Source organism: Mytilus galloprovincialis, chromosome 5 (genome assembly GCF_965363235.1).
Source record: "Mytilus galloprovincialis chromosome 5, xbMytGall1.hap1.1, whole genome shotgun sequence".
NCBI classification, from domain to species: Eukaryota; Metazoa; Mollusca; class Bivalvia; order Mytilida; family Mytilidae; genus Mytilus; species Mytilus galloprovincialis.
Genome location: NC_134842.1, coordinates 93841604 through 93978913, shown reverse-complemented (window position 1 = coordinate 93978913; position 137310 = coordinate 93841604). Strand labels below are relative to the sequence as shown.

At 32.6% G+C, this 137310-nt stretch overlaps 3 protein-coding genes across 4 annotated transcripts; 1 reads left to right on the top strand and 2 right to left on the bottom strand.

The window, feature by feature from the left end:
• Window positions 1–18517: 18517 nt before the first annotated feature.
• LOC143076756 (uncharacterized) lies at window positions 18518–25360 on the bottom strand. 2 transcript variants are annotated; one of them, XM_076252622.1, is made up of 3 exons: window positions 23337–23409; window positions 22204–22438; window positions 18518–19981 (listed from the first exon to the last, which is right to left on the bottom strand). In XM_076252622.1, the coding sequence occupies exons 2-3, from the start codon at window positions 22396–22398 to the stop codon at window positions 19736–19738; spliced, it is 441 nt and encodes a 146-aa protein (XP_076108737.1). In that variant the 5' UTR covers window positions 22399–22438; window positions 23337–23409; the 3' UTR covers window positions 18518–19735. The 2 variants fall into 2 exon arrangements, with proteins under 2 accessions (XP_076108737.1, XP_076108736.1); XM_076252621.1 differs by lacking the exon at window positions 23337–23409 and adding an exon at window positions 25215–25360 and having other exon boundaries at window positions 18519–19981.
• A 355-nt stretch (window positions 25361–25715) lies between these two features.
• On the top strand, window positions 25716–93054 carry LOC143076755 (mitochondrial fission process protein 1-like). Its single transcript, XM_076252620.1, has 3 exons — window positions 25716–25843; window positions 58476–58603; window positions 92563–93054. Exons 1-3 carry the CDS (start codon window positions 25777–25779, stop codon window positions 92890–92892), a joined length of 525 nt encoding a protein of 174 aa, XP_076108735.1. The 5' UTR covers window positions 25716–25776; the 3' UTR covers window positions 92893–93054.
• A 7235-nt stretch (window positions 93055–100289) lies between these two features.
• On the bottom strand, window positions 100290–136173 carry LOC143076754 (uncharacterized). The gene is made up of 23 exons (XM_076252618.1): window positions 136018–136173; window positions 133540–133616; window positions 132608–132723; window positions 130801–130890; window positions 129240–129380; window positions 127828–127937; window positions 126896–126996; window positions 126010–126104; window positions 125427–125539; window positions 123958–124082; window positions 123163–123252; window positions 122444–122616; window positions 119153–119248; window positions 117679–117807; window positions 115037–115183; window positions 114243–114330; window positions 111959–112065; window positions 110171–110321; window positions 107570–107719; window positions 105731–105937; window positions 105087–105302; window positions 101130–101243; window positions 100290–100431 (listed from the first exon to the last, which is right to left on the bottom strand). Exons 1-23 carry the CDS (start codon window positions 136137–136139, stop codon window positions 100307–100309), a joined length of 2883 nt encoding a protein of 960 aa, XP_076108733.1. The 5' UTR covers window positions 136140–136173; the 3' UTR covers window positions 100290–100306.
• Between the last annotated feature and the right edge of the window lie 1137 nt (window positions 136174–137310).

Sequence of the window (137310 nt, the reverse complement as noted above, 5' to 3'; positions counted from 1 at the left end):
ACCTGGGTGTTTAAAAAAATCCTTTACGTCAGTATAGTTGTGGTTTTACTTTATTGCCGATTTCAAGTTTTTTTTAAACTAAAAGCCTACCACTGACCTTTTTATTTTCTCCCATTGGTAAACAGAAAAGCGCCGGTTAATTTGCAAGGCAAACCGGTAAAGCGTTCACTGTTGTAAATCTATAAATGAAAACCAATTCTCAAGTTCCATGACTATGATTGCTTTATTGACCTAGCAGTTATCTGTTTTGTTTGCAAATTAAAATTACGGAAAAATGAGGCGATCATAATTTGTACAAGGTTCCAAGTTCAAAGTTGTTGACAAAAATTTATATGACGCCAGAGACCTTCTGACGTAAGGCGGAGGGATATAGACGGATAGCCTTGACTTACACAAGTTACTTACCAGCACACTTAATTAGAATAATAGAAATTGATTACAAAACAACCTGTTTTGTTTATACTTGGTATTGGTAATTATTAAAAAGTCAAAGAAAAAAGGACTATTTATCTGCGGAGTCACGCACTCCATCTAGATGACGTCATTTATAAATGTAAACAATTTGAATGATCAATGAAGGAGTTCCCCTCACGGAGAAGAAAATGGACAAAAATACGCTCTATTACCTTGATTTGAATAAACCAGAAGCAAAACAAAATGTCGGATATATTTATGGTAAGTAAACCTAGCTGTTTTTGTACATTTTTCACGACTTCATTGAGTCATTTTCAACGCATAGACATTATAAAAGTATTCATTGAATAATAATACATTGCTACTATTTTGTTGAGTGTATTTTTTCTGTGTTATATTATTTTATTTTATTATTTTTATAACACTTGTTACATATCTTTACTGTGTGTGTATTGCATATGTTATTGTTTATAATAATATTGTCTGTATCATATGCCCTCCTGGGGCCCTAATTTGGTAAATAAAAATATTCTATTCTATTCTATTCTATTTTAACACCCTCTTCTTGAACATGTACACATGTAGCAAGAGGTAGAATCTATATAAGGGGGTGCTATGCCAGTGCTTTGTGGGAAAACTTTAGTTGATTTATTGAGGGAAACAGTACTGAAGCGTCCATCTCTAAAGAAGTCATGCAGTGCCCTCCCTATCTCATCCCCCTTTAGTCCAAATAATTATGACGTCTTGAAAGGCTATTATAATTTTTTTCTTTGACGCCTTACATCGACCGTCGTCAAAGAAAAAAATTATAATAGCCTTTCAAGACGTCATAATTATTTGGACTAATCCCCCTTATGAAACTTCTGGATATTCATGTCTTATTCTTACAACTTTTAGGGAAACAACTTTCCCAGGTAAAAAAAAGGGGGAAGCTGAGCGCTCACATGTTAAAATCGGCCATACCATATAGTCTTTATATGCCTTTCCCAAGTCAGGAGCCTGACTGTTGAAGTTGTCATTGGTTCATATTTTTCCGGTTTTTCTTTTTCGTAAATTGTTTTGCTATACATTATTATTTCTTATTTTTCATGTTGGGTCCCATAGGCGGATACAAAAGGTACCTGTCCCCCTTTTGTGGGAAAAATTTGGTTGATTATATAGGAATGACTGAACCTTGGCTGGAACCCCCTCCCCCTTTATGAAAATATCTTAATCCGCCACTAGACTGTTTAAATAAATACTGTAACAGGGTAATTTATGAAGATCTTTTTTTAAGATACTTCAGATACTTTTATTTCACTAATACATAGGCGTAGCAGGCCCATAAATAATGGTACGTTTTTTGGCAAATTAGACATATGGGACACGGAAGTGTTCCGCCAGCTTCTTACTGCAGAGGGTATGGGAGCCGCTCAAGGCCCCCAGAAGCTCTGGGGTTCATAGCGTTAAAATCCTGCATTCTAGTCGTTTCCTGCCACTAAAAATCGTTTCTGAAAAGCAGCATTTTTTACTCGACAATTTGAAAAAAATCAAGTATATTAATGTCTGTGTCTTGCAGGTTTTGTAGTTTGTTTCCATTTTTGTGTCATTTACAAAGCATGCAATTATTGCGCAAAATTCATTATAAGAAAAATAAAAGGCCAGAGGTTCCTTGCTACAAGTTAGGACAGGCGCAAAATTGCTGTAATGTAAACTTTTAAGATAACCACTTCGTCAGTAGGGGGTCGTCTTGGCCTTGTAAGTTATTTTTTTTTTGAAAATCATGCAGCGACTGTCAAGATGAAGTACTTAAATAAATCACTATGTTCTTGCAATAATTTGCATCTTGTCTATTTGTCAAGAGTGTTCAAATTGGAAAAATGAATGTTACTAGTACTAAGGAAATGACATATTTCATTGATCTTCAATCAATCACATGCATGGCGACAATTTGTTTTTCAAGGGAACGAGTTCAATTCCAGTGGCGTAGCTAGGTCATTTTAAAGTGTACGCCCGAACCTCGGTCAGGGCCTAAATTAAGACCCTATTGGATCCAGGCCAATGAACCAGTTGGTAGTAGATGAGCGGGTGCTAAGCCTCCGAAAATTTTAAAGTTATCGAGAATGACATACCATTCCTGTCATTGAAAACTCATATCAATAACAAAATTCTTAAGATTCAAAATGGTTATTTTTTATGTTTAATCTATTCAAATGATTGTTTATTTAGAATCGTAAATGAACATGAAATGATTAATTTTCTGAGTTGATCAGGTGCAATATTAAAATGTGTAAATAGAACCCTGGTTTTCGCCTGAAATTTCTCCCGTAAAAGTTTATTCATTTATCAGTCCATTACAGGTTTTAACAAATCAAATATTTTCATTTAATTTCTGCACAAGTTTCATAACAAAATATGGAGGTTTATAAATTTATCATGTAAATTAACTCGACATCATAGATACCAGGATGGAAATTTATTATTGCGCTATACGCGTTTTCCTCCAAGAAAGTTTCATTAACTTTGACCACGGTTTTACAAATAATTTATATGTAACAAATTTTAACCTCAGAAAGTAACTTCTTCAAGAAATTCCTTTTAAAAATCCATAAATTACGGGAAAATTCATCATATATAATTTCGTCATTATGCGCTGGATACTCTTTTGACCATAAACAGTTTTTGTCCAGCTATCGTAAAATCATACGACGGTTTGACAAAGTTATTAATGTATCAAAACTTTAACCACATACTGAACCTACATCTATGAACAGTTATAATTAAAAAAAAAAACACATTTCGAATCTAAGTACATAAGGAATTGCTTTAAAAAAGGAAAGCGAGTATAGAAATCACGGTAGATTTAGACTTTGACAGAAAATGAACAAATATATAAATATGACACCAATTTTGTCATTTTTATTCGAAATTACAAGCAATTGAAGAAAGACTTAGAACTTCAATGTTGATGTACTGTTAACCAATTCTTTTCAATAAAAAAGTTTAATCAAGCTTGGTGCATTTACCAAGAGGCTTTACAGGATAATTTGGTGGATTAGCAACTATGAAAAAATTAGCAGACATCAAAATGATTTTTTTTTTTTATATTGGTTTTTTGTTTTTTGTTTTTTGTTGCTTTTGTTTTTTTTTTTCTTTTTCTTAATCATCTTTTAATTCTTTTATTTATTAATTCTCTATATTTTTTTTTGTATGTCCTTTTTAATAAGATACAATTATAAAATCCAAATGTTATTTTCAAGTTCTATACATTTTCTAATAGGTTGTATTATATTACATTTATATATATGAACTTATTGTTTGATAACTGTACTGTTGTATATTATATATGTTGGATAAAAAAAAAAAAAAAAAAAAAAAAAAAAAAAAAAAATCTTTTCAATAATATCTAGATGAAAATATTTTGTTTTACCAAATTCAAGTGTACGCCCGGGCGTTTTGACGTAAACGTAGCTACGCGCATGAATTCAACCACTATAAAGAACCCTTAGTTCATATAAACTTTAAAATCAGTAATTGTGATATAAATGTAACACTAAACGGGTCTTTGTTCTGTGTTTTTTAGACAGTCATTATTTTGGATATATGTATCTGGGATCTAATCCTTCTTGCCCGTTTACATAAGGAAATAGCTATTAAATATTTCACCATATATATATAGACTCACTACCGTCTATATACTAGTAACGAAGTCTGTTTAATTATCACATGTTTAATCATATAAAAGTACATGTATATATGATATGTTTAAAAGGTTCACAGCCCAGGTTCACAGTTATAAATTCCAATACAAAACGTTACTTAGTTCCAACTCTATAAAACAACATGTTACTTCATTATAATCTATATCGCAACTTAATTGTTACTTCAAGCTACTACACCAATATAAGTGATCAATGCAAAGTTTCTTACAAAATCGTGCTATGAACCGCTGTCCTTAAATTACATTAAACCTTGCTTTGATAAACGTCCAAATGTTATTACAATTCTACTGTGCAACTAATGTACCGTACATGCAAACTGTCACATTTAATAATCAAGATGAAAGATCATTCAACAAATTAAGTATAATTGACCATCAAATCTTTGATGTAGTTGACCACGCCACATCAATGTTAAATTTGTGAAGTGTAAAATATTTACTCGCATATGTATATGTATATAATATGTAGTTTCCATTTCTCGTTTCAGCATTTTATTTTTCAAACATTGGCTATACCTTTCATGTAACTATTTATGTGTTGCTTATGAATTTAATTGTAACACTTCTTAGTGACTGGTTAGGTTAAACCAATGCCTTCCTAGAAAACTATGACACCAATGAGCAACACCAGTCTTTTTGCTGTTCCTGCTAATAATGTATGCATGGCTTCACTAGAAAAGGCATCAATTCTTTGGCTTTCCTGGTTGAAGGATTTGTTTTTACAACTCCAGTGTATACACAATTGTTACCATATAGTATATAGTTGGTTGACCGTTATGGAATAACCGTTTCACAGATGATATGGGATATGTTTCTCACGTCATAACTACAATCCTCTTCCCTTTTCATGAATTTGACTTACTGTATAAAGCTAGTTAAATCGGGTTTGTAAAAACATGAGCAACCCGACGGTGCCACTGTTGGACATTTGGAGCAGTATCTGCTTACCCTTCTGGAGCACCTGAGATCATCCCCAGTTTTTGGTTAGGGTTCGTGTTAATTGCTCAGACTGTGTTTGTTTTCTATGCGGTTTCTTGTGTACTTTAATTTGTATATTTCATGTCATGGTGTTATCAGTTTATTTTCGATTTATGAGTTTGCCTGTTCCTCTGGTATCTTTCGCCCCTCTTGAAGTCTATAACTTAGAGAATGATGAAAAATGATAGTTTTGCAATTCAAAATATGAATACAATATAAGGCTGGTTAGAATGCAAACCATTCAGCTTGCTTAATATCTAATAAGTGCCACCAAATATGCAGACATTTAAGACTGGGGCAAACCATACACAATAACACAAGCTTACTAAACACCAGCTTGGTTTGACAATACTAGAATGTATGTAAAACTGCAATTCAATAAAACATAGATTGGTATACAAGCAATTAAAGCTTGTATGTATCCATGCAAGAAAAATAAGCTTTCACCGTACACCAGTGTTGCATGCAAGAATACCGTGAACTGAAAATGTCAAACAAATATGCAAACTTTTATGTTCCAAAGGGTATAGGATTATACGTTGGTATACCGACAATCAAACCCATGAATTCCATTGTTTTACAAGGGTTTATTGAAAAGCGGGTTAGTATACGGGAATTAACCCCTGAATGTTGCAGTTAAGAATTAAGAGCTTTCTTTCAAATTCAAATGAAGTTGAAGGCTATACATAAGTAATTCCTTACATCCATGTAATTCCACCTTTTTATTTCACAATCATACACATCTCCTTATTTTCTAAGGGAGGTATGCAAACATAATTAAATAAGAAATGTTACTACTCAGTAAATACTTAGCATTCAGGCATACAGACTTGCCAATACAAACATGAATCCAGAATAAAATTTTAGAATCCATGCAGGCATACAAGTACTTAGCAGAAAAAAAGCCAAAATAAATTAAAAAAAAAATCGGTTTACATATCCCAGGTTCGTATACAGGCATACAGACCTTAACTATGCCAAAATAAATATATTAAAGGTTCTAAATACACCAGATTTGTATGCAGGAATACAGACCTGACAAATACTTATATACGCAGAAAGTGAGAGTTTAACATACACCAGGTCGGTATGCTAGCATACAGACCTGACAAATACTTGTATGTACATAGAGTGAGTTTTTAACATACACCAGGTCAGTATGCTAGCATACAGACCTGACAAATACTAGTATATATGCATAGAGTGAGAGTTTAACATACACCAGGTCGGTATGATAGCATACAGACCTGACAAATACTAGGATGTGCATAGAGTGAAAGTTTTGCATTAACCAGGTCGGTATGCTAGCATACAGACCTGAAAAAAATGCTAGTATATATGCATAGAGTGAGAGTTTAGCATTAACCAGGTCGGTATGCTGACATACAGACCTGACAAATTCTAGTATACACATACAGTGAGGTTTTAGCATACACCAGGGTGGTATGCAGGCATACAGACCTGACAAATACAAGTAAGAGAAAAAAGACTTAATTTAGCATTCTTTTCATTGAAACATCTGAAATAAAGATGGGTAAATGCTATGTTATGTATATATTTCAAAAATGACATAAAAGTATAACAAAAATGCAGAATGAGTATCTTTTTAAGGTTTATTTACTTGAACTATTTCCTTGGTGTTAAAATAGTTCATTCTAGCATCCTATGAAAAAGGTTTATGATAAAATGATGAAATTTTGGTTCGCATTTACAAAGAAAGATCACAAATCTTGCCAAAAGATGACAAACAAATATTGTTAATGCTATACAGTGAGTTTTTAACGCGAAATATATCATTTGTTTCTTAGTATGGATAGTAAAATTGGGTATTTTCTCTGGGTCGTTTAAATCACTCGAAACTAGGTCAGACATACACAGAAGTGATAGATATGTATTATAAATATAGAAAATTGAATATTTTAATAAAAAAAAAAAAAAAAAAAAAAATCTGTATCATAGACCCAAGCGCCTGTGATTATAAACACGTGTTTATTGAGGATAAATTATATGGCCTTCCAAATACCGTTTCGATCCCTAACATCACTGAAGAGACATTTATTCATTGTCGAAATCTAGATCTGGTGTACAAAAAAAATATTGACACCTTGTGTTTGTGGCATAACATCTTGGCCACAAGTATATCGTTTTCTGTTTAGTATTAAATTTTTATTAAGATCCATTTTGTTACATCTCGTGATCAATTTTATTTGGCAATCGCCAATGGCAGCCGGTAAGTAGGGTTTAAGAACATCAGTTGTTCGACCTGTTAGTCAAATGCGTTTTGTTTAAATATGCTTTTTCACTTTTTTAGTCTTTTGGAAAATGTTGTTTGTGCTGTATTTAGACCCTTCTACAACGAAATTTGTTTTAAATGCACACGTATAAAAATTGCGGTTTTTATCCAACGCAACCATAGGTTTGAACGTAGTTTTCAATTTAGACTCGTATATACCCATGCTACTGAGATATCGTGACACCAAATGCCTGCACTGTAGCCGTCCCGCTAGACCACATGACCACCTGGGCTTCACAATTATAAAGCTTTCCGTGGCCGTGTGTTACCTTTCCTCTGAGGCTTTTTACAATCAAAAGATAGAGGAAAATTTTCAATAATTTTGTTGCGCCTGCGACTAACAACAAAAGTAGGCGAGACACTGTGTTCCACGGAACCCTTACAAAATATTATATTGAAAAGCACTGTGGATTATTTCTTTTAGACGATTTTTCAATTTCACTTTGGGAATGGTGGTTTACAGGGTAGAAAAATCAAAAGTTTTGATATAATAAATTTCAGAGAGAGCTCGAGATTAAATATCATCAGGAAGTTCTGAAGAGTTTTTTTAGAATCCACATATGGTTAATACCACTACGCGAGTAAACAAGTTCACAGTATTTCTGAAGACCCTCTTTCACTGTGGCCAGAATGTTTGTCAATCTTATGGACAATTCCTTTGTAGAACATACAGATGAGTCGGTAATGTACCGTTATTTGTGCGGAATTTTGTGAAGCTTAGGTTTTCATTGAAGCCATGTAGGACTTATTATTTGCCAAAATATCCTTGTGATATGTTTTTGTATGTGGGATTACCTAATTGCTGATCTTTATATCTTAATTCATTTACAAAATATTCATAGTAGTACGATAAACATACAAAAACAATATTATTTGAAGCTTTAAATTGTCTGCAGGAACAACGCCACATTTATCGCGACGAGATGATAGACCCTTCACAGCTTCTTTGTCTCTGAAAACGGACTTTGGTCGATCATTCACACAGTTTTTATACGACCGCAAAATTTGAAAAAAATTTCGTCGTATATTGCTATCACGTTGGCGTCGGCGTCGTCGTCGTCGTCGTCGTCCGAATACTTTTAGTTTTCGCACTCTAACTTTAGTAAAAGTGGATGGAAATCTATGAAAATTTAACACAAGGTTTATGACCACAAAAAGAAGGTTGGTATTGATTTTGGGAGTTTTGGTCCCAACATTTTAGGAATTAGGGGCCAAAAAGGGCCAAAATAAGCATTTTCTTGGTTTTCGCACTATAACTTTAGTTTAAGTTAATAGAAATCTATGAAATTTTGACACAAGGTTTATGACCACAAAAGAACGGTTGGGATTGATTTTGGGAGTTTTGGTTTCAACAGTTTAGGAATTAGGGGCCAAAAAAGGGCCCAAATAAGCATTATTCTTGGTTTTCGCACAATAACTTTAGTTTAAGTAAATAGAAATAAATGAAATTTAAACACAATGTTAATGACTACAAAAGGAAGGTTGGTATTGATTTTGGGAGTTTAGGTCCCAACAGTTTAGGAATTAGGGGCCAAAAAGGGACCCAAATAAGCATTTTTCTTGGTTTTCGCACCATAATGTTAGTATAAGTAAATAGAAATCTATGAAATTTAAACACAAGGTTTATGACCATAAAAGGAAGGTTGGTATTGATTTTGGGAGTTTTGGTCTCAACAGAATAAGGGGCCCAAAGGGTCCAAAATTAAACTTTGTTTGATTTCATCAAGATTGAATAATTGGGGTTCTTTGATATGCCGAATCTAACTGTCATGACTGTGTATGTAGATTCTTAACTTTTGGTCCCGTTTTCAAATTGGTCTACATTAAGGTCCAAAGGGTCCAAAATTAAACTTAGTTTGATTTTGACAAAAAATGAATCAGTTAGGTTCTTTGATATGCTGAATCTAAAAATGTACTTAGATTCTTGATTATTGGCCCAGTTTTCAAGTTGGTCCAAATCGGGGTCCAAAATTAAACTTTGTTTGATTTCATCAAAAATTGAATAAATGGGGTTCTTTGATATACAAAATCTAACTGTGTATGTAGATTCTTCATTTTTGGTCCTGTTTTCAAATTGGTCTACACTAAAGTCCAAAGGGTCCAAAATTAAACTTAGTCTGATTTTAACAAAAATTGAAATCTTGGAGTTCTTTGATATGCTGAATCCAAAAATGTACTTAGATTTTTTATTATGGGCCCAGTTTTCAAGTTGGTCCAAATCAGGATCTAAAATTATTATATTAAGTATTGTGCAATAGCAAGTCTTTTCAGTTGCACAGTATTGCGCAATGGCAAGAAATATCTAATTGCACAATATTGTGAAATAGCAATTTTTTTTAATTAGAGTTATCTCTCTTTGTCCAGAATAGTAAGCAAGAAATATCTAATTGCAAAATATTGTGCAATAGCAAGATTTTTTTTGAATTGGAGTTATCTTTCTTTGTCCAGAATCAACTTAAATCTTTGTTATATACAATATACAATGTATATTCACTTTTTACTACCAACTGATAAATTAAAATAATCTTTATCATTCAGTGATAACAAGCAGTTTTTTTACATCTTAATATTTTATGATGTATTTAAATGAGTAGTTATTGTTGCAAACTCCATTAGAAATTTTAATTGAGATTAGTTTTGGAATAAGGGAAAGGGGGATGTGATTAAAAAAAATTGGGTTAAATTTTTCTCATTTGAAATTTCATAAATAAAAAAGAAAATTTCTTCAAACATTTTTTTGAGAGGATTAATATTCAACAGCATAGTGAATTGCTCTAAGAGAAAACAAAAATTTTAAGTTCATTAGAACACATTCATTCTGTGTCAGAAACCTATGCTGTGTCAACTATTTAATCACAATCCGAATTTAGAGCTGAATCCAGCTTGAATGTTGTGTCCATACTTGCCCCAACCGTTCAGGGTTCAACCTCTGCGGTCGTATAAAGCTACGCCCTGCGGAGCATCTGGTTCAACTTATGAATTCGACGTTTTTATCAGAGACCTGATTGTGTTGACCCATTCTGGCAGTGTGTCCAGTTCAATTTTTTCTCGTTTAGCCCATGCTTTGGCGTTGTCCTCAGTGGAATCCATAATTATTTTGAAGCTATTGATGTGTTGAGGTTCTTTAAACTTAGGACCATGAGATATGTTTAGATCGCCAGTAAAAACATTACCAAAAGGACTGTAAATTTAAGGCAAGTGGGAAGAGTCACATGTCGTTGTTTTTAGGTATTTTCAAGGTCCTGCATTGCTTACTTATAGATAAATAATTAAGGCAGTGGCTATTTGACCGGCAAGATTTATAATAATTTAAAATAATTTTATCACAATATCAAGCATTAAAAATACAGGTACAATAAAAAATAAAAAATTGAAGATGTTCTTAACAAATAATTCATAACTTTATAATATTAATTCAAAGCATGAAAACACAATTGTGAATACATTATTAAAAATATTTTTTTCTAAAATATTTATAAAAAAGTTGATTTTCAAATCTGTGTAAAATCTATGGTTTAAATATCCTGCCAGTGATAACACTATTGTTATGCAAAACTACATCATAAAACAGACATGACAGACAATATTAATAGTTAACTTGTTTGCTATGAATTTTAATTGGACACATGAATTAATATTGGCAATTGTTATAAAACCAATTCTTTGCCTTTGGAAGTTGTTTTAGTCTAGCCATGCGCGTAGCTACGTTTACGTCAAAACGCCCGGGCGTACACTTGAATTTTGAAAATGAAAAAAAAAAAAATAGAATAAGAAAATCTGGTTTAAAGCACATCAGCCGTGTGATTCTTCCTGCACTGGATTGTAATTGTGAATAAAAAGGGGCTGAATTTACTTTAATCAACTAGATCCTATTATAGATTTCTTCCAATTTTCTGTAGAAGTCTGAATCTACTTTGAATTCTGCGTACTTTTCTTTTATTTAATGCAATTCATTATCTGCTGAGATTCGATATGCCATTTGCATTTTTTGTCGAGCCTTTGATTTATGTCTAAAAAGCGAGTCAAAGTGTCGTTTGCGGCGTCAATATTAAGATTTCGAATGGATAAAGTGTTTTGAATGGCTCTCCGTGAAATTTTACGAAAGTTGGAAGAAAAATGTTTGTGATCAAAAGAGTATCCAGAGCAATATAGTAATGCTTTAATTTCCCCGCATTTAACGGATAAAAGGTATTCTTTCTGCAATTAATAAGTGGTCACAGTTTCGGCTTAAAGTTTGTTAATTCTTAATTACATTTTACTACTTTGTCAAACCTTTATCGAATTTTATAAAAGTTTGGAAGAGGTTTTTTTTATGATTAATGTCTGAAGCAAAGTTTTGAAAGCATTTGTTTTTGTTCATTTTCTGGTCTTTACTCATAGCCGGACTTTCTTTACGCAATTAATTGTTTTTTCATGATCAATTTATAAAACTTCATAAATTGTCATGAAATATTGGCACACTTTAATATTCTAGATCAAGAAAAAATATAAAAAGAGAATTTTAGTTGTTTTTTTAAACAATTTAAGGGACTGATAAATTGATTCACTTTTTCTGGGAAGAAATAATAGGTGTTCCAGGGAATTTTTATATTGCACCTGTTAGAAATAAATGTTCATGTCCATTAAAAGGTGCTTTTGTCGAGTGTATGCTCACTCAAACATATTTGAAAGTAATATTGGTTTGGACATTTTCTCTAAAACCAATGACCACTAGCTTCCAGTTTAACACGATGAATAAGTTAAACATATTTCAAAATTAAACATAAAAAATAAACCAATTAGATTCAAAAGTATGTTGCGATTAATGAATTTTTACTGACAGGAATGGTAGATCTCATTCTCGATAATTCGATAGCTTTCGGGGACTTCGTCCCCTCGAAACACTACCAGCAGGTGCTTTGACATTGAGCGGTTGGTGCCCTCTCAGACCCCTCGTCAAGGCTCGGGCGTACACATAAAAATGACCCAGCTACGCCACTGCTAGCTCCAGAAAATTTTTGCCACTCCAAACAGGAACTACACATTATACTGGCTTCCTCTGAATCTACATCATGTGGCCAAAATGATGTGTACTCAAAGCCGGGGGTAAGTCATATGGCAAGGGGTCTTGGGGCCGCTCAAGGTCACCAGAAGCTATGGTGTTAATAGGGGGAAATCCTGCATTCTCGCAATTTCCTGGGACTTAACATGACCTCACAATAATCATATTTTCAGCAGTTAAAAATCCACTTTTGAAACTAAATATTTGATAAATAAATTTGAGGAAAAAAATAATTTCTCTATGTTTTAGTCTTTTTTCAACTTTTAATTCTCAAATATAATTATAAAATCAAGGACCATTTCCTTTTCTTTCTTATACTGAAATAAAATGTGTCAGATGATTTTTTTCTTCTTCACGGTTTATGTTCAAAAGACTAGCCAGATAATTGCTTGATTATAATTGTATTTCTCAAGTCTTCTCATGGTACTGAAAGACCATTCTGTCATTGCATCGGCAACACAATCACAATGCTGGTTCCGTAAATAAAAAGAGTATACTAGTTCTGGAATGTAGTATAGCTACAAAGTGACTATTATATTTGTATTTCACTTTTTAATATATCTTATTACTTCTATTCTATTCTTTCTTCATTTTTGTCAATTTTTTTGTATGTGTACGCAACATAGTTTCTTATTTTTTTTAAGATAAGAAGTTTAAGTGTTTATATGAGCAACAGGAACACAAGTTTTTAAAATAAAATTTGATATTTAATTATTATTCTTAAATTTTAATTCCAGTGAAATAGAATTTAATCAGAGCCGGCTAAGTAGCAAATTTTGATTTTTTTCTGTTGAAAAATTGATTTTGAAAATAAATTGGAATTTTAGTTGTTACCACTTAGGGGTGAAGAACGTTGCTGATGTTGATAGCATCAATTCCTTTATAAGTGAACTAAATAGGAATTCCCTCTTAGTCTTTTCATTATGCAAAGGTTCCGATCTTACTCATTTTCATCTATTTGTGCATGAAGTTGATACGGACTTTTTATCAACAAGGCTTTGGTATCTTCCAATGAACTTTATTTGAAACATTTTTTTTTGACATAACCTTGGCTCATTAACTTTCTGCTCAGACAGTGGTGACGTTTTATAAAATCTGAGTAGCAACTGCAAGCTCTTTAATACCGATTGAGTTGCAAAATGTATATCCCATTTGCAGGTGATGTTGGTATATTGCTGCTAAGTTGGCGAAAATGTATAATTTTTAAATTAAAATCGCCTCGCTTGTCATATATTCTGGTATTGAGATGACCACTTTTGTCAAATTCGAGGTATACATCTAAAAATGTTAAAAATGAGGCGAAGGAAGTTGTGTATGTTGTTTCTTTAATTTCTAGTTTTTCAGGATATATTAGTGGAACCCGATCAGAAAAGTTTGGATTGTTAATGAATGGAAAGAACATCATTAATATATCTGAATGTGAAATTAAATGATCGGGCTTCCTTGATTTTCCTGTATTTGACAATAACTCCGACTCATATGAAAATAAGGAGAGGTCAACAAGGACAGGCGCACAGTTTGTTCCCATAAGAATGCCGATAACTTGCCGAAAAAGTCTACCTCTAAATTCAACAAATATGTTGTCAATGAGAAACTCCAGCATATTTATACTGATCACTTGTTCCTCTTTGTAGCATGTCTTACCTTATTGTTAACTGTTAACAAAATATGCCGTATGGTATCTCAAAGCAATAAATTTATAGCGCATGCTGCCATATTTATATTAAAAAGCATTGTGGATTATTTCTTCTAGACTATTTTTCAATTTCACATTGGGAATGGTGGTATATACAGGGTTGAAAAATCAAAAGTTTTGATATAATTAATTTCAGAGAGAGATCGAGACTAAAATTTATCAGGAAATTCGTTAGAGTTTTTTTTAGAATCCACTTATGGTTTTAAAATACCACTACGCGAGTGAACAGTTTCACAGTATTTCTGAAGACCCTCCTTCACTGAGACCAGAATGTTTGTCTATTTAAGTGGTCATTTTTATAAATTTCCCGTTTACAAAAGTTTGAATTTTTCGAAAAACAAAGGATTTTCTTATCCCAGGCATAGATTACCTTAGCCGTATTTGGCACAACTTTTTGGAATTTTAGATCCTCAATGCTCTTCAACTTTGTACTTGTTTGGCTTTATAAATATTTTGATATGAGCGTCACTGATGAGTCTTATGTAGACGAAACGCGCGTCTGGCGTACTAAATATTAATCCTGGTACCTTTGGTAACTATAATGGACAATTCCTATGTAGAACATGCAGAAGAGCCGGCAATGTACCGCTGTTAGAGAGGAATTTTGTGAAGCTTACAAGTCGAAAACGACAAGGAAATCAACACTAAAAACTTATACTTTCGACAACATCGTTTCCATTTCCCGTTCACGCCTGCATTCTATGCATCCCTTGTCAAGTGCATAATATCTACAACATTTGAGAAAATAAACAGGCAGTGAAAAAAAGAAAAGTTCTAATGTAATGTAACCCTAGCGAACGATGAAGATGTGAAAGAAGGTCATCAAAATTTTCAGAGGGCGATCTAGATTTGCAATTCTCTCAATGAATTTTAGCAAATTCTATCGCTTAATGTTTCAAAAAGGAAACAAAAAAGTTTCCTCTATAAAACCAATATAAAATAACTGTGATTACATTCATGTAATGTATTTTACCAGGAAAATAAATACATTGACCCACAAGTCTTATACAGAAGTTTAAGAAAAATCTATCGTCGAACATTTAAAAGCCCCAGCTACCTAAAGTGATAAAGACTTATAAACACGAACCCCACCATCAACTTCACTGCATTGAACTCTAGGTTTAAAAGTTCCATTGTAGGCAGCAACCCTCTATAAGGGATATCATGATCATGATCGGAAATGCAACCTCTGGAATATCGTATCAACGGAAGAATGTATATATACACAATATATACATACTACAATGCAGGAGCTGAATCGTCTATTATAATTATGCAAAGTTTGTTTTCAACTGGCCATCATTGTCAATTTCTAGATTTAAGTCAAGATATGAGACAGTCTTAACAATATCTGTTGTATCCTTAATGTTATGTTTTATTGCCAATTGAGAGATGCATCCATAAGTCACCAAACTTTGAATTACTTAGTATTCAGTGATAAGACATCATCTATATCATGTAATGTTAAGTTAAAAATCATGCTGGCTTCTTTTCATTCTTCTTCAGAAGCTCTTGTATGAAGTCTGTCTCATTTGAATAAAACCAGTCGGGAATGCTGATTATAAGTTGCAAAAAAAAGTCCTCGAGAAATCCAGCATCATGACAATGTCAGTTTCAGAAAATTATTTTTTTCAATCAAAATCATTATGGTTGTTTACCAATTACGATTTTCCCCTCTCTAAAACCAGATATTTGTATCTATGGTGCACATTCTTTTTTATGAAACATAGCAAAACCACTTCTGATAATATCTTGAGTAAACCTTTCTTAAACCCATCCCATAGCCTTGCTTTCTTTAAATTTTATACAGCATGTATACCATGTTGAAAAAAAAACATTTATCAAATTTAGATAGTACATTGATCTAAATGTAATGACTGATTTTTATTGATGGGATCAGAACATTATATCTGAAATGCTGTTCGTAGTGACTGTGAAACCAAATTAACTACAATGTATGTATATTTTTTTTGTAAACAATATATTTGCAAAGCAATATTCAAAAAGATGAAATGTACCATTATCATTTATTGACTTCAAACAATTTTACAAGCAGCAACAGAAATATAAATAACATATAAATAGTTTTCACAAATATGAATTATCCTGTAAAAAATGTTATCACAGAAAATGAAATACAACCGATATAAAAAAATAAAAGAACTAAAATATGTACAGCAAAATTATATTGAAGAATTCTAAAGCCTTACCAGCTTATGGAATGTTTGTTTATGTAAAAGGTGACATGAATTACAGCATAAAATATACTAGACATTCTGAGTTATTCAACACGACACTAATTTCGGTATCATATAATTATCTATTTTTTGTAATGCCCTAAAATTGTAAATTAACTAAAATTTAAATAAAAAATGTATGCTAAAGATCTGACCTCGACAATAATACTCACTGAAATCAATATCATATAGATTTTTTTATTTGCCTTGAAATACAGATAAATTCATAGATACCAATTCAACTAAAATTATATGTGCTATTTGCAATAAAGAAGTAATGTGGTTTTAAAGAAAGAAAGGGGATCAAGATTTACAATTTCATATAGATAATATTGATTAAAATAACTTAAAGACAAATAGAACAAACATTAATTATCATGCTTATTATCTAAAACTTCTTATCTTTTTTAAGGGGAAAGGTGTTGGAAAATTATAAATGTAAAAGGTTTGATAAGGCCTTAATATAGACTCATTTCCATGTAGATTTACTTCAAAATAGGATTGACTAAATTAAATATGGCAATGAATCATAGCTAAAACAAATGAATAGATAGGAAATAGGTCTTTTTGTTGAAAACTTGCATATTAGCGTTCTTTTCATGATGTCACAAGAAGTAGACATTTTGATTGATCATTGAATTTTTTTACTAGAATATAGATGTCATATGTCAACAAAAAAGTTGTTTTAACATGTTGGTTTTATTATTCTAAATATCTTACTTCCATTTTTATTTTTGTGAAGCATGTGCTCTTTGTTTCCTAGGCCTAAATTTGGTTAAAATCAAGCAAGTTTTTTTTTCAAATTTCACTAAAAAAATCTTTGTTGGCGAATTTGGGTGGTAACTATTTGAATTTATAAAAAAATAGTTTTATTTAACTTTCTAACATATTTATGCATCATCTTGAAACAATTTTTATTTTGTAACAATGGACTTCATATTCAGGGTCAAATGGAGCACCTACCAAACATACTCTTTTGTTTAAATTGCAGCAGTATCCAGTTAAAAATTTCCCCCTAAATTCAAGTCATTTTTTTTTAAATCTCCCCTAAAAAATCACAGATTCTTTCATTCCTAAAAAAGTCAAATATTTTTTTACATTCCTTGTACATTTGTATATGTATAAGAGTTATATCAATGTTATAAGCTACTGTAATTCTAGTCAGGGAAAATGACAGTTGTTTCCATTCGTTTGGTGTGTTTGAGCTTTTGATTTGCCAATTTTGGCCATTTGTTAAGGGACTTTCTGATTTGAATTTTTCTTTGAAGTTCAGTATGTTTGTCTTTTTTCTAAAAAAAAATGATTTAACATTCATGATCCCCAATTTATTTTAGTTTTAGTATTATGAAATCTAACATCATGACTTATAAAACAGGTAATACATCCAAAATGGCAACCCCATCAATGTTCAGGTGCATGTACAGTTCATCATTACAAAAATAAATAATGTTAAAATGTCAAGAATCTAAATGCTCTGATGAAGTGAGGAAAACATGAAAAAAACACATTGCTGTATAAAGTTATTTCATTTTATTTTTATGATTGCACTAACTGTCCTGAACACATTCTCTGTGAACAGTAGCCTGTCCAATTTAAACATCAAGGGTTTCATGCAAGAACCTTTTAAATTTCATTAACAATCAATTATCAGTTATTTTTTTTTGTTTTAATCTTATTAACATCAAGTAAAGAAAATATATTTGTCTGGCAAAAATTTAAAAACAAGAGGAGCGACCATACTTAAGAAAATAAATTTGACATTGGTTCAAGGTTGTGTAGCTGCAAACTACATGATGACATAAAAATAAAAGAATGTATGTAATGTTAGTAAACAAGCTTAGCTTCATTGTCATGAGATCAAATTTAATTAAGTAGTCTCATTTACTGACAAATTATAATTTATAATCATCTCATATCTGTAAAATTTTATTCAACAGTCGACTCATCACATAATGGTATAAATAAATATTTTTCCTCTAAAGAGGGTTAACTCAATAGTTACAACTATTCTTACTCAAACAATAAATACAAATTAACAATTCAACAAAGTACATAAAATATCTTTATAACTATAGCTACATGCACACATATACAAATTTAAAAAGTACATAAATTATCTGTGTGAGTGACATATATATATATATACAAATTAAAGAAGTACATAAAATATCATAACTACATACCAAAATATACACATTACTATATACATACATATATATCTATGTATAAATCAAAGATATAACATAATGTTTTTTTCATGACAAATAAAAAATATTTTTCTTTCATCATTTCCAGTTTTTTAACTGAAACATAGACATATAAACTGTCTTAGTAGCACACAGTTTTTGTTTTGATAAAATAATCTTTGATTTATATTTTATGGGATTTCATTATATTTAATTTTAGGTTAACAAGTTTTCAAAAGTAAGAAAAAAACTTTTGGAAGGTTCACATTTAATTCATACTCTCTATAGATATAGGAAGATGTGGTGTGAGTGCCAATGAGACAACTCTCCATCCAAATAACAGTTTATAAAAGTAAACCATTATAGGCCAATGAATGGCCTTCAACAAGGAGTCTTGTAACAACAAGCTATAAAGGGCCCCAAATTACTAGTATAAAACCATTCAAATGGGATAACCAATGGTCTAGTCTATATATAGTCAGTACATTTACTGTAAGTAAATAGAATTTTTAGACTGTATGTAGCCATCAGTATACAATTCCATCATCAGCAATATAGTTTTCAATGAGACAAGTTTTCAACAATAACTGAGACCAGATTGTCCCCCAGACAACAAGCAACAAGAAACTGAGAACACTTACATTATCACTTCCCTGTATTTGAAAAATTCATAACATAAGATAAGGATTTTTAATTTCTCAATATACAAATTAAAAAAAAAAATCTATAGTCTTGGAAAACAACAGCAGTTATAAACAGGGGAGACAATTATTGGCTTAAAATACAACCATTACTGAAAATCAAACACAAATGTAACTGGAAGACAAAAATGTCCCTCACCAAGACTATAAGTAACTAAGGCCTAATTGTTAATGATAAACAAATGTAACAGGAAGACAAAAAATGACCACTAAACTACACGGAAGACAACAGACTGACTTATTTTAAGGAATATTGTAACTTTCATACTTATTTAACTCCTCTTTAGGTAACAAGACCTGCAAAATCAAACTTTATTCAAGACATGATCAGTTACGAACAAAATTCCTAAATTCAAAATTTTAACTCAAACTTTTAGTCTGATTATGACATGTATGAGTAGAACCATTTTGTCACAAAATAAATATTTTAGTGCAGCATTAATATTATTATTCTATCAAATATTGTTTAAAATATAAATGTAAATAGTGTCAAGAATTGTTTAAGTTTTTAGCAAATAATGAATCTGTTTTGATACCTGTTGAAATTTTTGAGAAGTCTTTAGATAGAGATTTAACAGACATGATGGCCTCTTTTGTAGAAAGCGGTTTACTATTGTCAGATTTCCCTACACCAAAATAATTTGTGTTTACTCCAAGTCTATTCACTTTTTCATCAATTTTCCTACATTCTTCTGTTGTTTCCTTTATTCTTTCAATCTTTGCCTTTTCATAAGCCTGTAATATGAGAAAGAAATTTGTAAAGGCAAACATTTTTAAATATCTATATTTTAATTCAAAATTACAAAAAAGTATGATGGATATTTGCTATGCACAATTCACTTGGCAAGAACCTGGATTATGTCCCTTGAACTTCATTTTGACTGCATGTCACCAAAAACATTCCTTATCAAGAAAATGTCTGATCCATTTAAAGAATCTTTGTCTAAAGAATAAAAAAGATTTAAAAAAGAATTATCATTTAAATAACTTTTATAAGTTTTAGACACAGAGTCTGTTTGATTTTCTAGCTGGATTTAAAAAACAAATCTGCATGCTGGTCTATTTAGATCATAAGATGTCAGAAAAAATATTTAGCTGGCTTCATATTCAGAAAGTATTACATATACATCTTGTTTGACTCTGAAAGAAAGAAAAATGCTCTGGATTGACTGAAAAAAAAAATTTTGCTTCAAGGTTTGCAAATGTAAAAATAAATGTGGTTTGATATAAAATTCCTGGCCGTAGACATAATATAGTTTAAAGAAAATACATTTGATCAATGAATTAGAAGCAATTTCCTCAATATTATATTCTTCATTGAAATATATATATATAAAAATATGCATACATAATGTAGTACTGATCATGCTCAAAATACATTTGTTTCTATAATATTTCAACACTAAGGGAGATAATTTGCTGTTTTTTATAAAAAAATTTATGAAACATGCAATGCTTGTCATGATTGTGGCATTTTAAGTAAGTCATATTTTCATTTGTTAACTTAAAAGATAAATTCACAAAAGTTTTGGGTCTACATACATGTACATGTATGTCAATGTCAGAAATTCTATCCTAAAAAGTCTGATTGGTCAGTGAATTTATCTGTTATATTACTCAGTGTACAACAATTATAATATGCAATTAAAAACCAATTGTTCAGAGAACAATTGAAGGTCTTTCCACCAATAAGGATCTATTTTGATATGAAAATATTAAAATTCAGTTGAAAATGTCAGTTCCTATGGCTTAATGATGTATAAATATGAATTTTGAGCAAAGGTCAAAATCTAAAACGTCAAATTTACTGATGACCTTGACCTATATTTCAAGGTCATAAACCAGGGACCCCAAATAAAAAGACCCTAGGTCTGTAATATGTATAGTTAATGAGTTATATCACTTTACGTTTAATTCTTAATATAGGAGGGGCAAAAACTCCCATTTTATGTCTACACACCCTTTTAACCAAAATATATAAGTTACGACATGTCGCAACTAACAATTTAGTAAAAATAATTTGTCGGTATCTTATAAGGTTAATGAAAATTAGTGAAAATAGGCCAAAATCAAAATTTAGAATATGACCTTGACCTTTGACCTTTACCTTATTTTCATTTTTTTGGACCAATGATCTCAAAACAAAAGACCCTAGGTCTCTATCACTTATGGTTTTCCAGTTTAAAATACATTTCAAAATTTCAAATACAAAAGGGGAACTAACTCTAATATGGAGTCTCTATACGGCTTCGGTCAAAATAAAACAGAACATCCTGAGGATGTAACGAGCAATTTGGTAAAATAAATTTGTCGTAATCTTTTATGGTTGCGAAGGAGTAGTGGCCACAAAAAAAAACAGTGTTTGGGGAGATAACTCTTACAACGTAAAGTATTTGGTTACGCAGTGGTCAGTTTTAAAAGTGCATACGCTTTACGATATCATATTCCAAATATCTAAGCGACATCTTTTGAAACATCAATACTACGCAAGAAAAGAATTAGGCGGAAGAATAAAAAAAAAATAATAATAATAATCAGAAGAAATCCAATAGGTCTTTCCACGGAAAGGTGGAAAGACCTAATAATAAGTTAAAACAAATGTCAACAAATACATTTTTGTAAAACATTAGTTTATTATTACGACTATCTCAATATTATTTCATGTGAATGCAGAATTGCTGACTACTATATATAGCTGTTGGATAAGAAATTCAAATTCAAATATCTTTATTCCTAATCAAAGGGCTCATAAAGAGCATATATAAATCAACACAAAACACAATATTCATATAATATCCACACACACAACACATGCAATCTAGCATACATACTGATCGTTAATAATTAAATCTGATTTAGAACAAATATTGAAACATGATTATATTTAACATAAAAAAAAAACATTAAAAAACTCCATCAGCAATTATTGAATTCATAAAACTGAACTTGTAACAAACCTTTTTCCTCTCCTCTGCTTGTTTTTGTTTCTGGGAAATCTCTTCTGATGATTTTATTTTATTTACTTGTGATCTTTGTTGGTATTCTAAGAAACGTGCTGGTGGTTTTCCTGATTTTGGTTGAATATCCTCAAATTTAATATCAAACACAATGCAAGCTTGTTCATCTTTATTCACATTTTCTGAAGCATCCATTGTCTTGGTAGTTCCTACCCTACTTGTAAAAATTTGGTCGCTGGAAAACAAAAAAAATATTTTATAAAGCATTGTAGAGTTTTCCTGAAACAACATTCTGTATATAGTCAGATAGTACAAACATGTATATCAATATATGTATACGTATACAAATGTATGAATTTTGGGGGTATACATGCACCTTATTTTTCATGTATTTCCTTTTTTATGTGCAGCAGATTTTTTTATAAATCATGTAGTGAGCGTAAACAATTACCATATTACAATGTTAAAATGTTAAATTATAAGTCATTTATTTTCGTAAATAATAAGTACAGTTTTTATATACAAACTTGACAAAGGGAAAAATAAAATTATATTTTTTTAAAGAGGATTCAGTGTTCTCCCCAGGGCCTTTTAGCATCATGGTAAAGTGCTGCTATAATCTTAAATGTGATGCTATCTGAATTGATTTTCTTATAGATAGTGTTGTGGATGTGATGCTATACATGTCCTTTTTAGAATCAAGATGGTATTTCAATTTCCCCTGTTTACCAGGATGCTTAATGAAATATCTGGGGAGAACACAGGGATTTTATGAAAATACAGGTTAACATTTTTGCTTTGAAAAAGGTTTATGGCTATATATACTAATACATCTTTCTATGTTGTGATGTTACACTATTGATTTAGATGCAAGATTGTAAGAGTGAAGGTTTGGTACCATTGAAATGTTTAAACCTGCTGCAACTGTTTGCACCTGTCGTATTTGTCAGGAATCTGATGTTCAGTAGTTGTTGTTTGTTTATGTGGTTCATATTAAAGTGTTTCTCGTTTTTTTATATAGATTAGACTGTCTGTTGGTTTTTCCATAAAAATGGTGTTACACTAGTTAGTTTTTGGGGCCCTTTATAGCTTGCTGTTTGGTGTGAGCAAAGGTTCCGTGTTGAAGACCTTACCTTGACCTATTATGGTTTTATAAATTGTGACTTGGATTGGAGAGTGCAGTTGCATTGTCTGATTGGCCATCAAAACACATCTTCCTATACATGTATCTTATATATGCATTATTATTCAGATTAAAATACAGTGAATGAGTTAGAATCATTTGAATTTTGGATCCTCAATGCTCTTCAACTTTGTATTGATTTGGCTTTTTAACTATTTTGATCTGAGCGTCACTGATGAGTCTTATGTAGACGAAACACGCGTCTGGCGTATACAATTATAATCCTGGTACTTTTGATAACTATTGTAATATTGTCATTTTTTTTTTTTATATTATTCTTTTAAAACAAAAAAGAAATAATTTTGCACTACGAATTGATATGCCTCTGAATGAATCAAAATTTGGTTGAAGAATTTATTTGGGTCTGCATACATGTACATGCAAGTCAGTAATATCAGGTACACAGAACTATAATACCTTTGCCAACTTGAAATCCTGTGAAAATTTATATCTGAATTTACCAAGAGCACAGTACTCTTACCAAAATTGTACAATAAGAAAAGCAGTGGTTATTTTACCGGCTCCGCCTAAATAGTGATTTAAAAGAGTTTTGCTTTTTTGCTGGTTTTATTTAAGATTTTTAATCAAGACTACAAATGTACATGTACATGCTTATGAAATATAATTTTAAAGAAAACAATCTATGCACAAATGATAATTGCATGTATGTGGCTAGTTATCATAGAATGATATCATTGAATGAAAATGGAAAACAACAAATTTGTTATCAAACAAACTTGATTTTCGACTGATATTATGGATATGTTGAGTAACAGCAGGGTTCAGAGTACTTTGAAACCTGAAACCAGGATTATAAAATTCATGAAAACCTGAGTGAAAACCAGACAAACTATAATAATAATCTATAGTCTTTAGTGCAATAAAATATTATGAGATTTATAAAAAGATAATGTTCACACGATGCATAGCCTTTAGAAATCTAGCTTATTATGACAGCATTTATTCTATGAATGTTGAATACTTATTACTAAAATGTAGATACATGTATATATATCTACAAATTTTGCAAAAGTGATGCAATGGCAAAAGAAACAAGTGTTATGATCAGTTCATGTCTGCAACGGCAGCACCTATCTGGTGCCAGACTTAAAAAAAGATGTTTACTGAAAAAGCAAGGCACTGGTTTTGTAACGCTCTTACAGCAGTTGGAGGTTGTGGGTGTATCTTTTTCTTATAAAAATAATGGGATATTTTTATTACATTTAAAAGTTTTAATCAGAATGATGTTTTTTTTATATGTGTTTGTATGCTAAATTGCTTATGTGTATTATATATTTTTTTTATTTTTTACTTTCTATTAACAATAAATGTGATTAAAGAAAAAAAGGACTAGTATCAATTTTAGAGACTTTTTTTTTAAAGTAAGGAATATCAATTTTAATATGCACGTTTTGAATAAATGTTTGATTAAGACATGTACATGTATAGTATTAAGTTGTATAGAGATTTTTAATTGAAGTGTTTGTTTCTATATTTATTCTATTCTTAATTTCTATATATATACTTCTATTTTAATCTTAATCAAGACTGGCAAAATACCAACTACCATAAGAAAAAGAGCATAGTACAACTTCAACTTTGAATAAAATTGTATGGATTTTGCAAAACTAAAGGCTACATGTAATTGATGTTAGTAAATTGTGAAAATTATCAATATAATAATAACGTTCTTTGGTTCATCTGGTAGATATTAGTTCATTTTTTTTGGATATTATATTTCATACTGTTGATTATAACATTTTTTGGGACTGGTCCCAACCTGTTTAAATAATTTAATGGGTAATTTGTTTAATCTTTTTCCACATACCTTTTCATACGATTGCAAATTATTGTCCAAAGATTGGATGCAAACTGACTGTATTTCATGGAAAGGATTTTTTCAAGTCAGTCAGATATCTGTTTGAAATCTTTGAAATTGTTGTGAATTGGTATTAGCCTAGGACAGGTTTATTCGGAACTAGTCTGTTTCCCGGCCGTTATTGAAATTCTTGACAATACTTGTATATTCCGAAGGCATACTGAATGTTTTACGGAGGGGACCAACCTAATTCGGAACTTACCCGTTGTTCTGGTTGTTTACATTAACGACAGTTCCGAATGTCTATACTAAAAAGATAGATTTTACTGAGTTATATAATCCCTTTACAGTTACTTATTTAAAAAAAAACTAGTTATTCGAAATGATTAATTGCATAAATAATCGATAATATCAATATTGATAGCCATTAAGTATTACACAAATATCATTATTATTTGCTCCTTTAAGTCTTTCATTTATGTGATGAAATTAAAATCGTTCACTTATTCTGCAAACCCTTTCGGAACCACTCAGATGTTTTCCACTCTAGACGCTGTCTGCAAGAGCATCCATGGAGCAAAATGAAGATGAAGAAAAGAAAATTGACCTGTTCCGAGAAACCCCTATTAGATATTTAGGTCTGAACAGTTTAAACATTGTACTCTTGAATGATGTTAAACCAAATGTCTTAAAATACAAGTTGTTACAACTTACAGGCAGGATAGTCCAAATCAAAAATGACTCCCCTCTCCATGGCATGTGGTATGATTGTCAATGGTATCAGGTTCGTTCGCGCCCAATACACTTTCGCACCCTACACGTTCGCACCTCGCACGTTCGCACCCAAGGTCCGTTCGCACTCTACACGTTCGCGCCCAATTTTAATTCAAATTCCGGTTGCATAATTGGAAAATCATGATTGTTGTTATAAATTGCTTTGGTGTAAGGCCAATTAAAATTAATTGATATATTTTCCTCCCCGCCCGCCCCTCTGAAATTGTCGCGCCCCGATTTTTTTTATTTTAAAAAAATTACGATTTCCGGATTTTGTTCATGTCCGTTACCGGTAACCATCGATAATTTCGTTACATTCAAAACTTCCTGTTTCAAATTCGGTTTTGTACTTCTTCGAGTTAGCCTGGCATCCCGTCCCAATCTAGCTGCGCGTCGTCCAGGCTATTCTTCGAGTAATCTAACCAAAATGATTAAGTCGACATATTCTGCTGATCATTGATGACAACATCATCTATCGAGAATAGAGATTGGTTACGAGAAGGGAATGATATATTCGGGTTACGAGTAAAACGCTGTGTCCAAGAACGCAAATCGCGGTATGTTACTGAAATTTCGGTGATTAGAAAACCGTGGATTTTATTTATTTATACAATGATTTTGTGTCAAGAATTTTTGGACTTTGAATGATATCCAAAGAGCAAGAATCGTGGAACACATTGGTACAGAAAACATGACTGGATTAAAGAAATTGACACAAGCACGAATTTGTTAGATTTATGACCGTATATTGAGCTTAAAAAGTCGACTCGCATACGATTTTATTACAGCAAGCCCTTAGATTTACCCATGACTGTCGTTTTTTGTTGACAAACAGCAAACACCCTCTGTCCCAATACCCTCAATAAAGTCATTAAACAACAACTTCATTTTTGTTAAGTTCATGTTGTACATCATGTACATTGTAATTGTACTTGCATCAACCCTATTTAACTTTCAACACTGTTTGTGTTTTCATTTTATTCTGTCCTCATAATACTTGAATGCATACAATACATTTGCTTAATTTTATGGGGACTACAAACCATTGCTTATAAAGCAAAATAAATGTGGTGTAGGTATAGTCCAACTGAAGAGAGCATTTCTCCACGATTTTAATGTTTACCAGAAATAGGTTTCTACGGCAATTACATGTATTACAGTGGTTGCCAATCAGAGATATTTATTTAAGAGTTTGAAAAATTATGTACGCGATTCCTTATACATGTATATACATGATATAAGATTATTTAACATTTGCTTATACCAACACGGTATGAAGAACTCGTCACAAAAGGGTTTCAAATGAAATAAAATTTAAAAAATAAAATCCTCCCACCCGCCCCATTTTTTTCAAAAATCTGGATGAAAATCTACTAATTAATTTTAGTTGGCCTAAGTAAAACATAAAAGATTTTAAATGAAAAATAAAAAAGATAATTGTTTTTAACAGCTTGGTCCCTTTAATCTGAAACAATAAAATATAACAATATACTATTAACATGTTCTTGGATTAATTTGCACTTCTCATAAGTGCAAATTGGAACCACACTTTTTTTTGTCGTAGAATCACCAAATTTGGCAATAATGTACCTCTGGGGATAAATAACACAATACAAAAAAAAATTTGGTGTGGCTCGCCCGGTTCGGCAACTGGAGTGAAAACAGTGACAAAATCCTGTAGGATATTTTTTTCTCCCATAGGATTTTTAAAAATCCTACAGGATTTTCAGAAATCCTATAGGATAAAGTCATAATCCCATAGGATTTTTTTTATATCCTACAGGATATATAAATCCTATCCCGATAGGAAAATTTATCTCCTATGGGATAAAATTAATATCCTATGGGATTTAAAATCCCGTAGGATTTTCAAAAAAAGTGTTAAATCCGATAGGATTTTTTTTATCCTATAGGATTATCATGAACGACTTTTTGTCAGAAACAAATGTCCCTTAGGATAATTTTTTCTCCTAAGGGATTTATTTTGTCCTGAGGGATGTTTTTTCTCCCATAGGATATTTTTTTCTCCTACTGGATTTTTTTCTCTCCCTTAGGATAAATTTTGTCCTGTCGGATATTTTGTTTTCCCTTAGGATTAACTTTGTCCTATAGGATTATTTTTTCTCCCATAGGATTAAATTTTGATACGTATTGTGATCTAAGATGAATTCGTCAGTTTTGTTGGTATTTTACAAACGTTAACGATTGTTAACGTTTGTAAAATACCAATATATATAGATATATATAGCAGCTGTGTAGCCGCTACGTACCTGCATGTTATGATATTGAACTCAGCCCAGTTGCTACATATATATTGATCACTACGTAGCTGCTACGATATTGAACTCAACCTTTGTATTTAGCCTAGCTGCTACATCGATATTTATACCAGCTACGTAGCCGCTACGATATTGAACACGACCTTGGGTTGCGTTCAATATCTTATCGGCTATATAGGGCTATGTAGATTTATGACTATTGAACGGGTGGCTAGCCTAGCTGCTACGTAGATATTAATAGCAGCTAAGCTAGCTACTCGTTCAATAGTCATAAATCTACGTCGCACTACGTAGCTGCTACGATATTGAACGCAAACCTGAAAAGGATCGTTTAAGTTTCCATAAGTATCGAAACGGATACATGGAACTATTACTTTATAGGATTGTGCAAATCTTGCCTTCGTATATGGTTTTCATGATATTTATTAACTTAATGAGTGTTTAATAAATGTTGTTTGTTTTACGTCTTGTGGCAAATATTTCATGTATGTTCATAACGAGAACACATTAATTATAATTCTAACATGACGTCCTTCAAACGCTTTGAGTACACACCCGTGGTAAAATATGAATATATTGCCAGTGCTGTTCCGATTGTACTCCCACGTCATATGCTTTTTTATGAACGAGATACCCGACGTCATAGAACAATGACGTTAGAATGTAAGCATTTTACGGGAAAATACACGCTTGTGAATCCGAAAATCATCACAAGGAAACATACACAAATGATGCTAAAATGTGGCAAAAGCCCTTTATTGTACATCATATAAGACATATAAATAAATTATCATTCAAATTCATCCAAAACTGTCTAAATACATTATTTTAAATAGTTTAAGCATGTAACTAATGCAGTTTGCTCCGTTCTTTTACGCTAGTTTATTAGTGCGTTTATTTATGGGAACGGCAAATATTTGCCTACACCTAGAGCGCTTCGATCCAAAAGAATTGCCGTATGTGTCCTATCAGAATCGAAATAATTCATGGGGGCTTGAATATATCTAGATTTTACCACGGGTTGTCCCTTTATGCCGATATTTTACCCCTCGCTATCGCTCAGGTGTAAAATATTTGTCATAAAGGGCCAACCCGTGGTAAAATCACGATATATTCAAGCCCCCATGAATTATTTCTTAAATACAATAGGTAGGCTTTTCATAGCAAATATAAAAGGTCGACTGGGAGAATGGACATGGAACTTGGAATGGTAATTTGCAAAATGAGGATATATTGGATAAAAAAAAGAACTTCGTGAGTTTAGCCTTGCAACAGCTGGTCACACATGGATCCTTCAATTAATTGCTGCAAGAGTACCAAATGTGCAGAAAGCGTTCGTGCATGAAATCTACGCTTAAATCGACCATCGTTTTTCAAATACAGTTTTCAATAATATCAATTGGTTAAATGCATTTTGCTGCCTGAAATAAAAGGGAAAATTCTTTGAGATTGGGTTACTTATTGCATTTTACAATGTAGTTTTATCTGGTATGATACTATATTTTTCTGACAGCTTCAGATTTCTCTTGGTTATGTTTTTGCACTTGGTGCGGGAAATCGTGGGTTCAAATCCCGGCCGGGTCAAACCAAATACGTCAAAATTTAGAATTGCTGTTCCTCCGCTTAGCAAGTGGCATTAATAATTTAGTTATACTTCCCTCCATTACATGATATATCTGTAAAAAAAACTCGACTGGTATGTGCTCGAGTTGCTAAATGATGTCTTAATACGGAGTGTTACCTTGTGAACTAGCACGCTAAAAATCTTTCTCGACACTATCAGTCTAGAACACGGTTCATATTCATATAACATTTGGAACTTGAATTTGTCTCTGGACAGGTCTTGACATAAGGCATATTCAACGATCATTTTCTACTCTAGTAGTTATAGTTAATAAATAGAGAAGTATTTTCCTTGTTCTGATTTTTATTGCATGTACTTAGTTTGATTTCCACGAATTGATATTATAAAAATGGTATGGTTAAACTTTTCATCCACACAAAATATATATGTGCCTTTTGTGATATTTTTAATGGCAGGTAATATGAAATTAGCTCCTTACTTTATTTAAACATAGAACGTTTTTTTTTTTTTGGCTTGATAAGGTGTATGAGAAGTTTATATACCCTTTTAAAAGTACAGATTGTTTTGATATGGTTGCCAAGATCTGCTTTAATATTTTAAGTAGAAGAAATAGTTTTTTATATGCTTAATTGATAAATATGTTTTTACAGACCTGAAATATTTTATAGACATGATAAATGTAGTTTCATAGTTTTACATAATGGAAATGTTTTATAGACATGATAAATATATAGTTAATAATTTATATTGATTTCTATAGTCTCTCATAATTCTTTATATAATGGCACTTGTATTTTAATTTATAAAATTACTGTTTTATTCAATGTATACATTATGATGATTGTATTATATGTATTGCAAGTGGTGAGACTCTAATAAAATATTGAATCTGAATCTGTATAGGGATCTCTCTATAATAAAAAAAACATATGACTGTTAACTTTTAATGTCTTGATTGTCTGTGTTGTTGGGTTGTTGTCTCATCAATATTTACTCTTATACCCTTTTTTTCGAACCCATTGATTAGACTTGTGTACAGAAATATTGTCCACTCTTTACTTAATCCGCTCAAAAACAATGCCTATTGCAGCTATAATTCCCGGTTTTGGATAGAATAAAAAGAAGTAGATGTGGTTCGATTGTGAATGAGACAACTTCAAACTATTGCTTTCCACCAAAGTGCACATGAAGCTGATGAACGCAAATTATATAAAAAAAAGAAGATGTGGCATGATTGCCAAAGAGACGAATGACATAGACATTAACAACTATAGGTCATCTTACGGCTTTCCACAATGAGCAAAGCTGTTGTATCTAATTTTATTTTATATGATTAATATATTGCCTTGTGTCGTTTCTATTGTTTACTAGTATATTAAATGTCTCTGGTGGTATGAATCTTACTTCATGAAATTTTAAATTAGACCCTTTTTTCAATAATAGGCTATCGCAATAAAGATGAGCTTAATAAAATAATTATTTCAGATTTTCACTCGTTCAGGAAATGTCATACGGGACAAGGATGAGTTTTAATGGCTAAATATATTTGTAAAACAAAATGTGGAATAAAAACAATTATGCCAAAAACAGTCTAACTTGCGAAGCTTTCTTTTGTATTCAATGTTACAAAAATAGTTATTCTTTTGTAGATTTAGAACTTGGAACACAATAAAAAAAAATGTCTATTGAAATTGGTAGATGGCAAAATATTTAATAGAGAGAACATTTTATTTATTTTATATACTTTATGTAAAATTAGGTGACATTGAGGACTAGTTTTATTATAAAGTTGAAACAAAAAGAAAAGTTTATTTAACGTTTTTGTAAATAGCTTCTCAAATATTGGATTGATTTTATCAAAACAAAAAATATAAGATCAAAAATTTATGTAGAATGCATATTCATAACTTGTCTTGTGTATACTTTTTATGTCCCCATTCGTACCGGAAGTCCAGTGTTGTTTTTTTAGACGTACCGATACACAATATCTGACACACATTGGCAAGAAAGGTCATTTGTAATATAAGCTGGAAAAATTTCATAGTTTTAGAATAAAGCGAAGCATCGCAATTGCGTTAAGATAAATTAATATTTAATTTCCTACTAAAAGATATTGTTTTTTGTTTTCAATTCTTTCTCAAATTTAGATATAGAGTTGACACTGAAATGTTTTGTATCGGGTTTATTCCACTCATGAACTATAGAATGAATAAACGATTCAGGTAAAGCCTGCAAAATGGAACCACAATTCATGACTAAGTAAAACTACAGTACTTAAGGCGCATATTCTCATTCTTTATCTTCAACAGGGACGTATATAAGTCCTTGTCTTTAATCTGTACGAATTCTATAGCATTCATAAATTATAACTACCCGATATTGCTCAACCATGTAATACATTTTTACTTTAATAAACGGGATGGGGGGAATAGGCCACATGATTTACCGGTGTGTAGAAATACTGCAAAGGATTTCTTAGTGTACTAAGAAGAATGTTTTTTGCACTAAAACGATGTTTTAAGATTACACAGAACATGGATATAAGAGGCTATGAGTTAATACCTCATATCTATAAAGTTTGGTATCAATAAATATTGTAATTGTAAAGTTAAATGACTTTTTAATCAACGCGTGCCACTCGGCACGTGACCAACGGCTTATTGCAAAATCTCAAATCATCATGTTCGATCAACCTTATCCAATAAACATTTGTCTTTTGATCGTTACTTATTGATTAACTAATGGCTGTTGTTGAATAAACCTAACGGTTTAGCGTGGCATAATTTCAAGTTTATTAAAGAAAAATAAAAATAAATGAAATTTGTGTTTACTTTGCCTTTGTTTTATTTTGTTTCTAAGGAAATTGCTATGTAAGCTTCTTTGTTTATTTAAAGAAGCCAATTTTGAGATACAAATTGAGAAAAAAAGCTTTTGCGATTTCATTTCCTTATTTACAACACAAGAGTTTACAGACTATCATTATACCTTGAGAGACACATGAGAGTATGTGGCGTCCGTGGGGTTCTTCGAAATCCGACTAGAAATGTAATATAGAAAAACTCCAAGCGATAAATACTATATTACTTTTTTAAAAGAGAATATAAATCATAACTGTCTTCTATGAACAATAACTTTATAACTGATGTCAATGCTTTTTTTTTTAACAATTCATCTTTATTCAACAATTGAAGATGAATACCATTTTATTGTATAATGTAATAAGCAGTGATGTAAGAAATACAATTCACAATGTGGGAGAACTAAATAATTTAGTTAACTTAATCATATGACTCTAAAGCCCGTTCTGCCATTATTAAGAGACGCTAAAGAACTGGACAATTGTGGAAATATAAGACTTTAAGATTAGGAAATAAATGAAATTGGTGTCACAAATGGTATGTCTGCTTGTATTTTAAATATTTTATAAATATCTATAATGCTCTTATACACAATTATTAATGGTTGTTTTACTTCGCTTAGTTATAGCATTTAACAAATAACTCTGTATTCTTATTTTCGGCATCAAATAAAATTTATAATGGAATAAATATTTTTTAAAAGACAAGGAAAATGAAAAAAAATATATACAACAAAAATAAACAAAAGGAGATGTAGTATGGCTGTCAATGAAACACCTATCCACAAACGTTAAAATTGAAGTAGATGTAAGAAATAAATAGGTCATATTTACAGTTTAAAAATGTGTTTAGGGCCTAAACACAAAGCTACACATATTTATACTTGTAATGCATTTGTAAACAAGTTCGAACCCTAAATATGTTCCTCTCCTAAACATGTCGAGGAAAGTGTTTAACCCTATATGTATTTTTAACCTGACCACATGTTAAAGGTAAACATGTTTGGTACTACCTCTTATCAATAGAGTGAAACAATTTCAGTAAATCACATCAGAACTTAGATCAGACTAAAACCTTACTTAAACTGAATATATTTGTTGTTGTAGAACAGGAGTTTAGTATCCCATAAAACATAAATCATTATATAGAGACCTAGGCAGCAAAGATAGTCAATAGAATCTTTTTGCATTTGCCTGTGTTCTATCCTTTTAAAAACCTTGCGGTAAGGCATGGTTCCTGACATCAGAAAAATGAATGAAGTATTGGCTACTGGACGTTAAGCAACCAAATATCAATCCTCACCTTTCCGTGAAGTGTTTACAATTATTTGTATTTTTAAAATTAAAAGGATAAAAATTTCCCAAACTGAAAAGAGTTGAACAGACGCTATTACCTTAGAAGTAAAAATTATACCAGACAAAATAAACACGGCAGAAACAAAAAAAAACGAAAAAAATAAAAGAACAATTTGAAATACCATATACATTTTAAAATTGGTATATACAAGCGGATTATAAACGAGTCAGGGTTGAGCGAACATGAATTTCTACCGATTACACTAAAGGTGACAATCAACGGGATGCCCAATCAACTGATTGAGGCACGTGTCGAGAAAATATTAGATAACTGTCTATTTTAAAAAGACATAATTATAAAATTTGAAATTACGAATTTTTACAAAGTCTATTTCTATATGCCATATCCTTTACGATAGTTGTGTCATTCCTTCAGGTCCTTAGTGCACATTTTTGTTTTTAGTGCACTAAGGAGGTCCTTTTGCGGTATTTCTACTGATCCCATGATCCACATGTATGCTGAGGGAAAAGTCGCACATGTTTTTATTAGTAGGATGAAAGTCACAAAAATGTCATCCAAGCGTACACGTTGGGAAAAAGTTTGTGAAAAAGGTTTAAATATTTTTATTTAACATTTTCATATTTTTATCTGCGAAATCGTTATTTTCGCTAGCCGTTAAGACGGAACGATATTCCATACCGCAGATACCATTTAGTGATAGACTTGGTAAATTTTGTAGAACGAACTGTGTGGAAAACGAAATACGTTTTTTAATAATCTGTCCTTTATATACAGACTTCCGATATGAACTTTTTCAAAAATCACGTGAACATATTGACTATTACAGAATGAACACATAGAAAAGATGGGGTCTCTAAAAACACCGCAAAGGACCTCCTTTGTGCACAAAGGAGCACTAAGGACACTAAAGAAGTTTGATAAGAGCAGAAAGGACATACAATTCCCTTTAAATCACATAAATATTAATATTTCCGAAGAAAAATGTAAAAAACCTTAAACAATATCAATAAAAATTGCGATTTGTATAATGCACGATTTGGTGTTATTGCTCATATGAACTGTAAATACATACAAAAGTTTTTAGCTCGTACATTAAATAGTTTTTTTCTTAGAAGAAAAAAGTTTTTATGAAATTATGATTTACAACCAATATATCTTCAGTACTTTTTTTGTCTTTCTATGTGCATATTTGTATCTTATTTAAAGGTTACTGTGATGTGCTTCAAATAATATGACAAGTTTATATCCCTTTATTTTCTTTTAAAAAGATCATTTCACTTGACAATTTTAATTATAACTAGAACACACCCGTGATATCACGGGTCCGTGACTGAATTAAAGTATATAACTATGCGCAAGCCTTATTTTAGTATTAGTATTGTCATCTGATAAAGTCATGCCGATTATAAGATACACAGTTTTTCTCTGCTTTCAAGTCTTTCTGTTTGAACCCGTCGAACTGAAACAATAATATTAATTATTTGGAAAACAAAAGGTCCTGGAATGGTGTATTTTTTAACCAACAGCATTGTCCTATATAAGTTATAAATAAAGCTGAATTCTTGCTTCGCTGTTTTACGTCATGCCCACTAACAAATTGAAAACTGTACCTTATTTTTAGTCCAGATTTTTAGTATTCGTATTGTTATCTTAGAAAGTCTTACTGATTAAAATACTACAATAGGTAACAATTTGACAATTTAGTAGTGTCAACCCTGTGGTTATGACCCGTGTATATAGCATATTAATCCTGAATACAACGTTTGGTGGTGCGCCTGTCAGATGCGGAACGTACATATAAGGTAATAGGTAACAGGTGAATATACTATTGGTATCGATAGCGGACTCGATCCGGAACTTCTTAATTATAGGCAATATTAAGTACGTGGAAAACAAAATGGCCTGGAGTGGTGTAATTTTTAATCTACACCTTTGTACTATATTAGTTATATATAAAGTTGAATTCTATGATTCGTCGTTTTTACGTGATGACGGCTGACAAATTGGACCTCGTAATTTTAGTATTATAGATATAGATCTATCATCACAATATTAGCAAGCCATTATTAGCATTTTGATAAAGATTTTATTGGTTCATTTTTTTACTTATATAAAATGTGGATATTATTTTACATACTATACAAATCCTGGATTTCATTGATAAAGATGTGTGTCTAACTTTACATATCCTTGTTGTAACTTATTCATAATTATATATATTTTAATTAATTTTATTGTCAATTTAGTGTCTCGTAATTCTATGAAGGTCCGTGTAACACTTATCAATTCAAAGTTTTAAAAAGTTTTGAAATTTTAGATTTTTGGAATTTTGATCAGAGTTTTAAAATATCAAAATTTCAAATTGTGTTAAAGTTTTGAAATTTTGAAATTTTAACCAAATTATTAAAATATCAAAATTCTAAATATCGTTTATAAATTTGATAGTTTAGAAATTTGTTTAAACTTTTAAAATACTAAACCTAACGCGCAATTTTGATTATTTCACTTTTTGAAAGTTTGATTTTTTAAATGTTTGCTTAAAATATCAAAATAGAAAAGGGGCAATAAGAGGGATACCTGTAAAAAGCGAACGAAATAAAAGCGGAACGAAACGAAACAATATGAATTAAAAACATACTGATACTTAAAAGTTTATGTATGAAATAAAACGGACATGTGTAAGCGGTGCAAAATTGGATGACAAAATTAATATTTCTTAAAAGAAGATAATCTATTTAAAAAACAGACGTACGGCTCTGATATTGACCATTTTACCTGCTGGTTTTATGATACTGAATGATAGTGTCCTAATTAAGGTTGTGCTAGTCCACAGTGTGGGAGGTTTTTAATATAATCTTATTTACGCTGAAATTAAGACGGTACTAAGATCCAATATCAGCAAATTGGAACCAAGATACTGTTACAAGGTATCTACAAAAACTCATCATAGATGGATACCAGAATATAAATTTTGCCGGTTTTTGCGCCAGACGCGCGTTTCGTCTACAAAAGACTTATCATTGACACTCGAACCAAATGAAGTTAAAAAGGCAAATAAAGTCAAATAAAATTGAAAAGGCCAAATAAAGTAAACTTTTAAATCCAAAGTATAGCTCTGGTTTTGTAAAAGTTGAAACCTTTCATATCATATATAAACGTATACCATAAACATTATTTTCACGAGCATTCATATTTATGTAATAGTTACCGCTGTACTACAGTAAGCACCCAACTTGCATTCATGTTTATGTAATACATGTAGTTGCCGCTGTATTACATTAAGCACCCATCTATCCAGTTGTAGATGCCGGCATTTTGAAAGTTGAAAATTGTGTTCAAAAGTTTCTATCAGCGATAAATGGTAATCTTCTGGGGAACCAATATTTAGAAAGTCCCCGTTTTTTTTACTTGATATTACCACTAGGGGCTTCGATAATGGTACATTAAAATATTCTGATCCCTAATTTGATGATATAATATTCTGTGCCAGCAGAGGACAAAAGAAAAATTATCCATGCCTTTCAGTGTTAAATTTTGAACCAGACAAGTTGATTAATAGCGATGAAAAACTTAATAAAATTGTTAGTGCTTCGACAAAACAACCTCACCACACTTTATAAGTTAAATGGTTGCTCCCTTAAAGACAACGTTTGAACTGGTTATCATACACGTAGCTCCATTATAGGTTATAAATCAACCACTGTTTTATAATAGTAAACAAAAGGAATAGATTTTTTTGTATTAAAGGATATTATTGTCCCGTATTTGCATTTTGTTATTTGGGTATTTTTAAGTTATCGTACGACAATCGACTTTGAGCAAACTAAAAGTACACATGTACATCCAGTCAGAATGGGGCGTGCAAAGAGAAGCCACACTGTCAGCTGCATGATTGATTTTTTTCCATTTTTGGCCGTACACTTATGTTGCTCTCGAAAAACCAGTACAATGTAAAACGCTGAATTTTAAGTAAAGAATTCACCTACGGAACGCTGAAACTCAAATTTGAAATTCAAGAAAAATAAGAACGAAACAATTAAAGAGGTGTTTGACCAATGTGAAGTTAATACATATTTAAATCCATCTATAAGGGAAACTTTGTCCTCGGAAGTTGAATCTTACGTTTCTTAGTAATTTGTATGTAAACAACCTATTTTAAATTATTAAAACAGGGAGAGAGTGTGCATAATGAAGACATATAAAACCTTTCAATTAGTTTATAAGTTGAGGTCTGAAGCTGGCGTATGATAGTAACTGCTAGCCTTATATATATAGTAGTCCTTTGTTATTTTATTATCATTGTCATGTTGATTAGTTTCTTAGTTTGTTTCCTATTTTGACATAGGACTTGTATTTTCTATTAAAGTGCGTTTTACTGTTCGTATTACTGTGTGTTTTCCATTCTTTATTGGCTAGAGGTATAGGGGGAGGGTTGTGATCTCACGAAGCATGTTAAACCCCGCTGCATGTGTGCGCCTGTCCCAATCCCGGAGCCTCTGTCCTTATAAGTCTTGTATGATTTTGATTTTAGTTCATTGTTATATTTCGGATTTTAGTATTACGTCTATAATCACTGAACCAGTACATTTTTTGTCTAGGGGCAAGCTGAAACACACCTAGCACAACTTTCATTGCAACGCTATATATTAAGTATTCCTTCCTTATATTGGAACTGAAATAAATCATAAAAGGCAATATATTATCATCATGGCTTTTGCAATCGATAAACAAGAAAGGAAAACGTTTTAAGTTGTATGCGACCGACGTCAAAAAGGCGAATAATACTATATGGTTTACTTCGAGTTGGTCATTTTTCACTGATACTTCTAAATGTTGGGCACTGGGAACACAAAATAGCTTTGAATTATTTATCTCAAACGCTAAACCTTATATAAGAGATTTAAATCAACGTAGTTGATTCCGGTTTAAATAGGTTTAATTATATATTTTTTTATAGATGCACAACCTTAAAATTTCAGGATACTGTTATCCCATGTGATGTCTAATAATATGTTTCATAAAAAAAACCCGACTTCTTCTTTTCATTATTTATTTTGTTATTAAGAATGATTTGATATATTTCATGCTATTTATTTATAACTAAGAATAGTTCTTATCAGAGCCGTGTTTACATCAGCGATTACAGGTACGGTGTTTAACCCCTCTTGTCGCCCCTTTCTATTTTTGATATTTTAAGCAAACATTTAAAAAATTAAACTTTCAAAAAGTGAAATAATCAAAATTGCAGGTTAGGTTTAGTATTTTAAAAGTTTGATCAAGTTTCTAAAATATCAAATTTATAAACGATATTTAGAGTTTTGATATTTTAATAATTTGGTTAAAATTTCAAAATTTCAAAACTTTAACACAATTTGAAATTTTAATATTTTAAAACTTTGATCAAAAATCCAAAAATCTAAAATTTTAAAACTTTTTAAAACTTTGAATTGATAAGTGTTACACGGACCTATGAAGGCTGGTTATTGATTTTTGTTTTAACTATAAGAGCAATATGCGACACTTTAATGAAATAATCACAATATTCATCTTTTATATTTAATCTCAATTACCAGATTAAAATTTCACACCTAATTGAACATTGAAGATGTACGCTGACCACTATGTGTATATACGCAGAAACTGCTAGGTGTGAAAATAAGATGTGTCAATTTTATGAGGACCTGTACGGGGTCCTTAATACTATAATTTTTCTGTCTTTTTCTGTGTTCTCTATATATAAGCACTTCGCCATTCTCTATTTCTTATTTTTTTCTTAATTTTTCTGTAGTCATTATTTTTTTCCTTTATTCGGCACTTTTAATCCATTATTCTCTATTCATCGACCCCATCCTGACCCTCTATTTTAATGAACCGTTGCAAATAAGTCTCGAAGGTGACAGCAAACATCACAGTCCACGACATTAAACTAGTAAGGCACACATACTGCTGGTGATCAACATTTGATTAATAAACTAGAATAAATATACTAATACATTTTAAAGATAATATATATATTTTTTACAATTTCGTTTGTCCGTTTTTTACCGACAAAAGGATTCAGTTTTTTTTTTCGCAGTTTTAATTAACGTTATATATTTATATGTATATATTATAGAATAGTTTAAAAGCAGATACATATATTGATTTCGTGTCAAACCATTTCTTGGAATTTGTGAAGCTTTTTATGATAAGTGGAGTATTTTAGGTTTTTTTTTCGATTGACCTATTGATATCAATAATTTGTACGACGTTGCCCACGCAGAGATATAGAACAAACAGTACATTAATGGGTGTTACACGGATTCTTTTTATATGATACACGGACTCTTTTTAGTTGTTACACGGACACTTTATATGAATAGAATCACTCGTGCATAATCAGTGAGTTCATGGGCACTTTAACTTTCAATTAGATTTGAACTTTTTGGTTCACCGGCTTATTTCCTTTCTTTTTATTGAACAAAATAATTACGTTAGCATCAATATCTTTTTTCAAACATTTCCAGTAAAATACTATTCATATTATATACACTAATTAAGGGACATTTAACTTGGCTTCAAAAAAGGGGAATAATTTATTATGGTCTAGCAGATGACAAATTAATGTTTTGCATAACTCCTGATTTTTCGAATACCGTAAAAGTGCTAATTTAAACCAAAAAAAGTGGGTGAAGGCGTTGAAAAGTAAATAGGTAATACACTAAAAAAAGAACACACCGCCCCTTTATGAAGCAAAATATTCGGTCATTAAATTGTTCTTCAATATTTGGATATGAATAGTATTTTGGACAATGCTGAAAGTAAAGAAATGGTGATACTGACGTGTATATTTCAATAAAAATAAGACAGGAAATAAGTAAATAAAATTCAAATAAAATCCCTATAAACAAAAAGTGTTCATGTAATACACGTCCAAATAAGCAGCAAATCTAGAAGAAAATCATTCAACTTATGTCATCAATTTTGGGCGGTAAGCTGCGATTGAATCATAATGTAACACGTGTTTATTCCCGATCATGAATTAAAAAAAAATTAAAGTATATGCCTGAATATATATAATAAGACAAAAACATTTTTTATAAACATTTCATGTACTAATAAAGTAGGAAATGCATTCTTTTGAAACGTTTATATTGTTATCGAATATATATCAGTGACGGATCCAGGTCAAAATCCAGGACAAAACAATTGTGGGGTCCAACTTTATGTCCCATTTAAATGCATTGATCATCCAAAAAAGGGTTGTTCCAACCCCGGGACCCCCACTACTGAATATTAAATTCATGTATTTGGCAACAAACGTGCGATTTTTACGATTTTTTAAGGTGGGATGGGGGGATGGAATGGCACATCCTGTATTTTTTCATCAAAATTAAAGATCACAGCCTGTTTATTATAAAATTCATTGTATCTCCACCCCCACCTCCCCGCTTTCCGTTTCATCCATAAATATCAAACGTTATCCTACTCACCACTAAAATATTTCTTTAATATATTACTTTTTTACGAAGTTGCATTTTAAAAGTCTTAAATTCGTACAACATTCATCTTTTACTTGAAATGGTTCTTTTTTATCAATTTATTAGATTCCTGATTTTTTTTCTTGGAAAAAATCTCGGCTGAAGGGAAATGAAAAAAAAATGTGTTTAGGTCTATACTACATTTTTTATAACTTACATTTACTGCTTTATGGCTATCTAAGTCTCTCAAATCTTGCAAAATGTATCATTACTTTCTTGTTGATCAGGATGTTCCATGAAAGTAACTAAGGTAAAGTGAAATTCTAAACTAGAGATCCTTGTTAAAAATTAAATCTTTATTTTTTGTTTTAATATTTGATTTCTCGACATATATGGTGGACAAATGAAGTAAATCTTCAAATTAAGCTTAGTATTTGCCTTTTACTATCTTTAACTATGCGATGTGTGTATTATTCTCACATTAGGGTACACGTGTCAGGTGTGACTGTCATTTCGAATGGACAATAAGTAATAAAGTCGAGTTCAATACACAAGTTAAATTGCATATTAAAGACGTTGGCAAATATAAATAGATCGTTGTGAAATATTGAATTATATTTAGGGTAAGGTCCGATGTTTACCAAATACTAATTTTGAACATATACATTTAGAATGGTTAAATTCGATGTCATAAAATGATAAATGATGTTCAAATTTACAAATCTTAAGAAGAAGTTATAAAACCAAAATATTTTTGTATTGAATAACAACGGGTAATTTTTAAAGGAAGAACTATTCTTGGGAACATTAAAAATCAAGTGCTATAATTAGAATTTGGCTATTTACACGAGAGAAAATAACTGAATGATTGAAAAAAGAAGTTTTAAGTACCAATATTAACGTGAACCTCTATACGCAAGATCTTATGGGGCTACATTTTATCATCTACGGGTAGCATGCATGTAGCTCTGTAACACCCGGAAATATCAATGTGAATCACAACAGAATGTATACCATGTCAAAGAAACTCTCCCGATTTTATAGCATGACCATTCATGATTTAAGAGGGACCTTAACTTATACCACTTAACTGGATTGTTTTATTACATACATGCAATTCATATAATACTCCATAATATCGGCTTCAGTTCTTCGTGGACAAGCCGTATGATTTTTTTTTAATTTCAATGACTTAATACATATAATAGTAACAACGAAATCAATTTGATAGTCAAAATTGTTTCCTTCAAAAATTACATATCATCAATGATATTTGGTTTGAAAAAAAATGTGAATTTGGAATACAGAAAATGCAGAATTGTGAATGTAATAAAACCTAATTGTCACGAAATTCGGAATAGATATATACATGTATACCTTACCATATACAAGTAATATACATGTAACGCTGCTGTAATACCCAAACATGTCAAAGTAAATCACTACCTATACAGAATGTTCCATGTCTCAGAAACTGCCACGTTAAATTTGTAAAGCATTACCAGTCATCTTTTTTAAGAGGTGTCATAGGTGGGATAAATGTTACAAATTCTTATTCAAGTTCAATAACTAAAATCAATATTTAGTCTTTTTAAATTACACCAACGAGCTTTTTTTATTTGTAACTTTACGTTTTTATCTGTAGCTATCGAGATGGTTTTTTTGTTTGTTTTTGTTTTTTATCTTTTTCAATTCTTTTTATTTTCAGAAAAGTTACAATCATAAAGTCTCTCTACGATTAAACAAGACATACCCCCCTCACACACCAACAAACCCCCCCCCCCTAAAACATGGAAAAGACTGTACAGTAAGTCACATCAAATTCAAATATTTAAAGTCAATATTCAGCGCTAAAAGTTTATATAAAATTATGCATGCAGATAAAACAGAAAACGGCAGTAAACTATTTTACAGTAAATTTAGCCAATTTACATGCATATTGGTCAAAGCGTAAAACTTATAGCCGACTGACTTTATGAAGTCTAACCTCGTAATCTCTTCTCTACCATACTTGACAAACTGTTCGGACATACGAATTCAATTCGTTCGCGGTCATTTTTACGAACTGGTGCTATAGCTAATAAGACCGTAAGGCTCAGTTATATATATATCGTTTTTATCACTTTTTACAGGTGAAATACAGGTAAAATGCGGAAAAGTGGTATCTACTCATTCTAATTATAGCACTCGGAAAAGTAATGCACGAAAATGCCGAAACGTGAAATTCGATTTTTGGAGGAAAAAAAATTAACTACTAAAGGACATAATAGCGCCGACATGAGAGACCATTTTAGCGCCGAATTAATGCGTTCACCTGTATTTTCGATAGCACATTTTTGCGAAAACTTACCTGGTTGAATAATAGGTAAACGGACAGAAAGTCACAGCACATAAAGTCACAAAAGTGGTAGGACAAAAAGTCACAAATAAAATGTTGATTAGTTTTTGAATATGTAAAAGAAATATCTTGAAATATTTGTTTGTTTTCAACAATTATTTAATCATCTTTGATATTTTTTGGGTAAATGCATGTTGTTTACAAAGTTGGTTTATATATAATAGTTCAAGAACAATACAAACATATTTTTGTAGAAATAAGCGTTTTTTACCCAAAGAAAATAATCAGAAAAATGAATTCTGACTTTGACCTGTGACTTTTTTTGGTGACTTTTAGTCTGTGACTTTTTGTCCTGTGACTTTTTGTCCTACATTCTAATAATACTCACTAAGCTTTGGCAGAAATTCCGTGTAATTCAAAGCGAACAAATAATGGTCCGGAGTCCGGAGTCATCCCAAGACATTATCATAAGCAAATAATAGTTGTCACCCAGCTATTTGCGTTTTTGGAACACTATTATCAAATTACAAACAACAACATATATAAAAGTATAGACGAATGTGCAAAACAATCTAGACACGATAAAGAGAAAAAAAAACACTTCCTATTGAACAATGTTTAGATTTTGCCGAAAGTAGCGAAACCGTAAGACAAGTGTCAAATTACATAACTGCATAGAATATAACCTTAACATTAAATATGTTTACCATAAAATACTTTTGAATTTAAGATTTATTATTGTTTTGAAATCTTTTTTTGATTCAACATCTGAAGTATACATCGGTTTATTTAATTTAAAAAAAAAGTGTTTATTGTTAATAAAGAAAAAGGTGTTTGACCCGTGGACCCCCCCCCCCCCCCCTTTTCCCCTTCGTGATTAGTCAATACCGAAATAGGGACTATGATTTCGAGACCATGCCTAACGCTAACAGTGAATACAACACTTGATATGTATGAAAGACGACGACGGACACAAAATGATTCTACTGGATAATTTCAACTACCTCACGATATCGTATGCATTTATTTACATACTTGAACTTGTCTCAATGATATATTTCTGGACAAAAACGAATTCAGTATATTTTGTACAAACAGACAACTGACAACAAGTGATGAACACAATTGTGGTTTATATTGTTTAATTAATTTTTAAAGCACAATTTGATTGGTTGATTGTTGGTTGCTTAATGTCCAGTGGCAAGTATTTCATGCATATTGAGGACGAGAAATTGTTTTAGAAATATCATATCTTAATTAACATATATATATACGGTTCTGGTAACATTAAGAACATTATAACTTAAGTCTTTTGAGTTATCCGTATACTTAAGGCTTTTAAACATATACACCTATACTGTTTGCTTGCAGCTGTCCTTTGTCAGATATCTGTTATTCAGTGGGTGTCGTTTGCTAATGTATAGTTCATAAGTGATTCTAGTTTCGCTTATAGATTCGACCGTTGGTTTTCCTGTTTGAACGGTTGTTCATGTGTCATTTGAGGCTTTTTATAGACAAGGCTCAGTTTAGTTTAGACATATTTTATTTGCTGAATTAAAGAAAAATGGATTAGACACAAGTAAATCATACTTATGAAGTCTTCTCCATAATACAATATAAAGTTACAATAATTGTATGATATAATGGACATGCACATAAAACAAATAGTTTATACAAATAAATACTAGCTTTCATAGGTGAACAAAGAGGAGAGAAAGTAAAAAGAGGAAAAGAAAGTTTGAAAAGTCGTATAATTCCGTGACGATGACTTGTGAATTGATGACAACGACGACGTTCCGTGTCAGTAATAATAACGCTCTGTCAAGGCATAAGCAATCTGTTTGACCTTTTTATAAAATTTTGAACTTGTTTGAAAATTTGGATATTTTGTTCGTTCAAAAGTTCTAAGTGTCCGCAAATTAATAGTTTTGTATCTAAAACAAAGTTTTCAGACAGCCAGTTAAGGTTTTTCTGCATAATGTGTATTTTGGGCAAACGAAGAAGTAATGGTAGACATCCTCAATATCGGACCCACAATGGCAAGAAGGATCCTTTATAATATTAGCTCTAAATAGGTCATTGTTTAAGAATGAAGCGGAACATAGAAATTGCGTTAAGATAATATTTAATTTCATTGGGCCGTACAAATAAAACGTTTCAGTTTTACATAATAGACTATCGTTTTTTAATTCTTTCTTAAATTTAGAAATAGAGTCGACACTGCGATTTTTTGGATTAAGTTTATTCCATTCTCGTATAGTAGAGGGAATAAACGATTCAGTAGTAAGGGAAAGTCTACAAAATGGAACAATAATATCATGACTATTTCGCAACGGGTAGTTGGTTGTACTTTGTACACAAGGAGGTACAATATTACATAGATATTCTGGTGCATGCTTTTGGTTCATATAAAAAAAGAAGATGTGGCATGATTGCCAATGATACAACTATCCACAAAAGACCAAAATGACACAAACATTAACAACTATAGGTCACCGTACGGCCTTCAACAATAAGCAAAGCCCATACCGCATAGTCAGCTTTAAAAGGCCCCGATAAGACAATGTAAAACAATTCAAACGAGAAAACTAACGGCCTTATTTATGTAAAATAATGAACGAAAAACAAATATGCAACACATAAACAAACGACAACCACTGAATTACAGGCTCCTGACTTGGGACAGGCACATACATAAATAATGTGGCGGTGTTAAACATGTTAGCGGGATCCCAACCCTCCCCCTAACCTTGGAGAGTGATATAACAGTACAACATAAGAACGAACTATAACTAGAGGCTCTAAAGAGCCTGTGTCGCTCACCTTGGTCTATGTGACTATTAAACAAAGGAAGCAGATGGATTCATGACAAAATTGTATTTTGGTGATGGTGATGTGTTTGTACATCTTACTTTACTGAACATCCTTGCTGCTTACAATTATCTCTATCTATAATGAACTTGGCCCAGTAGTTTCAGTGGAAAATGTTAGTAAAAATTTACAAATTTTATAAAAATTGTTGAAAATTGACTATAAAGGACAATAACTCCTTAGGGGGTCAACTGACCATTTCGTTCATGTTGACTTATTTGTAAATCTTACTTTGCTGAACATTATTGCTGTTTACAGTTTATCTCTATCTATAATAATATTCAAGACAATAACCAAAAACAGCAAAATTTCCTTAAAATTACCAATTCAGGGGCAGCAACCCAACAACGGGTTGTTTGATTCATCTGAAAATTTCGGGGCAGATAGATCTTGACCTGATAAATAGTTTAACCCCATGTCAGATTTGCTCTTAATGCTTTGGTTTTTGAGTTATAAGCCAAAAACTGCATTTTACCCCTATGTTCTATTTTTAGCCATGGGGGCCATCTTGGTTGAATGGCCAGGTCATCGGACACATTTTTTAAACTAGATACCCCAAAGATGATTGTGGATAAGTTTGGATTAATTTGGCCCAGTAGTTTCAGAGGAGAAGATTTTTGTAAAAGATTACTAAGATTTACGAAAAATGGTTAAAAATTGACTATAAAGGGCAATAACTCCTAAAGGGGTCAACTGACCATTTCGGTCATGTTCACTCATTTGTAAATCTTACTTTGCTGAACATAATGGCTGTTTACAGTTTATCTCTATCTATAATAATATACAAGATAATAACCAAAAACAGAAAAATTTCCTCAAAATTACCAATTCAGGGGCAGCAACCCAACAACAGGTTGTCAGATTCATCTGAAAATTTCAGGGTAGATAGATCTTGACCTGATAAACAATTTTACCAATGTCAGATTTGCTCTAAATGCTTTGGTTTTTGAGTTATAAGCCAAAAACTGCATTTTACCCCTATGTTCTATTTTTAGCCGTGGCGGCCATCTTGGTTGGTTGGCCGGGTCACCGGACACATTTTTTAAACAAAATACCCCAAAGATAATTGTGGCCAAGTTTGGATAAATTTGGCCCAGTAGTTTCAGAGGAGAAGATTTTTGTAAAAGATTACTAAGATTTACGAAAAATGGTTAAAAATTGACTATAAAGGGCAATAACTCCTAAAGTGGTCAATTGACCATTTCGGTCATGTTGACTTATTTGTAAATCTTACTTTGATGAACATTATTGCTGTTTACAGTTTATCTCTATCTATAATAATATTCAAGATAATAAGCAAAAACTGCAAAATTTCCATAAAATAACTAATTCAGGGGCAGCAACCCAACAACGGGTTGTCCGATTTGTCTGAAAATTTCAGGGCAGATAGATCTTGACCTGATAAACAGTTTTACCCCATGTCATATTTGCTCTAGATGCTTTGGTTTTTGAGTTATAAGCCAAAAACTGCATTTTACCCCTATGTTCTATTTTTAGCCATGGCGGCCATCTTGGTTGGTTGGCCGGGTCACCGGACACAATTTTTAAACTAGATACCCTAATGATGATTGTAACCAAGTTTGGTTTAAATTAGCCCAGTAGTTTCAGAGGAGAAGATTTTTGTAACAGTTAACGACGGACGACGACGACGGACGACGGACGACGGACGACGGACGACGGACGCCAAGTGATGAGAAAAGCTCACTTGGCCCTTCGGGCCAGGTGAGCTAAAAATCAGTTGAAAAAGGCTTAACTCGTCAGATAGACAAAAAATACAAGTGGACGTGGCCGGGTTTTAAATGTTTTAAAACATCTGTAATTTTCTTCTCTTTGTTCTTTCAAAAAGAGATTCCCAGCCAACCTCAGAATATAAAGTTTCAGTTTTTGTAAATATTGGTAGACCTGTTACTATTCTTGGGGCCTCTAACTGCAAATTTTCTAATTTCCAAGGCTCCGTGTTGAAGGCTGTTTTTTTTTTTTTTTTTTAGATAAAAGATGTTTAAACTAAACGAAGCCTTGGCTATAAAAAGCCTCAAATGTTGAAGGTTGTTCTTTGACCTATTGAATTTTTAATAGTCTTCAAATTTTAACAAAATTTCGCGTAAGGGACCACAACTTGGAAATTGACATAGGTTTATGTAAAAAAAAACCAAAGAGAACACAGAGTGTGTAAAGTTTTAAAAGTTTGATGGATAGGAAAATTTTTTCTCCATTGCCAAATCAATTGTAATATAAGCACTCATACCACTGACTTTATTTATATCTATTTTTAGCATATAATATCTCAATTTGTTATTGTCGACATTTCTATTCCATTTTCTTGATAAAACTTTTTAATACATAAACATTTTAACAAGCTGACCATATTCTAACTTAAGAGTTGGCGCCCATCAAAGCCATGCGCATGAAAACAAATTTGGAAGCGGATTAAACAAAAGCAAAATGATTTCTCCTTTTAATCTCTGAAATTATCAGCAATAATGATTTTTTTGAAAGTTTTAGTTACGAATGTTATTCTAGCCTAACGTGTTGATGTGTCTGTTGTCAGAGATGCACATAGACCTATGTGAACAATACTGTCTTTAGAACATCTAGTTTTTAGTTCCATAAAATTTCAGTTATTATCAAATTTTGTTGAAGAATTTATTGTTGAAAGTTAATGTAAATGTTCAGTTGCAAATACTACATGCATATTGAGGACACAATCGAAGAAGTATGGCTACTGGCAAATCTATTCAGGCATCTCCACAATAAAAATATCTTCACGGAAAGCAAGCTATATTTAATAAAAATCAAAAACACTTATGTACGATTTTCAAAGTTGTTGAAGTAATTGTAGTGTATTGGATATACCCATTGGACGCATGTTTCTGTCTTGTCATTACTTTCAATGAAAAGCTGGTGGTATTCTTAGCCCCAACACCATGTGTTGTTTTAAAATTGCTTCTGATTTTATTCACAGATTTTGTTCAGATGGTGTCACAGTCATGTCTCAGTAAAAAAAACAAGTCGTGTGAGTACAGGAACCCTAATGAGTTCAAAATGATGGGTCCTCTATGTAGAAAGAAAATTCCGCACATGGAGGCGGACCTCTTTTGGTCACTAAACAATAATGTATAACAGTTCAGTGAAATGATTGCTACACTAAACACTAGAATGCACTTTTGAATTTAATTGAAAAAAAAACACATGATATTACCAAAGGATAAAGGTTTCTGCTTTGAACCAGGCGATGAATGTATATTCATGACTTTTGATATCTCAACCGGCCCCTATTCCTTTAGCAAATGAGGAATAAACAACCACAATGCATAAAAAAGAGAAAACTCGGTTTAAAAGAAGCCAGAGTCAGATATGGGAATAGGTAACAGTAGAAACTACGCAAATGGCAATAATAAACATAAAATAACAAACGGACCAGTAGCAGTAACACAATGCAAGCTCCAAGTAAAATTATCGGGAATTTGTGTCATTGGTAGAAAAATTAACAATTCTTGAACAATGAAATCTGGGAATATTTGGTCTGGTCCAATAAAATAATATCCTTACTTACTACAAAAACATATAAAACTATTATCTGTTCTTTGGTTTTGTTCACAAATAGATTTATCTCTGATAAGATATTTCATTCTCCCATAGGATATTTATTTCTCCTATAGGATATTCATTTCTCCTTTAGGATATTTCTTTCTCCCATAGGATTTTTTCTCTCTTATGTGTTGCTTTGATCTCCCACAGGATTTTTAATCTCCCTTAGGATTTATTTATTACCCTTAGGATTCTTTTTTATCCCACAGGATATTTTTTTCTGTAATGAAATCCCTTAGGATATTTATTAATCCTATCGGATATTTTTAATCCCATGGGATTATCTTATTAGACTTATATCCTGTAGGATAAAAAATATCCGATAGGAAATGCTTTTATTTTTCCTAAGGGATTTTTTTAATCCTAAGGGAGAAACTATATCCTATAGGATATTTTTATTCTCCTAAGGGATTTCTTATCCCTTAGGATTTAAATATCCTGTAGGATATAAAAAATATCCTATGGGATTATGACTTTATCCTATAGGATTTCTGAAAATCCTGTAGGATTTTTAAAAATCCTATGGGAGAAAAAAATATCCTACAGGATTTTGTCACTGTTTTCACTCCAGTTGCCGAACCGGGCGAGCCACACCAAATTTTTTTTTTGTATTGTGTTATTTATCCCCAGAGGTACATTATTGCCAAATTTGGTGATTCTACGACAAAAAAAAAGTGTGGTTCCAATTTGCACTTATGAGAAGTGCAAATTAATCCAAGAACATGTTTATTATAAACAAAACATGATAAAATTTATTCAACACACAAACATGACAAAAAAAAAACGTAGTCAGAATCTCACTTTATTTTGAAACAAGTCAATGAAACAAAGTTAAGGCAATACACTAACCAAAACATGATGAAGAGTTATTCAACACAAAATAAAACGTTGACAGAATCCCACTTTATTTAGAAAGGATTAATATTTTTTTTTTAAATACACTATCCAAAACATGATTAAGATTTATTCAACACAAAAAAATGCTGTCTCACTTTATTTTGAGACAATGACAACAAATATAAGAATACACTCGCAAAACTTTATTACAAAGCTATAGTTATTGAACACAAAACCAATTAAAATTGAGCGCGAACATGTAGGGTGCAAACGGACTTTGGGTGCGAACATGTAGGGTGCGAACGGACTTTGGGTGCGAACATGTAGGGTGCGAAAATGTAGGGTGCGAAAGTGAAAGGGGGCGAACGTGAATGGGTGCGAACGGACCTGGATTCATTGTCAATGAGACAACTCTCCACAAGAGACCAAATTACGCAGAAATTAACAGCTAGAGGTCACGGTACGGCTTTTACAATGAGCAAAGCCCATACCGCGTAGTAAGTTAGCTATGACAGCTAATATGACTCATTATGAACATACCTGCCAACTTTTCAAAATGCCCATGGGGGTTTTACGTGCAAGAGGACTCCTATGGTCCAAATCAACCTTCAAGGGGCCTTCAAATGCATTTTAATGTTGTTTATTGGCTTCTTCATACTTTGAATAGGCTAAAGCATTTATAAAATTAAATCGCGCCCAATAAACTTTCGCACCCTACACGTTCGCACCACGCACGTTCGCACCCAAGGTCCGTTCGCACTCTACACGTTCGCGCCCAATTTTAATTCAAATTCCGGTTGAATAATTGGAAAATCATGATTGTTGTTATAAATTGCTTTGGTGTAAGGCCAATTAAAATTAATTGATATATTTTCCTCCCTCTGAAATTGTCGCGCCCCGATTTTTTTTATTTTAAAAAAATTACGATTTCCGGATTTTGTTCATGTCCGTTACCGGTAACCATCGATAATTTCGTTACATTCAAAACTTCCTGTTTCAAATTCGGTTTTGTACTTCTTCGAGTTAGCCTGGCATCCCGTCCCAATCTAGCTGCACGTCGTCCAGGCTATTCTTCGAGTAATCTAACCAAAATGATTAAGTCGACATATTCTGCTGATCATTGATGACAACATCATCTATCGAGAATAGAGATTGGTTACGAGAAGGGAATGATATATTCGGGTTACGAGTAAAACGCTGTGTCCAAGAACGCAAATCGCGGTATGTTACTGAAATTTCGGTGATTAGAAAACCGTGGATTTTATTTATTTATACAATGATTTTGTGTCAAGAAATTTTGGACTTTGAATGATATCCAAAGCGCAAGAATCGTGGAACACATTGGTACAGAAAACATGACTGGATTAAAGAAATTGACACAAGCACGAATTTGTTAGATTTATGACCGTATATTGAGCTTAAAAAGTCGACTCGCATACGATTTTATTACAGCAAGCCCTTAGATTTACCCATGACTGTCGTTTTTTGTTGACAAACAGCAAACACCCTCTGTCCCAATACCCTCAATAAAGTCATTAAACAACAACTTCATTTTTGTTAAGTTCATGTTGTACATCATGTACATTGTAATTGTACTTGCATCAACCCTATTTAACTTTCAACACTGTTTGTGTTTTCATTTTATTCTGTCCTCATAATACTTGAATGCATACAATACATTTGCTTAATTTTATGGGGACTACAAACCATTGCTTATAAAGCAAAATAAATGTGGTGTAGGTATAGTCCAACTGAAGAGAGCATTTCTCCACGATTTTAATGTTTACCAGAAATAGGTTTCTACGGCAATTACATGTATTACAGTGGTTGCCAATCAGAGATATTTATTTAAGAGTTTGAAAAATTATGTACGCGATTCCTTATACATGTATATACATGATATAAGATTATTTAACATTTGCTTATACCAACACGGTATGAAGAACTCGTCACAAAAGGGTTTCAAATGAAATAAAATTTAAAAAATAAAATCCTCCCACCCGCCCCATTTTTTTCAAAAATCTGGATGAAAATCTACTAATTAATTTTAGTTGGCCTAAGTAAAACATAAAAGATTTTAAATGAAAAATAAAAAAGATAATTGTTTTTAACAGCTTGGTCCCTTTAATCTGAAACAATAAAATATAACAATATACTATTATAAACAAAACATGATAAAATTTATTCAACACACAAACATGACAAAAAAAAAACGTAGTCAGAATCTCACTTTATTTTGAAACAAGTCAATGAAACAAAGTTAAGGCAATACACTAACCAAAACATGATGAAGAGTTATTCAACACAAAATAAAACGTTGACAGAATCCCACTTTATTTAGAAAGGATTAATATTTTTTTTTTAAATACACTATCCAAAACATGATTAAGATTTATTCAACACAAAAAAATGCTGTCTCACTTTATTTTGAGACAATGACAACAAATATAAGAATACACTCGCAAAACTTTATTACAAAGCTATAGTTATTGAACACAAAACCAATTAAAATTGAGCGCGAACATGTAGGGTGCAAACGGACTTTGGGTGCGAACATGTAGGGTGCGAACGGACTTTGGGTGCGAACATGTAGGGTACGAACGGACTTTGGGTGCGAAAATGTAGGGTGCGAAAGTGAAAGGGGGCGAACGTGAATGGGTGCGAACGGACCTGGATTCATTGTCAATGAGACAACTCTCCACAAGAGACCAAATTACGCAGAAATTAACAGCTAGAGGTCACGGTACGGCTTTTACAATGAGCAAAGCCCATACCGCGTAGTAAGTTAGCTATGACAGCTAATATGACTCATTATGAACATACCTGCCAACTTTTCAAAATGCCCATGGGGGTTTTACGTGCAAGAGGACTCCTATGGTCCAAATCAACCTTCAAGGGGGCCTTCAAATGCATTTTAATGTTGTTTATTGGCTTCTTCATACTTTGAATAGGCTAAAGCATTTATAAAATTAAATCGCGCCCAATAAACTTTCGCACCCTACACGTTCGCACCTCGCACGTTCGCACCCAAGGTCCGTTCGCACTCTACACGTTCGCGCCCAATTTTAATTCAAATTCCGGTTGAATAAATGGAAAATCATGATTGTTGTTATAAATTGCTTTGGTGTAAGGCCAATTAAAATTAATTGATATATTTTCCTCCCCGCCCGCCCCTCTGAAATTGTCCCGCCCCGATTTTTTTTATTTTAAAAAAATTACGATTTCCGGATTTTGTTCATGTCCGTTACCGGTAACCATCGATAATTTCGTTACATTCAAAACTTCCTGTTTCAAATTCGGTTTTGTACTTCTTCGAGTTAGCCTGGCATCCCGTCCCAATCTAGCTGCACGTCGTCCAAGCTATTCTTCGAGTAATCTAACCAAAATGATTAAGTCGACATATTCTGCTGATCATTGATGACAACATCATCTATCGAGAATAGAGATTGGTTACGAGAAGGGAATGATATATTCGGGTTACGAGTAAAACGCTGTGTCCAAGAACGCAAATCGCGGTATGTTACTGAAATTTTGGTGATTAGAAAACCGTGGATTTTATTTATTTATACAATGATTTTGTGTCAAGAAATTTTGGACTTTGAATGATATCCAAAGCGCAAGAATCGTGGAACACATTGGTACAGAAAACATGACTGGATTAAAGAAATTGACACAAGCACGAATTTGTTAGATTTATGACCGTATATTGAGCTTAAAAAGTCGACTCGCATACGATTTTATTACAGCAAGCCCTTAGATTTACCCATGACTGTCGTTTTTTGTTGACAAACAGCAAACACCCTCTGTCCCAATACCCTCAATAAAGTCATTAAACAACAACTTCATTTTTGTTAAGTTCATGTTGTACATCATGTACATTGTAATTGTACTTGCATCAACCCTATTTAACTTTCAACACTGTTTGTGTTTTCATTTTATTCTGTCCTCATAATACTTGAATGCATACAATACATTTGCTTAATTTTATGGGGACTACAAACCATTGCTTATAAAGCAAAATAAATGTGGTGTAGGTATAGTCCAACTGAAGAGAGCATTTCTCCACGATTTTAATGTTTACCAGAAATAGGTTTCTACGGCAATTACATGTATTACAGTGGTTGCCAATCAGAGATATTTATTTAAGAGTTTGAAAAATTATGTACGCGATTCCTTATACATGTATATACATGATATAAGATTATTTAACATTTGCTTATACCAACACGGTATGAAGAACTCGTCACAAAAGGGTTTCAAATGAAATAAAATTTAAAAAATAAAATCCTCCCACCCGCCCCATTTTTTTCAAAAATCTGGATGAAAATCTACTAATTAATTTTAGTTGGCCTAAGTAAAACATAAAAGATTTTAAATGAAAAATAAAAAAGATAATTGTTTTTAACAGCTTGGTCCCTTTAATCTGAAACAATAAAATATAACAATATACTATTATAAACAAAACATGATAAAATTTATTCAACACACAAACATGACAAAAAAAAAACGTAGTCAGAATCTCACTTTATTTTGAAACAAGTCAATGAAACAAAGTTAAGGCAATACACTAACCAAAACATGATGAAGAGTTATTCAACACAAAATAAAACGTTGACAGAATCCCACTTTATTTAGAAAGGATTAATATTTTTTTTTTAAATACACTATCCAAAACATGATTAAGATTTATTCAACACAAAAAAATGCTGTCTCACTTTATTTTGAGACAATGACAACAAATATAAGAATACACTCGCAAAACTTTATTACAAAGCTATAGTTATTGAACACAAAACCAATTAAAATTGAGCGCGAACATGTAGGGTGCAAACGGACTTTGGGTGCGAACATGTAGGGTGCGAACGGACTTTGGGTGCGAACATGTAGGGTACGAACGGACTTTGGGTGCGAAAATGTAGGGTGCGAAAGTGAAAGGGGGCGAACGTGAATGGGTGCGAACGGACCTGGATTCATTGTCAATGAGACAACTCTCCACAAGAGACCAAATTACGCAGAAATTAACAGCTAGAGGTCACGGTACGGCTTTTACAATGAGCAAAGCCCATACCGCGTAGTAAGTTAGCTATGACAGCTAATATGACTCATTATGAACATACCTGCCAACTTTTCAAAATGCCCATGGGGGTTTTACGTGCAAGAGGACTCCTATGGTCCAAATCAACCTTCAAGGGGGCCTTCAAATGCATTTTAATGTTGTTTATTGGCTTCTTCATACTTTGAATAGGCTAAAGCATTTATAAAATTAACTATTTTGTTTAAGGGAGTTCGCTTCTCAGTTTCATAGTAATTAACTTTTCAAAACACTAGTTTATATAGATAGGGAATTAATAAAGGATTCCAAAGAGCAAAAAAAATATATAGGTCACCGTTGTTATGTATCAGTATGTATCGTCGGATTATGTTTCTGTGTGAAAGAGCGAGTTGTTCCCCTTTTGCCAGTATCTTGTATTTATGTTTGTGACGTCAATCTTGGTCTGATTAAAATGTAGAAATGGAAGCTGATGTGTTTTTATGTGTCTGTATATAATCGCCTCCATCCATGCTACCAGAGCTATTTCCCTATTCCGTAATACCGTGCTTGTTTTCGAGATATTATCCATTGAAATTTTGGTGGAAAAATATTCTCTCTTGACTTTTCATACATGTAGCTTTATCATTGACAAGTTGAAGTTCTCTAAAAACTGTAAAAAAGTAATTAAAATTTTATAAGACTTTAACAGATGGCTTATCATTATACATGTAAAAGATTTACAACAAGGAAAATGGGGGTCACAGGGCAAATTTTTTTAAGGCATTCAAATGGATAAAACCAGAGGAATCCGAAAATCTGACAAAAAATCTAAAACTAAACATGCCAGCTTCCTTAAGATTGTTGACAAAATTGCTCTTTCAAAATTTTCATATGGAGCTTTCATGTGGGAAATCCCCCGCAAATAGTGACAGTTGGCAGGTATGTATGAGGCAGGCATTACCTGTAAATTGGGACGAAGTCTGTACGAACTATTTATTTTGTAACTTAAATATTTGTGAAAAAAAGAAACGGAAATACCATAACGTTTCTGATTTTGGTTCTCATCTGTTGTTAGGAATTTTACTTGTGACGTCAGTTCAATGTAAACAAAGAAATGCAATGCATCAAGTTATGTTAATTCATATCAAAGACAAAGAATTATTAAAAATGAAATATATTGGTATTGTGTTCCTCGAGTTCCTATATTTTACTAGAGTATACATTTCAGAGTCTCACAACAACGAGACTGGAAGAAGGAAGTAGATGTCTGCGCTCTGTGCAAATGCAGGAATTAAAAAAGCGACAAAAAAATTTTTGAACGATTTTGAGTTCATTAGTACACTGAAAATTTCCTGATTTTTTTTTCTTTTCTACTGTATAGAGGACTTCGTTCCCATACATGCCATATAAAAGGCCCCAGAATCACAAATGTAAAACAATCGAAACGAGAAAACTATTGGCTTAATTAATGTACTAAACATTAAAGAAAAACAAATATGTAAGATCATGTATCATGTATAATTCAGCAAAAAACGACAACCACTGAATTACAGGCTTCTGACTTGGGACAGGCACATACTTCATTTGTACATACAGAATGTGGCAGGATTAAACATGAAAGTGAGATTCCCAACCCTCCCCCTAACCTGGGACAGTGACCAGTGTAACAGAACAACATAAGAACAAACTATAAAAATCAGTTGAAAAAGGCTTAACTCATCAGATGAATACACATTGAAGTACATCTAACAAAAACAGTGTACGTGGCTGGGTACTTGTACATCCCAACAACAAAAGACACTAAGTACAGATCTGAGAGTACTCAGAGGTACTGACAGCTAGTTCAAAGCCAATAACAACTAATAAAAAAATCAGGCAATTTAAGACTAAATTATCAATCAGAACACATCCAACATCCAATGGATTAAGTGTAAATTTAAAGACTTCATAAAAAGTTAGAGAAAAATGTTACCTTGTGCAATACCAAGATTCTGGAATCAACAGATTGAAGATTCATGAAAATGCATATGTATATCACAATAATAAATTATTCAGTTTGCTTTTAATTTACTGATAACAAATTAATCAATATTAATACCAATAAAAACAATATTCAAAGATATAATTACAGTGTTGAATTGGTAACCTTTTCGAATAAGTTTATTTCAAGGATCGATAAGTTTACCAGGATCCTTCCTAAATTTCCGGGGACGGTAAACAACATCCTTAAAAATGAGGATGTGCTATCTCTTTTGATATAAGTTTTCTTCAGGTACAACCAAACTTCAAAACCAAATCTTTATATTAATAATAATATAATTGTATATTTAGGTTATGCTAATGAGGTTGGAGAAGCTTTTAGATCAATGGTGCATGTTAATCTGGTACGGTTTACATATGTGGTTGCTAGTGGTTACGTGGTAGCAGATGCAGTTCACAAGGGTCAAGAGGCATCACAGGTGAAGATATTTATATAGATATAATGATATATACAATGAAATCTGTTTTAAGAGACCAGTTAATTATACATTTATTATAAGGGAGAACAATAAAGTGGTCTCATAAGACAGGTAGTCTTTAATTACAGTCTCTATCTATATAAAATGCACTAGAGAGGGACCTAAATTTAATGGTCTTATGACAGTCCAGGGTTCTCACTAAGGATTTTTGAAGGGCGAGACCAGGGACTCAACATTTTTGGCTATGGCGAGCCCAGCAGTGAGAAGATGAAATTTTATTGATATTTGTTATAATTTCAGTCTCTATGGCAAAATGGAGCAAGAACATAATAGATAATGTTAAATAAACTTTTGATAAAATGGATGAAATATGTGCTCAGTTGATACAACATATTACTATTTTGAAGCATTGTTTGATGAGTCCAGGACTCATGGGGTTTTGCTTGATAAAAGTGCGGTTACATTTATACCAGTGGTTCTCTCTATATCACTTCAAACTACCAAAAAATCATCTGAAGAAAAATACAAAAATATCAACCTTTTTTAGCTCACCTGGCCCAAAGGGCCAAGTGAGCTTTTCTCATCACTTAGCGTCCGTCGTCCGGCGTCATTGGTCCGTCATCTGTAAACTTTTACAAAAATCTTCTCCTCTGAAACTACTGGGCCAAATTTAACCAAACATGGCCAAAATCATTATTAGGGTATCTAGTTTAAAAATTGTGTCCGGTGATCCAGCTAACCAACCAAGATGGCCGCCATGGCTAAAAATACAACATAGGGGTAAAATGCAGTTTTTAGCTTATAACTCAAAAACCAAAGCATTTAGAGCAAATCTTGGTAAATTGTTTATCAGGTCAAGATCTATCTGCCCTGAAATTTTCAGATGAATCGGACAACCCGTTGTTAGGTTGCTGCCCCTGAATTGGTAATTTTAAGGAAATTTTGCTGTTTTTGGTTATTATCATGAATATTATTATAGATAGAGATAAACTGTAAACATAAAAAATGTTCAGCAAAGTAAGATTTACAAATAAGTCAACATGACCGAAATGGTCAGTTGACCCCTTTAGGAGTTATTGCCCTTTATAGTCAATTTTTAACTATTTTCCGTAAATCTTCTTTATCTTTTACAAAAATCTTCTCCTCTGAAACTACTGGGCAAATTTAACCAAACTTAACAACAATCATCATTGGGGTATCTAGTTTAAAAATTGTGTCCAGTGACCCGGCCAACCAACCAAGATGGCCACCATGGCTAAAAATAGAACATAGAGGTAAAATCAGTTTTTGGCTTATAACTCAAAAACCAAAGCATTTAGAGCAATCTGACATGAAGTGAAATGGTTTATCAGGTTAAGATATAACTGCCCTAAAATTTTCAGACGAATCAGACAACCCATTGTTAGGTTGCTGCTACTGAATTGGTTATTTTAAGGAAATTTTGCTGTTTTTGGTTATTATCATGAATATTATTATAGATAGAGATAAACTGTAAAGAACAAAAATCTTCAGCAAAGTAAAATTTACAAATAAGTTTACATGACCGAAATGGTCAGTTGACCCCTTTAGGAGTTATGGCCCTTTATAGTCAATTTTTAACCATTTTCCATAAATCTTAGTTATCTTTTACAAAAATCTTCTCCTCTGAAACTACTGGGCCAAATTATTCCAAACTTGGCAACAATCGTCATTGGGGTATTTAGTTTAAAAATTGTGTCCGGTGACCCAGCCAACTAACCAAGATGGCCACCATGGCTAAAAATAGAAGATAGGGGTAAAATCAGTTTTAGGCTTATAACTCAAAAACCAAAGCATTTAGAGCAAATCTGACATGAGATTAAATGGTTTATCATAACAAGATCTATCTGCCCTGAAATTTTTAGATGAATCGGACAACCCATTGTTGGGTTGCTGTCCCTGAATTGGTAATATTAAGGAAATTTCGCTGTTTTTGGTTATTATCTTGAATATTATTATAGATAAAGATAAACTATAAACAGTAATAATGTACAGCAAAGTAAAACCTAAATAAGTCATCATGACCTAAAAGGTCAATTGACCCCTTAAGGAGTTATTGCCCTTTATAGTCAATTTTTAACAATTAAAATTTATAAATTTTCACTTACTTTATCTACTGTAACTACTGGGCCAAGTTCATTATAGAGATAATTGCAAGCAGCAAGAATGTTCAGTAAAGTAAGATCTACAAACATATCACCATCACAAAAACACAATTTTGTTATGAATCCATCTGTGTCCTTTGTTAAGTATTCACATAGACCAAGGTGAGCGACACAGGCTCTTTAGAGCCTCTAGTTTATAAATACATACAGATGGTCTTGTAACACTGACACTTTTGATTCTGTAACACATGAAGCTTAAAAAATCATTGATAAAAAACTTGACTATTACAAACACATAACTGATTCACAGAGTTATCTCTCATTACTCCAGGTCTTTTCTTCAATAATTACTGCTAAAACTTGATAACAGATCATATCGTCAGATTGTAAATGTTTTTGTCTATATATATGACATACTTGTTCGTATCAATTGTCAAATTAACTAATCTTTGTTTATTGTGTATACAGGAATATAATTTATAGAAGCATTTTTAACATAGCAACAACAAAAAACAATGAAAAAACAAAACAAAAACGCAGTACTAGGTGGTCAATGAGCCATTCAAACTTGGATTTGTCATGTAAGCAACTAGGCCACCACTCACCACACCACCTTTAACAATGAGCAAACCAATACAGTTTAAAAAAACCCGGACATGACAGAGGGGGTATAGGAGGGGTCCTGATCCCAATCCCGGGATTTGTGATTTTTAGCTCACCTGGCCCGAAGGGCCAAGTGAGCTTTTCTCATCACTTGGCGTCCGGCGTCCGGCGTCCGGCGTCGTCGTCGTCCGTCGTCGTCCATCGTCCGTCGTCGTTAACTTTTACAAAAATCTTCTCCTCTGAAACTACTGGGCCAAATCAAACCAAACTTGGCCACAATCATCATTGGGGTATCTAGTTTAAAAAATGTGTGGCGTGACCCGGTCAACCAACCAAGATGGCCGCCACGGCTAAAAATAGAACATAGGGGTAAAATGCAGTTTTTGGCTTATAACTCAAAAACCAAAGCATTTAGAGCAAATCTGACGTGGGGTAAAAATGTTTATCAGGTCAAGATCTATCTGCCCTGAAATTTTCAGATGAATCGGTCAATCGGTTGTTGGGTTGCTGCCCCTGAATTGGTAATTTTGAGGAAATTTTGCTGTTTTTGGTTATTATCTTGAATATTATTATAGATAGAGATAAATTGTAAACAGCAATAATGTTCAGCAAAGTAAGATCTACAAATAAGTCAACATGACCAAAATGGTCAGTTGACCCGTTTAGGAGTTATTGCCCTTTATAGTCAATTTTTAACCATTTTTCGTAAATTAAAGTAATCTTTTACAAAAATCTTCTCCTCTGAAACTACTGGGCCAAATTAATCCAAACTTGGCCACAATCATCTTTGGGGTTTCTAGTTTAAAAAATGTGTGGCGTGACCTGGTCAACCAACCAAGATGGCCACCACCGCTAAAAATTGAACATAGGGGTAAAATGCAGTTTTTGGCTTATAACTCAAAAACCAAAGCATTTTGAGGAAATCTGAAAATGTTTATCAGGTCAAGATCTATCTGCCCTGAAATTTTCAGATGAATCTGTCAATCGGTTGTTGGATTGCTGCCCCTGAATTGGTAATTTTGAGGAAATTTTGCTGTTTTTGGTTATTATCTTGAATATTATTATAGATAGAGATAAACTGTAAACAGCAATAATGTTCAGCAAAGTAAGATCTACAAATAAGTCAACATGACCAAAATGGTCAGTTGACCCCTTTAGGAGTTATTGCCCTTTATAGTCAATCTTTAACCATTTTTCATAAATCTAAGTAATCTTTTACAAAATCTCCACTGAAACTACTAGGCCACAATCATCTTTGGGGTATCTAGTTTGAAAAATGTGTCCGATGACCTGGCCATTCAACCAAGATGGCCGCCACGGCTAAAAATAGAACATAGGGGTAAAATGCAGTTTTTGGCTTATAACTATGAAACCAAAGCATCTAGAGCAAATCTGACAAGAAGTTAAATTGTTAATCAAGTCAATATCTATCTGCCCTGAATTTTTCAGATGAATTGGACAACTGGTTGTTGGGTTGCTGCCCTCCAATTGGTAATTTTTAAAGAAATTTTGCCGTTTTTGGTTATCTTGAATACTATTATAGATAGCGATAAACTGTAAACAGCAATAATGTTCAGCAAAGTAAGATCTACAAATAAGTCAACATGACCTAAATGGTCAATTGACCCCTTAAGGAGTTATTGCCCTTTATAGTCAATTTTTAACAATTTTCATTAATTTGGTAAATTTATGTAAATTTTTACCAAATATAGTTCTCTGTTACTAATGGGCAAAGTTCATTATAGATATAATTGTAAGAAGCAAAATCGTTCAGTAAAGTAAGAACTTCAAACACATCACCATCACCAAAATACAATTTTGTCATGAATTCATTTGTGTCCTTTGTTTAATATGCACATAGACCAAGGTGAGCGACACAGGCTCTTTAGAGCCTGAGCCTCTAGTTTTTTCTACAAAATATCAAGTATTTTGTACATCAGGAATAAATTGCCTCAGTTGTACATGTGTTTTGCAAATAATTTCAGATTTTCAGTCCTAGATGCTTTTCAACTTCATACTTCAAGCTTTATTGGCCTTTTTTACCCCTTTTTAGCTCACCTGGGCCGAAGGGCCAAGTGAGCTTTTCCCATCACTTGGCGTCCGGCGTCGTCCGTCGTCGTTAACTTTTACAAAAATCTTCTCCTCTGATTCTACTGGGCCAAATTTAACCAAACTTGGTCACAATCATCATTGGGGTATCTAGTTTAAAAAATGTGTTCGGTTATTGGGTTGCTGCCCCTCAACTGGTAATTTTGGGGAATTTTTGCAGTTTTTGGCTATTATCTTGAATATTATTATAGATAGAGATAAACTGTAAACAGCAATAATGTTCAGCAAAATAAGATTTACAAATAAGTCAACAAGACCAAAATGGTCAGTTGACCCCTTTAGGAGTTATTGACCTTTATAGTCAATTTTTAACCATTTTTCGTAAATCTTAGTAATCTTTTACAAAAATCTTCTCCTCTGAAACTACTGGGCCAAATTAATCCAAACTTGGCCATAATCATCTTTGGGATATCTAGTTTAAAAAATGTGTGGCGTGACCCGGCAAACCAACCAAGATGGCCACCATGGCTAAAAATAGAACATAGGGGTAAAATGCAGTTTTTGGCTTATAACTCAAAAACCAAAGCATTTAGAGCAAATCTGACATGCGGTAAAAGTGTTTATCAGGTGAAGATCTATCTGTCCTGAAATTTTCAGATGAATTGGACAACCTGTTGTTGGGCTGCTGCCCCTGAATTGGTAATTTTAAGGAAATTTTGCTGTTTTTATACGACCGCAAAATTTGAAAAAATTTTCGTCGTATATTGCTATCACGTTGGCGTCGTCATCGTCGTCCGAATACTTTTAGTTTTCGCACTCTAACTTTAGTAAAAGTGAATGGAAATCTATGAAATTTTAACACAAGGTTTATGACCACAAAAGGAAGGTTGGTATTGATTTTGGGAGTTTTGGTCCCAACATTTTAGGAATTAGGGGCCAAAAAGGGCCCAAATAAGCATTTTCTTGGTTTTCGCACTATAACTTTAGTTTAAGTTAATAGAAATCTATGAAATTTTGACACAAGGTTTATGACCACAAAAGAACGGTTTGGATTGATTTTGGGAGTTTTGGTTTCAACAGTTTAGGAATTAGGGGCCAAAAAAGGGCCAAAATAAGCATTATTCTTGGTTTTCGCACAATAACTTTAGTTTAAGTAAATAGAAATCAATGAAATTTAAACACAATGTTAATGACTACAAAAGGAAGGTTGGTATTGATTTTGGGAGTTTAGGTCCCAACAGTTTAGGAATTAGGGGCCAAAAAGGGACCCAAATAAGCATTTTTCTTGGTTTTCGCACCATAACGTTAGTATAAGTAAATAGAAATCTATGAAATTTAAACACAAGGTTTATGACCATAAAAGGAAGGTTGGTATTGATTTTGGGAGTTTTGGTCCCAACAGAATAAGGGGCCCAAAGGGTCCAAAATTAAACTTTGTTTGATTTCATCAAAATTGAATAATTGGGGTTCTTTGATATGCCGAATCTAACTGTCATGACTGTGTATGTAGATTCTTAACTTTTGGTCCTGTTTTCAAATTGGTCTACATTAAGGTCCAAAGGGTCCAAAATTAAACTTAGTTTGATTTTGACAAAAAATGAATCAGTTAGGTTCTTTGATATGCTGAATCTAAAAATGTACTTAGATTCTTGATTATTGGCCCAGTTTTCAAGTTGGTCCAAATCGGGGTCCAAAATTAAACTTTGTTTGATTTCATCAAAAATTGAATAAATGGGGTTCTTTGATATACCAAATCTAACTGTGTATGTAGATTCTTCATTTTTGGTCCTGTTTTCAAATTGGTCTACACTAAAGTCCAAAGGGTCCAAAATTAAACTTAGTCTGATTTTAACAAAAATTGAAATCTTGGGGTTCTTTGATATGCTGAATCCAAAAATGTACTTAGATTTTTTATTATGGGCCCAGTTTTCAAGTTGGTCCAAATCAGGATCTAAAATTATTATATTAAGTATTGTGCAATAGCAAGTCTTTTCAATTGCACAGTATTGCGCAATGGCAAGAAATATCTAATTGCACAATATTGTGAAATAGCAAATTTTTTTTTAATTAGAGTTATCTTTCGTGGTCCAGAATAGTAAGCAAGAAATATCTAATTGCAAAATATTGTGCAATAGCAAGATTTTTTTTTAATTGGAGTTATCTTTCTTTGTCCAGAATCAACTTAAATCTTTGTTATATACAATATACAATGTATATTCACTTTTTACTACCAACTGATAAATTAAAATAATCTTTACCATTCAGTGATAACAAGCAGTTTTTTTACATCTTTATATTTTATGATGTATTTAAATGAGTAGTTATTGTTGCAAACTCCATTAGAAATTTTAATTGAGATTAGTTTTGGAATAAGGGAAAGGGGGATGTGATTAAAAAAATTGGGTTCAATTTTTCTCATTTGAAATTTCATAAATAAAAAAGAAAATTTCTTCAAACATTTTTTTGAGAGGATTAATATTCAACAGCATAGAGAATTGCTCTAAGAGAAAACAAAAATTTTAAGTTCATTAGAACACATTCATTCTGTGTCAGAAACCTATGCTGTGTCAACTATTTAATCACAATCCAAATTTAGAGCTGAATCCAGCTTGAATGTTGTGTCCATACTTGCCCCAACCGTTCAGGGTTCAACCTCTGCGGTCGTATAAAGCTACGCCCTGCAGAGCATCTGGTTGGTTATTATCTTGAATATTATTATAGATAGAGATAAACTGTAAACAGCAATAATGTTCAGCAAAGTAAGATTTACAAATAAGTCAGCATGACCAAGATGGTCAGTTGACCCCTTTAGGAGTTATTGCCCTTTATAGTAAATTTTTAACCATTTTTTCGTAAATCTTAGTAATCTTTTACAAAAATCTTCTTCTCTGAAACTACTGGGCCAAATTAATCCAAACTTGGCCATAATCATCTTTGGGATATCTAGTTTAAAAAATGTGTGGCGTGACCCGGCAAACCAACCAAGATGGCCGCCATGGCTAAAAATAGAACATAGGGGTAAAATGCAGTTTTTGGCTTATAACTCAAAAACCAAAGCATTCAGAGCAAATCTCACATGCGGTAAAAGTAAGTTTATCAGGTCAAGATCTATCTGTCCTGAAATTTTCAGATGAGTTGGACAACCTGTTGTTGGGTTGCTGCCCCTGAATTGGTAATTTTAAGGAAATTTTGCTGTTTTTATTCGACCTCAAAATTTGAAAAATTTTTCGTCGTATATTGCTATCACGTTGGCGTCGTCGTCGTCGTCGTCCGAATACTTTTAGTTTTCGCACTCTAACTTTAGTAAAAGTGAATGGAAATCTATGAAATTTTAACACAAGGTTTATGACCACAAAAGGAAGGTTGGTATTGATTTTGGGAGTTTTGGTCCCAACATTTTAGGAATAAGGGGCCAAAAAGGGCCCAAATAAGCATTTTCTTGGTTTTCGCACTATAACTTTAGTTTAAGTTAATAGAAATCTATGAAATTTTGACACAAGGTTTATGACCACAAAAGAACGGTTTGGATTGATTTTGGGAGTTTTGGTTTCAACAGTTTAGGAATTAGGGGCCAAAAAAGGGCCAAAATAAGCATTATTCTTGGTTTTCGCACAATAACTTTAGTTTAAGTAAATAGAAATCAATGAAATTTAAACACAATGTTAATGACTACAAAAGGAAGGTTGGTATTGATTTTGGGAGTTTAGGTCCCAACAGTTTAGGAATTAGGGGCCAAAAAGGGACCCAAATAAGCATTTTTCTTGGTTTTCGCACCATAACGTTAGTATAAGTAAATAGAAATCTATGAAATTTAAACACAAGGTTTATGACCATAAAAGGAAGGTTGGTATTGATTTTGGGAGTTTTGGTCCCAACAGAATAAGGGGCCCAAAGGGTCCAAATTTAAACTTTGTTTGATTTCATCAAAATTGAATAATTGGGGTTCTTTGATATGCCGAATCTAACTGTCATGACTGTGTATGTAGATTCTTAACTTTTGGTCCTGTTTTCAAATTGGTCTACACTAAAGTCTAAAGGGTCCAAAATTAAACTTAGTCTGATTTTAACAAAAATTGAAATCTTGGGGTTCTTTGATATGCTGAATCCAAAAATGTACTTAGATTTTTAGCTCACCTGGCCCAAAGGGCCAAGTGAGCTTTTCTCATCACTTGGCGTCCGTCGTCGTCGTCGTCCGTCGTCGTTAGCTTTTACAAAAATATTCTCCTCTGAAACTACTGGGCCAAATTAAACCAAACTTGGCCACAATCATCATTGGGGTATCTAGTTTAAAAAATGTGTGGCGTGACCCGGTCAACCAACCAAGATGGCCGCCACGGCTAAAAATAGAACATAGGGGTAAAATGCAGTTTTTGGCTTATAACTCAAAAACCAAAGCATTTAGAGCAAATCTGACATGGGGTATAATTGTTTATCAGGTCAAGATCTATCTGCCCTGAAATTTTCAGATGAATCGGACAACCCGTTGTTGGGTTGCTGCCCCTGAATTGGTAATTTTAAGGAAATTTTGCTGTTTTTGGTTATTATTTTGAATATTATTATAGATAGAGATAAACTGTAAACAGCAATAATGTTCAGCAAAGTAAGATTTACAAATAAGTCAACATGATCGAAATGGTCAGTTGACCCCTTTAGGAGTTATTGCCCTTTATAGTCAATTTTTAGCAATTTTTCGTAAATCTTAGTTATCTTTTACAAAAATCTTCTCCTCTGAAACTACTGGGACAAATTAATCCAAACTTGGCAACAATCATCTTTGGGGTATCTAGTTTTAAAAATGTGTGGCGTGACCCGTTCAACCAACCAAGATGGCCATGGGCTATAAATAGAACATAGGGGTAAAATGCAGTTTTTGGCTTATAACTCAAAAACCAAAGCATTTAGAGCAAATCTGACATGGGGTTATATTGTTTAGCAGATCAATATCTATCTGCCCTACAATTTTAAGATGAATCTGACAACCCGTTGTTGGGTTGCTGCCCGTGAATAGGTAATTTTAAGGAAATTTTGCTGTTTTTGGTTATTGTCTTGAATATTATTATAGATAAAGATAAACTGTAAACAGCAATAATGTTCAGCAAAGTAAGATTTACAAATAAGTCAACATGACTGAAATGGTCAATTGACCCCCTAAGGAGTTATTTTCCTTTATAGTCAATTTTTAACAATTTTCAAAAAATTTGTAAATTTTCATTAACATTTCCACTGATACTACTGGGCCAATTCATTATAGATAGAGATAATTGTAAGCAGCAAGACTGTTTAGTAAAGTAAGATTTACAAACACATCACCATCATCAAAACACAATTTTGTCATGAATCCATCTGCTTCCTTTGTTTAATATTCACATATACCAAGGTGAGCGACACAGGCTCTTTAGAGCCTCTAGTTTATTATGGGCCCAGTTTTCAAGTTGGTCCAAATCAGGATCTAAAATTATTATATTAAGTATTGTGCAATAGCAAGTCTTTTCAATTGCACAGTATTGCGCAATGGCAAGAAATATCTAATTGCACAATATTGTGAAATAGCAATTTTTTTTTTAATTAGAGTTATCTTTCTTTGTCCAGAATAGTAAGCAAGAAATATCTAATTGCAAAATATTGTGCAATAGCAAGATTTTTTTTAATTGGAGTTATCTTTCTTTGTCCAGAATCAACTTAAATCTTTGTTATATACAATATACAATGTATATTCACTTTTTACTACCAACTGATAAATTAAAATAATCTTTACCATTCAGTGATAACAAGCAGTTTTTTTACATCTTTATATTTTATGATGTATTTAAATGAGTAGTTATTGTTGCAAACTCCATTAGAAATTTTAATTGAGATTAGTTTTGGAATAAGAGAAAGGGGGATGTGATTAAAAAAATTGGGTTCAATTTTTCTCATTTGAAATTTCATAAATAAAAAAGAAAATTTCTTCAAACATTTTTTTGAGAGGATTAATATTCAACAGCATAGTGAATTGCTCTAAGAGAAAACAAAAATTTTAAGTTCATTAGAACACATTCATTCTGTGTCAGAAACCTATGCTGTGTCAACTATTTAATCACAATCCAAATTTAGAGCTGAATCCAGCTTGAATGTTGTGTCCATACTTGCCCCAACCGTTCAGGGTTCAACCTCTGCGGTCGTATAAAGCTACGCCCTGCGGAGCATCTGGTTGGTTATTATCTTGAATATTATTATAGATAGAGATAAACTGTAAACAGCAATAATGTTCAGCAAAGTAAGATTTACAAATAAGTCAGCATGACCAAAATGGTCAGTTGACCCCTTTAGGAGTTATTGCCCTTTATAGTCAATTTTTAACCATTTTTTCGTAAATCTTAGTAATCTTTTACAAAAATCTTCTTCTCTGAAACTACTGGGCCAAATTAATCCAAACTTGGCCATAATCATCTTTGGGATATTTAGTTTAAAAAATGTGTGGCGTGACCCGACAAACCAACCAAGATGGCCGCCATGGCTAAAAATAGAACAAAGGGGTAAAATGCAGTTTTTGGCTTATAACTCAAAAACCAAAGCATTTAGAGCAAATCTGACATGCGGTAAAAGTGTTTATCAGGTCAAGATCTATCTGACCTGAAATTTTCAGATGAATTGGACAACCTGTTGTTGGGTTGCTGCCCCTGAATTGGTAATTTTAAGGAAATTTTGCTGTTTTTGGTTATTATCTTGAATATTATTATAGATAGAGATAAACTGTAAGCATCAAAAATGTTCAGCAAAGTAAGATTTACAAATAAGTCAACATGACTGAAATGGTCAGTTGACCCCTTTAGGAGTTATTGCCCTTTATAGTCAATTTTTAACTGTTTTCCGTAAATCAAAGTTATCTTTTACAAAAATCTTCTCCTCTGAAACTACTGGGCAAATTTAACCAAACTTGGCAACAATCATCATTGGGGTATCTAGTTTAAAAATTGTGTCCAGTGACCCGGCCAACCAACCAAGATGGCCACCATGGCTAAAAATAGAACATAGAGGTAAAATCAGTTTTTGGCTTATAACTCAAAAACCAAAGCATTTAGACAAATCTGACATGAATTGAAATGGTTTATCAGGTTAAGATATAACTGCCCTAAAATTTTCAGACGAATCAGACAACCCATTGTTAGGTTGCTGCTACTGAATTGGTTATTTTAAGGAAATTTTGCTGTTTTTGGTTAGGCCAATTAAAATTAATTGCTAGATTTTCATCCCCGCCCGCCCCTCTGAAATCGTCCCGCCCCGATTTTTTTTATTTAACAAAAATACGATTTCCGGATTTTGTTCATGTCCGTTACCGGGAACCATCGATAATTTCGTTTCATTCAAAACTTCCTGTTTCAAATTTCGTTTTTGTATTTCTTCTAACGAAAATGATTAAGTCGACATATTCTGCTGCTCTATGATGACAACATCATCTACCGAGAATAGAGATTGATAACGAGAAGGGCATGAAATATTCGAGTTACGAGTAAAACGCCTTGTCCTTGAACGCAAATTGCGGTAGTCACAAGTGAATCGAAAACCGTGTTTTTTAATTTATTTATACAATGACTTTGTGTCAGGAAATTTGGACTGAATGATTTCCAAAGCGCAAGAATTGTAGAACAAATTGGTACAAAAAAAAACATGACTGGATTAAAGAAATTGACACAATATGACCATATATTGAGAACAAAAAGTCGACAAACACGCATTTTAATTATAACAAGCCCTTATATTTACCCATGGCTGTTGTTTTTGTTGACAAACAGCAAACACCTTCTGTAACTGTCCCAATACCTTCAATTTAGTCATTAAACAACAACTACTTTTTGGTTAAGTTCATGTTTTACATCATAATTAGTTTCAACACTGAGTTTAAATTTTATTCTGTACTCATAATACTTGTGTTGCATACAATTGTACCAATACATTTTATTGATTTTATGGGGACTACAAACCATTGCTTAGAAAGCAAAATAAATTTGGTGTAGGTATAGTCCAACTGAAGAGAGCATTTCTCTTCTTTTTGATGTATACTATAAATAGGTTTCTAAAGCGTAAATTACATGTATAACAGTGGTTGCCAATCAGGGATTTTTATTTAAGAGTTTAAAAAATAGTGTAGGATTCCTTATACAGCATGTATATGCATTATACAACTTGTTTTCCACTAGCATATACTCTGCGGTATGAAGAACTCGTGACGAGGGTTTCATATGAAATAAAATTTAAAAAATAAAATCCTTCCACCCGCCCCATTTTTTTCAAAAATTTGGATGAAAATCTACTAATTAATTTTAGTTGGCCTTATTATCATGAATATTATTATAGATAGAGATAAACTGTAAACAACAAAAATCTTCAGCAAAGTAAAATTTACAAATAAGTCAACATGACCGAAATGGTCAGTTGACCCCTTTAGGAGTTATGGCCCTTTATAGTCAATTTTTAACCATTTTCCATAAATCTTAGTTATCTTTTACAAAAATCTTCTCCTCTGAAACTACTGGGCCAAATTATTCCAAACTTGGCAACAATCGTCATTGGGGTATTTAGTTTAAAAATTGTGTCCGGTGACCCGGCCAACTAACCAAGATGGCCACCATGGCTAAAAATAGAACATAGGGGTAAAATCAGTTTTTGGCTTATAACTCAAAAACCAAAGCATTTAGAGCAAATCTGACAGAGTTTAAATGGTTTATCATGACAAGATCTATCTGCCCTGCAATTTTCAGATGAATCGGACAACCCATTGTTGGGTTGCTGTCCCTGAATTGGTAATATTAAGGAAATTTTGCTGTTTTTGGTTATTATCTTGAATATTATTATAGATAGAGATAAACTATAAACAGTAATAATGTACAGCAAAGTAAAACCTAAATAAGTCATCATGACCTAAAAGGTCAATTGACCCCTTAAGGAGTTATTGCCCTTTATAGTCAATTTTTAACAATTAAAATTTATAATTTTTCACTTACTTTATCTACTGTAACTACTGGGCCAAGTTCATTATAGAGATAATTGCAAGCAGCAAGAATGTTCAGTAAAGTAAGATCTACAAACATATCACCATCACAAAAACACAATTTTGTTATGAATCCTTCTGTGTCCTTTGTTAAGTATTCACATAGACCAAGGTGAGCGACACACAGGCTCTTTAGAGCCTCTAGTTTATAAATACATACAAATGGTCTTGTAACACTGACACTTTTGATTCTGTATCACCTGAAGCTTAAAAAATCATTGATAAAAAACTTGACTATTACAAACACATAACTGATTCACAGAGTTATCTCTCATTACTCCAGGTCTTTTCTTCAATAATTACTGCTAAAACTTGATAACAGATCATATCGTCAGATTGTAAATGTTTTTGTCTATATATATGACATACTTGTTCGTATCAATTGTCAAATTAACTAATCTTTGTTTATTGTGTATACAGGAATATAATTTATAGAAGCATTTTTAACATAGCAACAACAAAAAACAATGAAAAAACAAAACAAAAACACAGTACTAGGTGGTCAATGAGCCATTCAGACTTGGATTTGTCATGTAAGCAACTAGGCCACCACTCACCACACCACCTTTAACAATGAGCAAACCAATACAGTTTAAAAAAACCCGGACATGACAGAGGGGGTATAGGAGGGGTCCTGATCCCAATCCCGGGATTTGTGATTTTTTTTTCTACAAAATATCAAGTATTTCAGGAATAAATTGCCTCAGTTGTACATGTGTTTTGCAAATAATTTCAGATTTTCAGTCCTAGATGCTTTTCAACTTCATACTTCAAGCTTTATTGGCCTTTTTTACCCCTTTTTAGCTCACCTGGCCCGAAGGGCCAAGTAAGCTTTTCCCATCACTTGGCGTCCGGCGTCGTCCGTCGTCGTTAACTTTTACAAAATTCTTCTCCTCTGATTCTACTGGGCCAAATTTAACCAAACTTGGTCACAATCATCATTGGGGTATCTAGTTTAAAAAATGTGTTCGGTTATTGGGTTGCTACCCCTGAACTGGTAATTTTTGGTAATTTTTGCAGTTTTTGGCTATTATCTTGAATATTATTATAGATAGAGATAAACTGTAAACAGCAATAATGTTCAGCAAAATAAGATTTACAAATAAGTCAACAAGACCAAAATGGTCAGTTGACCCCTTTAGGAGTTATTGACCTTTATAGTCAATTTTTAACCATTTTTCGTAAATCTTAGTAATCTTTTACAAAAATCTTCTCCTCTGAAACTACTGGGCCAAATTAAGGCCAGACTTTTTTTATTCTCTGTTTAACGAGATCCGCAGACTCCACCTTTCCCGATTTTAGAATAAAAATAAAAGTAGTGCTGCTTACTTTTATTATTATTTTTCCCGCCGACTGTTACGAAATCCTCAGAAAAAAATAAAATGTGTTGTTCACGATACTCGCTTTCAGTCAATTTCGTTATCGGTAATATTTAATTTTTACCAAGTCAATGAAACAGCAATTTTCATTTAAAAGTAAAGAAATTCAAGGCATAAACGATATATTTTCTTCTAAAAGATTTTTAAGCTGGTGGCATGCTTTTCAATCTTGTTACACGAGAGCGTACATCAAATCATTCTAACTTTCGGCAAAATCAGTTATTACTTCATCAGAACTTGATGAAATTAGCCTAAAGTAAACTTGTCATCCATGTATTGCATTAGAAACGTCATATTCCTTTCCAAATAGCGTATCAAACATCGTTTATTTTTGTAAATTTTTCTTCGTCCGACATTTAAATTTGTAGAACTACGGATCGGAATGCAGATGGCAGTTAGGTCCGCTGCTGTATGCCCTGAGGTAATCGGTGCCCTGAGGTAATCGTGGTAATGCGTCATTGATTAAATACGCATGAAAATATAGTTCTTATTTAGATAGATCTTTATACCAAATTTTAATGTGACCAAATACCAAAGATGTCAACAAATTTCCAAAATGATTTTATTGTTTGTATTCACCGATCATTCATTTCGTATGAACGTGTAGGGTGGGGATGGCTGGTAAAATTATAAACTTTTTTTTTATAAAAGTTTAATTAATGATCTGAAGTATTCATTCATGACAGGGTTACCTGAGGTAACCCCAATAATAACAACAAATCATGACAACCATTAAACTCAAGTCAACTGAGGTAACTTTATATATACATCGCATAAACAATACAAATCTATGAAGTCCTACATTCTAAATTAAAAAATTGTGTTATTGAAATATAAATGTATACACAAGCAAAGTATGTACTAAAAATTCTTTCATAACAGGGTAACCTGCGGTAACCCAAACAATAACAGCAAATACAACCTATTTAACTCAAGTTAATTCAGATCACCTTTACATATACATCACATAAACAATATAATTTCAATGAATTCCTACATAACAAAAGAAGAAAGTGGTTTATTACAGCATAAATGCATATATTAGCAAAGTATCTACTAAGTATTTTGTTATGATAGGGTTACCTCAGGTAACCCATAAAATAGCAACAAGTATTATCCATTGATATCAAGTTAACTAAAGTCGCTTTTCCGATATATCACATAAACAATACACATCTATGAGGCATACATGTAAAAAAGAAATTGTTTGATTACAACATAAATGCTTTCACTAGCAAACTATCAAATAAGCATTCTTTATAACATGGGTACCTGAGGTAACCCCAGACATAATTACAAATATAACCCACTTAACGTAACTGAAGTAAACTGAGATCACCTTTACATATACATCAAATAAACAATACGACTTTCATGAAGTCCTACATTTAAAATAAAGAAGTTTGTTTATTACAATAAATGTAAACACTACCAAAGTATCTACGAAGTATTCATTCATGACAGGGTTACATGAGGTAACCCCAAATGAGGTAACCCCAATAATTACAATAAATGTAAACACTACCAAAGTATCTACGAAGTCTTCATTCATGACAGGGTTACATGAGGTAACCCCAATAATTACAATAAATTCAACACATATAACTCAAGTTAACTCAGGTAACCTTTATATATACCTCGCATACACAAAACAAATATATGAAGTCCTACATTTTAGATTAAGAAATTGTGTCATTACAGCATAACAGCATATACCAGCAAATTATCTACGAAGTATTCTTTCATAACAGAGATACCTCATGTTATTCCAAAAATAACAACAAATATAATCCATTCAAATTAAGTTAGTACTAAAGTCGCCTTTCCTAAATATCATATAAACATTACTTATCTATGAAGTCCAAAATGAAAAAGTAAATGGTTTATTAGAAGTTACATGTATACTCTGGAAAACTATCTACGACGTATTCTCACGTGACAGAGTTACCTCAGATATCCAAAACAATCACAACAAAGATAACCCATCTAACTCAAATTCACTCAGGTTACCTTTAAATATATATATGTTGTGTACAAGTTATCATTTTGTACAAATTATAATTTGTACAAAAATATTGTACAAATTATTATTTGTATTTTGACTTTGTACAAATTGTAATTTGTACAAAAAGTGCTTGTACAAATTATAATTTGTACAAAATTTGACTTAAATTCACTTATAACTTGTACAATAATTGATGGTATGGATCTTGTTATGTAAAAGTATTGATACACACCAAAGAAGTTGTAGTCCATGACCACACAATCAACCTTATTAACAAAATACAGAAATATTTCTCTATCATTTGTTTGAGTATGTGAGTGGATTATGGCAATGGGAATAACACAGAATCATTTGCTTTTCACATTCGTATATGCCCCCAAAATAAAAATAGATCCTTTTCTGCTTGTAGAGCGAATAATGGAAGTGCAAAAATGTTGCTGTGAAAAAAATTCCTACAGCAGTTCAAATACTGTACCAAAATTCTCCAAATGCAATTATTAGACTAATATATCCAGGATTAGTTGTGGTACGATCATACTGACATTATACCCAATAGCAAGTTCTTATAATTTCTGTTTCGTGTTCATGCTGATTCGTCTTGGATCTGTTAGTCAGACAGCGCAAGGTTCCTGGCACATATGATTTGTTTTTCAACGTTAGTGTTATCCTAATTGCTTCAATTTCTATGATACTATCAAAATTGTCACTGGGGCAGATATCAGAATTGTCACTCAGGCCAATTTTTATTATTTTGTCAGAATTGTCACAGAGGCCAATTTCTATTATACTATTAGAATTTTTACTCGGGCCAATTTCTATTATACTATCAGAATTTTCTCTGTCAGAGGCCAATTTCAATAATACTATCAGAATTCTGAGTGGGGCCAATTTTTATTATATTATCAGAATTTTCTCTGAGGCCAATTTCAATAATACTATCAGAATTCTGAGTGGGGCCAATTTCTATTATACTATCAGAATTTTCAATGAGGCCAATTCTATAAGTCTATAAGAATTGTCACTGAAGCCATTTTTTATTATTCTATCAGAATTGTCACAGGGGCCAATTTCTATTCGGCTATAATAATTACTGGCATGCATGTACCAATTACATTTGCTGTCTCTTGGTGTTTTTGCATTTTTGTCGAGCCTGCAACTTTTGTTGCAGAAAGCTCGACATAGGGATAGTGATCCGGCGGCGGCGGCTACGGCGGCGGCGGCGGCTACGGCGGCGGCGGCGGCGGCGGCGGTGTTAGCTCACTTCTTAAAAGCTTTATATTTTAGAAGGTGGAAGACCTGGATGCTTCATACTTTGTATATATATGCTTCATGTTACGAAGTTTCCGTCAGTCACATGTCCAATAACCTTGACCTCATTTTCATGGTTCAGTGACCACTTGAAAAAAAAGTTCAAATTTTTTGTAATGTTGAATTCTCTCTCATTATAAGTAATAGGATAACTATATTTGATATGTGCGTACCTTGCAAGGTCTTCATGTCTGTCAGACAGTTTTCACTTGACCTCGACCTCATTTCATGGATCAGTGAACAAGGTTAAGTTTTGGTGGTCAAGTCCATATCTCAGATACTATAAGCAATAGGTCTAGCATATTCAGTCTATGGAAGGACTGTAAGGTGTACATGTCCAACTGGCAGGTGTCATCTGACCTTGACCTCATTTTCATGGTTCAGTGGTTATAGTTAAATTTTTGTGTTTTGGTCTGTTTTTCTCATACTATATGCAATAGGTCTACTATATTTGTTGTATGGAATGATTGTAAGGTGTACATGTCTAGCGGGCAGATGTCATGTGACCTTGACCTCATTTTCATGGTTCAGTGGTCAAAGTTAAGTTTTTGAGTTTTGGTCTTTTTATCTAATACTATATGCCATAGGTCAACTATATTTGGTGTATGGAAATATTTTATGATCTTAATGTCAGTCGCGCAGGTTTTATTTGACCGTGACCTCATTTTCACGGTTCATTGCACAGTGTTAAGTTTTTGTGTTTTGGTCTATTTTTCTTAAACTATCAGTAATGGGTCAACTATATATGTTGAATAGAAGCATTGTTAGCTGTACTTGTCTGCCTGGCATGGTGCATCTGACCTTTACCTCATTTTCAAGGTTCATTGGTCTTTGTTTAGTTATCTTGGTTAATGTTAAGTTTATGTGACAGTTGTAATAAAGCTTAGCTTTATACTTAGGACTATCAACATAATATCAATGATTAGTATAGAAGGCGAGACATTTCAGCGTGTGCACTCTTGTGTAAATAAGGTTTAGAAGGTTCTATAGTGTGTATCAATTATTTTTTATAACACAATCCATACTATAAATTATTGTACAAGTTATAAGTGAATTTTAGTCGAATTTTGTACAAATTGTAATTTGTACAGGCACTTTTTGTACAAATTACAATTTGTACAAAGTCAAAATACAAATTATAATTTGTACAATATTTTTGTACAAATTATAATTATTTGTACAAAATGATAACTTGTACACAACATATACATCACATAAACAATACAAATCTATGAAGTCCTACATTTCAAATTAAAAAATTGTTGAATTACAATATGAATGTATACACTAGCAAAGTATCAACTAAACAGGGTTACCTGAGGTAACCAAAAACAATAACAGCAAATACAACCTATTTAACTCAAGTAAATTCAGATCACCTTTACATATACATCACATAAAAAATATAACTTCAAAGAATTCCTACATTAAAAATTAAGAGGTTGGTTTATTACACCATAAATGCATATACTAGCAAAGTATCTACTAAATATACTGTCATGCACGGGTACCTCAGGTAACTCATAAAATAGAAACAATTATTATCCATTCATATCAAGTTAACTTAAGTCGCCTTTCCGATATATCACATAAACAATACCCATCTATGAAGTCCTACATTTAAAATAAAGAAATTGTCTGATTACAACATAAATGTTAACACTAGCAAACTATCTAAAAATCATTCTTTATAACATGGGTACCTGAGGTAACCCCAGACATAATTACAAATATAACCCACATAACTGAAGTTAACTGAGGTCACCTTTACATGTGCATCACATAAACAATACAACTTTCATGAAGTCCTACATTTAAAATAAAGAAGTTTGTTTATTACAATTGATGTAAACACTAGCAAAGTGTCTACGAAGGATTCATTCATTAAAGGGTTACCTCGGGTAACCATAACAATAATAACAAAGGTAACCAATCTAACTCAAGTTAACTGAGGTCATCTTTATATATATACATCACATAAACAATACAACTTTCATGAAGTCCTACATGTGAAATAAAGAAGTTTGTTTATTACAATTAATGTAAACAATACCAAAGTATCTACAAAGAATTCATTCATTACAGGGTTACCCCAGGTAACCCAAATAATAACAACAAATACAACCCATATAACTCAAGTTAACTCAGGTATCACCTTTAAATAGATATGCATCACATAAACAATACAAATCTATGAAGTCCTACATTTTTAAATTAAGAAATTGTGTAATTAAAATATAAATGTATACACTTACAAAGTTTATACTAAGAATTCTTTCATAGCAGGGTTACCTGAGGTACCCAGTACGAAAACAACAAAAACAACCTATGTAACTCAAGTTAATTCAGATCACCTTTACATATACATCACATAAACAATATAACTTTAATGAATTCCTACATTAAAAATGAAGAAGTTTATTTATTACACCATAAATGGATATACTAGCAAAGTATCTACTAAATATTCTGTCATGACAGGTTACCTCAGGTAACCCATGAAATAGAAACAAGTACTATCCATTCATATCAAGTTAACTTAAGTCGCCTTTCAGAAATATCACATAAACAATACACATCTATCACATTATAGGTACAATACATACTAATCTATGAAGTCCTACATTTCAAATTAAAAAATTGTCCGATTACAAAATCAATTTTTACACTAGCAAACTATCTCAAAAGCATTCTTCATAACATGGATACCTGAGGTAACCCCAGACATAATTACAAATATAACCAACTTAACTGAAGTAAACTGAGGTCACCTTTACATTTGCATCACATAAACAATACAACTTTCATGTAGTCCTACATTTAAAATAAAGAAGTTTGTTTATTACAATTAATGTTAACGCTAGCAAAGTGTCTACGAAGGATTCATTCATTACAGGGTTAATTCAGGTAACCATAACAATAACACTAAAGATAACCCATCTTACTCAAGTTAACTGAGGTCACCTTTATATATATACATCACAAAAACAATACAACTTTCATGAAGTCCTACATTTGAAATAAAGAAGTTTGTTTATTACAATTAATGTAAACACTAGCAAAGTATCTACGAAGAATTCATTCATTACAGGGTTACCCCAGGTAACCCAATAATAACAACAAATACAACCCATTTAACTCAAGTTAACTCAGGTAACATATATCTATACAAAAGTATGAATTCCTACATTTTAAAATTAAGAAATTGTGTAATTACAACATCAATGCATATACCAGCAAAGTATCTACGAAGTATTCTTTCATAACAGCTCAGGTAACCCCAAAAATAACAGTAAATATAACCAATTAAAATCAAGTTAACTTAAGTCGCCTTTCCTAAATATCATATACACAATACACATCTATAAAGTTTAAATTTATAAAAAAAGTAAATGGTTTATTACAACTTAAATGTATATTCTGGAAAACTATCTACGAAGTATTCTTACATGACAGGATAACCTCGGGTAACCACAACAACAACAACAAAGATAACCTTTTTATTTCAAGTTAACTCAGGCACCTTTAAATATATATGCATCAAATAAAAAATACAAATCTATGAAGTCCTACATTTCTAAATTAAGAAATTGTGTAATTAAAATACAAATGTATACACTAGCAAAGTATCTACTAATATGTTTTCATAACAGGGTTACCTGAGGTAACCCAAACAATAACAGCAATTACAACCTATTTAACTCAAGTTAATTCAGATCACCTTTTACATATACATCACATAAACAATATAACTTCAATGAATTCCTACATTGAAAATGAAGAAGTTGGTTTATTTCAGCATACATACAGATACTAGAAAAGTATCTACTAAGTATTCTGTCATGACAGGGTTACCTCAGGTAACCCATAAAATAGCTACAGGTATAATCCATTTAAATCGAGTTCAGACAGATCGCATTTTCTAAATATCGCATAAGCAATTTACATCTGTGAAGTCCTACATGTTAAATAGAGAAATTGTTTGATTTCAACATAATTGTTTACACTAGCAAACTATCTAAAAAGCATTCTTTTATAACAGGGGTACCTGAGGTAACCCCAAATATAATTACAAATATTACCCACTTAACTGAAATTATTTGAGATCACCTTTACATATATATATCCCATAAACAATATAACTTCAATGAAGTCCAACATTCAAAATGAATAAGTTGGTTTATTACAATTATTGTAAAGACTAGCAAAGTATCTACGAAGTATTCATTCATGACAGGGTTACCTCAGGTAACCCCAATTATAACACCAAATACAACCCATTTAACTCAAGTGAACTCAGGTAACATTTACATATAATTGCATAAACAATACAAATCTATGAAGTCCTACATTTTGAATTAAGAAATTAAGAAAGATGCAAAATTTTTTAGAAGTCTATATTTATGTTTCCATTCACCATAAACCTATAAACAAACAGAAAAAAATGAGTTCAGAAAAAAATTCAGTCTTCTAAATTATCTGTAAATCTCATTCTTGTCTATCTTAACGAATAACCTGACCATGCACAGTTGTACAGTGGTTCACTGAGGTTACCTGACCATGCACAAGAGTACAATGGTTCCCTGAGGTAACCTGACCATGCACAGTTGTACAGTGGTTCCCTGAGGTAACCTGACCATGCACAGTTGTACAGTGGTTCCCTGAGGTAACCTGACCATGCAAAGTAGTACAATCGTTCCCTGAAGTAACCTGATCATGCACATTAGTACAATGGTTCCATGAGGAAACCTACCATGCACAGTAGTGCAATGGTTCCTGAAGTAATCTGACCAGGCACAGTAGTGCAATTGTTCCCTGAGGTAATCTGACCATGCACAGTAGTACAGTAGTTCCCTGAGGTAACATGGCCATGTACAGTAGTGCAATGGTTCCCTGAGGTAGCCTGACCATGCACAGTAGTACAATGGTTCCCTGAGGTAACCTGGCAATGCACCGAAGAACAATGATTCCCTGCAGTAATCTGACCATGTACAGTAGTACAATGATTTCCTTGGGGAAACCTGACCATGCACAGTAGTACAATGGTTCCCTGAGTTAACCTGACCATGCACAGAAGTACAATGGTTCCCTGGATAAACTGACCATGCACAGAAGTACAATTATTCCCTGAGGTAACATGACAATGCACAGTTGTTTAATGGTTCCCTGAGGTAACCTGACCATGAACAGTAGTACTGTGGTTCCCTGAGGTAACATGACCATGTACAGTAGTACAATGGTTCCCTGAGGAAACCTGACAATGCACAGAAGCACAATGGTTCCCTGAGTTAACCTGACCATGCACAGAAGTACAATGGTTCCCTGGATAAACTGACCATGCACAGAAGTACAATTGTTCCCTGAGGTAACATGACCATGTACAGTAGTACAATGGTTCCCTGAGATAACCTGGCAAGGCACAGAAGAACAATGGTTCCCTGCAGTAATCTGACCATGTACTGTAGTACAATGATTCTCTTGGGGAAACCTGACCATGCACAGTAGTACAATGGTCACCTGAGGTAACATGACAATGCACAGTTGTTTAATGGTTCCCTGAGGTAACCTGACCATGAACAGTAGTACTGTGGTTCCCTGAGGTAACATGACCATGTACAGTAGTACAATGGTTCCCTGAGGAAACCTGACAATGCACAGAAGCACAATGGTTCCCTGAGTTAACCTGACCATGCACAGAAGTACAATGGTTCCCTGAGATAAACTGACCATGCACAGTAGTACAATTGTTCCCTGAGGTAACATGACCATGTACAGTAGTACAATGGTTCCCTGAAGTAACCTGATCATGCACAGAAGTGCAATGGTTCTCTGAAGTAACCTGACCATGCAGAGTAGTACAATAATTCCCTGAGGTTACCTGACAATGCCCAGTTGTATAGTGATTACCTGGTGTAACATGATAATGCACAGTAGTACAATGATTCCCTGAGGTTACCTGCCATGCACAGTAGTTCAATGGTTCACTTAAGTAACCTGACCATGCACAGTAGTGCAATGTTTCCCTGAGGTAACCTGACCCTGCACAGTAGTTCAATGGTTCCCCGAGGAAACCTCAAAATACACAGCAGTACAATGGTTCCCTGAGGTACTATGACCATACACAGTAGAACAATGATTTCCTGAGGAGACTTAACCATGCACAATAATAAAATGGTTCCCTGCAGATTAGTGAAATGGTTCCCTGAGGTTACCTGACCATGCCCAGTTGTACAGTGGTTCCCTGAGGTAACATGACCAAGCCCAGTAGTACAATGGTTCCCTGAGGTAACCTGACCAAGCACAGTAGTTCAATGGTTCCCTGAGGTAACCTCAAAATACACAGCAGTACAATGGTTCCCTGAGGGACCATGACCATGCACAGTAGAACAATGATTCCCTGAGGAGACTTGACCATGCACAATAGTACAAAGGTTCCCTGCACAGTAGTACAATGCTTTCCTGAGGTTACCTGACCTTCCCAATTGTACAGTGGTTCCCTGAGGTAACATAACCATGCACAGTAGTACAGTGGTTCCTTGTAGTAACCTGACCATGCACAGTAGTATAATGATTCCCTAAGTTTACATGGCCATACACAGAAGTACAATGGCTCCCTGAGGTAACCTGACCATGCACAGTAATAAAATGGTTCCCTGATGTAACCTGACCATGCACAGTAGTACAATGGTTCCCTGAGACAAACTTACCATGCACAGTAGTACAATGGTTCCCTCAGGTAACCTGGCAATGCACAGTAGTACAATGCTTTCCTGAGGTTACCTGGCCATGCATAGTTGTACAGTGGTTCCCTGAGTAACCTGACAATGCATAGTATTACAATGGTTTCCTGAGGTAACCTGACCATGCACAGTAGTACAAAGGTTCCCCGAGGTAACATGACAATGCAAAGTAGTACAATGGTTCCCTGAGGTAACCTGACCATACACATAAGTACAGTGGTTCCCTGATGTAACCTGGCCATGCACAGTTGTACAGTGGTTTCCTGAGTAACCTGACCATGCACAGTAGTACAATGGTTTCCTGAGGTAGCCTGACCATGCACAGTAGTACAATGATTCCCTGAGGTAACTTACCATGCACAGTAGTACAATGGTTCCCTGAGGTAACCTGACCATGCACAGTAGTACAATGGTTCCCTGAGGTAACATGACCATGCACAGTAGTACAATGGTTCCCTGAGATAAACTGACCATGGACAGTAGTACAATGGTTCCCTGAGGTAACCTGACCATGCACAGTAGTACAATTGTTCCCTGAAGTAACCTGACCATGTACAGTAGTACAATGGTTCCATGGGGAGCTTGACCATACACAGTAGTACAAAGGTTCCATGAGGGTACATGACAATGGTTCCCTGAGATAATCTGACCATACACAGTAGTACAGTAGTTCCCTGAGGTAACATGACCATGTACAGTAGTATAATGGTTCCCTGAGGTAACCTGATCATGTATAGTAATTTACAGATGACCTGAGAAAACCTGGTCATGTACAGTAATTTACAGTTGACCTGAGGTAACCTGTCCGTTCACAAAATCACATAGATGTGATCTGGATTAAGCTGACGAAGGGAGTTATGACCATGTAAATCAATCGTGATTACCTGAGGTTTTCAGAAAATATGCGTTTTGGCAAGCTTATTTATGATAACATGCAGCTGGTACAAGGACCATGTACAGTGGTGATCTTAGATAAACTGACCATGCACCGGGTACAATGGTTATCTGAGGTAACCTGACAATGCACAGTAGTACGATGGTTCACTGAGGAAACCTCACCATGCACAGCATTACAATGGTTCCCTGCAGTAACCTCACCATGCAAAGCAGTACAATGATTTCCTGAGATAACCTGACCATGTACAGTAGTACAATGGTTCCCTGAGGTAACCTGACCATGCACAGTAGTGCAATGGTTCCCTCGGTAACATGACCATGCACAGTAGTACAATCGATCCCTGAGGTAACCAGACCATGCACAGTAGAACAATGGTTCCTTGAAGTAACCCGACCATGCACAGTAGTACCATGGTTCCCTGAGGTAACCTTGCCATGCACAGTAGTACAATGGTTCCCTGAGGTAACCTGGTCATGTATAGTAATTTACATATGACCTGAGGTAAACGTGTCATGTACAGTAATTTACAGATGACCTGAGGTAACCTGGTCATGTACAGTAATATACAGATAACATGAGGTAGCCTGTCCGTGAAAAAAAAGAACATAGATGTAATCTGGACTAAGCTGACGAAAGGAGTTATGAACATTCAATTGTGGTAACCTGAGGTTTGTAGAAAATGAGCGTTTTGCAAAGTTTATCTGTGGTAACATGCAGCTGGTACAATGACCATGAAGTTGTGACCTTAGATAACCTCACCATATTCTAACATACAGAGGTATTCTGAGGTTTCATATTTATGTACAGTAGTTAAGAAATGACATTAGTTAACATGTGCAATTGGCCATGTATAGAAATGCAGAAGTGCCCTGAGGAAAACTAAAAAAATAGTATTTTGTAAAGTTTATAAAAACTGTGGTAATACGAGTATGTGCAGTAATACAGAGTAACCTCACCATGTACAGCAATACAGAGGTAATATTAGATAACCTCACAATGTTCCATCATACAGAGGTGACCTGAGGTAACCTCACCATGTGAGCAATCATTATGATCTGAGATACAGGAAATACACAGTAATTTAGAGATGACCTAAGGTTATCTGACCATGTACAAAAGTACACTGGAGATGTGAGGTTTTTCCTTGAAAATATCCAACATCTCTCAAATAAGATTAATTAAGACAATTAACATTTTAAAAAAGCAGTTATATACTATAAAACCTGTGCTTGTAACTACGTTACTTTCAAAGTAATGTCAAATGAAGAAAAAAAATAGATTACTGTTCGTACTGCAATGTTTCTCTTTTTTAATACTGGTGAATAAAATCCTTACAGTTCTGTATGTACTGGCTGGTCATCATCGCGTATGATACGAGTTTGATACTCATACACAGCTAATGAATATTATGCATGAATATAGATAAGATCAGCACGTGTAGCCATAGACTGAGAGTTGTAGATTTGTAGTGTAAATATATAGATGCCGTTTATAGAATACAAAATTAGATCAGAAACATAGTTATTAAAATTGAGAAAGGAAATGGTGAATATGTCAAAGCGACAACCACCCGATCATAAAGCAGACAACAGCCGAAGGCAATCAATGGGTCTCCAATGTAGCGAGAATTCCCGCAGCTGTAGGTGTCCTTCAGCTGGCCCCTAAAAATATGCATAATAGTTCAGTGATAATGGACGTCATACTAAACTCCGAATTATACACAAGAAACTAAAATTTAAAAGCATACAAGCATAACAAAGGCCAGAGGCTCCTGACTTGGGACATGCGCAAAATTGCGGCGAGGTTAAACATGTTTATGAGATCTCAACCCTCCCCCTATACATCTAGCCAGTGTAGAAAGTAAAAGCATAACAATACGCACATTTTAATTCAGTTCAAGAGAAGTCCGAGTCCGATGTCAAAAGATGTAACAAAAGAAAATAAATAAAATGACAATAGTACATAAATAACAACAGACTACTAGCAGTTAACTGACATGCCAGCTCCAGACGTCAATGAAACTGATTGAAAGATTATGTGTTCATCATATGAATATCAGGCACAATCCCTCCCGTTAGGGGTTTAGTATTATACTATCATAAAATATATGAGAAGAACATATCTCGTGTCATGCCAACAACTGTTTGTAAGAAATAGATGTGTTTAGTTCCGATTCAAAGACTCTATCAGTGAATCAATATGAAAGCCAACATATGCAATCTTTAATGACCTGACAACAGTATCATAACTATATCCCTTTTTAATAAGTCTATTTAAAGGTATTTTTAGTTTCTGAGGAGAATACTGACATTTTTGTTCTTTATAAAGAATATTTCCATAAAAAATTGGATGTGAAATACCTGAACGTATAAGATGTCTGCATGTTGAGTTATATTTACGAATTATTTCCTTATACCGATGATAAAATTTAGTAAATGTTTTGACCAGTTTGTGATATCGAAAACCCTGGTGTAATAATTTTTCAGTAATACATATATTTCTCTCGCTAAAATCTAATACGTTGTTACATACACGAGAGAATCGTACAAGTTGAGATATATAAACACCATAAGATGATGACAAGGGAACGTCACCATCTACAAATGGATAATTAATAATAGGAAATGAAAAATCATCTCTCTTATCATAAATTTTTGTATTAAGCTTCCCGTTTATGATATAGATATCAAGATCGAGGAAAGGGCAGTGGTCATTGTTATCATTAGCTTTATTTAAAGTAAGTTCTACAGGACAAATTTCTTTAGTATACATACGGAAGTCGTCATTATTGAGAGCCAATATATCATCCAAATATCTAAAAGTATTGTTAAATTTTTGTATCAAATGTTGTTTTGATGGGTCTTTGCTAATTTAAGTCATAAATTGTAACTCATAATAATACAAAAACAGGTCCGCAAACAGTTAGTCCCCATTGGAATTCCAATAACTTGACGATATACGGAATCTCCAAAGCGAACAAAAATATTATCAAGTAAAAATTCAAGCGCATAAATAGTATCAAAGCATGTCCAATTGACATAGTTCTTTTGTTTATTGCTACTAAAAAATGATCGCAAAGAGTTTGAACATATGTACTCGCATTCCGACTTTTTAAATGCCCAGTTAATTAGGGATGTGATTTTTTTCTTAATAAGAATATGAGGCAAAGTGGTATATAGGGTAGAAAAATCAAAACTTTGAACAGATTTAAAATCACCAATATATGCATGCAATTTATCAAGTACTTCCAACGAGTTTTTGACACTCCAAAAGTAATTAATTCCACTATTTTCAAAGGCCTTATTTGAACAATTTATTATCAGGTTTTTTATTGTACCAAGTGTACTAGTAGGAAAAACAGACAATTTAGTTGTTAAACAATGGACAGTGGCGGGTCCAGGGGTGTTCTGGGGATAGGAACCCTTTTTTTTGGAGATCAAAGCATTTAAATGGAAACATATAGTTGGAACCCCCTCCTTGTGTCCTGGATTGGGAACCCCCCCCCCCTTTATTTTTAAATGGATGGATCCGCCACTGCCCCTCATGCAGTCGGACAAGATGGACTGATTTTCAATAACCTATCTATTAAATGTTATCATTTTCTACTTATGTTACTTTAAAAGAAGTAACCAAAATCAATATATGCGTAATCTGTCCATATGTTAGTGACATATATGATTAACTATTTTAAAGCCAATCGAGTAAAATACGGATCTATAAATGTATGCTTTGCTTAAATGATAAAGATTTATGATTATTTATACTTTGATATAATTGATGGAATACTTTTCACATATCGATTGTTTGTACAACTTTTATGAAAAAAAACGTATGTGCCTGCCCCAAGTCAGGAGCCTGTAATTCAGTGGTTGTCGTTTGTTTACTAGTATGTGCTACATATTTGTTTTTGTTCATTTGTTTTATATAATTAAGGCCGTTAGTTTTCTCGTTTGAATTGTTTTTCATTGTTATTTCTGAACCTTTTATAGATGACAATGCGGTATGGACTTTGCTCATTGTTGAACGCCGTACGGTGACCTACAGTTGTTAATTTCTGTGTCCTTTTGTGGACAGTTGTCTCATTGGGATTTATACCACAGCTTCTTTTTTATATGTATCATTATTGAACGCATAAATATCGTTATCTAGGTTCTTCTATTTTAATTGTATATATAGCATGGGTTCGAATCCCGGCGAGGGAAGAACCAAAAATTTGCTTTCGCAAATTTTATATATATATATATATATATCTACTACCCCTTTCGAATAAACAAAGAATGGTACACAAAGAAGCTTTAAATAAAATACATTTCAAACAAAGATAAGAAAAAACCAACGAAAGTGGTAATTATTTAACAATTTTGCATTAGTGTTAATGCTAATCTTACAGTGCAAGATGCATGCATTACACTTAAATTCAAATAATGCCGTGACAGTTTATAGCGATATTTTTTGTAACAGCTCAGTGGCGGGTCATGGGGTGTTCTGGGGATATGAACCCTTTTTTTTTTGGAGATCAATGCATTTGAATGGGAACATATAGTTGGAACCCCCTCTTTAATTGTGTCCTGGATTGGGAACTCCCCCCTTTTTTTTTAAAAATGGATGGATTCGCCACTGCCCCTCATGCAGTCGGACAAGATGGACTGATTTTTATAACCTATCTATTAAATGTTATCATTTTCTACTTATGTTACTTTAAAAGAAGTAACCAAAATCTGTATATGCGTAATCTGTCCATATGTATGTGTCATATATTACCAAACACAATGATAGTCTAAGTTTCAACAGGACATTCACGAAACTTAGGCAGCAATCATTTTATTTTCAGGGGGGGGGGGGTGTCTATGTTTTTTTTTAAAGTTTGTTTCTAATTGTTTGAGAAACAAATAATTTGTTTTTGACCCTGAGAAAAAAAATTGTTTGTTTCACCCTCAGCAGCTGCCACTATATGTAATGCTAAAATTGAATTGAAAGAAAAAAATGTGTTCGACCTGTCTCCAAAAAATATTGTCTTTCGCCGAAATAAAAAAAATCCATAGACCCCCCCTTCCGAAATCAAATGTTTGCTGCCTTAGGCATGTGTGGATAACTTTTATTCTTTAATAGTCAGTTTAAATAATTGTATACATTTATTTACATCAATCTCTATGAAACCAGTTTTTGACAACTATTATTATAAAAGTTTAAATCGCCATTCAAAAAGTGTTTTCTTTTTAATTATTTTAAGTCAATAAATATCTGTTCACGTTGCAATGATCACAAATTAACCAAATATTTGGATTTTTTTTGTGAATTATTTGTCGTAACTTATTGTAAAAAATTGTATGTGTTCCTGTTTTCTCCTATTTTTCGCACATATACTGTCAGTCGAAATAGAAAGTACAATGATGTATTTTTAGTTTATTCTATTTTTAGATCAAATTATTACTACGCATATGGGCACTATTGCCACGATTACCTGAGGGCACCGATTACCTCAGGGCATACAGCAGCGGACCTAACTGCCATCTGCGATCGGAATCGGGATTTCATCGGAAACGGACCCGCTATGACCGAAATCCGGATTCTTGCGATAATGACTACAGACGCATGAATGGCACTGCTGACAGACAAAAATTGATCCCCAAAAGGGAAAATTACGCATTCCACACGCATTAACATACTTTTGGTTAGATCTTCTTGATTAATGTATATATTTCCATGTATAAGCATTGTTTCAATTTATAGGTTTAAGTTGCTTAACTCTGGGACTATTACACCAGAGACATATATACACATGTGTATATATATGTCTCTGCATACACTAAGAGGTTCCTGACTGGGTGACTGGTATATACATATATAGTGTATATGCAGCGAGGTTGATATATTTGAGTGGTGCCATGGATTTATATTAGTGGAAATACAGAATCAAAACATAGTTTTTATGTTTATATTAATAGAAGGGTTAACCAGAGACATATATAAACTATATGTATTTATATTTCTCTGGGTTAATATACTGGTCTGTTCTCATTTCATTGTTCTTGTATTTTGATAAATTCTAAAAAAAAAAAAAAAAAAAAAAGTCACTTATAATGGTTTTATTTTTATTTTTAGTGTCGACTGGACCAATTTTGCACTTTTATTTTTTTTTTATTTCGCCCCCTCGACCCTAATTTTTTACAAATTTTCTCGTTAAACAGATAAAATAAAAAGTCTGGCCTAAACTTAACTTGGCCATAATCATCATAGGGGTAACTTGTTTAAAAAATTTGTGGCGTGACCCGGCCAACAAACCAAGATGGCCACCATGGCTAAAAATAGAACATAGGGGTAAAATGCAGTTTTTGGCTTATAACTCAAAAACCAAAGCATTTAGAGCAAATCTGACAATGTGTAAAATTGTTTATCAGGTCAAGATCTATCTGCCCTCAAATTTTCAGATGAATCCGACAACCCGTTGTTGGGTTGCTGCCCCTAAATTAGTAATTTTAAGGAAATTTTACTGTTTTTGGTTATTATCTTGAATATTGTTATAGACAGAGATAAACTGTAAACAGCAATAATGTTCAGCAAAGTAGGATTTACAAATAAGTGAACTTGACCGAAATGGTCAGTTGACCCCTTTAGGAGTTATTGCCCTTTATAGTCAATTTTTAACCATTATTCATAAATCAAAGTAATCTTTTACAAAAATATCCACTGAAACTACTAGGCCACAATCATCTTTGGGGTATCTAGTTTGAAAAATGTGTCCGATGACCTGGCCATTCAACCAAGATGGCCGCCACGGCTAAAAATAGAACATAGGGGTAAAATGCAGTGTTTGGCTTATAACTATTAAAACCAAAGCATTTAGAGCAAATCTGACAAGAAGTTAAATTGTTAATCAAGTCAATATTTATCTGCCCTGAATTTTTCAGATGAATTGGACAACTGGTTCTTGGGTTGCTGCCCTCCAATTGGTAATTTTTAAAGAAATTTGGCCGTTTTTGGTTATCTTGAATACTATTATAGATAGCGATAAACTGTAAACAGGAATAATGTTCAGCAAAGTAAGATCTACAAATAAGTCAACATAACCTAAATGGTCAATTGACCCCTTATGGAGTTATTGCCCTTTATAGTCAATTTTTAACAATTTTCATTAATTTGGTAAATTTATGTAAATTTTTACCAAATATAGTTCTCTATTACTAATGGGCAAAGTTCATTATAGATATAATTGTATTATTGCCCTTTATAGTCAATTTTTAACCATTTTTCGTAAATCTTAGTTATCTTTTACAAAAAATCTTCTTCTCTGAAACTACTGGGTTAAATTAATCCGAACTTGGCCACAATCATTTTTGGGGTATTTAGTTTAAAAAATGTGTCCCGTGACATTTTCAGCAAATCTGAATGAGGGTAAAATTGTTTATCAGGTCAAGATCTATCTGCCCTTAAATTTTCAGATGAAACAGCAGTAATGTTCAGAAAAGTAAGATTTACAAATAAGTCAACATGACTGAAATGGTCAATTGACCCCCTAAGGAGTTATTGTCCTTTATAGTCAATTTTTAACAATTTTCATAAAATTTGTAAATTTTTACTAACATTTTCCACTGAAACTACTGGGCCAAGTTCATTATAGATAGAGATAATTGTAAGTAGCAAGGATGTTCAGTAAAGTAAGATGTACAAACACATCACCATCACCAAAACACAATTTTGTCATGAATCTATCTGCTTCTTTTGTTTAATATTCACATATACCAAGGTGAGCGACACAGGCTCTTTAGAGCCTCTAGTTGAATTCAAGCTTCATTGATTCATATTTGAAGAGTTTCTTTACTTTTCAGAAAACCTATCAGGATGAGAAGAAGAAACAAAGCAGAGTTAGAACAGCTGTATTAGATACTCTTATTTGGCAGGGACTAGCCTCCGTGGCTATACCAGGCTTTACTATAAACAGAGTTTGTACATTTAGTGGTCTCCTTCTGAAAAAATCTACATCATGGCCTGCTCCAATGAGACATTGGACCACAACTTTTATTGGATTAGCATGTATACCTTTCATAATTAAACCAATTGATAGGTCTGTTGACTTTTTAATGGAGAATTCTTTCAGGAAATGGTTCCAGGTTGGACCTGTTTTAAAAGAGTTGGTCCATCATGAACGGAACGACTGATAACCTTTTAGATTGTATACTGTGGATTCTTTATTAATCATTAGATACCAATTTTCGTGGGAACAGGTGAACCACAAAATTAAATGTTCAACAAATACCAAATTTTGTTATAGGCCTGTATGAAGATTTTGGCAAAACCATGAAATTAAATATCAACAAACAGGTAAGTTTTTCTTAATCCACGAAATTTGGTACCCACGAAACTAAATGCATCCACAGTATTTGATGTTCAATTCCAATGAATGATGAAAGTAACAAAAAGTGAGACAAGTTAGGGGCCAAAAGGGTCCAAAATTAAACTTTGTTTGATTTCATCAAAAAATGAATTATTGGGCTTCTTTGATATGCCAAATCTGACCGTGTATTCAGATTCTTAGTTTTTGGTCCTGTTTTCAAATTGGTCAACATTAAGTTCCAAAGGGTCCAAAATTAAACTTAACTTGATTTTAACAAAAATCGGATTCTTGGGGTCTTTGATATGCTGAATCTAAACATGTACTTAAAATTTAGATTTTTGGCCCAGTTTTCAAGTCGGTCCAAATCAGGGTCCAAAATTATTATATTAAGTATTGTGCAATAGCAAGAAATTTTCAATTGCACAGTATTCCGCAATTACAAAAAATATCTAATTGCACAATATTGCGCAATAGCAAGAAATTTTCAAGTGCACAGTTTTTATGAAATATTCTTTGAAAATTGGAGTTATCTTTCTTTGTCCAAAATAGTAGTTGAATCAACTTAAATCATTGTTTTATAAAATATTCAATGTATATTCACTTTTACTACCAACTAATAAATTAAAACAATATTTACCACTCAGTGATTACAAGCACTTTTTTACATTTTAATATTTTATGATGTATTTAAATGAGTAGTTATTGTTGCAAACTCCATTAGAAATTTGAGTTGAGATCAGTTTTGGAATAAGGGAAAGGGGGATGTGAAAAAAAATAGGGGGGGGGCAATTTTTCTCATTTCAGATTTCATAAATAAAAAGAAAATTTCTTCAAACATTTTTTTGAGATGATAAATATTCAACAGCATAGTGAATTGCTCTAAGGCAAAAAAAAAATTTCAAGTTCATTAGACCACATTCATTCTGCGTCAAAAACCTATGCTGTGTCAACTATTTATTAACAATCCAAATTTAGAGCTGAATCCAGCTTGAATGTTGTGTCCATACTTGACCCAACCATTCAGGGTTCAACCTCTGTGGTCGTATAAAGCTGCGCCCTGCGGAGCATCTGGTTATCCATTATATATATGTGAAGACAAAGGTTATAAGGACAAACAGGAAGTTCTGTTATTAATTATTTGTCTGATGTAATAGAATTATGGGAAGAGAAACAGTCCTGATCAGTAATAAACATTTTTGCCCTAACCTCAAAACCAAATCAAACCAAAACTTTTAAATAAGAAAAAAAAATTACTTTCACATATTTTTTGGAAGCATTTTCCCTCATTTTAGGGGGGAAACTATAAATAAAACATAACAAAAATAGAGGCAGAACCTTAATGACAGATTTATGAGTCAATTTATTCAATAAAACATTTTTTGGGAAATTTTTTAATTTCCCTGCTGGTGACTCAAATGATGGATGTCATTTAAGGGCATAAAAACAGTAAGAAATAGCTTCATACATATATTGGGACATTTTATCATGTTAACAACCCTGTATAGATTTTATACTGTATTATGAATGTAATTTGTGTGTTTTCCATGAATTTGAAACAGCATTATAAACCATGTTTGCCTAAGAAGAAATTTTACTGGATTGTTGACTTTTTTAGCATGCAATGGTTAGTGTATTTTTATTATTTGTTATCAAGAATATTTTTAGTGTTTTATAAAAATAAATAGTTTTTCTTGCTTTATTTCTTGCTATATTTTGCCAATTTCCATGGTATCGATTATTAATTATAATTGTCTTGTACAGTCATATTTGATCTATATTTAACTCTTCCAAAAATACTTTCTGGAGCGTATTGTATCACTTTGTCAATCCATGTGTCTCAAACTAGTAACCATGGTAACTGAAATGACCAAAGATGTTAACTCAAATGTCCAAAGCTGGTAACTAAAATGTTTGTTGGTTATATAAGGAATCACTGAAGCTGGTAACTCGAATGTCCCTAGATGGTAACTTTAATGTTCCTTGATGATAACGCGAATTTCCCTATATTGAAACTCGAATGCCCCAAGCTGGTAACTCTAATGTCCCAAGAAGGTTATTCTAATGTCCCTTAATGGTAACTCATATGTAACAAGATGGTAACTGGAATGTCTTGATGGTAACTCTAATGTTCTAAGCTGGTTTTTCAAATATCCCAAGATGGTATACTCAAATGTCCCTTGATGATAACTCTGATATCATAAGATGTCTTAGATGGTCACTCAAATGTCCCTAGTTGGTAACTAATGTCCCAAGATGGTAACTCTAATGTCCTAAGATGGTAACACTAATGTCCTAAGATGGTAACTCAAATGTCCTAAGATGGTAACTCTAATGTCCTAAGATGGTGGTAACTCTAATGTCCTAAGATGGTAACTCTAATGTCCTAAGATGGTTACTCTAATGTCCTAAGATGGTAACTCTAATGTCCTAAGATGGTAACTCTCTAATGTCCTAAGATGGTAACTCTAATGTTCCATGATGGTTACTCTAATATCCCTTGACGGTTATTATAATGTCCCAAGATGGTAACTCAATTGTCCTAAGATGGTAACTCTTATGTCCCCTGATCGTTACTGTAATGTCCCTTGACGGTTACTCTAATGTCCGAAGATGGTAACTCAAATGTTCTAAGATGGTAACTTGAATGTCCCAATATGGTTACTGTAATGTCCCAAGAAAGTATGTCACAAGATGGTAACCCTGATTTCCCATGGTGGTAATTTTAATGTCCCACTATGTTAACTCGGTTGAAACTTGGCTGTCCATTGATGGTCACTCAAATATCCCTAGTTGGTAACTAATGTCCCAAGATGATATCTGTGATGTCCTAAAATTGTAACTCAAATGTCCCAAGATGGTAACTTTGTCCCATGCTGGTAACTCAAATGTCCAAAGAAGGTATGCCCTAAGATGGTAACCAAAACGTCCCTTGCTTGATTGAAATGACAGATATACAGATAGAAGATATATTAAAAAGTAAAATCACAAAAATACTGAACTCCTAGGAAAATTCAAACTGGAAAGTCCCTAATCAAATGGCAAAATCTAATGATAAAACTCATCAAACGAATGGACAACAACTGTCATATTCCTGACTTAGTACAGGTATTTTCAAATGTAGAAAATGGTGGATTGAAAATGGTTTTATAGCGCTTTACCTCTCACTTGTATGACAGTCGCATCAAATTCCATTATATTTACAACGATCCATGACAAAAACAGACACAACAGGGAAAATAGTCAAAATATTGGTACAGCGGTCATCACTGTGTCTCAATCTCAAAACAAACAAATATTTTTTTAACAAAGCTCAAAGAGCATCCATCAAATTCAAAAACCACATGCTTTGCTTCGGAAAGGGGACTGATTGATAGGTTGTTGCCAGCATAGATTGGTGAATTCAGCTGGAATGCCAGGAGAGAGCAATGTACCTTCAACATAAGAACTTACAATCCTAGCCTATAAAGACCCGATGAAAGACATAAAGAGTCTACGAAAAAAGCAAAAAGTGTTCATTTTGCAGAAAAGGCATATAGGTCAATGCCACTATTACTACAATTAGAAAAATGATGAAATGGTTACTGGATGGTAACTTGAGTTTTCCCTACTAGAGTGGGATGAAATTTAATTTACAGTTGGGAAATATAGGAAAGAGGAAGAACATTATAAGTTGTAGAACATAACGATCAAGGTCAGTTACTAAAATAGAATTTTAAAGTTGGTTTCAGTATGATATCCTACTATGAATCGTAAGACAATACTTTTACATGTTTATGTGTTCTCTCAAAAATATTTGTATTTAAACCATTGAATTAAAATGGGATCTCAATGTATGCCAAATGATGGGGAATCTTTGAACTTTCTTTATTAGTTTTAATAAAATTGAGAATGGAAATGGAGAATGTGCTCAAAGAGACAACAACCCGACCATAGAAAAAAACAACAGCAGAAGGTCACCAACAGGTCTTCAATGTAGCGAGAAATTCCCGCACCCGGAGGCGTCCTTCAACTGGCCCCTAAACAAATATATACTAGTTCAGTGATAATGAACGCCATACTAATTTCCAAATTGTACACAAGAAACTAAAATTAAAATAATACAAGACTAACAAAGGCCAGAGGCTACTGACTTGGGACAGGCGCAAAAATGCGGCGGGGTTAAACATGTTTGTGAGATCTCAACCCTCCCCCTATACCTCTAGCCAATGTAGAAAAGTAAACGCATAACAATACGCACATTAAAATTCAGTTCAAGAGAAGTCCGAGTCTGATGTCAGAAGATGTAACCAAAGAAAATAAAGAAAATGACAATAATACATAAATAACAACAGACTACTAGCATGAAACAATGTTACATGGTAGAAGCTGTATAACCTTTAATATTTTGTATAGCAGAAAATCAAACTGATAAACCAAATTGTCCCAGACTTTTTATTTTATGTCCTGGATAAAGATTTTATTATTAACGAAATAACTGGCATGCAAGTGGAGGCGTACTTTACAAAGTGAGAGGGTTAGCGCTATAAACCAGGTTTAATCCACCATTTTCGATATTTAAAAATGCCTGTACCAAGTCAGGAATATGACAGTTCTTGTCCCTTCGTTTTTGATGTGTTTTGTTATTTGATTGTGCCATGTGATTATGGACTTTCCGATTGGATTTTCCTCTAAGTTCAGTATTTTTGTGATTTTACTTTTTACAACCTTCTTTATTAAAGTCTCTGTACCAAGTCAGGAATGTGACAGATATATAAATCACCAGTTGTTGAAATATTTTATTCCCACACTCTAGCCTCTATGTGTGAGACTAGACTGTAGTCACCATGCCCGTCTATCCGTTTGGTAGTCCAATTCATATTAATGTGACTCGTTAATCAGCTACTACTGAACAGAATGACTTCATAATTGGTCAACAGCTTGACTGAGATAAACTGTAATGTATGAGTCATTATCCTCAATTTTGTTCTGAATGCTCCTCAACTTCGTACTTTAATTATTTGGACTTTTTAACTTTTTTGGATTCGAGCGTCACTGTTGAGTCTTTTGTAGACGAAACGCTTTCTGGCGTAAATACACAATGTAATCCCAATATCTATCATGAGTTTATTCTTACACCAAGTTCTGGTTTGCTCGAACTTTCAATTTTTCAATTGGATAGGTTGGATTAATTATAATTTATTTATCAACACATTTCTCCAGTACATTTGAGAACACTGATGTCATATTTTGTAAGCAGCATAACAGTAATGACTTGTAGTGTGTGCGCACTTTTCGGGTTGTGTCATTAGTGTAGTTGATAAATGTTATCCCAGGAGCATTTATTGTGCACAAAAAAAATCATATTTGGTTTATATTTTTCGATTGGTTTACTAGGAAACTGCATGTCCTCAACAGAAATAACATTTTTCTGATGCTTGCATTTAGGGACCGGTCAAAATTTATCTACAATTAGGACCGGTGCAAAGTGCAGTAGGACAGATACTTTTTTCCGGAATAGCTTTTGTTGGGACATCACTTTTTTCACAGATAATATCCATAGGACACAAGTTTTTTTTCAAACGATTACTTTAAAATTATTATTATTAACATTTATAACAAAACTTGAAATAACAAGTATAATATACAATATGTAAAAATAAAAATTATTATATAAAAATTCGAAAGGCATCTTTAATTTTTTTTATAACTTTTTCAAATCAAACTTGGATATCTTATATATATATCAAGCTTACTGAATCCCATTTCATTTTGTTTTTTGTTGTATTGCTGTAAAATTTAAGAATTAAAGTAATCTTGGTAAAAAAGCTAGGATTTGCAATTCAGACAAAATAGAGATAGTACACTTTAATTTTTTTTATAACTTTTTCAAATCAACTTGGATTTTCATCAAACTATGCAGCTATCTTAGATATATATTAAGCTTACTGAATCCCATTTCATTTAGTTTTTTGTTGTATTGCTGTAAAATTAAAGAATTAAAGTAATCTTGGTAAAAAAGCTAGAATTTGCAATTCGGACAAAATAGAGATAGTACACTTTAATTTTTTTTATAACTTTTTCAAATCAACTTGGATTTTCATCAAACTATGCAGCTATCTTAGATATATATTAAGCTTACTGAATCCCATTTCATTTAGTTTTTTGTTGTATTGCTGTAAAATTTAAGAATTAAAGTAATCTTGTTAAAAAAAGCTAGAATTTGCAGATCGAACACAATAGAGATAGTACACTTTAATTATTTTAATAACTTTTTAAATTCAACTTGGATTTTCATCAAACTATGCAGCTATCTTAGATATATATCAAGCTTACTGAATCCCATTTCATTTAGTTTTTTGTTGTATTGCTGTAAAATTTAATTTCACTTATATGGTGAAGTGCAACAAACATACATCATGTACATCATGTACATTACATCAACCAACAAAGTAGCAAAAATCATTCGGGGATCACATCAGGTACATTTTCTGTAAATGGGAAAATGTTAAAGCAATTATTACCATTCCTTATAAAAAAACACATTCCAAGGCAACCTATGGGTCTTCAGGTTAAAATATATATAGAGAGTTAAACCAAATGCTATTGAGTTTCATGTTTCTCCTGGAGCTTGTTTTTATAATTAATATATAAAGGTATTGATAAAATTCTATATAAGATACATGCAGCTTCATTAATTTTTCAGTTAAACAAACACCTATTTGTGGTTTGATTGCATTATGCAATGTCTTTGTTTTTTTCAATGCTATATTTATAGTATAATTTATGATAATGCCATGCCTGTAATTGTATGTGAATCAACAAAATAAAACATGAAACTGTTGCTTTTGATCATATTATAAAGACAACATATGTTAAATGCCTCTATTAAGTATACTATTATTTACAATACATTCGAAAAGTAGGATAGGACACCAACTTTTTTATTACTAAGTTGGCATAGGACATCATTTTTTTTTTCAGTCAGAAAGCCATAGGGTTGTAACTTTTAAATGTTTTTATTTTTTGCACCGGTCCTATGTGACGATAAATTTTGACCGGTCCCTTAATGAATACATTTGTAGGCTTAGTTTTGATGTCCGTACGGTTATCAATAGTTGTTAATTTTTGCGTCATTTTGTTGCCTTGTGGAGAGTTATCTCGTTGGCAACCATACCCATCTTTTTCAAATTAAGACAAAATTATACAACAGTGTCCGCAGACAAAAAACTAGTTAACACTTGAAATTACTAAAATTCATTTTAAAAGGGGTAAGTTGCTGATACACTTCGAGGTCGGTAGTATGCCGTTACTTTGTATTCTGGATGATTTCCACAATGATGCCAGAAATATTCTGCTCGAGACAAACAACTATCCATGTTATCATCTAAAATATAGAGTAAGCTGTACAAACATCGTCGACTTTATATAGAAATGTGTTATGCGACTGCTGACAAGTGAGATGTTTAGCTAGCTATAAAACCCGGTTAAATCCACTTTTTTCTACTTTAGAAAATGCCTGTACCAAGTCAGGAATATGACTGTTATTATCCATTCGTTTGATGTGTTTGAGCTTTTGATTTTGCCATTTGTTAGAGACTTTCCTTTTAGAATTTTCCTCGGAGTTCAGTATTTTTGTGATTTTACAATGCATGACGTAAAGATGGTTATAGAAAACATCGGAGAATTGTCATAGATAAAGGTGACTGCAGTTTATGCGCGTACACACATGGTTTCTATGATGAGTTTATTTACTAACGTTAAAATTTCGTAACTCGATGTGGCGGAGACAAAGCAAGGTTACAATTTTAATATCTTTCGAGGAATGTTTGATCAAACTGTTTCAATTTGAGCGCCACTGATTAGTGTTAAATAGACAAAACGTGCATCTGCATACGAAATTATAAACCTGGTACTATTGGTGAGATTTTTTTAAGGGAGGAATCTCAAAATAATAGATAACAGCTTTTTTAAAGTGATATAACGAATATGAAGATGGACTTTACATCGTTTATATTCTTCATCAATACTACACTTATCTTACTTCTTATCAATTTATTTTTAAATGATTGTATAAAACTATACCTGTTTGAAGGTTCGCCGCACCAAAACCATCATAGAACATGTGCTTTAAAGTCGTATCTGCTGGACATTTTTCATGTTTAATCCAACATCCAGCTCCTGCAGCTCTTAAATGACCTAAAGGGGACAAAAATAATGAAAGTGGTTCAGTATCACCAGCCAAGAAGTCAGTCCTCATGTGCAAGCATCAACTATTATTGATTATTTTTTCTGTTCTCAAACGGTTTAAAAAATCATTAGACAAAGTTTTTGTACAATTGATTACCAGATTACCGAAAGCTACATTTTAATGATTGTGTGTGTCTAATGTAGATGAAAAGCGTGCTAAAGAACTTAAGGCGAAGTGTACGTAATTAAACTACACAATGGATGTTTTTTAAATTTTACATGTAGATTCTGCTTGTAAAAATAAATCGGAAAATAAAATAAAAAAAGGGGGTAACCGTTTTCGTTTTTGAGATACGAGCTGTTGAAGTTAACAGCATCATACACCAAAATTACAAAGGATATATAGGGAAAATCGTGAAATTCGGCAGGAATTGTTACATTTCCAAGATTTTCTATTATATTAGACAATCGATTTTTTTTTAAATTTATGAGACGATTCTAAAATGTCCGAGGAATCGATTGGTGCAAAGAAAGTCCTTAGCAACCGTGCTACTTTTCAAGCTATACCCTGTTAAAGTTCAATCTTGAGTGTAAAAAAAAACACAAAAAACAACGACAACGTTATTGACGTCGCCGCAACAGTTACGACGCTTCATATAGTCCTCTGATACTTGTATGAAATATATACCGTTTTGTTGGAGTTCGTGTTGCTCGGTCTTAAGTTCTTTATGTTACGTTTTGTGTACTATTGTATTGTATTTGTCTATTATATTTGGGTGCGTGCGAAGATCGCCAAGCTAGAAAACGGTTGACATTTTCTTCATTATGAACTAGAACTATTTTCGACCTCGGTGCCTTATTTTTTGTTAAAATCTAAACACTGGGCCTTTTTTTAATCAAAATCTTTGTTCTCATAAAACTTCATTTCATCAAGGTCTCTTCTCAGAATATCAGCCATCTGTCTGGCACAGGATAACAAATCAATATTTAAGTAAATTTAAGTTGTGTGGTAATTCTTAGTACATTTGGGTAAATTTATCTTAATATCTTTGTGCCGCATAAGCATCTCTTTAATTCAACACATCCCTGAGCAACGACATTATATATTTTATGCATCGCATGCGCTTCTTTTTATCACATTCCAGACCGGCTAGTAACTGTTGTATAACTTTACACGTCTGAAGACGAATATTTGCGTGAAACATTTTTGTATGATTTTTATTTCTGGAAATCAATCTGAAATCTACAACAGTCCATTTCCGAAAGTCGGGCTGGACCTTTACTTTTATGTGCATTCGGGATTTACACAAATTGTAACCCGATTAATTCAGTCGTATTTTTCAGCTGATGTACGAATGCTACATTTCTCGTGTGGGAGAAAATCGGACATGGAAAGGGCTTGAATTATTCGAGTTACTCAAATTGAAACTCGGGAATATATTTCTAGCTGTTCGGAATTCGCGGAAACAAATTTTCGGCATTACGGTATTGAATCAATAGAGATACCAATTATTTCTTTTAACAAATTCGAATACCAGTCAGTTTATAGGACTTCAGTTTGAAATAGGGGCGGCAATCCATTCGTTTTATCCAATCAATTGGAAAGGGGGGGTCAACATTGATAGTCAAAAAGCCTTGAAATATTCAATAAAAAACGTTGAATGTAAATTATATGAACTCCAAAATCTCATATTATAAGACTAGTTAACCACAGGCTTCTCAATTCTTGTATGATAATGAACTAGGTGAAAACATAGAGCTGACCGAGTGCGAGATCCTTATGGATAATCATCGAGGTCGTTAAACACCCCTTGCAGTAAACTTTGGTTAAATTTTTTAAAAAATCGAAATGTAATAGTCTGAACACATTTCACCGCTCATTCCACTAAATATTAAATTGCAGTTACAAGTATCACAAAACTTCCCTGACCTCTTTTCTTTAACCATAATAGAGTGAGGAGGGGAGGAGGGATCCAGATATTGAAATCCCGGGCTTAAAAACACGAAATCCGGCGAGGTCCCGAATTAATTAAAAAATCAGATCCAGACTACCCGAAATTCGGAAATAGAATGATCCCGGAGTTCCGATAAAGGTCCTACCCCCTCCCCCCTCGTAATTCTATATTCTATTCATTCTTAATCTTGAATTGAGACTTGATACTTCAAAATTACATTCTCTAATTTCGAATGATGCACATAGGCACAATAAAAGAAAACAGATTTCGCTATATCTCTTCGAAATTGGAATTTGTGAAAGAAGAAATGACATGTTATATTTTATCTTACATGTGTACTTTCAATTTCAATATGGTTCTAAATTTAGATTTAGTTTTCCCATAAATTGCGGACGGAATAGAAGACACCTGTTTATTTTCTGCACATGTAGAAAAAGTTGAAAACTGGGAGTTGAATGACATCATTTTACTTATTTTAAGATAAATGTTAGAATTTTTAAGTTACTGAGTAATTTTTGGGGCATAATTTGTTTATTTTTTGTTTGTTTTCCGTCTTTGTTCTTCCGACTTGTAAGTGTTGCACTAGTGATCAAATTATTCTCTTGGTATCGTCTGATTTCTTATATGAATATAAGTCATTTCCTTAAATTTTCAATTGCACAAAATACGAACATTTCAACGTCTTTTTGATTAAACAATTAAATTCACACGTCTTTCATTAATTATTTGTAACCTATTATAAAACTTTACGTTGAGTAATGTGTTTTTCGTTCAAGACTACGGCTTTTTAAAACGATATTGTTGGGTCAATTCAGGTTTCATTTTAATTAATTTGATATCAATAGAAGAAAATTTGTTACATGTTTATTTGTTTATTTGTTTATAATTTTGTTGTGAGGCGTTTTTTCTTTTTGTTGATATCATAAACACGAAATGCCTTCTCCTACGCGTCTAAAACAAAACAAAAAAAAAACAGTGTTTTTAAGTCAGGCTGCACACAGAACAACGTACAGAATGCTGTGATTTCTAATTGGAGTTATTTAGATAATTCTTTGAGGTTTAAGACAGCACAGGCGTGCTTGTTGGATTCATTATAGACCACAGAAAGTAGTTTCTCTTTCGTGTGTCCTTTCTTGGAGTAAGGGAGATAACTTGCGTAACTAACGACGAACGTTTTTAATCCCGTATTCCGCTAGAGGCGTGCAATTACGTACACTTCGCCTTAAAGAAATTATTTGAATTTTGGTTAATTACTTGTATATGTCAATTCAACATGAGTGTGACCCCGTACTCGCATCACAACTATGATTAAGGATCTTCATTAATAAATTTAAAGATTTTAGGTTACCAGTATATCAACTTTTTCATTTATCAATAAAATTTGAATAATTATGAAACGAATGAAGATTTTTTACTGTTTTCTGCCAATGCAGGGGTCGACTACAGGCATTGGCATGGTCATATCACTTGTTTTATTTCTCTCAACTGCACTAGCTTCAAGATGTTTTTAAGGCTTTAAATACTCAGCCGAACAAATTTTATTGTTTAATAAAAATGAAAGATTTTTTTTTCACAAAGATGGTGAACGGCCATCTGGTATTCTTGTTATGCTTATGTTTAGGCCTCCAAAACATTCTCCTTAATAATTAAAGTAAAAGAAATATAGGCAAAGGGGGAATAACAACAATTTTGAGGCCCAACCAAACGTATTGGATGCAACGCGTACGGAGCTTATTATACGGTGTCATCAACTGTTAGTTTACGCAGCTTACTATTCTAGAATAAAAACATCTATTGATTTTTAAAACTCTTATCAACACTTGAAGTTTAAAGTATACATAAATTAACCTAATTAACTAGCTATGTTCAGCAAGATTTGGTGATAAAACATCAATACCTGTTGGCTTAAATATGCTGACCAAAGGATATAATTTACTACTTCCGCACCATTTCCATTGTGCATTTGCTCGTGATAAACATACTGATTCGTTATGAGCACCATTTAATTTTTGATCAGCATACTTGTCCTCGAAAAATCCTGTTGCATTCCATCCTGTTCTAGGACAATAATATCTCGCAAAATAGCATCCTTCCCCTCCTAGTGTCATGGCACCTTTGATAGAACAAATGTGTTCTTGATTTAATGTTAACATATATATGAAGTCATAAAGTCAATACTTTTTTAACATATTTACACGTTACAAAAGGATCTATCGATGGAATTACTCGCAATCATTGCCTGAATATGCATTATTAGTTATCAAAGGTACCAGGCTTATAATTTAATACGTCAGACACGCTTGGTATTTTTTTCTGATAAACCTGTAATTTTTACTTCGTCTTATATTTCGCAACTCATACTTACTTTGACTCATACGATAATTTTGTTCAGTTACTTTTATATGTGTGATTGTGTAAAGTTACTTTTATATGTGTGATTGTGTAAAGTTTCCTGAGTTATTGATTGCATTTACGCAAAAGACAGGCCCTAAATAAACTTTCCATTAAAAAAATTACAGAATAAAAAGAAAAAATCTTTACCCGTGGGACCATATATAACTGCAAAAGATGAGCCACTTCCACATTTGTTCAACATTTCCGGAACTTTGTTGAGACACGTGGTCTCATTTGTCCCAGATTGATCTCTTTGTTCAGCTTGTATTTCTCGATAAAACTGATTGGATGTTGGTCGTCTGTGTTTTTCAAGTTCTTGGTGATTGGGACATTTGTCAAATGAAAACCAACAACCTGCAAATATAAATCGATATACTGATGTTCACCTATATCTTTTAATATTACACTTTTACCAGTCAAGAAATATATTCATATATGATAATGACATGTTTTTGTTAAACAGACTTCATCAGAAAGAATATCAAGCGCAAGTGCAAGCTGATGAATAAACTCATCATAGAAACCAGGATTAAAAAAATATTTACGCCAGACGCACGTTTCGTCTACAAAAGACTCATCAGTGACGCTCGAATAAAAAAATATAAAAAAACCCCAATAAAGTACGAAATTGAAGAGCATTGATGACCAAACATTCCTAAAAGTTTTGCATTAAGTCATTTTCAAAAGATAAAATGCCATTATTTTATATAAGTTTTTTTGTTTTTTTTTTTGTCTATAAGAAAAGTAATAATACGACAGAAGACAGAGGCTGCCGTTTATGTGACTCAGGCGACATTGGTCACGAGTACCATAACATTATGACTTGCACAATATTTTTATCAGAACGAATATTTTCACGACAGTATACTGCTGATCAAACCATGAAGTCTATAAGTGTATTCAACTATTTTACTCAATAAATATCGTAAATTAAAAAAAAATATAAAAATGAAATTGATCGAGTCTTCGAAGTTAATTTCTTTGTATTGTTCACAAATGTATATATTTTTTTATATCTTATAGCAAGGTTTAGATATAAAAATAAGAAGATGTGATGTGATATGATTGCCAATGAGACAACCAGGTGAATTTATTGGTGTGATATTCATAAAAATGTGAATTCCATTGACATGCTTTATAAGTAGATTTGAAAATTTTGCAATAGTTTATTTTCAAACGTTTTTAACTCTTGCATTACTGAACAGACATTAATTGTTAAAATGCACATCTGATACAGCAAAATTGGTACTGTCAATATTATTACTAATACTGGGTCGATAACTCTGCTAGCGGACTGTTAGTCCCCGAGGGAATCACAAGCGGCCGAGTAGCCTGTACTTCGGTACTGGCATGGAAATACGGATATTGTGTTATTAAAATTAATTTACTGTTACACATTTTTGTACTTATTTGAAATTAAGGAATATAACTACCTCATACAAAGCTCTGATTCCTTCCCCCGCATTTGGCTATATATTATTTTTTTCTCATCTATAAGCTCAATATTTTTAAAAGCAAGTCTACGTTTTTCAAATATTTTGGCCTCGACTATTACCAATCAGAAAATTTGGTACCGTTAATGTTGTTTTTGTTTTCGATTATGGATATAACTTTAGTAAAAGAATTGATTTTATGTTCTCCCAACGGAATTAATTGTGATGGTCATTTTTAACTTTCAAGTTTTATGTATTAGCCAATAAGTTGCATCGTCTATACTTGGTTTACTTCGGTAAAAAGAAATTAACACCAATGCTCTAAATAGTTTACTGAAATGATTTTTGTTTTATCCTAATGCGTGGTGCCAGTAAAATATCTTATTGTGTGTCAACAATTCCCATCGCAGTGTTCATGAATTTCATTTACAAAACATATATAAATAAAAGGAAATGTTGGTTAAACTGCAATAGGACATCAAACCGTCAACAATAACCAAAAACCATCTAGTTACCAACATGAATCTGTAAAAAAAGTAAATTGTAAACCAACCTTTATTTTCAGGAACTTGATACAGAGTATTTGACATAGATCCATCAGGCAGATATACTGGAGTTGGTTGTTTTGCAGGAGGTTTCACTACGCAGTTTGAAGTTAAGTGAGGACTACCGCTGAGATATCCAGTGTCTGGTTGTAAAATCTCTACGTAATACAGTTTATAAATTCATAATATTTAATTAATATCAGAATAAACTTGTTAAATGAAACTTTTCATGATATTTCATCGACGGGCATAGCCAATTCGATATACATAAAATACGTTTTAAAATGCCTAAGGCTATGTAGACTTTATTGGGGGATGCGATATGTTGTTATTCTACAGGACCAATTAATGGTTTTTCTTCTCATATACTAAGGTAGCACTCCACAGTTAGATGTGTAGTTTCGCATTTTGGCCCCTGTGGATTTTTCAAATATGAGAGCTAGTGTGCAATAAAAATCATTTTTGGATAGCTGAGTATTAAAATAGCCTTTGTATTGGGTTTATATGAACATCAAGGTTATGTAATGTATGTAATATAGGCTGTTTTCTGCATGACAGTCCGTATTTGCATGTCCCTGCCATACATTGGTCCGGCAATTATTGTAATGTTTTTTTCCAACTTTTTATCGCACGAACTTTGTGATTGGATTTTACGAAAAAACGAGGCGAAAGACACCCATTTTTTATTTGATCAGTAGGAAGATTTATGAAAACAGTTTCTAAAAAGGTATCACTCAAAGGCATTGAAATTCTAGTTTGATCCAAATTTTGGGGGGATATGTGACATGTCAACCCCCCTTTTTGCAATATTTTATGGTAAATAAATGCAGAATGTTGCCATGGATACACATATAAGGAATTAATTTTCACTCTTTTAACTTTTGAAAATCAAATCTATGGAATATACTGATTACATACATATGCACATGTACAACACAAACAGTTGGGTTAATGTATTAGAAATCCAGGAATAGGAGATGATAAAACATTTTGTGGCTCATTTTTAATTTTATTTTCTAACTGTGGAGTGCTACCTTATGGCACACCAGAAAGCACAGAAATGCACTTTTTAAGATAAAATTTACCACAAATCTTTAGTCTTTTATGTTCTTGTTTTAGTTCTGAAGTTAAAAAATCTGTTAGGAATGCAATTTATGTTTATTTTATTGTTTACTGTCCTTAGCAACCAAATATACACATTTTGACACTTAGACATGTTACGGTCTCAAATTTGTACTCCATTAGCTTCGCCATTGTAACCAAAGATTGTGCTTTATATGATATCCTCAGAATGTATTGCTTTATATTTTTGAACGCGAATAAGTCAAATAAACATTTTTAGCAGGATTTTATATTATAATTTGACATTAATTAAATTTAATGATGCCAGTACTGCTAGAAATTTATAGCCTGCTTGAGAGCTTCTAAACCAAGGTTAGGTATGCTATTTACAGCAAAATTGACCTATAAGTGCTTTCAAATACCTTAAAATTGTACAATTTGTCCTCTTTGAAGGTAATTTTATGATTTTAAATAAGATAATGGGAAAAGTTTTAGAAATTTACCCCAAAAATGAGACAGACTTGAAGTTTTTCACTATGATCCCGCATTTATTTTTAAATCACTTTTTGTCGCGTTTCAACATCAACTGCTAACCTTCATAAAATCTTTATTACTGAACCAATTTTAAAAACTAAGGTACCATTTTCATTGTAACAGCTAGTAGAACACAGAAAACATAATAAAAATTGAAGCAGAAGGGGGAAAATTTCACCTTAAGGTAGCACTCCACAGTTAGATGTGTAGTTTCGCATTTTGGCCCCTGTGGATTTTTCAAATATGAGAGCTAGTGTGCAATAAAAATCATTTTTGGATAGCTGAGTATTAAAATAGCCTTTGTATTGGGTTTATATGAACATCAAGGTTATGTAATGTATGTAATATAGGCTGTTTTCTGCATGACAGTCCGTATTTGCATGTCCCTGCCATACATTGGTCCGGCAATTATTGTAATGTTTTTTTCCAACTTTTTATCGCACGAACTTTGTGATTGGATTTTACGAAAAAACGAGGCGAAAGACACCCATTTTTTATTTGATCAGTAGGAAGATTTATGAAAACAGTTTCTAAAAAGGTATCACTCAAAGGCATTGAAATTCTAGTTTGATCCAAATTTTGGGGGGATATGTGACATGTCAACCCCCCTTTTTGCAATATTTTATGGTAAATAAATGCAGAATGTTGCCATGGATACACATATAAGGAATTAATTTTCACTCTTTTAACTTTTGAAAATCAAATCTATGGAATATACTGATTACATACATATGCACATGTACAACACAAACAGTTGGGTTAATGTATTAGAAATCCAGGAATAGGAGATGATAAAACATTTTGTGGCTCATTTTTAATTTTATTTTCTAACTGTGGAGTGCTACCTAAGGTGACCACATCGATTCCCCGTTTCAATACAAAATAAAACGTAACTCTATTGGTTGAATTTCTGTTGTGTTAGACAATCAAATAGCTGTGCTGTCACTTTTTAATTGTTTTTACTAAGAATTATTAGATTTTTGAAATGGTGTCTTCATATTAAAATTACTTACGGATATGAAGGGGACCAACGTTGTTCCTAGGTCCGACTTGATTAGGAAGAACAGGGTCTTTAAAATTTGTCTGCTTGACAAAATCTTTTAAAAGACATCCTGGTTTGAAATTACCATAACGAGGAGCAGAAAAACTTCCAACATCAGAAATCTATATAAAAAAGTATAGTTATACAAATTAAAAAGGCATCGTGAATTACAATATCTTCACATAACTAATCCATATGTGTTTTTGTTTTTCATTAAGATACTTGATGGAGGTGCACCACATTATCAAAGAAATGTTAATTACGCTTCCTTGGTCTTGCTCTGAAAATAGTTCCAATCAAACATTTCATTTTGATTTGTATAATGTTAGTAGACTTATGAGATAATGAAATGGTCAATAATATTCCAGTTGGCTTTGCCATTGAAACAAGTACGGTGAATAATAAAATATCACTTGAGGATGTCCAACATATTTTTATAACGAATATGCTGCTTTCGGGGGTAATATGCTTCTTTTTTTTTTTTTTTTTGACATGGTGTACATGTTAAGCGATGATTTATCAGGTTTCAGAGTCTCAGAGAACAAATTAAAAGGGTAATAAGTTCCCAATGTTTCAAATTCTTTCATTTGAAGGCATATCTAATCAAATTGAAATTCTCATGTACGATCGACTATTTTTTTTTATTCACCGTTCATAAAGCTTTAATTCATTCGAAATGAGTGGGGTTTTCCAATGCAAAGATGAAAAATCTAGATTAGAAGTACTATTTAGTGTTTAAATGATATATGTTTCGTTATTGATTCGGTAATGTAAATTCAGAAATTATTGCAATGTTTTGTTTATGTAAACATAGCGAATGGATGAGTATCGCAAAGATACGAACTCGCATTTTGATAAATGACATTTATATCTGTATGCACTATTTTTCGAAAGCGCAATAATTCGCATTGAAGAATCGAAATGATAAATGCGCGCATTAATTTCTGAATTTACAATAATTTTATCTTATTTGATTCTAGTGCCACACCAGGGTGTTATGTTGATTACTATGGATTGCTTGTTGAAATTATGTTTTACATTAAGGTGGCTCGTGGGTACAAAAATTTCAGCAAAAAATTAAAGCTTTATTTTTTCATTACAAATTTTATTTATTACACTATTAGTTATTACTTTATCATATGGTACAAAAAAACAAGCCAACAATCTATTCGGTTTTGCCCCAGTTGACTTTTAAAATGTTTATATCATTGACAAGCTCCAAATTATCTCCCTTTGGTGCAAATATGACAATTTTGGGCATTAAATTTGAAATATCTTTTTTAACTCATCGGTGACCTATATTTTTTATTATTGTTTTCGAATAAGCTGTACAAAAACTAAATAATTGTAAAATTTAAGCGATTTCTGTAATTAGGTTATTTTTTTATTTCCATATTACCTCTATTTCTCTTATTAGATCAACAGAAAATAAGGACATTAACAAAAACGTATGCTTCTTCCAGAGGCAGATTGTGAGCTTAAATGAACGTGTGTGACCCCATTTTTTATTTCATTTTTATTTTAAGTATATGATAAAGTTCATTTATAAAAAAATATAGCGAAATCCTATATTAGAAAAAAAAATTGATTTATACCCAGGAGCCCCCTTAAGCCGAAAAATTCTATTTAATGACAAGACATATTGTTAAACATCAAACATAAATAAATTTATATATCCATTATTCCCAATTATCTATACAACTTGTTTATTATTCAGAGACAGGCACATTTGGTATTTCTATACACAAATACCACTTACATAGATATTGTTCGAAACATTGAACCAATCACTTTTGAATTTTTTCCCATATGTTTGAAACTGTGGGTAACCAACTGCATAAAATATGTTTTCTGTAACTTGGTTTCCTATTAAACAATAAAACAAAAAAATGTATACTGTACGTTTAATTTAAATAGCATTTTAAAAATCGTTAATTGTAATAAAAATACCGACTTTCAAGTTAAATAAAAATAAAAATGGAATAAGATTGAGAATGAGAATATGCCAAGGAGACGGCAACCTGACCAAAAAGTTCATAACACCTGGCAAAACATACGCTCGACTATATATGCCAACGGAACAAATAGAACGGTCTAATTCAAGTTAAAACAGGCATTTTTTTTAAATGGTTGATTTAACCTGTTTCAATACTTTCTTTAACTCAAAATAGTTTGACAGTTGTTTATAGTTCCATTCTTATATTGACAACATTGTGTGAGCAACACAAACAGTCATATTATTAGTTAACGCGAAACAATTGGTATCTGATATAATATAAGCAGCAACAGTTATAAAGTAAAATAACAAAAATACCGAACTCCAAGGAAAACTCAAAACAGATGGTCCCTAATTAAATGGCAAAATCCAAATCTCAAACACGTCAAAAAAAACGGATTATAACTGTCATATTCCTGTCTTGGTACAAACATTTTCGCATGTGAAAATGGTGAATTAAACTTGATTTTATAGGTAGCTAAACCATTCACATGTATCTCAGTCGCATAAAATGCTGTTATGTGGACAACAATGTGTGAACAACACAATCAAACTTGATAGGTAACATTGTCAGAAATAGAAATATGTCAACATAACAAATATTTCAACAGAAAAACACAAAATGGCATATAAACATACATATAGCATATACAGCTGAAGCCAGCCGTTGGGAGTGGGATTTTTTTCGCTGTGTTGAAGACCAATCGGTGGCCTACGTCTGTTTTCTGTTAATTGGTTGGGTTGTTGTGTCCTTGACACATTCTTCATTTTCATTCACAATTTTATATAGATATATGACACAACTTGTAATCTTTCATATAAGACCAAGGATAACTATTGATTTCACGGCTATGAGACACCAACGAAAAGACACTGTTAAATCTGCATTTTTCACTTCAGACATTTGCTTATTTTATTTAGCATTTTTTCGGATAAAGGTAATATTATTGATAGTTATAATATTGAAAGTGTACATACGGATCTATGATAATGTAATGAAAGTCAAGATTGAAATACTATTTGAAAATGAAACTGATATCAAATAATTTCATGGGAAATTTACCATACCCTTTCATAAATAACATGTAAAACAAAATGCACATCCACTCTAAACTAAACAATTAAGTGCCAGTCTGCCTAAGAAACAGGCAGTGGTGAAAACATGACCAAAAAAACCCACTCAATTTGATATTTATTTTAGTTCATAATATGTAGTTATGCACAAAAATGACATTCATTTCTGTTTTCTGCTCTGGTAATAGAAGATACAATTTGGTTGAAATGCACTAGAAATTAACGAATAAGGGGAGATAATTCTGTAATTTGCTATCATTCTAACCAATTTTCTAACCAAGTTATTTGATATTACCAGACACACACAAACGAAAGACTAATACTTTTTAACTCAGGATGATGGTTAGTATTAAATAGCATGATTAGCTCGGTGGGTTTTTTCTTATCATGTTTTAATTTTTACCTAAATTGCCTGATTCTTACAAAGACTGGCACTTAATAAAGTAATAAGATATGATAAAACACAATACGACATTATACAATTATTTAGATCGTTTTATAAATGTCAAATATCTTATAAATGGAGATCATTTGGTTTGAATGAGTATATTTTATTTATGAGTGACTATGCACCAAGGGTTTCAAATATTTTTTTTTTAGATTTTTACTTTCTCAGTTATACCGTAGTTTTTTTCATAGCAGACTATACGGTATTATTGTATTATCATCGTTGAAGGACGGTGGTGACCTTTATAAGGTTTTAATTTCTTAATTGAACTATGGTGATTTAGTTGTCTCACTTGGAAACATACCACACCTCTTTCTGTTTGTATCAATAAGCTTTGACAATGATATACTATAACTTTATTTACCTTAGATGACGTAGCACCGATTGTTAAACGTAATTAAACTATGATATTCAGGTTGCAGAAATATTCCTTCTCATCATTTAAAAATTGAATATGTTTCATAAAAATGTAACATTAAATCATAACTTAAAACGTTAAAATTTATTAAATAAAATTGGTCTTACCAACGGGATCTCCTGGGTTATGTCCGGCCATGATAGTAGCTAGCTTTGGATATCTTTTGCTCCATAGACTATTAGTGTAGGGTATTTTCTGGGGAAAAAATTACCAAAGGCTTACAAGATAAAATTGCAGAATCGTGTTTCTCAGTTTTAAAGTATTATGTAGTGTTTTTATACTCTTTCGGCTTATTATCTTTTTTTTCTTTTTTTGCCATGACGTTGTCTGTTTTCCTCGAGTTATGAGTTTTTCATATCCCTTGACATATTAAGACTCTTTTAACATCGCACTATGGATTCATTGTGTATATTGTTTTGTAAAATTGTTAGATTACTGACTCCTTAAACTGATTATACATCTAACCCGCGGCAGATAAATGCATCACAGATCGATACGAGGATTAAAAAGATGAGCATTGAGAAAAAATGAGTGCACTTTTTAATCTATGCTCCGAATCTTAAAATCTTCGATATAAAGATTTATAATGTGGGAATTGTTTGGTTGCGTTTGCTTAGTTCCTCTTAAGTCCTATGTTGTCATTTGTCGTTTTTCCGAGGAATTTCCTTAATGGTGCGTACATTTTGAGATGAATTATACACTTTAAAACTTTCGTGCCTCCGAAACGCTAAAAAATTAATAAATCTAAATTCGTTGGGAACTCTTCCAAAAACTTTAAATCGCCAAGGCTCTTAAAAACATGAATAACATAGGAGTTATCTACTGACAAACTAAATACATTCTTAATTAGAAACATTCAGATGACATGACACAATCAGATGTTAACTCCAAAATTGTATACATTTAAATATCTTAACATATCCGATGTATGCCATTTCCCATCCGCTCCTCTTGCATCTAATTGCATAGAAAACTGTGTTGTGTTGTAGAATATATTTTGATGTACAATATTGTCCCTTCCGCCTCCGATGTTTACATGGACGTCGTTCTGAATAGACAAAAAAATGCAATTTGACACCTTGATGAGAAATTTCATTCTATATCTAAATCATCATTTTTTAAAAGTTAAACACTAAAAATTGAAAATATTCGTTATTTTTTTTTATCTTTGCAATAAACCACCTCTTTTTTTTTGCTTGTGACATCTCTTTAACTTTTTATTACAATTAGTACATGAAATGCGATAGCTGCAACTTGTCAACCAATAACTATTAATTCTACCATGCAACTGAGTCCAACCTCGTTACTTAGTTTGGTTTGTGTTACTTTAATTTTATCTTACTCTTCAATTTCGTACTTTATTTGAACTTTTTTTTACCAGCGTCACTCGTTTATCTTTTGTAGACGAAATCCGCGTTGGCATATAATATTTTAATCCAGGTATCTTTGATGAGTTTAGTTACATTGAATAGTTTTGTTGGTAAACTCATTATAGACACCAGGATTAAAATTTTATATTTACGCCAGACGCGCGTTTCGTCTACTAAAGACTTTTTCATCGTATTTTTTTCTTGTGCATGATGTTGTCTATTTTTTTCGACCTATATCATGTTTAAATGCATCCTTTGTATCACTTTTTTTCGACACATTGAAGACCGATATGAACTGATGTTAGAAATGAAATAAAGATATATAGATATATCATTACCTTCACACACGTAGTGCACCTTTTGACTAGGAATCATTCATTGATATATACTATCAAGGATTTGTATAGTAAGAACCTACTTGATATACACATCCTTCTTACTATACAAATCCTTGGTACTATTTGTATCCTGTGTTAATGAAATGAACAAGAAAGTGTTTGTGTCCTTTGTTGGTATATCGCAATGTCTTGTTTTACATTGTTAGTGAATAGTGTGTTTTTGGAGTCATATGTTAGCGAATTTGGTGATTTTAAAGCTTTTTTCAATAGGTTAGCTTGTCAGTATCATATACGATTTATTGCCATTCAAGATTGCGGTCAGACTTCCAATTCTAAATTCACTGATTTTTCAATGGAGGTTTTGTGGAGGGAAAATGTGCTTTCTGTAAAGAATTTTCTTGGATTTCGTTTGATTTTCGTTCATTTTGTCAATAAAATTATTAGGTAAGGCCTCTATGAAGTTGTTCTTTTAACTATATTTTAGTCATTTAGAATTATTCTAAATTTATTTGATAATAAAAAAAAAGACTTTCATCAAAATAATCAGTATGAAAAACCCATGGAAGGAGATGCAGAGTCGTTAAAAAGGAAACATGAATATCGAAATTAAACAATAAATCTTGACTCAGATCTGTACGAATTGATCATGAAAAGTCTTCCATTAATCAGTAAATACGCTTTATTTGTAGATTTTTTTTTCGAGTGTTACAAGGTTAAAACTTTTTTTCTAGATTAAACAGCCCTTGTTGTTTCCACATAATGTTTCTGTATTTACGTGATTAGAGCTATTTTCTTTTTTTTTTGGTTTGTTTTGTATTTGCGACTTTTTGTATTTCTTTTGTTCTTATAACGTGACTCTGTACTTTAAAAGATCCCGTCAGTATGGTATTGTTCTATTATATGTCATTATGATATATTTCTATTATGAATTACAATAAACGTTGAACCACAAACGTCAAAATCATTCAATCGCGTAGTGGTATTAACTATTTTTGGATTCTTATAAATTCTATATATAACTTTTGGACTAGTTTAAATCTCGGGTCTATTTCTTAAATTTATTCTTACATACTTTTGATTTTTTAACCCTGTATGCTAACATTCCCATGAAAATTTTAAAATTGTTTGTACGCACATTGAACGACAAATTTATGTGACGTATAAAATTTTCTGACGTCAGACACTCAATAAATGTGTTCGTAGATAGTAGATGTTTTTGTGTTCTGTTAAATTGTTCCTTTTAAAATTGTTAAACGATGATGACTGATGTACCCATATTTTGACTATTATATTTATTGTGTCTGTTTATTTAACGCATCAATGTAAAAATATCGGAAATTGATGAGACTGTCATTAAAGTGAGAGGGTTAGCGCTATAGAACCAAGTTTAATCCACCATTTTCTACATTTGAAAATGCCTGTACCAAGTCCGGAATATGACAGTTTTTGTCCATTCGTGTTTGATGCGTTTTGTTATTTGATTTTGCCATGTGATTATGGACTTTCCCAATTGATCTTCCTCTAAGTTCAGTATTTTTGTGATTTTACTTTTTTCTTAATAGATGTAGTGTAAAGGTGAATGGCTTGCTTGCTTTGTTTGTATAAATGTTGGCTCAAGCAATGTAATCTGCATTATACTAAAATATTACATCCAATAACATTCAATCATAATGTATACAATCGTGAAGCACCGTCAATAGATTGATAAATTGCAGATGTCAATCATAATTACAATACTTGAGCAAACATTTATACTCAGCAAGCAAGCTGACTAAACCTTCAAACCTCACACTTTTTGGAACATAGCCCTAAAACGATTGTGTTTAATGACATACATGATTGAAAACGTTGTTTTCTATCAGTACTCCTGAAAGCTGGTCATCCAACATAACCCCTCTGACGTCAGCACCAGGAACAAGTCGTTGTGTATCTTGGATATGATTGTATCGTATTACATTACCTCTCTAAAAATTATCATATAGTTTTTTATTTAAATGTTACTTTATTATTGTAACATTAACACTATAAGAAGTATTCGTAAGATTAATTGCTTAAAATTCAGTGTATGTTATTTCTATGTTTGTGTAGAAAATGACGAGTTAAATTATCCTAGTATGGTTTCACGGTTTCATATTGTAAGTATCAAATTGCTACTAATACTAGAAAGGCTTTTTGATAAAAGCGGGAAGTTTACCTCTGTAAACTTGCTCCAACTTCCAAAAATTATAGAAACATGTTTTGTACAGAGAAACCATCGGGATAATCTCCCAAAATGGATATGGCACTAAACTTGGCTGCATATATAGATATAACGCATAGCAAAAAAAGACACGTTCGGAAAGAATTTTATCCAAATAGAAATGGACAAAAGACTTCCTTTCCTTACCTTCTCTTCCTTTAGCTATAGGTGAAATTAGTCCTGTAATGTTGTGTTGTCATGTTAATGTTGTATTTCACATGGCCATAAAAGAAGGAGGTTTGGCATGCCACAAAACCAGATTCAACCCACCATTTTTTCTTTAAAAATGTCCTGTACCAAGTCAGGAATATGGCCATTGTTATATTTTAGTTCGTTTCTGTGTGTGTTACATTTTAACGTTGTGTTTTCGTTGTGTCGTTTGTTTTCTCTTTTTTTTTTGGAGTGTGAATTCACATTACTATAAGACGTGTCACGTTACTTATCTATCCCAAATTCATGTTTTTGGTTTTGATGTCTTATTTGTTATTCTCATAGGATTTTGTCTCATGCTTAGTCCGTTTATGTGTGTGTTACATTTTAATGTTGTGTCGTTGTTCTCATCTTATATTAAATGCGTTTCCCTCAGTTTTAGTTTGTTACCCCGATTTTGTTTTTTGTCCATGGATTGATGAGTTTTGAACAGCGGTATACTACTGTTGCCTTATTTACAAACATTTTACCAATTTTTGTATATTTTGACATTTTGATATCGTTGCTTTTCCATCAGAATTTTGACATTTTGTTTCTCTCGTATTGTCACCTTTTTAATATTATTACTTTTGTATTGTATCATTGTCATATTGTCACTATTGTTTTGTTTCCTGATAATTTTATTACTTGACTATGATACTAGTAATATATATATACTATTTAGATGCTATAAATGATTTATCGTTTTTATTTTGGAACAATTCTTTCATGGTGGAATTCAGACCTAATTCATTTTAAACATCATTCACGTTCTTAGAAGTCGCGATTCGTTACCACTTTTAAAAGTTTTTAGCTTTGTATTTAACAGTCGATTTTACCAAAAAAATATCATTTTTTAAATCAAGCTACGGATTCCATACCCATGAGAAATGGCGTCCAGATTGAATAGCTCCACAATCACTTGCTTTTAAACACATTTTAGATATAAGGTTGTACTCGAATATGTGATCATTTCCCTGCAATTAAATGCATATATTTCAAAAACTATACATTTCATTCTAATTTTCGTTGTTGTTCTGCGGTTTGCATGTTGTGTCGATTTTTATCAAAAGTAAAATCACAAAAAAAAAATGAACTCCGAGGAAAATTCAAAACGGAAAGTCCCTAATCAAATGTCAAATTCAAAAGCTCAAACACATCATACGAATGGATAAAATATTATTTGTTTGTTCGTTTCTATGTTATGAATATATTTTGTGTTTGCTCGTTTCTCTGTTATTAATGTTCTTGTTGATGTCTTTATTTCTGTCACGTATTTTTTTAGCGATATTTTTTTTTAACAATGCGGGAGGTTGGGCATGCATTAAAATAAGGTTCAACCCACCATTTTTTCTTAAAATGTCATGTACCAAATCTTTAATATGACAAGTGTTATCACATATTTCTTTTCTATGTGTATTGGCGTTTGTTTTTGTTACACTTCGGTGTTTCTTTTGTTCCTGTATTTTCCTAAAGTTGATTTGTTTCCCTCAGTTTTGGTTTGTAACCGGGATTTGTTTTCTCTGGTTCGATTTATGACTTTTGAACATCAGAATACTACTGTTGCCTTTACATTACCAGAGAAATGAACCTTCATATCATTATGATGCTTAGATGAAAAATGGAAGAAAGTGCAGGAATTGGTTTGTCCTAATAGTTTATATACACTCCGCCATAAGTTAAGCACCACCCATATTTTTATCAATAAGAAATTTTCAAATCCCAAAATTCAATATTTTTGAATAAGAGTTCATCGTGTTGACATTAGTTAAATAAAATGTAAATATTGTGCGGTATAAAAAAAATGAAAGTTAGGGTTTTTTATGCTTTCCGCTTTGTGAAGGGAACTTTCAATTTTACGTTAAAAACAACAAGTTAAAATCCCTATAAAATGTTTTAATTTGTTGATCATTTTCATTAATTTCAAATAATGATACAGTTTTGAACTTTTTGGAAAACAATCAAGTATACATTTACTGTCAATTAAGGTTCATAAAGTCAATATCGTGTATAGCTTCCACGCTTCCGGTAGAGATTCAATACACGTCTCCTCATTCCTTGCACAAGTCGTCGTAGCCTATACTGTGGAAATCTCTGTTATTCCTGTACCAAAGCGACCCTCAATTCTGGTATTGTTGCATATTTTGGTTGTCTCTAGTCAAGTTTACGACCGAAAAAGTCCCATACATGTTCAATTGGGTTCATATCAGGTGACATGGCCGGCCAAGGTAAAGTGTCTATTGATTCCGACGTCAGGCATGCGTTGACAATTCAGGGCGATGAGGTCTCACATTGTCATCTTGAAAGACCGGTCTATCAGCTAACGCGTAAGTGTCAAAATGAGGCGATACAATGGTGTTCAGGATGTCATCCCGATACCTTTGACCATTCAGGGTACCGTGAAGAACATGCATATCAAGCTTACAGTCATGGGAAAAACATCCCCATACTGTTACACCGCCGCCACCGAAAGCTGTTGTACCAAGAATGTTATTGTCCCGATATGCGGTGTTTCTTTCCCTACAAACACGTGTTCTGCCGTAGACGGGCTTCAGCAAGAAACGACTTCCATCGGACCAGTTAATTCTTCTCCAGCTGCGTAAAGTCCATCGGCGATGGTTCCTAGCCCACTGTTGTCTTGCTCTACGGTGTCTTAAAGTTAATTCCGGGCGCTTTATTGGCCTCCGAGTCCTTAGACGGAAACTATGCAACCTACGTATCACAGTCCGCATACTTACTCTACCCCCAATAGGCCAAAGTCTACGACGCTTATCAGCAGACGAGAAAAGTTTCAATCGTGCTTGCTGGGAAAGATTTCTGTCTTCTCTGGGAGTAGTTTGACGTGGTCTGCCTGCTCTAGGTCGGTCTTCAACTGACCCTGTCTGTCTCTCTGCACGAGCCTGATAATCACAGTGTGGTTAACACCAAAATGGACCGCTATTCTACGGCAACTTAGACCTGTATTTGCCATACCTACAACTTGCCAGCGTTCAGCAATACTCAGTTTTCGTCTTGTCATCTTAAAAGTTTGATATCAATGGCTAATTCAAGTGCGAAATGCACGTGCTAAAATCATTTGTGTTTAGTCAAAAACAGTAACGCGAAAAACACACAAGACAGGTTGTTAAAACTGGTTTTGAACAATCAAAATGTAATCGATTGACATTTTACCTGTATCCAAAAGTTACCTATTGTTTACAGTTTTAATATATAGTACTTCTTTTATAAAAAAAAATAATTAAGAAAATAATTATTTCGAAATTAAATTGGGTGGTGCTTAACTTATGGCGGAGTGTATATATATATATGCAAATGCATGACGATTTTTTTTTTTGGTGTCTCTCCTTTGATTTCTTGTTTTATTCAAGCAATGTTAAACTCTGAACTACAGACTACATACACAATCTAGTTTCCTATCCTACATTATGCAGCTTACGGGGAAAACTAGAAGTTTTACAAATATATGATATTTTCATGTCATTTTCTTTCTCAACTAAATATGAATTGGTATAATTTAAAACTATATAAAAGAGCAGCGAAAGACACCAGAGGGAACATAAACTGACTACGACATGGCTCAAAAGGAAAAAAAACAAACAAACAAACAGGAAATCACAAAACACAATATAGAAAACTCAACACTGAGGAAAACGAACTCCATCATAAAGTTGGTCTGATTTTAGGTGCTCTGGAGGGTACACAGATCCTGCTTTAAATGTAGCACCCGTCGTTTTGCTCATGTTAGTACAACCCCCATAAGAAGTCTAATTCGGTAGGCCATATTCGTAAAAAGCGGTGCGAGATTGTAGTTATTCCATTAAAAACATATCATCTGTCATCTCGGAAACGGATATCAAATAACGGTCGAACAACCCGTGATGGCGTCCGTAAAATTTACTCAAAGATGATTTCAACTTCACCACTTGGAACTCTTGGTTTAATTGCTCCTCGTGAGAAGCATCCATTTATCAGGGAAATACGGTCAAAACGCCGACGTTCCTCATTAAAACAAAATTAAGTAAAAAAAATTAAATATGCAGTTAAATATTGCTTTTCTTTGCTAGTTGATTTGTTTTTTTCTGAGGTTTTAGTTGTTCGAGCTAAGTGATAATAATTTCTGTTATTTTTTCTGTATTATTTGCAATTAGTATCCTTATACAACATATGCTTACTCTAATATCGATTCCTTTGTATGATCCTTTAAACAAAGTATTGTGATGCACGTGTATACCAACTCCATCAACACTTATACCGTCACTCCCTACATATTCCACTCTTCCAAAGTTAGATATGATATTATCCGATATTTCGTTCCCAGAAGGAGTAAGTGTAATCTGGTCCCCACCTGTATTCAATAGACCAGTAAAATATTTGAATATTTTTCGAAAATAAAGAATATAGTACACGCCCGAATTACATGAATTTTGTGAATTAGGTGTCACTATTGTATACATGTATTTGAAAAACAATTATTAAATAAAGAATGATTTTAATGGTGTACGCCGCACGCGCGTTTTGGCTACACTAGAATTTTCAGTGGGGCCAAATCGAACCATATTACCAAAGTTTAACCTGGTACGGTAGCGACGGACGAACGAACGGACCGACGAGCAAAAAAAAACAATAAGCAACTCTACTATCGTAAGCAGGACAAACAGTATAATATATAGTCATGTTTTTTTGGACATGCGGTGTCAATCTCAAATAGTTCTTGTAGAAAATAAGTTTACGTTGTTAATATAGACAGATGTTATCGACGATTGTAAGAAGCTTATACTTAGTTTAGTAATTTAAAGGCAAGACAACAGTACAGAAAAATGTAAACATTAAAGCAACTAGCTGGGAAAAAAGGGATTATGTCATACAGATATTATAAATGTTGAGTACCTACCAGAAATACTGATTCCACCATCACCATTTCGAATATCACATAAGTTAACTTTAATGTTGTGTCCGTTATAGGAAGCTATACCATCTGAGCCTGAAATATACGTGGGTTTGTAATATAAACCAACTAATTTTCGCAACTTTCGCAAGTAGAAAAATAACGCGAAAATTCAATAAATTATAAATTTTCACGAATATGTAAATCTTGGATCTGTTCATTAAACAGCATCAAGTTAATTTGTAAATCGCGAAATTAAATATTCACGCAAGTGGACTAGCAAGGGTTAAACATGAAATAAAGTATCCACGAAAATGATTAGGTTTACAGTATTTGAGACAAATCAAAAGACTTCAACACAAATTTAATGCATGCACCAATGATTTTTAAGTGTTATTCTTGTTGTGTTTTTTAAGCAAATCCACATCTCTCTAATTGCCATTCATTGATAGCATCGTAATCGTAAAGTGGAATCAGTGCTTTTTTTAATTTTGCAAGAAATTTAAAAGGTTGTTTTTACATTTAGAAGGACTACAACATATTTTGAGATGCGGAATTCTCCACTAAAAATACTTGTATGTGATTTTGTATTATCAAATTCATGTTTGTATCAACTCTCGATGGAACATCGCCTATTCAACGCTAGTACACACATTTGTTTAGGGGCCAGCTGAAGCACATAGCGGGTTGCGAGATTTTTATGGCTGTGTTGGTGGCCTTCTACTCTTTGGTTGGATGGTGTCTCTTTGACAATTTCCTCATTTCCATTCCCAATTGTTTTAGTAAAATCTGTCACACTACCTGTATTTTGAATCTTCATACGGGTAATCGTGAGATTCTGTACATTATTTGCATGTATACCATTTTGTCGGCAGGCCTCAATTACAAATCCCTCAAGTACAATATTTGCAGAACTCCATATTATACTATTTTAAAAAAAAGACATTTTCACAGTACATTATTTCAAGTACAAATCTCTTCTTTACTCGAGTATAATACGTATAACAAAGTATATGCCCCACACTCTTATAACATAACTAGATGACATTGAAATGAAATATAATGGTTTTTATAAATATGCTTCCTTAAAGAAACCAAAATAAGGGTATGCTATCACAGGTTCATATATATTATACAAATAAAAATACTATACAAATTCGATGTCACATCTTAACTCTTGATCACTCTTAGCCGAAGTTTTCAAATAAGGCCCCTTTTGTACGAAACTCTAGATAAACCTTGCAAGAAGTTCGGTCAGTGATTTCAAATTATGGTGGTTTTGTGTTTAATTCTGTACAATACAAGTTTTATTGTGTTTTTGTTAAACCAACAAAAAGTGTTTATTCTAGGCACAGCTATGTATTTCACTAAACAAATAGGAATAATCTGAACTAGAAATAATCATTTTCATGTACTGATAGGGTAAATATTTCTTGTTATTCATTCCTCGTATGAATTTGAACACAGATTTCGTGGAAAAGTAGGCGCTTCGGACGCATTAGAAAAATAACGTGTTTTTTTCATGCCATAGAGCTTAGTATTTATATCGATCAACCATTATTGAGGGGAATATTTGTTGGTGTGTTTACATTAATGATGTATTAAAAGTAACGTTTTCCAAATGTTATTTCTATTTCAAACAAAATATCGAGCACCTGGATGCAGTAAATATTTTTAAAACAAAATAAGTATGTTACTGTGCTGTCAACACCGTTTTTTTCCAATGTAGATGCGATGCGATTGGCCCAATTTTAGCAAGAGTTAATTTCCATTTGTCGCCATATTGGTCACAATGCTCAAATTCTATCATAAATCAGTCCAAATCAATTGATATACTTACTAAAAACTTCAGAAAAACTTGTATATGAAACGTTTTAAATTGTGTATCCTTTTTTAATTCAACACTATCATCTAATAAATAATTTGTATCTGCCTTGTTTGTAACACACAATTCAATTTGTTTAAAAGGAAAATCATCAGTTTATCCTCCAAAACACATTAACGATATATACCTATCTGTACCTTGCTGTTAGATAACACTTCAATTCCGTTCCTGCTAATTGTCTTTAATTGCAAAACGGTATTTCTCTGCCAGGAAAAAAAACCAGATGAAAATTTGATATCATTTCCTTTTGCTCTTCAATCTTTAAAATAGATTCGGAAATCCAGTAAGTTTTAGTTTAAGTTTGGATCACATTTCCCAAAAAATGGTTTTGAACAAAACACGAAATAATGTAATGATATTATGTGTTCTAATAAAGCAATCATACTCAATGCATGTCGGAACTATTGAAGCATATATTTGGTCTTTTTCCGAGTAAGGTGCATCTTTACTTGGCCATACATATAAAACACCATTGTCACGATCAACGAAATATTCACCCTGAAAAAAGATTGTTTGTTTATTTCTTTTCTGTTAGTTACTGCAATATCTGGGACCGTATTTAAAACACAATTGAGTTAACAACCATGACCTCGAAAGGATAGAAAAGGTGTCTACAGTTCACTTATATCAAAATTTAAGCCAATAAGGCCCATGACGAATGTCGTCCTTTTGACTGTATACAAATTGCAAGTATGCTTAGCCAAGCCCCTTAATATATTAACAAACAATAATACATCAATCAATCAATCCAAGAATTTTTTGTTATTTCATATTTAGTATAGCATATTTTGCTATAAGGCATGCCATCACTGAAACCATACGTAAAAACGGACTATTTTGAAAACGACTGCCTTATTCTTAACTTGGCTTATATGACATTTAAAGAAAACATGACGAACAGTCTAAACAGCTGAATAGGTTACTCGATATATGATAATGATAAGAAAAATGAACAAAATTATGCTTACCGGTTCGTCGAGTTCAGACATAACATTGACAAAACGGAAATAACCGCCTTGGTGATTAAATCCGACAGCAGTTGGATTAATCCCATTATAGTGACCTTAAAAGAAAGAGAAAAAAACCCAGAGCAATCAGAAACTTCTTTCAATTGTCAAAATGTTTTTATCAGTTTTATAACCCAACTACACAATTAATGTATATTGTATTTAGTTGGGCTGATCATCTTATCGTTCTTTTTTCGTAATGTGTAATCGAAAGAATTATACAAGATTGTTTTATGTATACCTGTACCGGTGTCAATGTGTAAACATAGGATTATTTGTATGCCCAACCTACGATGGTAGAGGGGCATTATGTTTTCTGGTCTGTGCATCTTTTCGTTCGTCCGTCTGTCCCGCTTCAGGTTACAGTTTTTGGTCAAGGTAGCGTTTGATGAAGTTGAAGTCCAATCAGCTTGAAACTTAGTACAAATGTTCTCTATGATATGATCTGTCTAATTTTAATGCCAGATTATAGTTTTCAGTTTTTATCCCAATTTCACGATCCACTGAACAAAGAAAATGATAGTGTAAGTGGGGCATCTGTGTACTATGGACACATTCTTGTTTCTTTCTGTATTGCTTTCATACGCAAAAAAAAGTAAACTAAGCGATTTTTTAAATATCTTTTTCATTGTTTAACATAACAGAAAATAGCACACAATTAAAAAAAACCCGGTTATTTCTATTTCTATGTCTATTTATATTAAGGAGGTGAACGAAACACACGGATCATAGCGTTTGTTTTTCAAAAGTAAATGCTTTGAAGTGTTTTTGTTGAAAATTCAAACAATGATTTATAATGATACATTTATTAGCAGAAACCATAATTTAGAAAAATTATATCGCATACCTGGTCGTAGGCCAAATCTTGTTTTGCTAGCCAATGTAATATTTTTGTTCACAGGATCGAGATGTTGTATTCTGATGGCACGGTCTGCCCAACTCCACATCCTAAAAGTACATAAAACCATGACAGAATTAGGATACACTACGCAGTAAGCTTTCTGATTTAATATGATTTTCTTCTTTTTTTTATGACAGTGCCTTTAAAAACCGTTTTAATCGTGTGAGTTTTATTAATTGTGAAAGGCCAAATGGTTGCGTCTAATTGCTTAATTCCCCTTCATTTGAACACCGGATGATAATTGTCTCATTGTTATGATACCACTTATCCATGGCGTTGTCAGTATGTTTTAGATTCATTAGTTAGACTGTCCCTCTGGTATCTTTCGTCCCTCTTTTATCCTCATTTTCATATAGTGCAAACGATAGACCAACAATAGGAAGTATCAATAGTTAGATAAATCGTAAACTGTTCTAGTTAAAAGTGGAAAGATGATTACGATGAGACGTTATCAATTTACGTGAAATATGGTGGAAAAGTTGACAGCATGTTGATGAGGCCTTTATTTATAGTAAATATAAAAACATGAACGAGGTAAACTACAAACTCCTTGTTTGGAATTGACTATACGTTTGTTCCTTTTTGTTTTAATCAGTTTTTCAACGTTTTGTTATGTTTTTGGGATTTCAGCCATGAGCATCACTGAATAGACAATAATTGAGGAAATGCGCAATTTGCCTTTTTAGAATCTAAAGAACCATTGGTAATCTCTGTTCGTACACCTAAATGAAAATAGCGTTACGTCATTGGTTGAATTTCAATTGTTTAGAACGATATAAACAAACCGCAATGTTTTGTGTACGCGTTTGAAAATATTACCCAGAATGCATTATATTTTATTACAGTCAATTGGAATCGTCAATGCTATTGATATTTACCAGAATCCATGTGCCCAGACATCGTGTTCATTATGCCATTGTTTTGGTCTGTCAGATAAGTAGGTGAACGATTTTCCATCACTGTAGTTTTGATTAATATTGATGTAGTCCTGAAGTATAAAATATGAACATTAAATCTGAAACGTAGCGCTTCAGGACAACAAGACCTTCCCTTAATGCTGTCAAATTCCAAGAGCATAATTCAATGAAAGTCTATTCAAAATAAACTTCGTATATAGAAATAATGAGATGTGATATGATTACCAATGAAACCCTTAACCACATCATTTCAAATGCATTGGATGTAACCAATTATAGGCATTCGTACCTTAAAACCTTAGAGTGGGCTTTAAAAGGTCTTGGCATAATTGACACAACACAAACGTAAAAACTTACTGCCTCATTTATAACAATTTACAACAATGCAACTTATGATTAACTATTAAGACAGACGTGAACCAAAGACAACCACAGCCTCCTGACTTTGGACAGTCGCATATTTATAGATAGAATATGATAGGATTAATCATATTTCAAGGCGCTTTCCCTAGCCTTGGACAAGGGTGTAACGGTACAAAATATGATCAAATTATACAACTTATTTGAAAAGGGCTAACGAGCCATATATCTTGCACGTAAAAGACACCCTTGTAGATTTCGAAAAAGAGCAGGCTTATGCCGCTGGAAAGGGATTGATATTAATTGCAAAACTTGTTTCCCAATCCACTATGAATAACTAGGTTTAAACTGAGGGCTGAACTCCTCAGATCGATTTGCAGCAGAAACAACATCTAATAAACACACAGACGGGTACCGGACGTTGTATCAATAATCCCTAAAACAAAAAAAGACACAAATAAAATTGAGAATGGAAATGGGGAATGTGCCAAAGAGACAACAACCCGACCATAGAAAAAAACAACAGCAGAAGGTCACCAACAGGTCTTCAATGTAGCGAGAAATTCCCGCACCCGGAGGCGTCCTTCAGCTGGCCCCTAAACAAATATATAAAGTACAGATCTTCGAGTACTCGCAGTTACCGACAAGTAGTTCAAATTCAATAAAAGCTAGTGAGTAAATATTGTCTCGGACTGAAATATCAGTCAGTTAACACCCAATAACTAATGGTCTAGGTAAAGACGTCTTTAACTGTCAGAATAAGACATGACAGTGTTCAATGTCAAATTATACGGATAATAATTTTAACGGCATTATTGGACTCTTCGGATAATTTGAAATTAGCGATAATTTGCACTAATGTTCAACACAATATATAATTTATGATGTTTCAATCAACTGAATCGGAATTTTTGACAGAATTTTAAAAAAATCACCGTGATCAGATTACGGAAAACTGCAAATTCCCAAACTTTACGGGAAGTTCAAATATAAGAAGATATGTTGAGACTTACCTTATTTGGATATTTAGCCAACGTTAATGGTTTCTCATTCTCAAAAATTTCTAAAGGTGCAATGTGTTTAGAATAAAATCCAATTGTTTGAAGAGTACCAAGATCTGTTATTCCAACATCAGACAGTCGAACTTGAAGTACCTAAAACATTTATCGTTTCCTTTTCGTATACTCAGAACACTTCACTTTCATTGTAGTGATAAGACGTAGGTAAGGATGTGAGATCTTCTTCGGAGATTGGTGTAGACTATGTCAATGGGATAGCAACATAATAATGTAATACAAAATACAGTCAAGTCCAATGATCTGTTAAAATGAACTAATATATGTCCTAAAATCTACAAAGACGGAATTAAATTTCACAGCTTATCAGATATCAGCTATTTGACGATCAAAACAGTGCCAAGTGTGGTTTAAAACGATAGGATTCTTCCATACGATTACTTTCAATATAGATTACAGATATTCTGAATTTGAAAAACCAAGACGTCACATAAAAACATTTATTTTTACGTTTACTGTTCTACATTGGCTAGAGGTATAGGGGAAGGGTTGAGATCTCATAAACATGCTTAACCCCGCCGAATTTTTGCGCCTGTCTCAAGTCAGGAGCCTCTGGTCTTTGTTAGTCGTGTTTTATTTTTAATTTTAGTTTCTTGTGTACAATCTTGAGTTTAGTATGGCGTTCATTATCACTGAACTAGTATATATATATTTGTGTAGGGGCCGCCTCCGTGTGCGGGAATTTCTCGCTACATTGAAGACCTGTTGGTGACCTTCTGCTGTTGTCTTTTCTATGGTCGGGTTGTTGCATCTTTGACACATTTCCCATTTCCATTCTCAGTTTTATTGTTGAAAAAGAATATCATCATCCAGGTTATGTTGAAACGTAAACGAAAATTAAGAATTCAACATGGAGACCAATCCAAGACCTGAAGTGGAGTCATATGTGAGTAACAGACAGTTTCCAATTCGATCCAGAGTCCTACAGTGGTTGGACTGTTAACTTATTATTTGCTTTATGAAAGAAGATTTTGAATTAGGTGCAGGTACCAAAGAAACAATCAATAGAAGTTTTGGTGTCAAAATAGTTTAGAATGCCTCATAGTTCTACACCATGATATTATTTTTAGTGAAAATCATAAACATTTGCAAGACTTTTTTCTAAATGATTATACTGTGGATTCATTTATTTACGCGGGTACCAATTTTCGTGGTTTGAGTTAGAATTACATATTCGTGGATATTCAAGTTCGTGGTTGTGGCAAAGTCTGCACTCATTCCTTTAGACAACTTTTAATTCGTTGAACATTTGACTTCGTGGTTTTTCTGTAATCACGAAATCCACGAAAATTTGTATCTAACGAATATTAACGAATCCACAGTATTCGTGATACACGATTGGACCGGTTTGAACTCTCTTACAATAGCTTTCATTGATCAATAAAAGTATGTGCATATATATTTTCAATAGTTTGGTGGACTGAAGATGTTTGCCATTGTATAATATTTTTCCTGTGATAGGATTCCATAATATGATATTAAAAATGAAATAATTTACTTTGTTCCTTGCTATCGATGGTAACCGCTGTAGAGAACCTGTATTTGTCACACGTTTAAAGGCGGAAGAGTTGATTCTTTTTCCTCCAGTCTATAAATAAAACGTAAGATGAAAAAGAGTTTGAAGATTTTTTGTACATTTGTACATAAACATGATAAAGTCAAGCAAAACATGTAATTTAATGTCTGTAAAAGATCTTTTCAGACACCTTGTATATTCTTTACTGTATATACTTTATTTTTTCCATCGAAGTATACATGTATAGACAGCCGTTATAAACGCTATATATGCAGCTTTGAAGTAATGCAAAACAAAACTATTCTGGGTCATAATTGAAAGTAAATAAGCGAAGATTGTCAGTTTTTGTTGATGCGTTTTGTGTGAATCACTTGATTTCCTTGTTTATGAAGTATGAAAATAATACACGCTGTTATTTTTGAATATCCCATAAATTTAGCACCTAACCTTTGCTCACACTGTTTCACGTAATGTTTAGAAGATTTTGCCATGACCTCTTTGCAATCTCTTACAAGGAAATTCTACATAGCCATTACGATGGATAATTTCCTCAATATTAAAAAAAAGAAGCCATTGAAGAGATAACGTGGTGTCCAATCAGCTTCTGCATACCGACAAATTAACCAACAAGGCATCCTCTAGAAGTCACGAAGCTTTTTCATTCAAACACATAACATACTCAGTTGTTATGACTCATTACAAATGTGTTCACTTTCATCTTTTTGTTACTGTGGTGGTTTAATTATTTCATTCTACTGTGTAGGCTAAACATATAAGGATAACAAATAGTTCTGCTTTAAACATTTTCCAGACAAAACAGTTAACTTAAACAAGCCTGAATATAGAATGGTTCTTCCGACTCTATTTTTCGATACGATTGCTCATTTTTAAGATTTCTTCAAAAACAAAAGTGTTTCCGGGGACAGAGATGCAAAGAATTGTTCTCACCAATAGATATTTATCTTTGTATGCAAAGTAAAAGAGGGACGAAAGATACCAGAGGGACAGTCAAACTCATTAATGCTTATGTACTGTTTTGTGAAAATTAACTTTAATTTAGATAGTAGTCAGTGAATTAAAGTACGTTGAATTATACTGTAGTGAAACGTATTTCACGTTAAACCTTTGGTCAATACAAAATCTTGTTACATTGACATGTACTTTTGTTATAAAAAGGTATAAACAAATAGAAACAGGTTTATTCATAAAGGGGAAGTCCATAAAAACTGACAAAATCGACCGTTATCAACTAACGCACCGTATGTTTTGATCCTCACGTGCCTCGGTACTTATACATTTCAGCATTGTGTGATTGTGCTATGGTAAATTCTTGTATTGGTTTCTTTTGTTTTCGTTAATGAGCTTTGTCTATATACCCTTTTTTTGTTGTTGACACATTTGGTTTTTTTTTATAGTGATTAAGATTATAATACAATGATGACTGCTATACACCACCCCTACTTTTGACAATTTTTACCTATTATGTCTGTTTATTTTTATCGCAATATCATTGTGAATAAAATTAAATTTTATGCGACTGTCATACAAGTGACAGGTTTAGCCAGGTATAAAACTAGGCGAAAGCCAGTATTCTCTACATAAACCATTTCCCTTACTAAGTCCGGAATATGACAGGGGTTATCCATTCGTTTTGTGTGTTTGATGTGTTTGAGCTTTTTGATTTTCCGTTTTGAATTTTCCTCGAAGTTTGGTATTTTTGATATTTTTACTTTTATTACTAATCATAATGACCTGCTAACATTGGTTTGTTGGAATATTTACAACTTACCACGTGGACTTCCTGACCTTGATATGCCCTGATAGTTAGCTTCCTTGGTCTAAAGTTATGAACTCGTAATGTTGACTCTAGCTCATAATACCCAGTTGTCAGTTCGATAAAAATGTCTATGAAAATAAACATCAACAACTTATTTACAATTATTTAAACTTATTTAAAATTCTAAAGTCAAAGAATCAATAAAACTCATCAGTGAAGCTAAAATAGAAAAAAATTATCAATCACATACGAAGTTGAAAAGCAGTGAAAATCAAAATTTCGAAAATGTGTGACAAATACAAATAAAGGTATATTAACTTAGTGTTAGGAAAACATAAGTATTTGGCTAAATATGATAAATAAACGAATCCATGATATGATAGTTAAAGTGAACCCAAACGTGCTCAATACTTTTTTTTTAAACGATGATTCTTATATTGCACATTTCTTTGCTGTTTAACAAATTACTCGACTCACAGCATTCAGCCGGGTATCCCTGTGAATTAGTTAACCAGGGAGATTATACAGTAAATTTATATTTATATATATATATATATATATATGAATTATGATTAGTTATTATAAATACAATACATTGATTTTAACAATTTGTCAACTTAGTTTTGTGGAGGTCATCATAATGTAACGTAAATATGGAAGTTGTACTATTCATTGTCCGATGTTGGTTATAATTTAATCATTGACCCTTAACCTTGATCAAAATATTCCCGTGAAAATTGAGATGATCGAATGATTGAAGGATAACACGTGCTCAATGCTATACTTGTGGTACCCTCAGAAACTGGAACGATGAGGACAAATGAGACGTAAAATCACAAAAATACTGAACTTACAAAACGGAAGTTCCTTATCAAATGGCAAAATAGTGTAGTGGTTTTGTTTAATTAGAAATTATATGTTTTAATAGCATAAAAAGCTCTTACCTTTATCTCTCCTGCCTAGCTCGTCACTTCTTAAAAGAGCCTTTTCTATTGTCTTTACTGGATTTCCCAAATCAGTTCTAATTATATAATAAATAAAAATATGAAGTTGTAAATATAAATTCTTCAAAATTGTAATTGTTTCGAGATTACAATGGTATTGCGACAATTTTTGAATAAGACGAAAAATGGTAAATATTAGAATGAAGTGATATTATTATCCGACAAAGATTGTTCTATCTGTAACATTATTTTAATGATATTCCACGAATATCGTTATACAAATCGTTTCAGCGGCTGTTTAAAAACATATTATTTTTAGAATGTTGTTGAAATAAATTTTAACATAATTTCCTGATACCATTGTTGTAATTATTTTGAATGTTCCAATCACATACAAAGTTGAAGAGAAGTGAAAACCAAAAAACTTGTTTTCATTCATGTAAAATAATTAATAACATCCAGCCTGATTTAATAGTCACATACTTCTTGTTACCTTCATTGTGAAACGTCAAATGAACATAGCTAATTCAATTTGGTAATTGGAGTCCTGGCATTGTAACGAGACAATTTCCCAATGCGTCGTTTTTAAATATTAACATTGCATTCCGTCCCATCGTATAATTATCTTGTTCACAAGTAGGTTCACATTTGAGCAATAGTATCTTTTGAAAAAAATCTACAAACATTGTTAGAATGCCAATAGATGTATCTATACTTAATTGGTACATGTTATATGCCGTTGTTTAAAACAACTCATATTCCTGCAAAAAAGTACACCCCACAAAATAAAATTTGACGTCATAACTTTTTAATTGAAATTAAATTATTATTATTGACGTCAGAAGATTATTCAGATACAAAAATAGGGTTCCTGATTAGGATGGTTTTTTTTTTAAATACCCGTAATAACTCGTGAGTGTCTTCCACGGTCGGATATAGAAAAAATCGGAGACAATTCGACAAAATACTCAAGAGGTTGAATACGCCAATAGGGCTTAAAAATTTTTGGAAGAAAAAAGACAAAAACTGAGAGTATGTTTAAACAAATCTAACAATTGAAACTAAAGAAATATCTGAAGTTGTTTGGTTAACCTTAATGTATGCAATTACGTTTATGAAAGTATATCTAATCTGTAATTAACTTGTGTTTCATTCTCAATTTTAAAAATATATTTTCTCATATACCATTTGAAATTTAAGACATCTGTGGTATCATTTATTTTAAATTCAAAGTAACAGTTGAGGTGAGCTTGATTTTCTACTGATTAAAATTTAAACGTTTTTTATTGTTGGAAACTGTCCATTGACAAGTACATGTTGAATGGTGTTTTTTTTTCGTGTTTGAGTTGTTATTTCACTGAAATCGATGATTGTAGCATGCATTGCTCATGAATTCATATATCGCATCACATCTTTTATCATTTTCAACTAATAGATGAATTTAAGTTCCTCTGCATTTTAAATTGACTTTCCAGGTTATAAGTTAAGTTAGAAATGTGGTTCAAATGTGGTTCGTTTTAACTAAATCGTTTACTTCAACTATTACTGAAAATACTGTTTAAAAAATTGGAAACAACACGTTTAATATTTTAATGCGTCCGAAGCGCTTTTCTGGATTTACCTCCATCAAGAACGCTCAAAGCCAAACATTTGAAATCCGAGGATGTAGTCGGGTATACTCGAGACCTAAATGATAACGTATATCCCGTATGCATAGTTTCGCAATAGTTCATTGTTCGAGTTTGACTTTGCATCTAATTTCGATGGTTACATTACCACTTCATAACTTGTATAATGTTTTTGACTCTTAAATAGTTTGGCCTCGAGCATCACTTAAGAAAAATTACTTCTCTAAATGCGACTTTGGTGCAGTCTAATTGATTCTGTAAACGGTATGAATACATTTGCGGAAGCCAAATGTATAAAGCGTCTGCCAGGATCACAAACCAAAGAGAGCATAACCGAAAGGGATCAACAATAGGTAATTTGTCTCGGGGAAAAACTTGCTTCTTATTGGATGAAATTATTTGATGATTAATAGTACACGAACGCTTGTTCCGGTCTTCAATTGTCACAAACGTGTTTGGTGTTATGAAATGATAAGGTAAAAATAAAATAAACCAAAAAAAAGCGAACGCCATTGCAAATTCAAAATAGAAAAATCAAAAGGTTAACTACATCAAACGAATGGTATTGAACTGTCTCATTCCAGACTTAGTGCAGACATTTCAGACAGTTCTTGTCCATTCGTTTTTGATGCGTTTTGTTATTTGATTTTGCCATGTGATTATGGACTTTCCGAATTGATTTTCCTCTGAGTTCAGTATTTTTGTGATTTTACTTTTTCCTTACGTAGAAAAAGAAAATCTTAAAAATAATGAACTTCCGAGGAAATTCATATACCGGAAAGTCCCTGTTCAAATGATAAAACACATCAAACGAATGGACAATAACTGAAGATGACTGTAATGATCTTACCCTGTATTGTTGTCTGAACCATTTGGATTGACATATATATGGACATTATTTACATTGTCCAATAGAAAACCATGGTTGACATGTATAATTGAAATAATTCCAAGGAAAATATAACAGACCATGCTAACTTGCCACTAGAATATTTATAACTGGAAATGTATAACACAACGATAAGAAGTCTTATGAGGTTAAAATTCAGTATCAAAAGTTTAACCGAACGTGTTATCAAACATACTACATGTATTATCTCAATTTAAAGTAGTGGATGGTTTATTTACAACCTTAAGTTCGATGCAACTGCTGGGGGAGTTTAATTCATTTCGAAAAGGTGTCACCAATCCAGTAGCCAGCACTTATGTGTTGACATGAATAATCATTTATACGGTCGAAATTATTGACTTAACTTTGAATTTTATATTTGACTATTTTTATTCGAGCGTCACTGATGACGGCGCAAATACAATATGTCAATCTTGGTATTTTTGATGAGTTTATTTCAATTTGTATTATAACATGGTTTTGTACTGTTGGAAATGTATTGTTGCCTGAACCAACATCTTATACATCATTGAATTAACATTACTAGTCTGCGACTTTCAACGTCCCATTTACAGGTCAATCCAGAAACGCCTTTTGGACGCATTAAAGTTTCAATTTGATTTTTAACAAGCACGGGGTGGATACTTTTGCAGGTGGTCTTTCAGTTCCCGAAGATCCTATCAACTCAGGTACTTCGGTACTGAACTGTTTTATACCAATTTTTTTTCTTGAATTACCAGTTTATAAACTTAAAATTATCCACAAAATAAACTTTTAACTTCATAAAGCACCCTTACGATGTTACTGTTCACTTACATTATTGACTTTTAATATTTGTTCTTTTTTCTAAGAAATGTTTAAAAAAAAAAGTGGTTTTGGTGCCAGGTAATTTATTAAATGTTGCTTTCATTGTTTAATTAGAAATCTAAATCTCTTTGAAGTGTTCATGGATTACTGGAAATTAAAAACTGATAACAGTATTCAACTTAAGTATGCATAACAAGAGAAAGTTCCTCATATCTTTCTATTTTCTTTAGTATTTCAATTATATAGACTGCGAACGAATATGTTTATGTCTAGTAATAAAATTTTTAATTAAATAGTCAACAAGGTTTTATCAAAAGGGATGAAATTAGTAAACTTTATAAAAGAATTACCCTCCGAATTCAAACCAACTTCCAAAATACCTAAAAAAAACTTAGTCTTAGTTTTTATTCATTTCCCATCAATATCTGCTTGTTTAAGAGTTTCCAT

Excerpts from the sequence above, each read along its gene's own strand:
- LOC143076756 (XM_076252621.1), bottom strand. The coding sequence starts at position 25,273 with ATGAAATACAGTCAGTTTGCATCCAATCTTTGGACAATAATTTGCAAT. Across the intron at positions 22,439-25,214 it reads ATTTGCAATCGTATGAAAAG|CGACCAAATTTTTACAAGTA; the intron begins GTATGTGGAAAA and ends TTTGTTTTCCAG. Across the intron at positions 19,982-22,203 it reads AAGCAGAGGAGAGGAAAAAG|GCTTATGAAAAGGCAAAGAT; the intron begins GTTTGTTACAAG and ends CTCATATTACAG.
- LOC143076755 (XM_076252620.1), top strand. The coding sequence starts at position 25,777 with ATGGAGCAAAATGAAGATGAAGAAAAGAAAATTGACCTGTTCCGAGAA. Across the intron at positions 25,844-58,475 it reads AACCCCTATTAGATATTTAG|GTTATGCTAATGAGGTTGGA; the intron begins GTCTGAACAGTT and ends TTGTATATTTAG. Across the intron at positions 58,604-92,562 it reads AGGGTCAAGAGGCATCACAG|AAAACCTATCAGGATGAGAA; the intron begins GTGAAGATATTT and ends TTTACTTTTCAG.
- LOC143076754 (XM_076252618.1), bottom strand. The coding sequence starts at position 136,139 with ATGGTCTGTTATATTTTCCTTGGAATTATTTCAATTATACATGTCAAC. Across the intron at positions 123,253-123,957 it reads TATGAAGATTCAAAATACAG|GCTCAGATGGTATAGCTTCC; the intron begins GTAGTGTGACAG and ends CGTATATTTCAG. Across the intron at positions 119,249-122,443 it reads ACAAAGGAATCGATATTAGA|GGAAATGATCACATATTCGA; the intron begins GTAAGCATATGT and ends ATTTAATTGCAG.